Genomic DNA, 134,115 nt, shown 5'->3' with positions numbered 1-134,115 from the left:
GTCACAGCACACAGGTGTATCAACAAGCTGCACCATGGCATCTCCTCCACTGCCCCCACCCCCCACTGAAAATGTGCCACTTCAGCCAATTATTTAAATGAGGTCACTTTTTGTCTAACTGAAAGCAACTTCAAAAGGAAAGAAATATATCTCCTCATAAACTTTGCTGTAATACAGACGAAGATCATTTTCCCCCCTTTATGAGCCTTTCTTTGTTTTTCCTATCAACAATTCTGGCTGCCAATGAAGCATCCTCTTCCTGCAAAGAGGGTAATGTGGTCTGAACCATGACCTTCACAACTTCGATCAATGCTGTTCCATGCTGTGCCACAGCAAGCAGTGAAGCTCTCGCTCTCCCCCTTTCCTTGCATGGCATAGAGTAAAGGTTCTATAGGAAGTTATATTACCACATTACTTTTTAAAAATCCCCTTAGTCTCGGGAAAAAAAAAGTTGTAATTCATTTCTGAAAAGTGTCATTTTGTTTGTGATAACCTTTTGTTAAAGGGTTGAAGAGCCAAACTTAATTTCTTGTATGATCTTGTTAAGTGACTGCCAAAATTTTATTCCTTACAATTAAAATACAGAAGAATACTTTATTTAGAACTCTTGAATTTCAGAGTAGCTTTTATTTTACCAAAGACTTGGTGCTATAACAAAATTGTACCATATAATTGCAATAGAGCTTAAAACAGCAAACAAAAATTGCAACTTATAGCACATATACTGACCAACATTAGAATTTAAAAAGATTATTAACTGCAATAGGGCAATTAAATTACCACAGTATTAGTTTGTGACAGAATGGAATTTGTGGTGGGAACCAAATACAATGGCCGAAATTTTCCAGGGGTCAGTGGGCATGATCGGTGGTGGGTCAGGTGAGAAAGTGTTTTTTTTCACCCAGCGGATCGGCATGTGCCTTTCCCCGATGTCGGGTCTGTCAACGCTGAGCAGTCCCGACACGCAGCGGCGGGGAACCAATTCAGATAAATATGACCTTGTTTAGAGATTATTAAGAATGCATTTGAGCTCACCTTTTGATTTTATATGCTCACCCATGGGGTCCTCGCTGCTCGGGGATCACGTCTGTTAAGCTGAGGCGGAAGTTCAGTGGCTATTGAATCAGTTGTTGAGTTGACAACTTCAAATGTAAAGTAAAATTTCATTGGGAAATGTGTCATTGGGAAAATACTGGAGTCCATTATTAATGAAGTAATAGCAGGACATTTAGAAAATCATAATACAGTCAAGCAGAGTCAGCATGGATTTATGAAAGGGAAATCATATTTGACAACTTTGCTGGAGTTCTTTGAGGATGTAATGAGCAGGATGGATAAAGGGGAACCAGTAGATGTCATGTATTTGGATTTCCAGAAGGCACTCGATATGGTGCCGCATAAAAGGTTACTGCACAAGATAAGAGCTCACAGGGTTTGGGGGTAATATGTCAGCATGGATAGAGGATTGGCTAACTAAAAGAAAACAGTCAGGACAAATGGGTCATTTTCAGGTTGATAAACTATAACTAGTGGGGTGCCACAGGGGTCAGTGCTGGGGCCTCAACTATTTACAATCTATATTAATGACTTGGATGAAGGGAGCGAGTGTAATGTAGCTAACGCTGATGATACAAAGATAGGTGGAAAAGCACGTTGTGAGAAGGATGCAAAGAATCTGCAAAGGGATATAGATAGGCTAGTGAGTGGGCAAAAATTTGGCGAAACTGTGAGGTTATCCACTTTGACAGGAAAAATAAAAAAGCGAATGGGGAGAGATTGCAAAATGCTGCAGTAGAGAGGGTCTGGGGGACCTTGTACATGAAACACAAAAAGTTAGCATGCGGGAACAACAAGTAATTAGGAAGGCAAATGGAATGATGGCCTTTATTGCAAGGGGGATGGAGTATGAAAATAGGGAAATCCTGCTACAATTGTACAGGACATTAGTGAGACCACATCTGGAGTACTGCGTACAGTTTTGGTCTCCTTATTTGAGGAGGCCTATAAAAGGCACAGCAGGGAGTCCGGGGAGCAGCGTCGAGGAGGTGCGTGGAGAGGCAGTCGGAACTTCGGCGAGAGGCCTATAAAAGGCACAGCAGGGAGTCCGGGGAGCAGCGTCGAGGAGGTGCGTGGAGAGGCGTGCTTGTGCAGCTACAGGGAGAAGGCAAAAAAGTAGAAAGAAAATGAAAGGTGACGTCACAGCCAAGGGGGTAAGTGACTTTCTTTTTCTTTTCTATATCAGTAAGTAAACTTTTAACATTGTTGTTACCAATTTAAGTGTATCTAAGGGTTAAATCATGGCAGGAGAGCTCGGACACGTGTTATGCTCCTCATGTACTATGTGGGAACTCAGGGACATTGACAACTACATGTGCAGGAAGTGTATCCGCCTGCAGATCCTGACGGACCGCATTGTGGCACTGGAGCTGCGGGTGGATTCACTCTGGAGCGTCCACGATGCTGAAAATGACGTGAATAGCATGTTGAGGGGAGAGAGGGAAGGCTTCTTTTCCCACGAGCGGGCCCACTGATATAGAGGGTCGACGCTCGCCCCAGCCCACGTAGCAATTCTCGAAGTTAGTTGACAGAGACGGATGGCAAAGTATAACGATCTTTATTACGAACGTCCGGGAACATCCCTCATCACAGCCACCTGTGAGTGGAGATGCTCTCCGAACAGCACAATCATACAACTTTTATACATTTCAAACCCCTCTGTTCCTGGACAAGACCTCCCTAGATTTCTAATTGGACTACCTTATCAGTGCTACTTCTCTAATTGGACTACCTTATCAGTGCTACTCCGGATTGACAGGTCAGCTCTGACTGACAGGCCATGATCTCGTGACAATCTTAGACCGTTCCCAGAATGGTATCTCTAGGGTGGAATTTGTTATACATTTCCTTTGGTGCCATGAAGTCTATCTCAGGTCTCTTCTCACGTCCTTATCAGCGGTCTGTTTAGGTTCTCTCCTATTGACATTCCATGTTAGAATACTATCTGGTATCCCAACCCATAACAGTACCTTCTGGAGCCTTGGTGCTGGAATGTACAAGGCGTGATAAGAAAGGTCTTTACCTCCTTATGGGTCAGTGCAGGAACCAGCACTTTAACCCTTGTCCCGCTGGTACCCCTAATGCCAAATTTTCCTCTTACATATCCCCCCTTTTGGCCCTTGGCTATATGCCAAGCTGGCCATATTTCCCGATAACTATCTCCCTGTAGGTGAGTTCCAGGTGGGTTCGTTCACCTGGGTGGCCATCTCCCAAGCTTCGAGACCTCCTGAAATCTTCCCACAGAGTTATGTAAGGTAAGTTCTTCTTGTAGGACTGCTGAAATTTTCATCCCTTTTCGCCTTAATCATAGCGCGTGCTCTACCGTGTCGTTTGGCCTGGTTAATTCGTGCACATGTTAATCCAATCATGACCATCAGAACCAGGCCCTCTATTACTACGAGCACATGTGATATTATTCTTATCCATGGGTGAATTTGAATATTAAGTCCAATGTCCCACAGCTTTGAGTACCAGGGCTGATCAGCCAGCATTGCGTTAGTGTCTCTCTGTAAGTTGTCTATTTCTTCCATCAGCCGGACATACTGTCGTCTTTGATTCTGGATTCCTTGCACCAAACGTAATTGTTCCTCATTTAGTTACGATATCTGTTTGCCTTGCGGTTCCCATACTGCCTCTTCGTACCCTTCTCGGAGGGTATCCGTGATTGTTCCATGGAGATTTCCGTTGTATCGAGATGTATGTGATATCTGTCTATGTCTATTTCTCCCTTGGGTCTGAAACAGAAGTTAGGACTAATGAGGACACAGGGGGAGACTCCTCCCCTGGTCTTAATGGTTAAGTTGGCTGCCTCCGTGCTCACGCACCACTCTCCATTCCCTTGCGGATCGTGTTCAAGAGGAGTAATACTCAGCATACATCCGTTTATCTGGTGGAATCCACAATCATCATTCGTCATTCATGGCGTACCTCGACATAAAACCACTTGGTTATTTTTATAGCAGTCGGTTATGGCAATGCCTTTGGTACTATTGTTAACTTTAATCGCCCATCTGGCAGGCTGATGGTAACGTAACCGAGTTTGGTTTCTCACTTCACCAATATTATCGATCTGGTATAAGGGGTCTCCCTTTGTTACATCATACTGTGGTATGGACAACACAAATCCGATCATATTCACCCGTCCAGTAATACATCTGAATTTTGGCACCCATGCATGACTATTCCTTCGTACCTCGCGTGTGTTATTCATTTTTTTAATCTAGAGTCCAATTGTTAAGTATGCTGTTCGGGATCCAATCTGGTATGTCTCCATTCTGGAGTTGCTCCAAATTATGTTGTACCTCACTTAATATCCAGGCCCCATACCCGGAGCAAACTATCTCAGCCTGTAATCATTTACTTATATCGTTCCCCATTGCGTGGATCAAATTTATTGTCTTGGCATGTTTCTGCAATGTATGGGCCACCTGTAACAGTTCCCCTTCCGCGCTATCGCCCAACCGCGCTTGTAGGGCTTGGTTATCCATGTCCCGTCCCAGCACACCCCTTAAGACTTGCGTCAAGGTATTGACCCTATCGTCTATCGCATACAGGTATATGGTATTCACTGTTGCAAGGTCCGCAGCTTAACCCGTGCCCAGCATTTCCAGTATATCCCTTTTTGTTTGACCTCGTTCTATCCCCTTTCTGATATTGAATCTCATGGTTGTGGATTCCGGGCCTTCAAGGATTCTCTGAGTCAGATTCTGGTACAGACTTATAGTTTCATTCCCACAGAAGCTAGGAAGGATGATATCCGTGAGGTTTAGGACCACCGTAAGTAGCCGTTGCCGCACTCCAAAATGTATCCTCCTCTTAGATTCCTTTATTACTAGTCCCCCTGTGACTCCCGTCTTTATGGACAGGCATGTGGGAGGGGATGTGTGGTGGTACTATAAAGAGTTGTTGTTCCCAGAGTGGTTGTTGGAGCAATGGTGGTGGATCTATTCTGGACCCGGATGTCCCAACACCACTGATCTGTACCCACACACGGGGAGGCCGGACATATTCTCCACCTGGTATCCCCTGGTTGAGGTCTCCCTGAGAATTGGGCAAAGACAGGCGTGCACCTTATTTGTGCCCCCTCCCTATAAGTACAACTTCCCCGTTTCTTCTCTAGCACGAAGCACACTGCGGTCTCGTTTACTACTACTGTTATGCCCTGGTTATTGGTCCACCCCCAATGTCGATTGACAGCCGTGTTGAGTTGAGTTATGCCCGTTAGTCTGATGCTATAATTTAAATCTACTGTTGTACTGGCTACCACCACTAAGGCTCTCGAATCACAGTTAATGGTTTCAGATGTTCTATAGTATAGGCCTTGGGGTCTGTAGCTTCCTTCGTCGGAGGACGTCCCAGCTCCAAGGAGGAATAGGATCCTGTAAAACACAACGTTTCCGGTGATCACCGGTCAGTTAAGATCCAAATCATTTCAACTGAGTCCAGTGCTTCCATCTACCAATATCTCCATATCTATACAAGCGCATGTATCGCTGATCATGATCACTTGGTGGGGTCCGGTCCATTTTGGTGAGAATCCGGGTCTTTCGGGATTCACCCTCACCATGACCTGGCTCCCTATGGGGGGTACCTGAACCCTTTGTTCCTTCGTATCCCTTTCTAAATCTTTAATGGTTTGTTGGTCCCTAGCTTGCGCTTGTAATCCATGTAGCTCTTTACATAGCTCCATGACGAACCTCCGTATCTTGTCCTTGTAAGGTCCTACGTCCTCACTCCCAGATACTAATACTTCTGGCAATCTCATGGCTCTTCCTGTCATTAGCTCAAAGGGGGTCAGTCCAGTAGTTCGGCTCAGGGTAGCTCTTAATTTCATTAGGATTCGTGGAAGTAACTCCACCCACCCCTTCCCGGTCTCCTCAATTGCCTTTGCTACTGCAGTTTTTAGGGTCCTATTCATCCGCTCTACTAATCCGGATGGTACGGTATGTGGAATTTTTGTTTAATCCCTAGCAGGGCACAGGCTTGTTTCATGACTTTCTTCGTAAAATGTGTACCTTGATTGAGTCCAACTGCAGTGGCATCCACCACCTGGGTATTATTTCCCCAGCCAGGATTTTAGCCACTGTATCGACGGTGCAATTCCCGGTAGCAAAGGCTTCTACCCACTTTGTAAATTGATCTATTATTACCAGGCAGTACATTTTTCCTCTCTGGCTGGGCAGTGGCCCGGTAAAATCTATTTGTAGGGCTTCCCAGGGTCCCTTTGGGCGGGGTTGGTGTCCCAGCCGGACCTTTATCTTGTTTCCCGGGTTGTATTTTGCGCATGTTATACACCTCCTACAATAGTTTTCTACGTCTCTCCCCATTCCTTCCCACCACCAACATCGTGACATGGAGTTTATCATACCGGTCCTACCGGTGTACCCATGGTAGAGACCCAATAGATTCTGTCAGAGACATTCCGGGGCCACCACGTTGTCATCTCTCCTCCACACTCCATCCGCTCCCTTTCTTGCTCCGTTCTCTTCCCATCCTTTTATGTACCTTGAGTATGTTTATTTCTTCTGTTTGGGTGACACATGAGCCAATTGGGGTCCTGTCTGCTTCAGCTGCCTCTCTGGCAGCTTCGTCTGCCCAGGCATTTCCCTGCTGGTGCCTGTCTGTGATTTTTGAGTGCGCTTTAATTTTTATTACTGCACATTCCTGAGGGAGGAGAGAAGCTTCTACCAATCCCTTGACTATCTCTTCATGCCTAATGGGTCCCCACCCCGAAGTCACGTATCCCCGCCTCTTCCAAGCCGTCATGTAATCGTGCACCACTCCGAAGGCGTACCAGCTATCAGTGTCTATGTTGACCCTTCTTCCTGCTGCTAGTTTCAATGCCTTGGTAAGGGCTACCAATTTCCCTACCTGAGCCGATAGATTTCCCCTGTCTTGCCCATTGCTGTCCATGACTGCCCACCCTGTCCGGGGGGTTCCGTTTACATATCGACGGGATCCATCCACATAAAAATCCATATCTGCCCTTTCGAGTGGGGTTTCCCTAATCTGGCTCTCTTCTTCCTCGCCTCCCGTGGGGTCACACTGGTGCCCTTTGCCTTCGGTGACTATCCAGCCTGCGGGATTATTCCCGCTATCCTTTATTATAGTCAAGGCGCCATTTGGGGGCAAAAGCATTGCTTCCCAATTGGTGCATCGTGCGTCGGATATCGTCCATAGCCTCCCGGTGTTGAGCAACTCCACAAGGGTTTGCGGTGTATGCAGGATAATTTGCCCGGTAATTATGATAGGCTCGCTCGCCCTCACGGCCCATGCCGCACAATCAAGGGCTGCGACACATCGAGATAGCCCTGCGGCTACCGCTCCTTGTTTCGTGGAGTAGTATGCGACGGGTCTTTGTCTATCCCCGTGTTCCTGGGTTACCACTGCATTGTAGTGGGTCTCACGATTGTACATATACAGGTGGAAGGGCCTATTCTGATCCGGCAACCCCAAGGCGGGTGCGCTCATAAGGGCGTGTTTAAGCTGTTTGAATGCCGCCTCCTGGGGGCGGCCCCAGTCTACAGGCTCTTGGGAGGTTTACCTCCTTTCGCTAGATCCTGTATCGGCTGGGCCATTTCTGCATATTCTGGGATAACGTTCCGGCAATAATTAAATAGCCCCAATATCTGTCGGACCCCTCTCACTGTCCCTGGTTTAGGCATAGTTCTAATAGCCTCCTTCCTATCGGCGGGCATCTGTCTGTTCTCTTGGGATACTATGTATCCCAAATATGTAACCTCCCTTCTTCCGACCTGGGTTTTCTTAGGGTTAGCCTTCAACCCTGAGCGCTGTAAGGCCCCTAATACTGTAGTTAGGGCCACCAGGTGTTGTGCCTCAGTACCTGAGGCAATAAGAATATCATCCACGTACTGTAGTACAGTGCTTCCTCCCCCTACATCCAGAGGTTCCAAGATCCCTGACAATGCCCAGTGAAATATTCCCAGGCTATTGTGAAACCCCTGGGACACCCTGGTCCACGTATATTGTCTCCCCTTTATAGTGAAGGCAAACTTCTTCTGTGACTCCTCCTCTAAAGGTATGGCCCAGAACCTGTTTGCTATGTCAAGTACCGTAAAGATTTTATGTTCTGGGTCCAGGCCGTTGAACACAGTAGAAAGGCTCGCCACAATCGGGTATTCCCTTGACGTGACTTTGTTCAGGGCGGTATAATCAACGGTGAACCTATAAGTCCCGTCGGGTTTCTTCACAGGCCACACCGGTGAATTAGTGGTGGCTGTTACTGGCTTCACCACCCCTTGTGCTTCTAACTCTTGGACTATTTGGTGGACTGCTGCATCGGCCTCGGGTTTTAAGCGGTATTGTTTATGGGCCTTATGCTCCGGCCCGGGAATATTGACCAGGTTCATCCGGGCCAGCCCGCAATCTTGTTTGTGCCGTGCCCACAGTGTCGGGTATAGTCGGCAGACACTGCCCCACACGCCCTTCGTTTCCCATTCGGGCTGTATTGAGACTATCCTTGCCACTCGCTGCTGCGGATGTCCCGGGCAATCGAACTTCTGTTCGGTCTGATGTTTTCCTCCCCATATAATTCGATTATGCTGGGGGTCTATAAGTGCCCCTACTTCCCTCAAAGTGTCTATCCCTAGTATGGTGCCTTCTGAGTTAGGGCAGCACCAGAATTGGGTGGGTATCATTATGCCCTGTATCTCTAGAGGTACTACTTCACTCAATGTTGCTTTTTTAAATCCACCCCCTATTCCCTGAATATTGACCGTGGTCTGGGTAAGGGGGAGGTCTAGGTTGGTTATGGATACCGACGCTCCCGTGTCTACTAGCATGTTGCACTGCCAGCCCCCTAACACTGCATTAATAAACATACGGGAATCTAGCGTTGGCCGTTCCAACCTTCCTTCGGGGGCCGGTAACCCCTCGTGGCCACCACTAGCCAGTTTGAGCAGGTTGAGGAGCTCTTCATTAGAGGGTGGCTCCGGCGGGGGCAATGTTTTTTGCTGGAGGATCTCCACCAGTTCCTCATGGGTAATGGGTATCCCAGTTTGTTTCCCGGTTTGGTGGGTTTGTTTCCCAGGTTGCTGGGGACCCTTTCCTGCCTCCCCCCCTCCCGATGCTCAGCATCTTCTTGCTATGTGTTCCAGTTTATTGCAATTATGGCACCTGGGTCTATACGTCCCCTTTCCGGCCTCCTTTCTTGGGCGTTCTCTGCTAATATGTCCGTCCTAATGACATGTGTAACACGTCAAGGGGGCGGCGCGGAGGTCCCCATCCCCTTCCTTTCCTTCTGTTGCTAGTGCTGCTGCCATCATCTTTGACACTTTCTCCTTCTGCTCAGCCTTTAGCTCCTCTACATTCTGTGCCCACTCTAAGATCTCATCGTAGTCATCCCCTATCTTGAATCCCAGCCCATCCTTAAACATTTCTAGGAATGCCTCATCATCTTTCTCGGGGTCATTAGCACCGGAGTGGTCCTTATACTCGAGCCATTTCCATTCCCCATACTCTCCTGCAGTTTCGTTTGGCTTCTGGGTTATCTTTAATATTCTGCTCCAGTTAGTTCTTATAGGTCCCCAACATCCATCCATCCCGTGTTTTAGGTCTAATAACCGCTGTGGCTTGGTCCGGTTCCCTATCGTCATCCAGCCACCATCTTGCACGCCTAGGGTAGCCCTCTGCCAATTTACACTACCTGTTTTGGCCTTTACCAAACTGTGTATGTCACCTAAGGTTAATTTATGTGCATCGAACATTTCCTCAACCTTTTGCCAGAACTCTGTATTTCTGCTATTGGGTTTGGGTGTGGGTAGATCCTTTAATAGTGTCTGTCTCTCATGCAGGGTGAGGGGAACTTCTTGTATAGTGACGGGAGCGGGTTGCTGTCTGTGTGCAGGGGTGGTAGTCGTACGTACGGGAGCTGCCTGTATGTATTCATTATATGCCGGGGGCTCTCTCTGCATTCCATCATCTGGAGGCTCTCCTACTGGTATTTCCTCCAGTGAGGGATACAGTGGAGTGGTTATCGGGGCTACCTTTGGTTTGGGTATTGCTGATGCACACTGTAGGGGCTTACCGTTCTCCTTTACGACCCTTTCTAAGGTTGCGATTTTCGTGTTTAGTCTCTGAATCAGCTCAACACGAGTATCTATTTCCATTACTAGTTCCCGGTAGCAGGTGAGGATAATTGCCTCGGCCATTCTAACCTTGTTTTTGGTTTGACTATCCCACCATTTTTTCTGCCTATCAGGGGCATCCGTGGGCTGCCAGCCTCTCCGTTTCATTCCTTCCATTAAGGTTGCATATTTGTCACTTAGTAATTCTAATAGAGACCCATCGGGTCCCTGGTTACACTCTCCCTTCTTTCCTTTTTTAATGGCCTGGGTCCCCGTCCCTTCACCAGCTCCATTTGTCCTTTTACTTGCCGAGTTACCCATCTTCTTCGGGCTATGAGGGTCTTGGGTACTCCCTTAAATTTGTGTTAGGTATGCAGGACGTTATTTATATCTATAAGTCTTCCTTTGGCGCCTTACACTCATACTGCCACGCTTTGGGTCAATATATCCCATCACTGCGGGGACATCGTCTCTATGTCCTCACTCTCTCGTCCCTGCACAGTGCGCTCATACCGCTTTGGGTCAATAGACCTTCCCCGATATCTTCCCTTGCGTCGTACCCTGATCGCACTGCCGTGCTACCTCCACGCGCGCATTTTAGGATGCACCTTTTGACCCCCTTCCACCCCTAGATCGTCCTTGTCCTCCGTCTCCGTCCCTCCGGGACTCACTACAGCTGGTTCTTTTGTACGAATATCCTTCCCTTGTGGTTTACAATGCCACAGCTCTAACTTGAAGGTGGTAAATTAAAACATACTCACCCCAACAGCTGGGTCATTGTTCCGTTCGGGAAGTCCGCACCCTGCTCGCAGCGCCAAATGTTGAGGGGAGAGAGGGAAGGCTTCTTTTCCCACGAGCGGACCCACTGATATAGAGGGTTGACGCTCGCCCCAGCCCACATAGCAATTCTCAAAGTTAGCAGACAGAGACAGATGGCAAAGTATAACGATTTTTATTACGAACGTCCGGGAACACCCCTCATCACAGCCGCCTGTGAGTGGAGATGCTCTCCGAACAGCACAATCATACGACTTTTATACATTTCAAACCCCTCTGTTCCCGGACAAGACCTCCCTAGATTTCTAATTGGACTACCTTATCAGTGCTACTTCTCTAATTGGACTACCTTATCAGTACTACTCCGGATTGACCGGTCATGAGCTCTGACTGACAGGCCATGATCTCGTGACCATCTTAGACCGTTCCCAGAATGGTATCTCTAGGGTGGAATTTGTTATACATTTCCTTTTGTGCCATGAAGTCTATCTCGGGTCTCTTCTCACGTCCTTATCAGCGGTCTGTTTAGGTTCTCTCCTATTGACATTCCATGTTGGAATACTATCTGGTATCCCAACCCACAACAGTACCTTCTGGAGCCTTGGTGCTGGAATGTACAAGGCGTGATAAGAAAGGTCTTTACCTCCTTATGGGCCAGTGCAGGAACCAGCACTTTAACCCTTGTCCCGCTGGTACCCCTAATGCCAAATTTTCCTCTTGCATAGCACGTTTAGCGAGTTGGTCACACCGCAGGTGAAAGGTACACAGCCAGATAGGGAATGGGTGACCAACATGAAGGATAGAGCAAGGAAGGTCGTGCAGGAGTTCCCTGCGGTCATCCCCCTGCAAAACAGATACACCGCTTTGAGTACTGTTGAGGGGGATGACTCATCAGGGGAGGGCAGCAGCAGCCAAGTTCATGGCACCGTGGCTGGCTCTGCTGCACAGGAGGGCAGGAAAAAGAGTGGGAGAGCGATATTGATAGGGGATTCAATTTTAAGGGGAATCGATAGGCGTTCCTGCGGCCGCAACCGAGACTCCAGGATGGTATGTTGCCTCCCTGGTGCAAGTGTCAAGGATGTCTCGGAGTGGGTGCAGGACATTCTGAAAAGGGAGGGTGAACAACCAGTTGTCGTGGTGCATATAGGTACCAATGACATAGGTAAAAAACGGGATGAGGTCCTACGAGACGAATTTAGGGAGCCAGGAGTTAAATTAAAAAGTAGGACCTCAAAAGTAGTAATCTCAGGATCGCTACCAGTGCCACGTGCTAGTCAGAGTAGGAATTGCAGGATAGCTCAGATGCTTGAGGAGTGGTGCAGAAGGGAGGGATTCAAATTCCTGGGACATTGGAACCAGTTCTGGGGGAGGTGGGACCAGTACAAACCGGACGGTCTGCAACTGGGCAGGACTGGAACCAATGTCCTAGGGGGAGTGTTTGCTCGTGCTGTTGGGGAGGAGTTCAACTAATATGGCAGGGGGATGGGAACCTATGCAGGGAGACAGAGGGAAATAAAATGGAGTCCAAAGCAAAATATACAAAGGAGAAAAGTAAAACTGGAGAGTAGAGAAACCCAAGGCAAAAAACAAAAAGGGCCACATTACAGCAAAATTCTAAAGGGGCAAAGTGTGTTGAAAAAACAAGCCTGAAGGTTCTGTGCCTCAATGCGAGGAGTATTCGGAATAAGGTGGATGAATTAACTGCGCAGACAGCAGTTAACAGATATGATGTGATTGGCATCACGGAGACATGGCTCCAGGGTGACCAAGGCTGGGAACTCAACATCCAAGGATATTCAGCATTTAGGAAGGATAGACAGAAAGGAAAAGGAGGCGGGGTGGCGTTGCTGGTTAAAGATGAAATCAATGCAATTGCAAGGAAGGACATTAACCTGGATGATGTGGAATCTGTATGGGTGGAGCTGCGGAATTCCAAAAAGGGCAGAAAACGCTAGTGGGTGTTGTGTATAGACCACCAAACAGTAGTAGTGAGGTTGGGGACAGCATCAAACATGAAATAAGGGATGTGTGCAATAAAGGTACAGCAGTAATCATGGGCGACTTTAATCTACACATTGATTGGGCTAACCTTACTGGTAGCAATGCGGTGGAGGAGGATTTCCTGGAGTGTATTAGGGATGCTTTTCTCGACCAATATGTCGAGGAACCACCAGGGAGCTGGCCATCCTTGACTAGGTGATGTGTAATGAGAAGGGACTAATTAGCAATCTTGTTGTGCGAGGCCCCTTGGGGAAAAGTAACCATAATATGGTAGAATTCCTTATTAAGATGGAGAGTGACAGTTAATTCAGAAATTTGGGTCCTGAACTTAAGGAAAGGTAACTTTGATGGTATGAGGCGTCGATTGGCTTGAATAGACTGGCAAACGATTCTCAAAGGGTTGACGGTGGATAAGCAATGGCAAACATTTAAAGATCACATGGATAAACTTCAGCAATTGTACATCCCTGTCTGGAGTAAAAATGAAATGGGGAAGGTGGCTCAACCAAGGCTAACAAAGGAAATTAAGAATAGTGTTAAAGCCAAGGAAGAGGCATATAAATTGGCTAGAAAAAGCAACAAACCTGAGGACTGGGAGAAATTTAGAATTCAACATAGGAGGACTATGGGTTTAATTAAGAGGGGGAAAATAGAGTACGAGAGGAAGCTTGCAGGGAATATAAAAACTGACTGCAAAAGCTTCTATAAATATCTGAAGAGAAAAAGATTAGTAAAGACAAACATCGGTCCCTTGCAGTCGGATTCAGGTGAATTTATCATGGGGAACAAAGAAATGGCAGACCAATTGAACCAATACTTCGGTTCTGTCTTCATGAAGGAAGATACAAATAACCTTCTGAAGGTACTAGGGGACAGTGGGTCTAGTGAGAAGAAGGAACTGAAGGATATCCTTATTAGGCGGGAAATTGTGTTCGGGAAATTGATGGGATTGAAGGCCGATAAATCCCCGAGTCCTGATAGTCTGCATCCCAGAGTGCTCAAGGAAGTGGCCCTAGAAATAGTGGATACATTGGTGATCATTTTCCAACAGTCTTTCAACTCTGGATCAGTTCCTATGGACTGGAGGGTAGCTAATGTAACACCATTTTGTAAAAAAGGAGGGAGAGAGAAAACGGATAATTTTCGATCGGTTAGCTTGACATCAGTAGTGGGGAAAATGTTGGAATCAATCATGAAGGATGAAATAGCAGCGCATTTGGAAAGCAGTGACAGGATCGGACCAAGTCAGCATGGATTTATGAAGCGGAAATCATGCTTGACGAATCTTATGGAAATTTTTGAGGATGCAACGAGCAGAGTAGACAAGGGAGAACCAGTGGATGTGGTGTATTTGGACTTTCAAAAAGCTTTTGACAAGGTCCCACACAAGAGATTGTTGTGCAAAATCAAAGCACATGGTCTTGGGGGTAATATACTGACGTGGATAGGGAACTGGTTGGCAGACAGGAAGCAGAGTGTCGGGATAAACGGGTCCTTTTCAGAATGGCAGGCAATGACTAGTGGAGTGCCGCAGGGCTCAGTGCTGGGACCCCAGCTCTTTACAATATACTTTAACGATTTGGATGAAGGAATAGAGTGTAATATCTCCAAGTTTGCAGATGTCACTAAACTGGGTGGCGGTGTGAGCTGTGAGGAGGACACTAAGAGGCTGCAGGGTGACTTGGACAGGTTAGGTGAGTGGGCAAACGAGTGGCGCTTGCAGTATAATGTGGATAAATGTGAGGTTATCCATTTTGGGGGCAGAAGTACGAAGGCAGAATATTATCTGAATGGCGGCAGACTAGGAAAAGGGGAAGTGCAACGAGACCTGGGTGTCATGGTTCATTAGTCACTGAAAGTGAGCATGCAAGTACAGCAGGCGGTGGTACTATGTTTCAATGTTTCAAATGGTATGTTGGCCTTCATAGCTAGGGGATTTGAATATAGAAGCAGGGAGGTCTTAATGCAGTTGTACAGGGCCTTAGTGAGGCCTCACCTGGAATATTGTGTTCGGTTTTGGTCTCCTAGACTGAGGAAGGACGTTCTTGCTATTGAGGGAGTGCAGCAAAGATTCACCAGACTGATTCCAGGGATGGCTGGGCTGTCATATGAGGAGAGACTGGATCAATTGGGCCTTTATTCACTGGAGTTTAGAAGGATGAGAGGGGATCTCATAGAAACGTATAAGATTCTGACAGAACTGGACAGGTTAGATGCGGGAAGAATGTTCCCGATGTTGGGGAAGTCCAGAACCAGGGGACATAGTCTTAGGATAAGGGGTTAGGCCATTTAGGACTGAGATGAAGTGAAACTTCTTCACTCAAAGAGCTGTTAACCTGTGGAATTCCCTGCCGCAGAGAGTTGTTGATGCCAGTTCACTGGATATATTCAAGAGGGAGTTAGATATGGCCATTACGGTTAAGGGGATCAAGGGGTATGGAGAGAAAGCAGGAAAGGGGTACTGAAGGAATGATCAGCCATGATCTTATTTAATACGTCCTTACTATACAGTATAAATGCACACGAGGCCCATGCTTGAGAGAAGGTCAGTCTGTGACCTTTCCTTTATTTCATAGCACTCAAGTGCAGGAAGTGGGTGGAGCTTCCCCTTTTATATCTGAAGGTCTAGGTTTGGAGTGTCTCCCAGAAGTTCACCATCTAATGGTCATTGTTCTCAGTGTACAACTTAGGTCGGATTATACATGGGTTACAATGCTGGTTGAATACATGACATCACCTCCCCCCCCAAAGCCTTATTGGGATCACAGGTTGAGTCTCTCTGGTGGTTTACGCTCCCTTGTAGAGCGCCTGAGTTGGGGCTCCGGTTGTTGGGCGCTGGCCTGAGTGTCTGCTGTTTGCGGTGCCTCGGGCCTGTCTGGACTGCCCACAGTGACTGGGCTCTCCTCCCTTTGGTTCCTGTGTTCAGTCACCTGTGGTGGAGTGAACTCTACATTGTGTTCTTCCTCTGCTTCTTCTATGGGGTTGCTGAACCTCCTTTTTGTTTGATCCACATGTTTGCAGCAGATTTGTCCATTGGTAAGTTTAACTGCCAGAATCCTATTTCCCTATTTGGCAACCACAGTGCCTGCGAGCCATTTGGGCCCTGCAGCGTAGTTGAGGACAAAAACAGGGTCATTTACATCAATACGTCGCGCCCTCGCATTCCTGTCATGGTAGTCATATTGTGACTGGCGCCTGCTCTCGACAATTTCTTTCATGGTGGGGTGTATAAGGGATAACCGGGTTTTGAGCGTCCTTTTCATTAGCAGCTCTGCGGGTGGAACCCCTGTGAGTGAGTGTGGTCGGGATCTGTAGGCCAACAGGAGGCGTGATAAGTGGCATTGTAGGGAACCCCCTTGGATTTTGAGCATCCCCTGTTTGATTATCTGCACTGCTCGTTCTGCCTGGCCGTTTGAGGCCGGCTTGAACGATGCCGTTCTAACATGATTAATTCCATTGCCTGCCATGAAGTCCTGGAATTCAGTGCTTGTGAAGCATGGGCCATTGTCGCTGACCAAGATTTCCGGTAGACCGTGGGCGGCGAACATTGCCCATAGGCTTTCTACCGTGGCAGAGGATGTGCTTGAATTTAAAATGTCACACTCGATCCATTTGTAGTAGGCATCTACTACAACCAAAAACATTTTCCCCATGAAAGGACCTACGTCGTCCACATGGATGCGTGACCAAGGCTTGGCGGGCCATGGCCAGGGACTAAGGGGGGGCTTCCCTGGGCGCATTGCCCAGCTGGGCACACGTGTTGCACCTGCGAACACAAAGTTCCAGATCTGCGTCTACTCCTGGCCACCAAACGTGTGACCTGGCAATTGCCTTCATTGTGACAATGCCCGGGTGCCCATTGTGGAGTTCTCTGATGAACACCTCTCTGCCCATCTGGGGCATGACTACGCGGTTTCCCCACAGTAGACAATCAGCCTGAATCGAGAGTTCATCCTTGCGCCTGTGAAATGGTTTAAATTTCTCAGGGCATGTCCTGCACGTGGCTGCCCAGTCTCCATTCAGGACACATTTCTTGACTAGAGACAATAGCGGGTCTCTATTTGTCCAGACTTTAATCTGAAAGGCTGTCACGGGTGAGCCTTCGCTTCCGAAAGCTTCAACAGCCATGACCATCTCAGCAGCATGCTTGGTAGCCCCCTCAGTGGTGGCTAGTGGGAGCCTGCTGAGTGCATCGGCGCAGTTTTCGGTGCCCAGTCTGTTCCGAATTGTGTAGTCATAGGCGGCTAATGTGAGTGCCCACCTCTGTATGCGGGCCGATGCGTTTGCATTTATGGCCTTGTTGTCGGCCAAAAGGGACGTTAGGGGTTTGTGATCTGTCTCCAGCTCAAATTTCCTGCCAAACAGGTACTGGTGCATTTTCTTTATCGCATATACACATGCGAGTGCCTCCTTTTCTACCATCCCGTAGCCCCTTTCTGCCTGGGACAAACTTCTGGAGGCATAAGCTACCAGCTGTAACTGACCCTTGGCATTGACATGCTGCAACACACACCCAACACCATAGGACGATGCATCGCACGTTAACACAAGTTTCTTACATGGGTCATATAGCGTTAACAGATTGTTGGAACATAACAATTTGCATGCTCTATTAAAAGCCCTTTCCTGGCTGTCCCCCCAGACCCATTCATGACCTTTGCGTAGGAGCACGTGTAGCGGCTCTAGCAGCGTGCTCAATTTGGGAAGAAAGTTTCCAAAATAGTTCAGGAGCCCCAGGAATGAACGCAGCTCCGTCGTGTTACGGGTTCTGGGTGCTCTCTGGATCGCTTCCGTCTTGGATGCAGTAGGGCTGATCCCGTCTGCTGCTACCCTCATCCCCTCCTCCCCAGTAGTGCGGGACCGTCCCCTGGGACAATCCAGAGTGGCAGTCTGTTCTCCGAATCTTTGTGGGTCACGACTACCGTGGTGCTGCCTAGCACCGGAATGATCTGCTTTGTGTAAGTCCGTAGCTGTGCGTCAATCGGTGATAATTTTGGCCTCCTGGCCTTGGACGCCCACAACTTTTCGAACTGTTTGATACCCATCAGGGACTGGCTGGCCCCTGTGTCCAGCTCCATTGATACTGGGATGCCACTGAGAAGCACTTTCATCATTATCGGTGGCGTCCTGGTGTATGAACTGTATATGTGCTCCACATGAACTCGCTGAACTTCAGCTTCCAGCGATTTTCCCCAGTGTTCATTTCTGCAATTTCTGCAGGTATTTTGCTCACCTCTGCAAACTCCGGCTGAGTGTGTACCTCCATGCCTCCAGCATGAACTGCGGTTTGAAACAAAAGGTCCTTTGCCAGTTGATCGTCCCTGACTGCCCCTGTTATTGCTAGTGGCCATGCTCACGTGGTTTAAATCCCAGTTTCTTGTCACCATTAATACGTCCTTACTATACAGTATAAATGCACACGAGGCCCATGCTTGAGAGAAGGTCAGTCTGTGACCTGTCCTTTATTTCATAGCACTCGAGTGCAGGAAGTGGGTGGAGCTTCCCCTTTTATATCTGAAGGTCTAGGTTAGGAGTGTCTCTCACAAGTTCACCATCTAGTGGTCATTGTTCTCAGTGTACAACTTAGGTCGGATTATACATGGGTTACAATGCTGATTGAATACATGACATTATTGAATGGCGATGCAGGCTCGAAGGACTGAATGACCTACTCCTGCACCTATTTTCTATGTTTCTATATACTTGCATTGGAGGCAGTTCAGAGAAGATTCACTAAGTTGATTCCTGAGATGAAGGGGTCATCTTATGAAGGAAGGTTGAGCAGATTTGGCCTATACTCATTGGAGTTTAGAAGAATGAGAGGTGATCTTATTGAAACCGATAAGATTCTGAGGAGGCTTGACAGGGTAGATTCAGAGAGGATATTTCCCCTCGAGGGGGAATCTAGAACTAGGGAGCATAGTTTCAGAATAAGGTGTCACCCATTTAAAACGGAGATGATGAGGTATTTCTTCTCTCAGAGTTGTGAATCTGGAATTCTCTACCCCAGAGAGCTGTGGAGGCTGGGTCATTGAATATATTTACGGTGGAGATAGACAGATTTTTGAATGATAAGGGAGTCAAGGGTTATGGGGAGCAGGCAGGAAACTGGAGTTAAGGCCAGGATCAGATCAGCCATGATCTTATTGAATGACAGAGCAGGCTCGAGGGTCCAAATGGCCTACTCCAGCTTCTATTTCTTATTTTCTTATATATTTATGTAAAAGCTCCCACCTTATAGAGATCTCTTCCCTCAGCCACAAGCTCTTGCTCACTACATTTCCACAACAGATTCAGCATGCAGCTTCACATAAGTCTCCATCCAGTCTGACCTCATTACCTCTCTCACCATTGACAGATTGCTTCTGTCATCTCTACTTCACCTGGCATCTATTCCATCAGCATGGGTGCCCTTTATACTCCCTCACCTTGGTCCTCAGAATCCCACCATGATCAGCTCCAACAAAACAGCACCAATAACAACACCAACCTTCTCTGCAATCAACTGATGCTACACAGGATACAGGGTATCAGCACCCGAGCACATTGCTGCCTGGGAGGCCAGGGATAGCCTCACCATGGCCAGATATACTTCACTTGATGCTGTGCACCCTGGCTGCTACATGATACCAACACCATAAAGCACTCTACAATACCCAAGCCATTCTTTTCACACTCATCAGCATTGCGGGGGGTACCGTTATATCTCACCATTCACTGTAACTCGCTAACCACTTCCAAAGGTGCACACAAATCTGCCCAAGAACACAAAGTGTTGAAAATAAAGGTTTCAATGTTTGACACCACATTAACAGAAATTTTACATGAACATTGGCGAAAACACCTAAGTGCCTACCCTTGTGTGTTGCTAATTGGTATGATTCGACTAGGATGAGGGTGAGTATGAGGGCTGGCTAGTGAGATGGGGATGTGATAATATAGATAGAGATGGATGGGTGGAAGTTGGTGTGAGTAAGGATGTGCAGGAGTAGCGTAGGGAAGGCAGAGTGATGGGAATGTGTTGCGAGGCACAGCAGGAAGTGGTTGAGTGTAGCTTTGTACTAACATTTTGTGATCGACTGAGATCATTGAAATGTTTGCAGCACTGCACTCAGGTCCTCCTGATGACATCCTTGCTTGTGCCCTCCTCTGCAATGTGCAACCAGGCTGTGTTGATCTCCTAGGGACGTCTCTTCTGCCCATGTGAAGGGAAGAGGATCTTCCTGTATGCTGTGACTCCGTCCGTAAACATATGGAGGGATTCATGGACGAGCCTGGGTGCAGCCATGCACCTCTGTGCAATCATTGTCACTGTTTGCAGCAATGCTGTAGAATACTGACAGCACAAATGTCAAAATAAATTTGGACATGGTCCATTTAAGGAAACCGGCTGATGAGGCGTCATCAAATGACATCACCAGATCCACTTCCTCTAATTGGCTGGGAAAAGTGCTGGGTGCGCTTAATAAGCCCAATCAAGGTAAAATCATTTCAGATAGCGGGATGGAGCCAGCAGTGGTGTTGGGACTCGCCACCGACATCACCTGCCATGGACCCACCAAGGTGAGCAAAATCGCGGCCAATGGCTTCAGTCTTACCAATGTTTAATTGGAGGAAATGTTAGCTCATCTTGGACTGAGTGTCGGATAAACAGATTGCCAAAACAGGGACAGTGGAGGTGGTGGTGAGGGAGAGCTGGGTGTCGCTAGTGTACATGTGGATGCTGACATTATGTTTTTGGATGCGCCGCACAAATCACTGCTGAGCTTTCTGCTATTTGTCCAGCTCGGTCCATCCTACCTATTAGGGGTTTGGCTATATGGAGTCAGGTGGGAAAAATTCCAGCTCCCATTGTCAGATTAATTATCATATTCCGTTAGTAAGCTAGACTTGCTGGTCGACCATCAATAGTATCCTGAAGTACTGGAGGCTTGCCTGGCTCATGTATCGGATTACCAATTTATGACTTACCATTTTAAAGCACGTCAACCCAAAGGAGACATTGGCTACCTCCCCTTCTCAGTGGAGAAGTCATTAGAAAACAGACAAACCTGGGTTTAAACTTTTTAGGTGGACAGCAGGTAATAGAAGCCCCTCACAAATGATGTAGTGAGCAGCACAATTCTCCATAAAATGTGTGAGTGCATTCACTAAATATATTCAAAAAGGAGTTAGATGAGGTCCTTACTACTGGGGGGATCAAGGGGTATGGCGAGAAAGCAGGAATGGGGTACTGAAGTTGAATGTTCAGCCATGAACTCATTGAATGGCGGTGCAGGCTAGAAGGGCCGAATGGCCTACTCCTGCACCAATTTTCTATGTTTCTATGTTTCTAGGTCACTGTTCTCTCAATCACAATGAGAGGCGGGAGTCGAGAGAGGCAGCGGCCTATAAAAGGCTCAGCAGTCCGGGGAGCGTCGAGAGAGGCGGGAGTCGAGAGAGGCAGCGGCCTATAAAAGGCTCAGCAGTCCGGGGAGCGTCGAGAGACGCGGGAGTCGAGAGAGGCAGCGGCCTATAAAAGGCTCAGCAGTCCGGGGAGTGTCGAGAGAGGCGGGACTCGAGAGAGGCAGCGGCCTATAAAAGGCTCAGCAGTCCGGGGAGCGTCGAGAGAGGCGGGAGTCGAGAGAGGCAGCGGCCTATAAAAGGCTCAGCAGTCCGGGGAGCGTCGAGAGACGCGGGAGTCGAGAGAGGCAGCGGCCTATAAAAGGCTCAGCAGTCCGGGGAGTGTCGAGAGAGGCGGGAGTCGAGAGAGGCAGCGGCCTATAAAAGGCTCAGCAGTCCGGGGAGCGTCGAGAGAGGCAGCGGCCTATAAAAGGCTCAGCAGTCCGGGGAGCGTCAAGAGACGCGGGAGTCGAGAGAGGCAGCGGCCTATAAAAGGCTCAGCAGTCCGGGGAGTGTCGAGAGAGGCGGGAGTCGAGAGAGGCAGCGGCCTATAAAAGGCTCAGCAGTCCGGGGAGCGTCGAGAGAGGCGGGAGTCGAGAGAGGCAGCGGCCTATAAAAGGCTCAGCAGTCCGGGGAGCATCGAGAGAGGCGTACCGGTGCAGCTCCAGCTGGGAGAGAAGGCAAAAAAGAAGTAGAAAGAAATCAAAAGGTGACGTCACAGCCAACGTGGTAAGTGATTGGCTGCTGATTGGTGAGTAGTTTTTCTTTTTCTTTATTAGTCAGTAACTTTTAACATTGTTGTCGGCAATTTAAGTGTATCTAAGGGTTAAGTCATGGCAGGACAGCTCGGTCACGTGATATGCTCCTCCTGTACCATGTGGGAACACAGGGACAACACCAGTGTCCCTGACGACTACATGTGCGGGAAGTGTGTCCACCTCCGGCTACTGACGGTCCGCGTTGCGGAGTTGGAGCTGAAGGTGGATTCACTCTGGAGCATCCACGATGCTGAGAATGACGTGAGTATCACGTGTAGCGAGTTGGTCTTACTGCAGGAGAAGGGTCCACAGCCAGCGAGGGAATGGAAGACCAGCAGGAAGAGTAGTGCAAGGAAGGTAGTGCAGGGGTCCCCTGTGGTCATCCCCCTGCAAAACAGATACACCGCTTTGAGTACTGTTGAGGGGGATGACTCATCAGGGGAGGGCAGCAGCAGCCAAGTTCATGGCACCGTGGCTGGCTCTGTTGCACAGGAGGGCAGGAAAAAGAGTGGAAGAGCGATAGTGATAGGGGATTCAATTGTAAGGGGAATAGATAGGCGTTTCTGCGGCCGCAACCGAGACTCCAGGATGGTATGTTGCCTCCCTGGTGCAAGGGTCAAGGATGTCTCGGAGCGGGTGGAGGACATTCTGAAAAGGGAGGGAGAACAGCCAGTTGTCGTGGTGCACGTTGGTACCAATGACATAGGTAAAAAAAGGGATGAGTTCCTACGAAATGAATTTAAGGAGCTAGGAGCTAAATTAAAAAGTAGGACCTCAAAAGTAGTAATCTCGGGATTGCTACCAGTGCCACGTGCTAGTCAGAGTAGGAATCGCAGGATAGCTCAGATGAATACGTGGCTTGAGCAATGGTGCAGCAGGGAGGGATTCAAATTCCTGGGGCATTGGAACCGGTTCTGGGGGAGGTGGGACCAGTACAATCCGGACGGTCTGCACCTGGGCAGAATCGGAACCAATGTCCTCGGGGGAGTGTTTGCTAGTGCTGTTGGGGAGGAGTTAAACTAATATGGCAGGGGGATGGGAACCAATGCAGGGAGATAGAGGGAAACAAAAAGGAGGCAAAAACAAAAGACAGAAAGGAGATGAGGAAAAGTGGAGGGCAGAGAAACCCAAGGCAAAGAACAAAAAGGGCCATTGTACAGCAAAATTCTAAAAGGACAGAGGGTGTTAAAAAAACAAGCCTAAAGGCTTTGTGTCTTAATGCAAGGAGTATCCGCAATAAGGTGGATGAATTAACTGTGCAAATAGATGTTAACAAATATGATGTGATTGGGATTACAGAGACGTGGCTCCAGGATGAGCAGGGCTGGGAACTCAACATCCAGGGGTATTCAACATTCAGGAAGGATAGAATAAAAGGAAAAGGAGGTGGGGTAGCATTGCTGGTTAAGGAGGAGATTAAGGCAATAGTTAGGAAGGACATTAGCTTGGATGATGTGGAATCTATATGGGTAGAGCTGCAGAACACCAAAGGGCAAAAAACGTTAGTGGGAGTTGTGTACAGACCTCCAAACAGTAGTAGTGATGTTGGGGAGGGCATCAAACAGGAAATTAGGGGTGCGTGCAATAAAGGTGCAGCAGTTATAATGGGTGACTTTAATATGCACATAGATTGGGCTAACCAAACTGGAAGCAATACGGTGGAGGAGGATTTTCTGGAGTGCATAAGGGATGGTTTTTTAGACCAATATGTCGAGGAACCAACTAGGGGGGAGGCCATCTTAGACTGGGTGTTATGTAATGAGAGAGGATTAATTAGCAATCTCGTTGTGCGAGGCCCCTTGGGGAAGAGTGACCATAATATGGTGGAATTCTGCATTGGGATGGAGAATGAAACAGTTAATTCAGAGACCATGGTCCAGAACTTAAAGAAGGCTAACTTTGAAGGTATGAGGCGTGAATTGGCTGGGATGGATTGGCGAATGATACTTAAGGGGTTGACTGTGGATGGGCAATGGCAGACATTTAGAGACCGCATGGATGAACTACAACAATTGTACATTCCTGTCTGGCATAGAAATAAAAAAGGGAAGGTGGCTCAACCGTGGCTATCAAGGGAAATCAGGGATAGTATTAAAGCCAAGGAAGTGGCATACAAATTGGCCAGAAATAGCAGCGAACCTGGGGACTGGGAGAAATTTAGAACTCAGCAGAGGAGGACAAAGGGTTTGATTAGGGCAGGGAAAATGGAGTATGATAAGAAGCTTGCAGGGAACATTAAGACGGATTGCAAAAGTTTCTATAGATATGTAAAGAGAAAAAGGTTAGTAAAGACAAACGTAGGTCCCCTGCAGTTCGAATCAGGGGAAGTCATAACGGGGAACAAAGAAATGGCGGACCAATTGAACAAGTACTTTGGTTCGGTATTCACGAAGGAGGACACGAACAACCTTCCGGTTATAAAAGGGGTCGGGGGGTCTAGTAAGGAGGAGGAACTGAGGGAAATCCTTATTAGCCGGGAAATTGTGTTGGAGAAATTGATGGGATTGAAGGCCGATAAATCCCCAGGGCCTGATGGACTGCATCCCAGAGTACTTAAGGAGGTGGCCTTGGAAATAGTGGATGCGTTGACAGTCATTTTCCAACATTCCATTGACTCTGGATCAGTTCCTATGGAGTGGAGGGTAGCCAATGTAACCCCACTTTTTAAAAAAGGAGGGAGAGAGAAAACAGGGAATTATAGACCGGTCAGCCTGACATCGGTAGTGGGTAAAATGATGGAATCAATTATTAAGGATGTCATAGCAGTGCATTTGGAAAGAGGTGACATGATAGGTCCAAGTCAGCATGGATTTGTGAAAGGGAAATCATGCTTGACAAATCTTCTGGAATTTTTTGAGGATGTTTCCAGTAGAGTGGATAAGGGAGAACCAGTTGATGTGGTATATTTGGACTTTCAGAAGGCGTTCGACAAGGTCCCACACAAGAGATTGATGTGCAAAGTTAGAGCACATGGGATTGGGGGTAGTGTACTGACATGGATTGAGAACTGGTTGTCAGACAGGAAGCAAAGAGTAGAAGTAAATGGGTACTTTTCAGAATGGCAGGCAGTGACTAGTGAGGTACCGCAAGGTTCTGTGCTGGGGCCCCAGCTGTTTACACTGTACATTAATGATTTAGATGAGGGGATTAAATGTAGTATCTCCAAATTTGCGGATGACACTAAGTTGGGTGGCAGTGTGAGCTGCGAGGAGGATGCTGTGAGGCTGCAGAGCGACTTGGATAGGTTAGGTGAGTGGGCAAATGCATGGCAGATGAAGTATAATGTGGATAAATGTGAGGTTATCCACTTTGGTGGTAAAAACAGAGAGACAGACTATTATCTGAATGGTGACAGATTAGGAAAAGGGGAGGTGCAAAGAGACCTGGGTGTCATGGTACATCAGTCATTGAAGGTTGGCATGCAGGTGCAGCAGGCGGTTAAGAAAGCAAATGGCATGTTGGCCTTCATAGCAAGGGGATTTGAGTACAGGGGCAGGGAGGTGTTGCTACAGTTGTACAGGGCATTGGTGAGGCCACACCTGGAGTATTGTGTACAGTTTTGGTCTCCTAACCTGAGGAAGGACATTCTTGCTATTGAGGGAGTGCAGCGAAGGTTCACCAGACTGATTCCCGGGATGGCGGGACTGACCTATCAAGAAAGACTGGATCAACTGGGCTTGTATTCACTGGAGTTCAGAAGAATGAGAGGGGACCTCATAGAAACATATAAAATTCTGACGGGGTTAGACAGGTTAGATGCAGGAAGAATGTTCCCAATGTTGGGGAAGTCCAGAACCAGGGGTCACAGTCTAAGGATAAGGGGTAAGCCATTTAGGACCGAGATGCGGAGGAACTTCTTCACCCAGAGAGTGGTGAACCTGTGGAATTCTCTACCACAGAAAGTTGTTGAGGCCAATTCACTAAATATATTCAAAAAGGAGTTAGATGAGGTCCTTACTGCTAGGGGGATCAAGGGGTATGGCGAGAAAGCAGGAATGGGGTACTGAAGTTGAATGTTCAGCCATGAACTCATTGAATGGCGGTGCAGGCTAGAAGGGCCGAATGGCCTACTCCACCTATTTTCTATGTTTCTATGCTTATTGTTACAGGTCATATCCAGTTACAGTCATGTATAGCATGGTAAGATACAGTTATATACAGTAATGTGAGATACACGACATCACCCTCCCCCAAGGTCTTATTGCCTTTATAGATTCAGTCTCTCAGGTGGTCTGCGCTCTCGCATGGAGCGTCTTAGTTGTGGTTCAGTTGTTTGCCTTGGTGCCTGTTTTTCATTCGGTGTGATTGCTGGTATCTTACCTGGGCTGTCTGTTGAGACTGCCCTTTCCTCAGGTTGTTCCACCTGTCTGTCCACCAGGTGTGGTGGGAGTTCCACATTGTAGTCTGCCTCTGGTTCTTCAGTGTAATCAGTGAATCTACTTTTTACTTGGTCTACATGCCTCTGGCAGGTTTGGCCATTGTCCATCTGTACAACCAGTAGCCTGTTTCCCTCTTTGTCGGTTACTGTCCCTGTAAGCCACTTGGGACCCCGGCCATAGTTTAGCACAAACACTTTGTCCCTTATCTCATTCCATCTCCCCCTCGAATTTCGGTCATGTTACTCAGTTAGCTTTTGATGCTTAGCCTCAACAATTTCATGCATGTCTGGGAGGATTAACGAGAGCCTGGTCTTTAAGGTTCGTTTCATCAATAGTTGCGCGGGGGGAACCCCAGTCAACGAATGCGGATGAGATCTGTATGCCAGCAGCAGTCGCGACAGGCGGCTCTGCAGCGTGGGACCTTGGATTCTGAGCATGTCTTGTTTAATGATCTGCACTGCTCGCTCCGCCTGGCCATTGGAGGCCAGCTTGAAAGGTGCCGTCTTAACGTGATTTATACCGTGGTCAACTATAAAATCGTGAAATTCTGCACTGGTGAAGCACGGACCATTATCACTGACCGTTATGTCAGGAATGCCGTGCGTTGCAAACATGGTTCTAAGGCTCTCCACAGTGGTGGAGGTGGTGCTCGAGTTTAAATTGGTGCACTCGATCCATTTTGAAAATGCATCAACGACTACGAGGAACATTTTGCCCATGAATGGGCCCGCATAGTCTGCATGCACCCGCGACCACGGTTTGGTGGGCCAGGGGCTTAGGGGGGCATCCCTGGGGACATTACTAAGTTGGGCACAAATGGTGCACCGACGGACGCAGAGCTCCAAGTCCGCGTCAATGCCAGGCCACCAAACATGAGATCTGGCTATGGCCTTCATAAGGACGATCCCCGGGTGCTCGCGATGGAGCTCCCAGAGAAACGCCTCCCTGCCGCGTAAGGGCATAACTGCCCCACATCAGGCAGTCTGCTTGTAGTGAGAGTTCATGCATGCACCTATGGAAGGGTTTGACCTCTTCGGAGAAGGCATCGCGAGCCTCTGCCCAGTCACCGGTTAAAACTCATCTTTTAACTAGAGATAACGTGGGATCGCTGGTCGTCCAGGCTCTGATTTGGCGAGCTGTCATGGGCGAACCTGTGGATTCAAAGGCATTGATTGCCATGACCATCTCACAGTCCTGTTCGTCGGACCCTTCTGTGGTCGCCAGGGGTAGCCTGCTAAGTGCGTCGGCACAGTTGTCTGTGCCTGGTCTGTGCCTTATCGTGTAGTCGTAAGCCGCCAGCATGAGTGCCCACTGCTGAATATGCGCCGAGGCGTTGCCGTTGATTGCCTTGCATTCGGATAGTAGGGACGTGAGAGGTTTGTGGTCGGTTTCTAACGCAAACTTGGCCCCGAAAAGGTATTGATGCATCTTTTTGACACCGTACACGCACGCGAGCGCCTCCTTCTCAACCATACCGTACCCGCGCTCCGCCCGCGAAAGTGACCTGGAGGCAAAAGCAACGGGCTGCAATTTACCTGCATCATTGATGTGCTGTAAAACGCACCCGACCCCTTACGCTGACGCATCACACATAAGGACTAACTTTTTACCTGGGTCAAAAAAGGCTAAAACACTCTTGGAACATAGAAGGTTGCATGCCTTATTGAAGGCGCGTTCTTGGGCGTCCCCCCAAAACCAATCGCACCCCTTTCTGAGTAGCACGTGGAGAGGCTCCAGCAGCATGCTCAAGTTCTGCATAAAGTTCCCAAAGTAATTGAGTAGCCCGAGAAAGGCACGCAGTTCCGAGACATTCCGGGGCCTGGGTGTCAGGCGAATCGCTTCGGTTTTGGATTCGGTTGGGTGGATTCCATCAGCGGCAATCCTTCTGCCCAAAAATTCAACCTCAGGCGCGAGAAACAGACACTGGATTTCTTAACTCTTAGGCCTACCCGATCCAATCGACTTAGTACTTCCTCAAGATTGCGGAGATGAGAGTCGGTATTCCTGCCCGTGATGAGTATGTCATCTTGAAACACAACCGTCCCCAGGATGGACTTGAGCAGACTTTCCATGTTGCGCTGGAATATAGCAGCTGCCGACCTGATGCCGAATGGGCATCGATTGTACACAAAAAGGCCTCGATGTGTGTTGATGGTGGTGAGTAGCTTCGACTCTTCGGTCAGTTCTTGCGTCATATACGCAGATGTGAGGTCAAGTTTCGAGAAAAGTTTTCCTCCAGCCAACATGGCAAATAGGTCCTCCGCTCTGGGCAGCGGGTATTGGTCCTGTAGGGAGACTCTGTTTATGCTAGACTTGTAATCCCTACAGATTCGCACGGATCCATCAGGCCTCATGACGGGGACGATGGGGCTTGCCCAGTCGCTGAATTCCACGGGAGAAATTATGCCTTCCCGCAGAAGCCGGTCCAGTTCGTTTTCAATCTTTTCCCTCATCATATAAGGCACAGCTCTAGCCTTGTGATGGGCCGGTCTGGCATTCTGTGTGATGTAGATTCTAACTTTACCCACACCTGGCTGAAAGAGATGTTCAAAACGGCTTAGAACTGTTGAGCAGGAGGGTCCGTTCCTTTGACGACATGGCGTGAACATCATCCCATTTCCAATTAAGTTCTGCTAGCCAGCTTCTCCCCAACAGGGCTGGGAGATCCCCGGGGACAATCCACAGGGAAAGTCGGTGCACCATTCCTTTGTGTGTGACTGAGAGCATGGCGCTGCCAAGGACTGGGACGATTTCTTTAGTATAGGTCCTTAGTTTGGTGTCGATCTTTGTGAGTTTTGGCCTGTTGCTTTTGTGCGGCCACAGCTGTTCAAATTGTTGAACGCTCATGAGGGATTGACTGGCCCCCGTGTCCAGTTCCATGATGACGGGTATCCCGTTGAGTAGAACCCTCATCATAATTGGAGGCGTCTTGGTGTAAGAACAGTGGACATTGATCGTGTTAACCCGCTGTACCTTGGCGTCCCGTGCACTGTTCCAACCGTCTTCTGGTCCGCTTTCCAACCCTTCCGAATCGTATACCAGCCGAGCTGCTGTTTTTCTGCACATGCGAGCCAGATGCCCTGTGTAGTTGCAGTTTCTGTAAACGGCATGCTGAAATCGACACACCCTGGTTGAGTGCCTTCCCCCACATCTCCAACACAGACCATTTCCATTGTTTCCGAAGGATGATCTGCATCTGGCTGATCTCCCTTGAGCTTCTCTCAATCTGTTGTTGATTGCTCACATTGTGGGTTGATGAGGTGTGATTGGCCGTTCATGTGGCCCTTGATTTTGATGGCTTCTGGCGCCACTGTCTGCTGTTGAAGGCCTGCTCTCCTGCCTTTGTCTGTGTGTGGGGGTAGCGGTTTGTTTCACAATGTGAACCCCTTGTTCCGATGCCTCATTGGTTGTTGTACCCGAAGTATAGATCAGCCTCGTTTCTTCTTCGCTTGCCAAGAACGTCTGTGCGACCAGTGCTGCTGCCTCTAGAGTCAAGTTCTTAGTCTCTATAAGCTTTCGGAATATGTCTGCATGGCCTATTCCTTCAATAAAAAAGTCTCTCAGTACTTCTCTCATTAGTTCATCGGGGAACTCACATGAACTAGCCAGCTTCCGAAGTTCCGCCACGAAGTCGGGTATGCTTTGGCCCACACAGCGTCTGTAGTTATAGAACCTGTGTCTGGCCATGTGTAGGCTGCTCGCTGGCTTCAGGTGGTCTCTCACTAGTGTGCTCAACTCCTCAAATGACTTGCTTGCTGGTTTCTCGGGTGCCAGCAGGTCTTTCATTAAAGCGTATGTTTTCGAGCCACAGCTGGTCAAGAGATGGGCTCTTCTCTTGTCTGCCTTATCGTCACCCAGCCAGTCTTTGGTCACAAAGCTTTGCTGGAGCCTTTCTATAAAGTCATCCCAATTGTCTCCAGCATTGTATTTCTCATCTGAGCTGTTGGTAGCCATTCTGTGGATTCTGTGATCCCGTAACTCATCGCCACTGTTAAGTCCTGACTCTAATGTACTGACTTACACGAGACACATGCTGAAGTCAAGGTCATTCAGGACCTGCACCTTTAATTCCAGCTCTCCAGTGCTGCACTTGCCTGAGACCTCCCTTTATATACCTCAGTGGGACAGGTATGGAGTGTCTCCTGCAAGTGCACCTCTGGTGGTAAGGTATGCTTATTGTTACAGGTCATATCCAGTTACAGTCACGTATAGCATGGTAAGATACAGTTATATACAGTAATGTGAGATACATGACAGAAACATCCTCTCTGCATCCACCTTGTCAAGCCCCCTCATAATTTTATATGTTTCGATAAGATCACCTCTCATTCTTCTGAATTCCAGTGAGCAGAGGCCAAACCTACTCAACCTTTCCTCATAAGTCAATGCCCTCATCCCCGGAATCAACCTTGTGAACCTTCTCTGGACTGCCTCCAAAGCAAGTATATCCTTTCGTAAATATGAAAACCAAAACTGCACGCAATATTCCAGATGTGGCCTGTTCTTATATTCCATCTCCTTTGCAATAAAGACCAAGATAGCATTGGCCTTCCTGATCACTTGCTGTACCTGCATAATATCCTTTTGCGTTTCAAGCACAAGCACCCCCAGATCCCGTTATACTGCGGCACTTTGCAATCTTTCTCCATTTAAATAATAACTTGCTCTTTGATTTTTTTCTGCCAAACTGCATGACCTCACACTTTACAACATTATACTCCATCTGCCAAATTTTTGCCCACTCACTTAGCCTGTCTATGTCCTTTTGCAGATTTTTTGTGTCTTCCTCACACATTGTTTTTCCTCCCATCTTTGTATCATCAGCAAACTTGGCTATGTTACACTCAGTCCCTTCTTCCAAGTCGTAAATATAGATTGTAAATAGTTGGGGTCCCAGCACTGATCCCTGCGGCATCCCACTAGTTACTGGTTGCCAACCAGAGAATGAACCATTTATCCCGACTCTCTGCCATCATGTATCAACACACAGTATCCTTGTGGAACAGTGGAGATGTGTAGTTTCAGTAACAACTGTGACCCAGTTTTTGTCGGCACCAAGTCCTACTTGTGAGTGCTTGTTCTTATACCCAACTTGTAGTTAACAAGTTACAGCAGCTGTTGTCCCAAGTCTCAGAATCTCCTCGTCAGCTAATGATGGACATCTGTTTTCAGTTTGGAGAAAGGACCTGCACAAAGCAGTTTATATCATGCCAACTGCCTTAATGGTTTAGATGTCCAAGTCTAGTGTTACATACAAGACTTACTCATCACCAACTGCTTAATCCAGGTCTCTACATGAGGATCTTTGTCAATAGGCATGCCTACAGTGAAGCTGAGGCATTCTCCAGGGTGCTCAGTGATGGGTTGGTAAAGGCTAGACTCAACCCTCCCAGCATTCACGACCCTTTTTGCCACAAATCCATCTCATAGCTTGGTCCTGAAATGCGCACATGGCTGGAGAAAGCCCTTCCATTTCATATCTAGCAGTTCTGAAGGAGAAATGTTTGGGCAGATGGCTTGTATACTAAAAGCTTAATTTGCGTTGGATTTTTCTGTCGTCGAATAAAGATGAGAAAAAGCTTCTTTCTCGTTTTGTTCTTTCTCGTTTCAGTACAGGAGGACTGTGTCCAGGCTGAAGTTCCCACCCAGGTACCAATATGAATCAACATTCAGTTCAGATATTTCTTGCATCTTCTAATCAATACCTCCAAGATCCTTTCTTGAGCTATGCAAGGCTAAATTACCAAACTTAGTGGCATCCATCACTACATCCCACCTGTTAGCTAATTGTTCAAGATTCTGAGTAGAGAACATAAGATCCGCAGTTTGTGAACAGAATCATATAATTTGCAAGAAAGGGACATTGCAATGTTTTCAGAAACATCTGCCACTTGTAGTGAATCATAAACAAAAGTATAAAGAGCACATTTACAATTTCAATACAAATAGTGAGCAGTGGAAATCTTCTGCCTAAAATCTACTAGAGGAAATAAAATATTGAACATAACAGAAACTTGCTATTGTTTATTTAATATTTCCTAATCTCAGGGTATTATATTGAGTCATATCATCAGCGAACAGCCCCACTTCGAACCTTATGATGGAGGGACTGTCATTGATGAAGCAGCTGAAAATAGTTGGACCCAAGACACTGTCCTGAGGAACTCCTGCAGTGATGTCCTGGGGCTGAGATGATTGGTTTCCAACAACCACCAACTACCGTCCTTTGTGCCAGGTATGATTTTAGCCACTGCAGAGATTCCCTCCTGATCACCATTGACTTCAGTTTTATTGAGGGTCCTTGGTGTCACACTTGGTCGAATGCTGTTTTGATGTCAAGGCATTCACTCTCCCCTCACTCTGAAATTCAGCTCGTGTGTCTATAGGAATACAGAAACAAGAGTAAGCCATTTAAGCCGCTCAAATCTGTTCTGCTATTCAATGAGATCATGGCTGATCTGAACTATGTTGGGATCAAAGCTTTAATGAGGACTGGTGCCAAGTGGTCGTAGCAGAACACAAATTGAGCATCAGGTTTTTGTTGAGTAAGTGTCACGATAACACTTTTGATAACTCCTACCCCCACTTTGCTGATGATCAAGAGTAGGCTGGTAGGGCAGAAATTGTCTGGGTTCGATTTGTCCTGCTTTTTGTGGCTAGGACATACAAGTGCAATTTTCCACATTGCCAGTTAGATTAAAGTTTTATAGCTGTGCTGGAACAACTTGGTTACTGGCTCAAGAACAAAGGGCTGACTTCAGTCCTCCACTCCCTACTATCAATCCCACTTTAACCTCCGAATCCTCTGGCACAGTGACAGGTAATGAAGGAAGGAAGGAGTGCCACACATATAAAGAGACTGCAAGAAAAGGGTCAGGGGGTGCAAAAATCTTTCCTTCACTGCTCTGGTGAGGTGTCCAGCAGATGTTCAGCCCACAACTCCAAACAAACCATTCTCTCCTGATCTGTATTTCCATTAGGAAGCTATGCAGATCTGGCTGCATGAACTTTGCTGCTCATTTCTTTGATCTGGCTGCTATCCTAGTCATCCAGATTGCCTGATTTCTCTAGTACTGCCTTTACCTCTTTAAGCAGCTGGAAGTTTTCTATGTTGCTGTTGCCCTAGATCTCTGCCTCCCCTCCAGGTACTTTTGGCCCCTTCTTCCTCAGCCCCCCTCCTCACTGCTGTGACCCCAAACCTTCCCCTTGCCCCCAACCCCCACTCACGCTGCTCCCCACCCCAAAGCAGTGTGCGCCAAATCTGAGAGATGATCTCACGATGTTAAGCTCATGCTGTTTCAGCTAAAGTATTGCATTATTATCAGTGGAAACAATGCATTAAGTATGTGGTGAGTTTACTGCAGGAAAGACAAATCCAGCTCATGTTTTTATATTTTAAATTTTTTTGTTATTATTCTCAATGTTTTTGTTTGTACCAGAAATAAGTTGTAAATAAATGTAACACCCACACCCCTTCCCCACCGTGCCTATCAAGAGAATAGCATTGGTATACTTATATTATTAGATTTCATGTTTATCGACTGCCAGTCACTGATAAGAGGCCAGAAAGAGGGATTTAGCATTCTGTTCCCTAGTTTTGTAAATATTCCTTGAGATCCTTGTAGAACATTTATTAAATCTATTGATTTTCTTTTTGAAAGCACAAATTATTTTGTTTTTGACAAACTAGTTAAGGCAACCCAGTTTTATCAAAGTTAAAAATATTTCAAAACCTGCACAGTTTGGACAGTGTAAATGCAGTTCTTTGTATTTTAGTTTCTTTTGTAGCAAATCCATCAGCTTGTTTTTTAATAGCCTTTTGTTATATACTAGAACCTGGATCATACACTGTTAGTGATTTCCAAACAAAGATTGAAATATGTAACTGGTTCTTCATAAAAATACACTTCATATATGAATTCCAAAAAGTACCATATAGAGAGAGCTAGCTGTGTTATTTGTTTGATTATTGTATCTGATTCCCACCTTTATTGACCTGTTACAATGCACTGTCTCTTCCTCATCTACTTGCTCCTTGGCAACACCGTCCATAGACATGGGGTTAGCTTCCACAGGTATGCTGATGACACCTAACTCTCCATCACCTCTCTTGACTCCTCCACTGCCTGAGTTGTCAGACTGTTTGTCCAACATCAAATCTTTGCTCAACCACAATTTCTTTCCAATTGGGATGAGTGAAGCCATTATCTTCAGGCCCCACCACAAACTCTGTTCCCTTCTCACCTGGCTGAACCAGACTGTTCATATCCTCGGTGTCCAATTTGACCCTTAGCTGAGCCCCTGATCTCATAATCTTTCCATCACAGACAGCCTTTTTCTATTGGCAACCCTGACTTCAGCTATCTAGGCCCTAAGCTGTGGAATTCCCTCTCTAAATCTCTCCCTCTCTCCTCCTTTGAGACTCTCCTTAAAACCTATCTCTTTGACCAACCTTTTGGTCACCTATCCTAATATCTCCATTTATGACTCGGTGTCAAATTTTGTCTGATAATGCTCCTGTGAAGCGCTTTAGGATGTTTTACTACCTTAAAGGCGCTACCTAAATGCAAGTTGTTGTTATTCCACATCTGTAACCACGCCCGCATCCATCCCTACTTCAGCCCATCTGCCGCTGAAACCTTCATCCACGCGTGTGTCAGTTTTAGACCCGACTATTCCAATGCTCTCCTGGCTGGCCTCCTTTCTCCACTTTCCATAAACTTCAGCTCATCCAAAATTCTGCTGCATGCGTCCTATCCCGCAACAGGTTTTGGTCACCCATCATCATTGTCCTCGCTGACCTCCTCTATTCATTAGTGCATCACAATGGGCGAGATCCTGCTACTAAATCAACTTAATTCGAGTTATCTCATAAGCTATTATGTTTCAGGAGTTGTGTTTTTATGACAGATGCTAGTGCTACATCAGCCCATTGAGTTTGTACATTATTTGTAAGTGAGGTATGTTTTGCTATATTGATTTATTTTTACAAAATGTAACACCTTTTTTTGTTCTATATAAATCACAGGGAGATATATCATCATTGACTAGAAACTTAACTGGACCAGCCACACAAATACTGTGGCAAAAAGATCAGGTCAGAAGCTGGGTATTCTGCGGCGAGTGTCTCACCTCCTGACTCACCAAAGCCTTTCCACCATCTCTAAGGCACAAGTCAAGAGTGTGATGGAATACTCTCCACTTGCCTAGATGAGAGCTCCAACAACACCCAAGAAGCTCGACACCATCCAGGATAAAGCAGCCCGCTTAATTGGCACCCCATCCACCAACTTCAACATACATTCCCACCACCACTGTGGTTGCAGTGTGTACTATCTATAAGATGCACTGCAGCAACTTACCAAGGCTTCTTCGGCAGCACCTCCCAAACCCGCGACCTCTACGGCCTAGAAGGACAAGGGCAGCAGGCACATGGGAGCTCCATCACCTGCAAGTTCCCCTCTAAGTTATACATCATCCAGACTTGGAAATATATCGCCGTTTCTTTCATCATCGCTGGGTCAAAATCCTGGAATTCCCTCCCTAACAGCACTATGGGAGTACCTTCACCACAAGGACTGCAGTGTTTCAAGAAGGCAGCTCACTACCACCCTCTTCAAGGGCAATTAAGGATGGACAATAAATGCTGACCTTGCTAATGACGACCACATACCGGAACGAATAAAAAATATATATTTCTGAAGCTGGTAGAGCTTTTGGTGCACAGTAATGTGTTCTTTAGAATGGAATCTTAAGGGCAGAGTTGTGAAGCAGAGTCTTCATGGTTGTTCCAGGGAGTGAATCCTCAAAAGGATATCACAATCCCTTTAAAGTCCTTTCATGAGTACTAATGTGAACATACACCAATATGACCATTATAGAATATAATAATTAGAGAATATTGTAAGTAAAATATCAGCAACAATACACCTGGAAACCATGGCGGCATTATTGCCTTCAATGGCTCCTTTTTATAAATCTATGCCAACTGCTTTTTTATTTTAATAGCTTAATTCTGTATTTGATAATTAATATTACAATGTCAGACAGATACATTTTTGTAAATCAAATACTTATATAATTAATGCAAAAATACTGTAAATACTACTGCCACATAGATGATGAATATTATACTTGAGATTTAAAAAAATATTCAAACATACACATGTATTATGACAATAGATTCTGTGATATTTGCTTTGAAATGTGTAACTCCAAAGACCTGGTTGTTGATTTTTCTTCAATTGACACAAGGGGGCAGTCGTAGGCTGAAAAACAGTTTCTGGTTGAATCATAGAAATGTACAGCACAGGAGGCCATTTTGCCCATCGTGAAATCCCTGTGATTGAGTTACTACACACTCACAAACTGGGTGCTAATGCTGAGTAGCTTTTGATGTTTGACTTAATGCTACGGTTAAGCTGCTCCTTACAAAAAATGACTCCCTCTTTTACTACACAAATTACAGTAGTTTCTATGTGCAAGTCTAGTTTAGCTTGTCTAAATTCTAGTTAAAAGTATATGAAGATTTTCTCATGAAAGCTTGTGCACTCTTTCACTTCCCGCAAACTATGGTGAAGTGATGCCTGAAAAAAGATGAAGAATAATAAGAACAATATTGCAGCCAAGGAAGAGAGCGGACATTGGAGGAGCACCCGCAGGACCCACTTGATCCCAGACCTCAGGTGTCGCACGAGAGATTGTGCTGCCTGGACCCACTGCATAGTGTACATAAATCTCTGAAAGTGCCAGTGTAGATAGACAAAGTTATTTTTAAAAAAGCAGCATTTTGGATTTTAGAAATAGGGGCATGTAATACAAGAGTAAAGAAGTAATGAAACATTGGTGAGAATATAATTAGCCTGTGTGCAGTTTTTGGGCACCCAGGGGAGCATCTCCAGGGCCTACATAAATAATCTGGGCCGTTGCCACCCCAAGAACCACCCCCTTCTGCAAGTACACCCCACACCCTCTTCTCCCACCCCAGCCCTGTAACTTACCTTGCTGGCAGCGGCTCCAGATGGATCTAGAGGCCTTAATCTGGCGAGCTGCACCATAAAGCCTGTTTGGTGCCTTGCACTGGGTCCTCAAAATCACGGGGGCCTCTTCACCGCTGGAACGGGCAGTAGGCCAAAATTCAGCCGAGTATGTTACAGCTGGATAATACCAGGGATTGTAAACTATCATTCTAAGTTACTTGTAGTACTAGGTCTATTTCCATTGAAGCAGAGAAGGCCATAAGGAAATCAAATAGAGGTTTTTGGACTGAACTGAGTTCAATTGGTGATAAATTGAATAAAAGCTACTTGTTGTCTGCTCTTTGTGCTGTAGTTGCAGAGACGTTAACAATGGAACTAGATGGTGTTTACTGATGATTGCTAACATGAGCAATTTGCAATGATGATGTAAAATTTGGCACCATGTAGAAGTAAAGCTACAAGGAAGTAATTCTATCATAGAATTTAGATGACAAAAAATTTAAGAGTGAAGTTCAAGCAGTTAATAAAACCCTCTAGTTTGAATTATTACCTTTCAACTCCCTCCCCTGCAGTTTTTATCTTAAAAAGCAGTTTCATTTAATGGAGATCAGTTGTTACCAGGGAGAAAGAATCTGTAACTGCCATGTGGGTGTGTGTATTTAGCAGTTAGAAATGGAGAAAGGTTTTGCAAGAAAAGCATTTATTAGAATTATTGACTTGAAGAAATGTCAAATGATCTGATAATTTGAATAACATTTGTTGGAGTTCATGATCAGCTCCTTTTTAAGGGGTAACTTTGGCAGTGTTGGGCAGATGGGTATTGGGTAGAAATGATAGAGAAGACTGTTGATGGTATTTGACCTGCAGAATAACAGCATCAGTGAGAGGTACGATAGTTTATTTAACTTGTTTTTTTGGACAAGACTTCCGAATATATGGTTATCCAATACTCTCATTTTCAACAAAAAGAAATGGCAAATGGTGGAAATATATAGAAGGCCAGTCAGAATCTGTAAAGATATGTTTCAGGTGTAAACCTTCAGCAGAACGAAAAACTAAAAGACTCCCTTGCTTGCATAATTTATTTAGTTGAGAATTGACAATATAATATTTTCTTATCCTTGAGTCCCCAGAACACTCCAAAGTCAGTAGTAACAATTTGTCACATGGCTAGACTTAGTTTCCATTTATGAGTCAGTAGCATTGCAAATATAAACAAACTTTAAGGGCAACACGTTGGAAATAAAGCAGAGAGCAGAGGATACTTACCAACATTTAGTGTTATATCTATACTAGTATTAACATGCTCGGTGATAGAAGAATCAAGTAAATCTTCCATAGAAAACTTGGTAATCTGAAAGCTGAGGCACTTTGTTCCAGACCACCATGCAAGTCAATGCTAGAATGGGTAGGGTAGTTAGACAAGAAGTTGGAAAATCAACCGTGCTCTGTGCTGATAAGCTACACACTTTTAGTTACTTTAGCTCCAGTAGTACTGCTATGCATACTTGGGGCAGGGTCTCTACCACCCTGAGGTCTTTGAACTTGAAGAAAGTCATGTCTCTTTGGGGAGAAAGTGTACACTTCAAATTAGGCAAATAAAAAGGCTTAATTTGTGGATTTTTTTCATGGCTTGGTTTCGAAACTCTTGAGCAGAGATATGTTTACATGGATGTTAGACACCTGGATGATCCCAAAAAGAGTTCATGTACAAATAGTCAAGAATGCTAATGTCTTGGAGTTACAATTTGAACCTCTGATTTTGTCCTCTTCCTTCTCTCCCAAAAATAGTGGGGTACCATTGCATAGCACATGGTTTGAATAAGCTATCACGGTGACTTCATGGGGGCCGAAATTGGTCGACATAAGAACATAAGAAATAGGAGCAGGATTAGGCTATTTGGCCCATCGAGTCTGCTTCGCCATTCAATAATATCATGGCTGATCTGATCATTGACTCAGTTCCACTTCCCTGCCCGCTCCCCATAAACCTTTGCTCCCTTATCGCTTAAAAATCTGTCTATCTCCGCCTTAAATATATTCAATGACCCAGCCTCCACAGCTCTCTAGGGCAGAGAATTCCATAGATTTACAACCCTCTGACAGAAGAAATTTCTCCTCATCTCAGTTTTAAATGGGCGGCACCTTATTCTAAGATTATGTCCCCTAGTTTTAGTTTCCCCTGAGTGGAAATATCCTTTCTGCATCCACCTTGTCGATTCCCCTCATTATCTTATATATTTTGATAAGATCACCTCTCATTCTTCTGAACTCCAATGAGTAGAGGCCCAACGTACTCAGCCTTTCCTTATAAGTTAACCCTCTCATTTTCGGAATCAACCTAGTGAACCTTCTCTGAATAGCCTCCAATGCAAGTATATCCTTCCTTAAATATGGAGACCAAAACTGTACATAGTACTCAAGGTGTGGCCTTACCAATACCCTGTACAGTTGTAGCAGGACTTCTCTGCTTTAATACTCCATCCCCCTTGCAATAAAGGCCAACATTCCATTTGCCTTCCAGATTACTTGCTGTACCTGCATACTAACTATTATGCTCATAATAAAGGATGAAACTGAGTACTGTAAGCAAAGAGTAAGTGTGACCTTAGCTCCTTTAATAAGACTCCAGAGTGCAAGTGCCGCGTGGGTGGCCTGCCGATATACAGTGCTTCTAAGGGATGCTGGGATCCCTTGGGACTCCAACAGGTGGGCCCTCTGGTGGTGGTATGATACAGGTTGCCTAGGACTAAATACATAACATCACTCCCTCATAAAGTCAATAGTACACTTATTTACAGGGTGAGACGATATGGGACTTTTCGCTTCCTTGTCGATCGTCTTGGTACAAATGCAGATCTGGGTGAGTTGGTTGGTTCTTCACTGGGCTGCTGGGCAACTGACCTTGCCGGGCTGCTGGGGATGGTGAGTTCAGTTTCGTGCTCAACCGTGATGTCGGTTGCCACTTGGGTGTGTGTTGGAGGGTCAAAGTTGGTGGTGTCCTCTTCGGATTGCTTGTAGCTGTTAGTGAACCGCAATTTGGTTTGGTCCAAATGCTTGCTGCATGTTAGTCCATTGGCCAATTTGACCTGAAACACCCTATTCCCTTCTTTGGCTATGACCGTGCCAGCGAGCCATTTGGGACCATGTCCATAATTGAGTACAAACACAGGGTCATTGACCTGAATCTTGTTCTGCAATGCCCCTTGGGGAAGAGTGACCATAACATGGTAGAATTCTTTATTAGGATGGAGAGTGACACAGTTAATTCAGAAACTAGGGTCCTGAAATTAAGGAAAGGTAACTTTGATGGTTTGAGGCATGAATTGGCTAGAATAGACTGGCAAATGATTCTTAAAGGATTGACGGTAGATAGGCAAAGGCAAACATTTAAAGATCACATGGATGAACTTCAGCAATTGTACATCGCTGTCTGGAGTGAAAATAAAACGGGGAAGGTGGCTCAACCGTGGCTAACAAGGGAAATTAAGGATAGTGTTAAATCCTAGGAAGAGGCACACAAATTGGCCAGAAAAAGCAACAAACCCAAGGACTGGGAGTAATTTAGAATTCAGCAGAGCAAGATAAAGGGTTTAATTAAGAGGGGGAAAATAGGGTACAAGAAGAAGCTTGCCGGGAACATAAAAACTGACTGCAAAAGCTTCAATAGATATGTGAAGGAAAAAAGATTAGTGAAGACAAATGTAGGTCCCTTGCAGTTGGATTCAGGTGAATTTATAATGGGGAACAAAGAAATGGCAGACCAATTGAACAAATACTTTGGTTCTGTCTTCATGAAGGAAGACAAAAATAACTTTCCGGAAATACTAGGGGACCGAGTGTCTAATGAGAAGGAGGAACTGAAGGATATCCTTATCAGGCGGGAAATTGTGTTTGGGAAATTGATGGGATTGAAGGCCGATAAATTCCCGGGGCCTGATAGTCTGCATCCCAAAATACTTAAGGAAGTGGCCCTAGAAATAGTGGATGCATTGGTGATCATTTTCCAACAGTCTATCGACTCGGGATTAGTTCCTATGGACTGGAGGGTAGCTAATGTAACACCACTTTTTAAAAAGGGAGGGAGAGAGAATGCAGGTAATTATAGACCGTTTAGTCTGATATCATCGTGGAGAAAATGTTGGAATCAATTATTAAGGATGAATACGTGGCTTGAGCAGTGGTGCAGCAGGGAGGGATTCAAATTCCTGGGGCATTGGAACCGGTTCTGGGGGAGGTGGGACCAGTACAAACCGGACGGTCTGCACCTGGGCAGGACCGGAACCAATGTCCTAGGGGGAGTGTTTGCTAGTGCTGTTGGGGAGGATTTAAACTAATATGGCAGGGGGATGGGAACCAATGCAGGGAGACAGAGGGAAACAAAAAGGAGGCAAAAGCAAAAGACAGAAAGGAGATGAGGAAAAGTGGAGGGCAGAGAAACCCAAGGCAAAGAACAAAAAGGGCCACTGTACAGCAAAATTCTAAAAGGACAAAGGGTGTTAAAAAAACAAGCCTGAAGGCTTTGTGTCTTAATGCAAGGAGTATCTGCAATAAGGTGGATGAATTAACTGTGCAAATAGATGTTAACAAATATGATATGATTGGGATTACGGAGACGTGGCTCCAGGATGATCAGGGCTGGGAACTCAACATCCAGGGGTATTCAACATTCAGGAAAGATAGAATAAAAGGAAAAGGAGGTGGGGTAGAATTGCTGGTTAAGGAGGAAATTAAGGCAATAGTTCGGAAGGACATTAGCTTGGATGATGTGGAATCTATATGGGTAGAACTGCAGAATACCAAAGGGCAAAAAACGTTAGTGGGAGTTGTGTACAGACCTCCAAACAGTAGTAGTGATGTTGGGGAGGGCATCAAACAGGAAATTAGGCAAGCATGCAATAAAGGTGCAGCAGTTATAATGGGTGACTTTAATATGCACATAGATTGGGTTAACCAAACTGGAAACAATACGGTGGGGGAGGATTTCCTGGAGTGCATAAGGGATGGTTTTTTAGACCAATATGTCGAGGAACCAACTAGTGGGGAGGCCATCTTCGACTGGGTGTTGTGTAATGAGAGAGGATTAATTAGCAATCTCGTTGTGCGAGACCCCTTGGGGAAGAGTGACCATAATATGGTGGAATTCTGCATTAGGATGGAGAATGAAACAGTTAATTCAGAGACCATGGTCCAGAACTTAAAGAAGGGTAACTTTGAAGGTATGAGACGTGAATTGGCTAGGATAGATTGGCGAATGATACTGAAGGGGTTGACTGTGGATGGGCAATGGCAGACATTTAGAGACCGCATGAATGAACTACAACAATTGTACATTCCTGTCTGGCGTAAAAATAAAAAAGGGAAGGTGGCTCAACCGTGGCTATCAAGGGAAATCAGGGATAGTATTAAAGCCAAGGAAGTGGCATACAAATTGGCCAGAAATAGCAGCGAACCCGGGGACTGGGAGAAATTTAGAACTCAGCAGAGGAGGACAAAGGGTTTGATTAGGGCAGGGAAAATGGAGTACGAGAAGAAGCTTGCAGGGAACATTAAGACGGATTGCAAAAGTTTCTATACATATGTAAAGAGAAAAAGGTTAGTAAAGACAAACGTAGGTCCCCTGCAGTCAGATTCAGGGGAAGTCATAACGGGGAACAAAGAAATGGCGGACCAATTGAACAAGTACTTTGGTTCGGTATTCACTGAGGAGGACACAAACAACCTTCCGGATATAAAAGGGGTCGGAGGGTCTAGTAAGGAGGAGGAACTGAGGGAAATCCTTATTAGTCGGGAAATTGTGTTGGGGAAAGTGATGGGATTGAAGGCCGATAAATCCCCAGGGCCTGATGGACTGCATCCCAGAGTACTTAAGAAGGTGGCCTTGGAAATAGTGGATGTATTGACAGTCATTTACAACATTCCATTGACTCTGGATCAGTTCCTATGGAGTGGAGGGTAGCCAATGTAACCCCACTTTTTAAAAAAGGAGGGAGAGAGAGATAACAGGGAATTATAGACCGGTCAGCCTGACATCGGTAGTGGGTAAAATGATGGAATCAATTATTAAGGATGTCATAGCAGTGCATTTGGAAAGAGGTGACATGATAGGTCCAAGTCAGCATGGATTTGTGAAAGGGAAATCATGCTTGACAAACCTTCTGGAATATTTTGAGGATGTTTCCAGTAGAGTGGACAAGGGAGAACCAGTTGATGTGGTATATTTGGACTTTCAGAAGGCTTTCGACAAGGTCCCACACAAGAGATTAATGTGCAAAGTTAAAGCACATGGGATTGGGGGTAGTGTGCTGACATGGATTGAGAACTGGTTGTCAGACAGGAAGCAAAGAGTAGGAGTAAATGGGGACTTTTCAGAATGGCAGGCAGTGACTAGTGGGGTACCGCAAGGTTCTGTGCTGGGGCCCCAGCTGTTTACACTGTATATTAATGATTTAGACGAGGGGATTAAATGTAGTATCTCCAAATTTGCAGATGACACGAAGTTGGGTGACAGTGTGAGCTGCGAGGAGGATGCTATGAGGCTGCAGAGCGACTTGGATAGGTTAGGTGAGTGGGCAAATGCATGGCAGATGAAGTATAATGTGGATAAATGTGAGGTTATCCACTTTGGTGGTAAAAACAGAGAGACAGACTATTATCTGAATGGTGACAGATTAGGAAAAGGGGAGGTGCAACGAGACCTGGGTGTCATGGTACATCAGTCATTGAAGGTTGGCATGCAGGTACAGCAGGCGGTTAAGAAAGCAAATGGCATGTTGGCCTTCATAGCGAGGGGATTTGAGTACAGGGGCAGGGAGGTGTTGCTACAGTTGTACCTTGGTGAGGCCACACCTGGAGTATTGTGTACAGTTTTGGTCTCCTAACCTGAGGAAGGACATTCTTGCTATTGAGGGAGTGCAGCGAAGATTCACCAGACTGATTCCCGGGATGGCGGGACTGACCTATCAAGAAAGACTGGATCAACTGGGCTTGTATTCACTGGAGTTCAGAAGAATGAGAGGGGACCTCATAGAAACATTTAAAATTCTGACGGGGTTAGACAGGTTAGATGCAGGAAGAATGTTCCCAATGTTGGGGAAGTCCAGAACCAGGGGACACAGTCTAAGGATAAGGGGTAAGCCATTTAGGACCGAGATGAGGCGGAATTTCTTCACCCAGAGAGTGGTGAACCTGTGGAATTCTCTACCACAGAAAGTTGTTGAGGCCAATTCACTAAATATATTCAAAAAGGAGTTAGATGGAGTCCTTACTACTAGGGGAATCAAGGGGTATGGTGAGAAAGCAGGAATGGGGTACTGAAGTTGCATGTTCAGCCATGAACTCATTGAATGGCGGTGCAGGCTAGAAGGGCCGAATGGCCTACTCCTGCACCTATTTTCTATGTTTCTATGTTTCTATAAATAGCTGCGCATTTGAAAAGCAGTGACAGGATCGGTCCAAGTCAGCATGGATTTATGAAAGGGAAATCATGCTTGACAAATCTTCTGGAATTTATTGAGGATGTAACTAGTAGAGTGAACAAGGGAGAACCAGTGAATGTGGTGTATTTGGATTTTCAAAAGGCTTTTGACAATGTCCCACACAAGAGATTGGTGTGCAAAATTAAAGTACATGGTATTGGGAGTAATATACTGACGTGGATAGAGAATTGGTTGGCAGACAGGAAGCAAATAGTAGGGATAAATGGGTCCTTCTGAGAATGGCAGGCAGTGACTAGTGGGGTGCCGCAGGGCTCAGTGCTGGGACCCCAGCTATTTACAATATACATCAATGATTTAGATTAAGAAATTGAGTGTAATATCTCCAAGTTTGCAGACAACACTAAACTGGGCGGCGGTGTGAGCTGTGAGGAGGATGCTAAGCGGCTGCAGGGTGACTTGGACAGGTTAGGTGAGTGGGCAAATGCATGGCAGATGCAGTATATGTGGATAAATGTGAGGTTATCCACTTTGGTGGCAAAAACATGAAGGCAGAATATTATCTGAATGGCAGCAGATTAGGAAAAGGGGAGGTGCAATGAGACCTGGGTGTTATGGTACATCAGTCATTGAAAGTTGGCATGCATGTACAGCAGGTGGTGAGGAAGGCAAATGGCATGTTGGCCTTCATAGCTAGGGGATTTGAGTATAGGAGCAGGGAGGTCTTAATGCAGTTGTACAGGGCCTTGTTGAGGCCTCACCTGGAATATTGTGTTCAGTTTTTGTCTCTTAATCTGAGGAAGGATGTTCTTGCTATTGAGGGAGTGCAGCAAAGCTTTAGCAGACTGATTCCTGGGACTAATATATGAGGAAAGACTGGATCAACTGGGCCTGATTTCACTGGAGTTTAGAAGAATGAGAGGGGCTCTCATAGAAACATATAAAATTCTGACGGGACTGGACAGGTTAGATGCAGGAAGAATGTTCGCGATGTTGGGGAAGTCCAGAACCAAGGGTCACTGTCTAAAGATAAGTGGTTAGCCATTTAGGACCGAGATGAGGAGAAACTTCTTCACTCAGAGAGTTGTTAACCTGTGGAATTCTCTACCGCAGAGAGTTGTTGATGCCAGTTCATTAGATATATTCAAAAGGGAGTTAGATATGGCCCTGATGGCTAAAGGGATCAAGGAGTATGGAGAGAAAGTAGGAAAGGGATACTGAGGTGAATGATCAGCCATGATCTTATTGAATGGTGGTGCAGGCTCGAAGGGCTGAATGGCCTACTCCTACACCTATTTTCTGTGTTTCTATGTCCCCTACTGAGAACTTCTCCAGGATACCAACTGTTCTTTGAATTTTCGCGCGGTTGTTCGTTAACTTGTCGCCAAATATTACGCTCATAATAAAGGATAAAACTGAGTACTGTAAGCAATGAGTAATTGTGATCTTAGCTCCTTTAATTAGACTCCAGAGTGCAGGTACCGCATGGGAGGCCTGCTTATATACAGTGCTCCCAAAGGATGCTAGGATCCTTTGGGACTCCAACAGGTAGACCCTTTGGTGGTGGTGTGATGCAAGTTGCCAAGGGTTAAATACATAACACCAACTTTTTGTGTTTCATGCACAAGGACCTCCAGGTCCCTCTGTACTGCAATACTTTGAAATTTTTCTCCATTTAAATTGTAATTTGCTTTTCTATTTTTTTCTGCCAAAGTGGATAATCTCACATTTTCACACATTATACTCCATCTGCCAGATTTTTGCCAACTCACTTAGCCTGTCTATATCCCTTCGGCCACCTCAGGAAGAGAGTGTTCGAAGATCAGGCCCTCAAATCTGGCATCAAGCTTATGGTTTACAGGGCTGTAGTGATATCCATCCTCCTGTATGGTTCAGAGACGTAGACGATATCCAAGTAAACACCTCAAATCGCTGGGGAAATACCACCAACTATACCTCCGCAAGATCCTGCAAATCCCTTGGGAGGACAGACGCACCAATGTCAGTGTTCTCGATCAGGCCAACATCTCCAGCATCGAAGCACTGACCACACTTGACCAGCTCTGTTTAGCAGGCCACATTGTTTGCATGCCCGACACAAGATTCCCAAAGCGAGCGCTCTACTCAGAACTCCTACACGGCAAGCGAGCCCCAGGTGGGCAGAGGAAATGTTTCAAGGACACCCTCAAAGCCTCCTTGATAAAGTGCAACATCCTCACCGACACCTGGGAGTCCCTGGCCAAAGATCATCCTAAGTGGAGGAAGAGCGTCCGGGAGGGTACTGAACATCTTTAGTCTCATCACCGAGAGCATGCAGAAAGCAAGCGCAGGCAGTGGAAGGAGCGTTCGGCAAACCAGACTCCCCACCCACCCTTTCCTCCAACGACTGTCTGTCCCACCTGCGACAGAGACTGTAATTCCCGTATTGGACTGTTCAGTCACCTTAGAACTCACTTTTGGAATGGAAGCAAGTCTTCCTCGATTTCGAGACCTGCCCATGATGATGATGATGATGATGATGATGATGATGCATACCACCCAAAATTACAAAATCCATCAAAAAACACCTACATACCGCCCACCGGAAAATTCATCAGTGACATACCGCTGGCCGATATTTATACTGCCCACCCATGCAGACCCCCGACATACCACCCAAAATGACAAAATTTGTGACTTGCCACCGACATACCACTGGAGCTGCAGACCATCCTGGCAAAAGTGGTTTTAAGTCGATCTTCAGTGGGCGGTATGTAGACAGAGCTGACAGATCATCTTTAACTTTAATAAAAATTTTGTCTCTCATCCCCCCTCCCAGTAACAATTTCTCTCCCCTTCCGCACACCACCCCCTGCTCCCCCCACCCCCCACCCCCGCCGTGATCACAGGTCGCTCCACAATGTCATGAGTAGGGGAGAGATTAGAGAAACATTGATGCACTGTACCTCTGACCTTTGAGAGGATTGTCTGGCGAATGAGAGAAATACAAACAATTAAAAGTACCAACTATAGACGTTACGTTATACAGTGTGGGATCAGACACCAACATGCTGTCCTCCACGCATTGAAAGCACATTCACTATTAAAATAAATAATAATTTGGAGAACTACATTAAGAAAGAGCAATGCATTTAAGGTTAAACTCATACCAGTGTATCAGGAACTCCAAACAGTCTCTGGCCTCTTGTTGGTACCTCTCGGGTGATGGAGCTTCACAGCAGCATGCACATGTGCACAACTCGGGAGCCGAAGGTTCCTGAGTGAAAAGGCCTCTCCGCTGCACCCCGCTGGCTGCACTTCGCTCGGCATACTGCCGAGAAAAAATGATGAAAATCCCGCACACACCGCCCCAGCGTTACCGGGCGGTTAAAAATGACGCACCGCCCGCGGACCGCTGAAAAATGGGCAGACCATCTGTTCGACCAATTTCTACATTGCAACAACAACTATACTTCTAAAAGTACTTAATTGGCTCTAAAGTGCTTTGGAACATCGAGGTCTTGAAAGGAGTTATAACAGGTGGTGGATGGAGAAAGCACAGGAGATACAGCAGCTGGCCGACAGCCATGATGTGCGAGGATTCTTCACCGCAGTCAAGGCCACATATGGACCAAACTCCCAAGGCCCCACCCCACTGCTGGCCAAGAACGAGGAAACACTCATCAAGGACACCGAGGCAGTCAGGGCCCGCTGGAAGGAGCACTTCGAAGATCTCCTCAATCGAGACTCTGTCTTTGACTCGAGCGTTCTCGGCTCCATTCCGCTGCATGCTACCCGCCACCACCTCAGTGAGATCCCAACACTGCATGAGATAGAAAAGGCCATAAGACAGCTAAAAAACAACACGGCTACGGGAGCAGATAGAATCCCTGCTGAGGCACTGAAGTATGGCAGAGAGGCACTGCTGGCGCGAATACACGACCTCATCTCTCTCATCTGGAGGGAGGAGAGCATGCCGGGAGATCTTAGAGATGCAATGATCGTGACCATCTTTAAAAAAGAGGACAAGTCCGACTGCGGCAACTACAGAGGAATCTCCCTGCTATCAGCCACTGGGAAAGTAATCGCTAGAGTCCTCCTCAACCGTCTTCTCCCCATGGCCGAGGAGCTCCTCCCGGAGTCGCAGTGCAGATTTCGTCCCCTCCGGGACACAATAGACATGATTTTTGCAGCACGACAGCTGCAGGAAAAATGCAGGGAACAGCGGCAGCCCTTATACATGGTCTTCTTCGACCTTACAAAGGTCTTTGACACTGTTAACTGCGAGTGTCTATGGAGCGTTCTCCTCCGTTTCAGATGCCCCCAAAAGTACGTCACCATCCTCCGCCAGCTCCACGACGACATGCAGGCCGTGATCCTTATCAATGGATCCATCACAGACCCAATCCACGTCCGGACCGGGGTCAAGCAGAGCTGCGTCATCGCCCCAATCCTCTTTTCAATCATCCTCGCTGCCATGCTCCACCTCACAGTTGACAAGCTCCCCGCTGGAGTGGAACTAAACTACAGAATCAATGGGAAGCTGTTCAACCATCGGCGTCTCCAGGCCAGGTCCAAGACCACCCCAATCTCTGTCGTCGAGCTACAGTACGCGGACGCAGAGGCTGAACTCCAGGACATAGTCGATGTATTTATTGAGGCGTATGAAAGCATGGGCCTTACGCTAAACATTAGTAAGACAAAGGTCCTCCACCAGTCTATCCTCGCCGCAGAGCACTGTCCCCCGCAGACATCAAGATCCATGGCGCGGCCCTGGACAATGTGGACCACTTCCCTTATCTCGGGAACCTCCTATCAACAAGAGCAGGCATGGACGAAGAGATCCTATACCGGCTCCAGTGCGCCAGTGCAGCCTTCGTCCGCCTGAGGAATAGGATGTTTGAAGACCAGGCCCTTAAAACTGTCACTAAGGTCATGGTCTACAGGGCTGTAGTAATACCTGCCCTCTTGTATGGCTCAGAGACATGGACCATGTACAGTAGACACCTCAAGTCGCTGGAGAAATACCACCAAAGATATCCCCACAAGATCCTACAAATCCCCTGGGAGGACAGACGCACCAACATTAGCGTCCTCATCCAGGCCAACATCCCCAGCATTGAAGCACTGACCACACTTGATCAGCTCCGCTGGGCAGGCCACAGAGTTCCCATGCCAGACACGAGACTCCCAAAGCAAGCGCTCTACTTGGAACTCGTCCACGACAACCGAGCCAAAGGTGGGCAGCGGAAACGTTACAAGGACACCCTCAAAGCCTCCCTGATAAAGTGCGACATCCCCACTGACACCTGGGAGTCCCTGGCCAAAGACCGCCCTAAGTGGAGGAAGTGCACCTGGGAGGGCGCTGAACTCCTTGAATCTCGTCGCCAAGAGCATGCAGAAATCAAGCGCAGGCAGCGGAAGGAGCGTGCAGCAAAGCAGACTCCCTGCCCACCCTTTTCGTCAACCACTGTCTATCCCATCTGTGACAGAGACTGTGGTTCTCATATTGGACTGTACAGCCACCTAAGAACTCATGCTAAGAGTGGAAGCAAGTCTTCCTCGATCCCGAGGAACTGCCTATGATGATGATGAATGTCAGTCCTTTCTTTCTTGTCCCAGCTCTTATTTAAGACCATCTCAGCCATCAGGTGATCCACAATCATGGTTCTTCAAGCACTCTGCCAGATAACAATTCCAATATCAATCTATTAATATATTAAAATCTTCTGTCAACTTTTCCCTTTAAAAATTCTTAGTGTAAACTTGTATGCTGTAATGATACTTCCTGCCAGTGGAGGTACTGCTGCACTACTGCTGGCAGGAGATGCAATTACAGTGACAAGTTTACACAGACAATTGTGGGTATAGGAATTTATAAAGGAAATAAAAATAAGGACAGAATGCATGACTTTAAAATTGGGTCTAAATTACATCTGTGCACCCTGGCTTAATTATCACCCCGGCCTCTAGCTCCAACATCATCTGAAAACAACACCTTAACTTGACTCCCCATGTGCAACACCACAGGTGATCAATTCATAATATTAAAAATCTTATGTCTATATGTACTTCCAATCTGCAAAACCTTATTTCCAGTTGTCAGTTTTGTGTCTTTTTTTCCCATTATAAACTCCTATGTCCACATGTATAATGAATTCTTCCTATGCAAATTAAATGTGCTGTAATTACTCCCTTCTACCAATGGTGGCACTAACACCTGTTTGCTTCTCTCAGCTCCTTCGGCTGTACTGCAGAGAATAACCTAGACCGAATCTTGCTTGAAAAACAATGGTGTGTTAACGATGTACGCTGTTATTAATATGCAAATTGGCCTGCATGTTCAAGGGATTAAGAGATTCACCATGAGTTGCTTCACACAAACTGCATCTTCTCTTAACCTCCAAGTTATTTTTAAGAATGTACCCTAATATACGGTATGTTTGATGAAGTACCAGACATTGGGCTGGTTAGCAAAATTTAAGCCCATAGGATAATGGGGCAGTAGCAACATGGATACAAAATTGACTAAGGGATAGAAAAGAGTGTTGTGGTGAATGGCTGTTTTTCAGACTGGGGGGAGGTATACAAGGATCAGTTCGAGGACCCCAAGGGTCAGTACTAGGACCATTGCTGTTTTTGATATACATTAATGGTTGTGGGGGGGGGGGGGGGAGGTATAGGGCACAATTTCAACATTTGCAGATGATACAGAACTTGGAAGTAGAGTAAACAGTAAGGACGATAGTAATAGACTTTAAGTGGAATGAGCAGAAACATGGTGGATGAAATTCAACGCAACAAAGGTGATAAATTTTGGAAGAATGAGGAGAGACAATACATGCTAAATAGTACAATTTTAAAGGGGGTGCTAGAAAAGAGACCTGGGGTGTTTGTGCACAACTCTTGGTGGCAGGACAGTTTAACAAACATATGGGATCCTGGGCTTTACAACTAGAGGCAGAGTGTAAAAGCCAGGAAGTTATGCTCAATCCATATAAAACACTAGTTCATCCCCAGCTGGATTATTATGTCCAATTCTGGGCATCACACTTTAGGGAGGACATGTAGGCTTGAGAGGGTATGTTGGACATTGTGGAGAGTTAAAAGTTTAACAGTCGAACTTTGTATCTTGGAGCAACAAGCTTTCCAATATAAACAGGATGACTTTGAAGTATAGGTATTGGGAGAGGAAGACATAGTTGGTCTTCTGATGCAAAAAGTGCTTGTGCCAGAAAATGTGTTTGTGATGACATCAGCCACGAGTGATTAAATGGTAACTCGAGTAATAATACAAAAGTATTTATTAGCTATAGTATGGAAAGTTGATGAAGCCCATTCTTTAACAGAGTGACTGCTGCCAATGAACCAAAATCTGCACATAAATGTCGGGTCCCAAATTTGAAAAGGTAATGTTCGCTACAACAGAAGGAAGAGCGGATAGCAATAACACACTCACCAAGAGTACAGTAAAACTCTCAATCTCTGACAACTTCCTAATATCACCTTTGAGTCACATTTTCTCGTTAAATTGTCCTGGAAGTTTCAGCAGTTCATTCTGATGAATTAATTACACCGCTGCCCTGCTCTCTCCTCTTGCGTTCCTTCTCTGCCCTCCCTCTCGTTTTGTTCACCAGTCTCTTTCTCTAATGTTGCTCCCTATCTTTCCACACTGTCTCCACTCTCAAAAGATTCTTTTCCCAGACAATTCAATCCCAACATCCTGCAGCTGCATTCTATTCACCAGCCACGTGTTCAAACCACAACAAAGGATCAGATAACGATATACACACTCCATGACTACAATAAAACTCTCGTAAGCTGACAACGTCCTAATCACCACCTTCAAGTCATACTACAGACCTCAACACCTGAAATTTCTGCCTTGAGAAGTCTGGCGAGAACACACAAACCATTAGAACTGCACATGCGTAACTGCCTCCGGTTCGTTGGCAGCAATCGTGTCCATTTTTTAAGGACAGTTACATCAGGAAGCATTGTTTAAGGGAAGTATCTTTGAAGTAAACAACCAAAAATGTTTACATATCTAGCCCAAATCTTTTGAAGATAGACTAAGTCATGAAGTCTTGTGTAACACATTCCTTTGAAATAGACAAAATATTTAAATGGTGATTGTAGTGTCTCTGCACCTTGTTACAAACTCACACGAGGCATGGATATATCAGACACAGTCACTCTGTGACCTTCACTTTATTCCCAGGACTAAAGAGTGTTGATCCTGGGTGGAACCTCCCCTTTTATACCTGGAAGCCCAGGTGAGGAGCTCACTCCCTGTGGTCAGGGTGTGCATTACAGGGGTACAGGTACAGTCTGCATGAGTTACAGTTACATACTTATAGTCATTGCAAGATGGTGAAATACATGACATCACCTCCCCCCTTAGGTCTTTTAGTTTCAGAGGTTAAGTCTATCGGGTGGTCGGCGCTCTCTCGTGGAGCGCCGCAGTTGTGACTCTGGTGGCTGAGCCTCAGCACACGTCTCTGTCACTTGAGGTGATTCCGGCCTGTCCGGGCTGGCCACAGGGACTGTGCATGCTGAGGGCTGTCTTTATTGCTCATGCGCTGGCAGTGGTGTGGGTGCTATCTCATCATGCTCTTCTTCCGGTTCCTCCGTGTCTGCACTGAACCTTGTCTTTACTTGGTCCAAGTGTTTGCGACATATCTGCCCATTGTTTAGTCTGACCACCATGATCCTGTTTCCTTCTTTGCCAATTACGGTGCCCTCAAGCCATTTGGGTCCCAAAGCATGGTTAAGAACAAATACCGGGTCATCTATTTCTATACCCCTCCCCCTTGATCATGGAGCTCGGTTTGGGACTGGCGCTTGCCCTCAACAACGTCTGCCAGGGCTGGGTGAATGAGGGACAGCCGCGTCTTGAGCGTGCATTTCATGAGGAGTTCCGCTGGCAGGACTCCCGTGAGTGAGTGCGGCCGGGACCTGTAGGCCAGCAGGAGGCGCGATAGGCGGTACTGAAGATGGAGCTGTGATGGGGGTGCCCGCAGTGTCAAAAGCCTCAGCGGCCATGACCATCTCGGCGCTTGAATGGCGCTGTCCGGACATGCTTGATCCCATTACCCGACATAAACTCCTGGAATTCATGGCTGGTAAAACACGGGCCATTATCGCTGACCAGGATGTCCGGCAAGCCGTGGGTCGCGAAAACCGTACGCAGACTCTCCACACTGATGGATGTCGTGCATGAGTTCAATATGATGCACTCGATCCACTTCGAGTATACATCGACAACGATCAGGAACGTTTTACTCATGAACGGGCCCGCATAGTCCACGTGAATACGTGACCATGGCCTGGTGGGCCAGGCCATGGGCTGAGTGGGGCCTCCCCTGGGGCATTGCCCAGCTGGGCACACGTCGTGCACCTGCGAACCCAGTGTTCCAGGTCTGAGTCAATCCCCGGCCACCACTCGTGTAATCGGGCAATGGCCTTCATTAACACGATGCCAGGGTGCTCGCTGTGGAATTCCCTGATGAACGCTTTCCTTCCTTTCTGGGGCATGACTACCCGGCTGCCCCACAACAGGCAGTCGGCTTCGACGGAGAGTTCATCCATCTGTCTCTGAAACGGCCTGACTTCCTCGGGGCACGCCCTGTGTGCGGGCGCCCAGTCCTCAGTCAGGACACATTTCTTTATCATGGATAGCAGGGGGTCCCTGTTGGTCCAGAGTTTGATCTGGCAGGCTGTGATGGGGGTGCCCGCAGTGTCAAAAGCCTCAGCGGCCATGACCATCTCGGCGCTCTGCTCCGACGCCCCCTCGGTGGTGGCCAGTGGGAGCCTGCTGAGTGCGTCAGCACAATCTTTGGTGCCTGGCCGGTGCCGTATGTGTAGTCATACGCAGCCAGCATGAGCGCCCATTGCTGTATGTGAGCTGACGCATTAGTGTTGACAGCCTTGCTGTCGGACAACAGGGATGTTAACGGCTTGTGGTCCGTCTCTAGCTCGAACCATCTACTGAAACACTACTGGTGCATCTTTTTCACACCGTACACACACGCGAGTGCCTCCTTCTCGACCATGCCGTATCCACGCTCTGCCTGGGAGAGCGACCTGGAGGCGTAAGCCACCAGTTGGAGTCGGCTGTCATCGTTAACCTGCTGCAAAACACACCCAACCCCGTAGGATGACGGATCGCATGTTAAAACCAGTTTTTTACAGGGGTCATACAAAGTCAAGTTTGTTGGAACACAGCAGGTTCCTCACCTTATTGAAAGCCCGTTCTTGACAATCCCCCCAAGACCATTCACAACCTTTACGGAGGAGCATGTGTAACGGCTCCAACAATGTGCTTAAGTTCGGCAGGAAGTTCCCAAAATAGTTCAAGAGTCCCAGGAATGATCGCAACTCTGACGTGTTGCCGGTCCTGGGCACCCGGCGAATTGCCTCAGTTTTTGATTCAGTGGGCCGGATCCCGTCTGCGGCAACCCTCCTGCCCAGGCCTCTGGGGCCAAAAACACGCACTTAGCCTTTTTCAGCCGCAGGCCTACCCGTTCCAATCAACCTCCTCCAGGTTGCGGAGGTGTTTCTCAGTGTCTCGACCCATTATAAGGATGTCGTCTTGGAACACGATCGTTCCAGGGATGGACTTGAGCAAGCTTTCCATGTTTCGCTGAAAGATAGCCGCTGCCGAACGAATGCCAAACGGGCACCTATTGTAAACAAATAATCCTTTGTGTGTCGTGATGGTGGTCAGAAACTTGGATTCTTCAGCCGGTTCCTGAGTCATGTAGGCCAAAGTGAGGTCCAACTTCGTGAACAGCTTACCAGCTACCAGCGTGGCAAAAAGGTCCTCCGCTCTCGGGAGTGGGTATTGGTCTTGCAGCGATACTCGGTTGATGGTGGCTTTGTAGTTACCACAAATCCTAACCGAGCCATCTGCTTTGAGGACAGGAACAATGGGACTTGCCCAGTCACTGAATTCAACAGGCGAAATTATGCCCTCTCTGAGCAGCCTGTCCAGTTCACTTTCAATTTTCTCACGCATCACGTACGGCACCGCTCTGGCTTTGTGGTGCACTGTTCTGCCATCCGGAGTGATGTGTATCACTACTTTGGTGCCCTTGAACGTTCCAACACCGGGTTGAAAGAGTGACTCAAATTTTTGCAATACCTGCAAGCATGAACTTCGCTCCACGGATGAAATGGCATGCACATCCCCCCATTTCCAATTCATCTCAGCTAGCCAACTCCTCCCCAAGAGCGCGGGGCCATTTCCCGGAACAATCCAGAGTGGCAGCCGGTTCTGTGATCCATTATGCGTTACCACCAAGTTTGCACTGCCCAGCACTGGGATGATCTCTTTGGTGTACATACGTAGCTGCATCTCAATGCATTCCAATTTGGGCCTGCTAGTGCCGTGTGGCTATAGTCTCTCAAATTGTTGGGCGCTCATAAGGGACTGGCTAGCTCTGGTATCCAGCTCCATGTGCACCGGAATGCCATTCAGTAAGACTTTCATCATCATGGATGGCGTTTTGGTGTATGAGCTGTGGACGTCGGCCACATGAACTCTCTGAACTTCAGCATCCATGGTACTTCCCCAGGCCTTATCCTGCATTTCAGACCCCTGTCTCACAGACTAGCCTCGCTACTGCCTTTTTGCACATCCTGGCCAGGTATCCCTTGACATTACGAATACTACAGGTATAAAGTTGGAACCTGCAAATTTTTGCAGTGTCTCTGCTCCCACATCTCCAACATGAGGTGAGATTGCTGTTAACAAAATGACTATTTCCAGGCATTCATCTCTGATTGCCCTTTTGGCTGTTTTGGCTGTTTCTAAGCACTCTGATGGGGGGTGTTAATTGTCCCATCACAGGATGTATTGTTCTTCGTGATGGCGTGAATTGCCGATCCCCTTTCCATTGTCCCTGTTGCAGGCCCACCCTGGAGCTACTGGAACTAGTTGCTGCCTGGACAGTGTCGAATTGCCCTTGCCTGCCTGGATGGTGTCAAATTGCCCTTGCCTGCGCGGTTCTGTCTCATTTTTATAACATTGATTCCCTGGTTCAACGCAACTTTAAAACCAGGGCTGTGCGCGTAGATTAGCTTGGTCTCTTCTTCCCCTGCCATAAAGGTCTGAGCGAGCTATCAACACTGCCCCTTCAAACATCAAATCCTTAGTCTTTATGAGTTTCCTGAAAATGCCAGCATAATTAATGCCCTCAATGAAAAAGTCCCGATTCTCATTGCCAGATGTAGTTTCTCTGCACCGTGTTACAAACTCTCATGAGACATGGATATATCAGACACGGTCACTCTGTGACCTTCACTTTATTCCCAGGACTAAAGAGTGTTGATCCTGGGTGGCACATCCCCTTTTATACCTGGAAGCCCAGGTGAGGAGCTCACTCCCTGTGAGCATTACAAGGGTACAGGTACAGCCTGCATGAGTTAGTTACATACTTAGTCATTGCAAGATGGTGAAATACATGACAGTAATAACTTGGGAAGTGTCGATATACAGAGGGACCTGGGTGTCCTTGTACACCAGTCATTAAAAATAACGTGCAGTTGCAGCAAGCAGTTAGGAAGACACATGGTATGTTGGCCTTCATTGCAAGAGGATTTGAGTACAAGAGCAAGGATGTCTTACTAGTTATACAGGGCCTTGGGAAGACCGCACCTGGAGCATTCTCTGCAGTTTTAGTCTCCTTACCTAAGAAAGGATATACTTGCCATAGATGAAGTGCAGCAACTGATTCCAGGGATGGCAGGACTGTCATATGAGAGATTGGGTCAACTAGGTCTGTATTCACTAGAGTTTAGAAGAATGTGAGGGGTTCTCATTGAAACGTATAAAATTCTGACTGGATACGGAGAGGATGTTTCCCCTGGCTGGGAAGTCTAGAACAAGGGGTCAGTCTCAGGATACGGGATAGGAAATTTAGGACCGAGATTAGGAGAAATTGTTTTCACTCAGAGGGTGGTGAAGCTGTGGAATTCTCTGCCACAGAAGACTGTGGAGGCCACGTCACTGAATATATTTAAAAGGGAGATAGATTTCTAGAAACAAAAGACATTAAGGGGTATGGGGAAAAAGCAGGAATATGGTGTTGAGATAGAGGATCAGCCATGATCGTACTGAATGGCGGTGCAGACTTGAAGGGCCGAATGGCCAACTACTGCTCCTATTTTTTGTGTTTCTAAAATATGGTGTATAAAGGAGCATTTCTTTGGGAGGGCTCAAAAGATAGAGAAACCGCAAAGCTACTCTCTATACAGTTACTGATCACCTGTACTGTATCAATAAAGTCTGTTCCATATACTACACTTTACAGTGTAGTATGTGCTTGCTCGAAATGTGTTATGAACCAGAGGAGGCTGACTGCTAACATGGTACAGAAGAGATTTACTAGAATGATTTCAGGGATGAGGGATTAGTCACGTGGATAAACTGGAGAAGCTGCGGTTGTTCTCCGTGGAGCAGAGCAGGCCAAGAGGAGATTTGATAGTAGTTTAACATCGGTTTCCAATGGCTGGAGAATCAATAACTCGAGTGCACAGATTTAAGGTGATTAACAAAAGAATCAGAGGCAAGACATAGAAATATGTTTTTTTTCTACACAATGAGTGGTTAGGAGTTGGAATGCACTGCTGGTTTGGGTGGTAGATACAGATTCAATAGTAGCTTTCAAAAAGGGGAATTGGATACGAGGAGTAAAAATTGCAGGGATATGGGGAGAGTGGGACTAACTGGATTGCTCTTCGAAAGAGCCGCTGCAGACTCGATGGGCGGAATGGTCTTCTTCTGTGCTGTCCTATTCTATGATTTGCACATTGCCAATTAAACTCACCACAAAGTTAAGTCTGGTAATTTACAGCACAAGTACTTTTAAAACAAGACATGATCATGGTTAGTGCTGTGCCAATTAACCAGCCTGGCCCAAATATTGAACAATTTAAAGTGACATTTCATTCCTTTTGGTGGTACTTTAGATTTTTAAAGTCAAACTTTTCCATTGTCTTTTTTCTCTCAATCCAAACTTTCTTTCCCTCTGTACCAGAGTTGACATTGAATTTATCCACTCCAATTCACCCACCTTCTCAGTCATTCCGGTTTCTTTCTCAATCCTTAAACTCATGGTTAAGTGTATATAGTGTTGCTCCTGCCATGTACCGAGGTCCCAGATGCTCTGTTCCACTCGTCACACTTATCAGCTCACAGTTCCAGCAAGTTACAGTGCAGAAAGAATGAGCTGTGCCATGTTAGACCTGGCAGCATTCCCCAATCACCAGGAACTTGCATTTATATAGCACCTTATGTTCTGAAGGTATCCCAGTGCAAAAATTACTTTTAAAATGAGTAGTCATTATATAGGTAAATCTGCACACAGCAAGGTCCCACATTCAGCAAATAAATAAACAGGCAATCATTTTTGGTGTTGGCTGGCAGAAATGTTTACGATAGATAAGAGGACTGAATCATGCAAATGGATCCTGTGCATTCACCCGAGCAAAAAGACTGGACTTCAGTTTGGCGTCTCATCTGAAATATGACTTCTATAAAAATGGAGCACTCCCTCAGTTGTGCATGAAAATGTAAAGCTAAATCATATGCTCAAATCCAGTGATGCTCAAACCTACAACCCGACAGCTAAGATCACCATACACCCACACTGCATATATGCGCACAGTTGGTCCATGCAGCACAGCAGGTCTCCAGTCGTCCTGGTTAACCCTCGCCACTGGATAAAGGCCTAGCTCGGTCAAACCCATGTAATGGGTGTTGTGCAATGGTCACCACACGTCAACAAAATCCACATACAGGCATCTTCCACCTCTTCAATTGGAAATCTGTGGAACTCGTGGAAGTCATCCTTGTTCGAGGGACCGCCTATGATGAAGATATCCCAGGATTAGAGCTCTCACCATCTGGACTAGGCTTTCTAATTTGTTACTCCTACAAGATTACTTTTAGATTTTAAGTTTATTGTTCTAATTAATACACTACACAAAAAGCTCAACATGGATCAGGCAGGCCATTTATCGATATCAACTTGCTTGCTCAGGATTGCTATCCATAGCTTATCCCTCTCCACTAGGATCCACATCCACGGTTCTGGGCAAGATCACTTCAGGCAGCCCGCCTTCCTCGCATCTTTCCCTTTGAGCCGTCAATTACTTGGAGGGAAAATAAATAAAAAAGGGAGGGGGATAAATTATAAGTTATTAAGGTTGATTTATTCTTCCAGTAATTAGTCCAATGCAAATCTCTATCAGCAAGATGAGCAACATGGTACTTTGTTCAAATTTCCAAATAGAAAAGCAAAATCAAATAAAAATACAATGTGTGCATTTTAAAAGCAATTTTATTCAGCATTTTTGACACATCTACAGTTGGGGGGGGGGGGGGGAAAGGAGGGGGCAGCAGAAGAGGAGAATTCCTTTTATTCAAGGTATTTTCTGGACTTGTCTACATGTGAATTCTGAACAATTTTCAGGCACCTTTTTTTAAGCAAACCATGATGGAAACAAAGCAAATGAACACACAGTAATTGTTTTACAAATACAAACAAGTACAAGATTGGCAGAAAATTTAAGGCACCTTCATTTAGTGTTTCCTATTCGGTTATGGCATTTAAAGGCAAAATTTAGAAACTGCAATGGCAACAAAAAGTATTAATGGCATCACTTAAGTCACTATTCAACAGGAAATAATTTTAAAACGGCAATATCCTTTTTTTGGTCATCAAACAGGTAGTGTTTATAAATGTTCAAATTATCCCTTTTGCCATCCACTCAAGTGTTAGTTAACAGATATTTTTAAATCACCTCAATGTTAAGCTGTGTTAGAACACTTTTGTAATCCATGCAAATTTAAAAAAATTGAGGGTAATTCATTGCTTTGCATACCATACATAAAGCATGCTTATAATGGGAGTGAACTTTCCCCCACTGGCAATTTTAGTATAGAAAAATCACCACAAGTAGAAAAGGCAATTTTCCCTTGACATTTTTGCTGAAATTAGAAGAATTTCACTGCCATTAGTCCTTAAAGAATGACAAAATGGCTTCAATACAGATACAATTGTTAGTGTCATTAACTAAATTTAAATATTTTCAAATCACATTTATTCAAACACCCACAGTACTCAGAGGGAGGGGGAGGGGTGGGGTGTAGGGAAAGAAGGCCATCTGTCAAAATGGACATTTGACATTTACAAGTTTTGGATAACTAGAATTTTAAAAAAACTGAAATAAATTGGAAACTAGTTAACTTAATTCCACAAACTCGTAAGTTAAGAAAAAAAATTACAAGACCTTCATAGTCACTTGCAGACCATGATTGCCAACTGTACAAATGACATTCCCCAGATGACAATTACATTTAAACAGTTTGACATAAATAGGAGTAACTGAATTAATCATTTTACTGAAATTAATGAGCTACATTGGTCACACCAAGTTAACAGCCTTTTGCACCATTAATTAGGTCTAGCTGGCTGCAAGGCATTTCTTCTATATTCCAGCCAAATACTGAACATGAATGCTTATCTACTCATTTGCTTAATGCCAGGAAGTTCAGCTAGAAGAAATCAAACAAAACTGGGACGTTTTCTGTATTAAGACAAATCAAATAATTTAATCTGCCTCTTCAAAATAAGCTTAAGACTGGATTGTGTATATCTAGGCATTCTGCAGCATATGAGCAGTCATCCATTTTATTAAGATTTATGAAAACTAGCCTTGTTGAAAACCTATGCAAAATTTCACAAAAAAACAATTGGCACAATGCAACTACATCTGGAAATGATCTGAAGGCCTCCAAATCTACAGGAAGAAACCAGCATAGCATTTGGATTAGTTTCTGTAACAGAATGCAATTCTCTGCCTGCTTTCCCCTTAACCCCACATCCCTGGAAACATGATTTTAAAACTTTATTAGCAAGACATTTTCTCACAAAAGTTTCTTTGTGCCCAGTTCACCAGCAAGTGGATTGAAAGACAGATATACAATTGATGTAAAAAGGATTCCACATGGTCAAACTTCATTTCTGAATTCTAGCTTTTCTTGTGCTTCTATTATGTAAGGTTTGAGTTTATTGAATGTAAACTTTTACATCTTGCTAAAGCATTCCTTAGCATTGGTCCAAACTTGAATTCCCTAAAAAAGAAAAAATGCATTTTACAATTACTTTAGCAGATACATAAATTTCAAGTGTATTAAATGATTTGCTTAGGTGTACATTTTCAAAAAGTAAACAATGATAACTACAAACAGGGTTATAGTTCAAGCAACAAGAAAAAAAATGTTTGACTTCCAAGACAGGATCTTAAACATATACTGCAGCCTCCATGAGGATTTGACATGCCATTTTTATATACTACAAGCTACATTTAAATAGTCAACAGTTCTGAATTTCTGAATGGACTAAGTACAGCTATTTTCTGTCGCTCACCCCAGTGATGGCCTGTCTGCCATTACAGTTACATGGTTTGTTTTCATTCCTTCCTTCCTGCCACTAAGCAGTGAACCTCTATAGTTACTAAATCCACAGCAACTTTAGTTCTAGTTAAAACAATTCTAAGCTCTGATGGTTTACAGTTCAAAAAGTAAAATTTTTTCCAGAAATGTCATTTGTTGTTGATAGTTTTATTGGGTATTAGCACCAATCAACTTTGTGCCAATTCTGTGCATTACTTTCATCTAAAAAGGTAATTGATTTAAACTTGTTTGCTACCATCCAATGGTACTAAAATACAAGTTACTTAATATCCTCTATTACATACCCCAATTATGCAACTATTAGCATTTATGCTCAGCTTCAGATAATTGTAAATTTGCAATTTATGCTCTACAAAATTGTAATATTTATTTAATTAATAACTGCCAATCATTTTAAATCAAGAAGGGCAACATTATTTTATATACATATTGAAAAAACTAGCTAGGCTGAAGATTGGTTCGGAATTAATGAATTGTAGCCAATCAAAAATGAATAACCGACAAAATAAACAGTCAATAGTGTGTCCCCAATTCTTACGCTCAATCATTTTCTTCCTATGCAGAAATTACAGGACATGGATTTGGAATAGTCCAAGTCTCAGACCTCTCCACAACTATCAATGTTGCTCAGGCCACTTACACACTACTGCTGTAACTTCGGCAGAATTCCTATTTACACACATAAGTGGAGCAGGAGGCATAAGAAACTCCTGTCTATATCGCGCACTCTACACAAATTTTATTTCCAAGGGAATAAGAAATATATAAAATTTCTGCCAAGCTCAAAACTTCAGGATATATTTGATCATTTCCACCTATACTTAGGCTTTCTAACCTTCAATCCCATTCATAGAGATATTTAACTCAACACTGATCAATATTGCCACAAATTACTTTATATTGGAACACATTTCATAAAATTCCTTTTGTAAAGAGGCAGATTTCCAAAAATGGTACTTATACTCTAGCCGTGCAAATCAGTTGAAGTAGATAACCTGCTCCCATCTATACCACTCACCAAAATACCAGAATTCAGTCCCTTTTCAATCTTTTGCTGCTGTGAAAATTCAAACCGCTCCTCAAAGCACTAGAATAATCCTCATTGCTCGTGAGCCAATACATTTATGTCCTTTTAGAAAAGGTAGGGAGCCCATAATAGCACACAGTATTTGAAATACATCTTTCTAATGAATTAGATTAAAACAATTTTTGACTCCATTGAGACACACACTGCTGCAAGTTAACTTCCACAAAGTAAATCTTTTTAAAAAAAATCACATTTTATTCAATGCATTCTGAAAAATTATGCAAAGGATACACAAGCTACAACTTCAACACCGACTGCTCGTCTCTACAATCTTTAAACACCCAGGGTCCAATAAAATCTTGAACATTTTCCCACTATTAGACTACAAGCCACTTAATTCCCCCAATAATGAAACTGCAGGAATATTAGAACAAACTTTTTATACAAAAGAGACAAGTTAACAATTTGTATGTATTAATAAGAGTTCAGTTCAATCAATAAACTAACTACTGCAGCCTTATAAATGTGCATTAACTCTTAGTCATCAGGTTTTATAAATTTCTCTCCAGGTAGTCAAAACATGAATCGAGAGCTCTCAAATCATGGGATCTGTAGCTAGGATTCTTTGGAGGCAAGAATTTTAACTGAACCACACCATAAGGAAAGGCAAATAATAGCTATTCAGTTCTGGTACACAGAATGCCAAAAGGATACAAGATGCAGCTAAACAATAGATCAAAATAAGATCAAACTAATGGAGAAAATTCATTAAAGCAAATTCAGAGCCAAGTTGTGGTAGCTGTAAATGAACAAAGAGTGATCATGCATGGCAAGCAAATTTAAAGTATACCAAATTAAGAATGTTGCACTCGAGAGTCAATTATAAAGTACTTCAATATTTTACAATTATTTAGTCACTATTAATGTGACCAACTTCTAAATAAGTCAAATCAAAGTTTAAATGTGGTGCAATAAATCTGACAATTTGTTGAAAGGGTTTAGTCACAATCCAAATAAAACTAAACATAGCTTTCAAGAACAGCAGTAATAACGTCTTTTTTTATTGAAGTACGGAGCGGGTGCAGGACATTCTGAAAAAGGAGTGTGAACAGCCAGTTGTCGTGGTGCATTTAGGTACCAACGACAGGACCTCATCCCATTTTTTACCCGAGACACAAATTTAGGGAGCTAGGAGTTAAATTAAAAAGTAGGACCTCAAAAGTAGTAATCTCAGGATCGCTACCAGTGCCATGTGCTAGTCAGAGTAGGAATCGCAGAATAGCTCAGATGAATACGTGACTTGGAGTGGTGCAGAAGGGAGGGATTCAAATTCCTGGGACATTGGAACCGGTTCTGGGGGAGCTGGGACCAGTACAAACCGAACAGTCTGCACCTGGGCAGGACCGGAGCCAATGTACTAGGGGGGAGTGTTTGCTAGTGCTGTTGGGGAGGAATTAAACTAATATGGCAGAGGAGACAGAGGGAAATAAAATGGAGGCAGAAGCAAAATATAGAAAGGAGAATAGTAAAAGTAGTGGAGGGCAGAGAAACCCAAGGCAAAAAACAAAAAGGGCCACATTACAGCAAAATTCTAAAAGGGCAAAGTGTGCTAAAAAAAAAACATGCCTGAAGGCTCTGTGCCTCAATGAGAGGAGTATTCGGAAAAAGGTGGATGAATTAACTGCGCAGATAGCAGTTAATGGATATGATGTGATTGGCATCATGGAGACATGGCTCCAGGGTGACCAAGGCTGGGAACTCAACATCCAAGGGTATTCAGCATTTAGGAAGGACAAACAGAAAGGAAAAGGAGGCAGGGTGGCGTTGCTGGTTAAAGAAGAAATCAATGCAATTGTAAGGAAGGACATCAGCCTGGATGATGTGGAATTGATATGGGTGGAGCTGCGGAATTCCAAAGGGCAGAAAACGCTAGTGGGAGTTGTGTATAGACCACCAAATAATAGCAGAGGGGTTGGGGACAGCAAGAAACAAGAAATAAGGGATGTGTGCAATAAAGGTACAGCAGTAATCATGGGCAACTTTAATCTACATACTGATTGGGCTAACCTAACTGGTAGCAATGCGGTAGAGGAGGATTTCTTGGAGTGTATTAGGGATGGTTTTCTAGATCAATATGTCGAGGAACCAACCAGGGAGCTGGCCATCCTAGACTGGGTGATGTGTAATGAAAAGGGACTAATTAGCAATCTTGTTGTGCGAGGACCTTGGGGAAAAGTGACCATAATATGGCAGAATTCCTTATTAAGATGGTGTGACAAAGTTAATTCGGAAACTAGGGTCCTGAACTTAAGGAAAGGTAACTGATGGTATGAGGCACGAATTAGATAGAATAGACTGGCAAAGGCTACTCAAAGGGTTGACGGTGGATAAGCAGTGGCAAACATTTAAAGATCACATGGATGAACTTCAGCAATTGTTCATCCCTGTCTGAAATAAAAATAAAACTGTGAAGGTGGCTTAACCATGGCTAACAAAGGAAATTAAGGATCGTGTTAAAGCCAAGGAAGAGGCATATAAATTGGTTAGAAAAAGCAACAAACCTGAGGACTGGGAGAAATTTAGAATTCAACAGAGGAGGACTAAAGGTTTAATTAAGAGGGGGAAAAGAGAGTACGAGAGAAAGCTTGCAGGGAATATAAAAACTGACTGCAAAAGCTTCCATAAATGTGGAGAAAAAAAGATTAGTAAAGACAAACATAGGTCCCTTGCAGTCGGATTCAGGTGAATTTATCATGGGGAACAAAGAAATGGCAGACCAATTGAACCAATACTTCGGTTCTGTCTTCACAAAGGAAGACACAAATAACCTTCTGAATGCACTAGGGGACAGTGGGTCCAGTGAGAAGGAGGAACTGAAGGATATCCTTATTAGGTGGGAAATTGTGTTAGGGAAATTGATGGGATTGAAGGCCGATAAATCCCCGGGGCCTGATAGTCTGTATCCCAGAGTGCTCAAGGAAGTGGCCCAAGAAATAGTGGATACATTGGTGATCATTTTCCAACAGTCTATCGACTCGATCAGTTCCTATGGACTAGAGGGTAGCTAATGTAACACCACTTTAAAAAAAAAATGAGAGAGAGAAAATGGGTAAATATAGACCAGTCAGACAGACATCAGTAGTGGGGAAAATGTTGGAATCAATCATTAAGGATGAAATAGCAGCACATTTGGAAAGCAGCAACAGGATCAGACCAAGTCAGCATGGATTTATGAAAGAAAAATCATGCTTGACGAATCTTCTGGAATTTTGTGAGGATGTAATTAGCAGAGTGGACAAGGGAGAACCAGTGGATGTGGTGTATTTGGACTTTCAAAAGGCTTTTGACAAGGTCCCGCACAAGAGATTGGTGTGCAAAATCAAAGCACATGATATTGGGGGTAATGTACTGACGTGGATAGGGAACTGGTTGGCAGACAGGAAGCAGAGTCAGGATAAACGGGTCCTTTTCAGAATGGCAGGCAGTGGCTAGGAGTGCCACAGGGCTCAGTGTTGGGACACCAGCTCTTTGCAATGTACATTAACAATTTAGATGAAGGAAGAGAGTGTAATATCTCCAAGTTTGCAGATGACACTAAACTGGGTGGTGGTGTGAGCTGTGAGGAAGACGCTAAGAGGCTGCAGGGTGACTTGGACAGGTTAGGTGAGTGGGCAAATACATGGCAGATGCAGTATAATGTGGATAAATGTGAGGTTATCCATTTTGGGTGCAAAAACACAAAGGCAGAATATTATCTGAATGGCAGCAGACTAGGAAAAGGGGAAGTGCAATGAGACCTGAGTGTCATGGTTCATCAGTCACTGAAAGTGGGCATGCAGGTACAGCAGGCAGTAAAGGTGGCAAATGGTACGTTGGCCTTCATAGCTAGGGGATTTGAATATAGAAGCAGGGAGGTCTTAATGCAGCTGTACAGGGCCTTAGTGAGGCCTCACCTGGAATATTGTGTTCAGTTTTGGTCTCCTCGTCTGACGTTCTTGCTATTTTGAGGGAGTGCAGCGAAGGTTCACCCGACTGATTCCAGGGATGGCTGGGCTGTCATATGAGACGACTGGATCAACTGTGCCTTTATTCATTGGAGTTTAGAAGGATGAGAGGGGATCTCATAGAAACATAAGATTCTGACGGGACTGGACAGGAGAGATGCGGGAAGAATGTTCCCGATGTTGGGGAAGTCCAGAACCTGGGGACAGTCTTAGGATAAGGGGTAGGCCATTTAGGACTGAGATGAGGAGAAACTTCTTCACTCAGAGTTGTTAACCCTGTGGAATTCCCTGCCGCAGAGAGTTGTTGATGCCAGTTCACTGGATATATTGAAGAGGGAATTAGATATGGCCCTTACGGTTAAGGGGATCAAGGGGTATGGGGAGAAAGCAGGAAAGGGGTACTGAAGAAATGATCAGCCATGATCTTATTGAATGGCGGTGCAGGCTCGAAGGGCCGAATGGCTTACTCCTGCACCTATTTTCTACGTACCATTTCAAGCTCCTGCATTTTAGCAAGCACTAGAAAAAATGCATTAACCTTTATTAAAACTGTTTACTTCTCAAAATATCAAATCAGCATTTTCCTACAAGCATTCGTGACTTTGTGGTGTTTATTTGATTTCAGCAATCTGATAAGCTTGAACAAATGCAATCCTTCACCATCAGGTCATTTAAACCAATTTGGAAGTTTTTCAATGCAAACACTAAATCGGAATAGAACAAACACTGCTCTTAATAATTATGGATTGATGCCAAAATAAATCATAGCCTCCAGCTTCCTGGTGTGCTTTCATAGGCAGTAAAACTCAATAGCTGGTTTCAAGCTTACCCAAGAATTAATCAAACATTTGCCAAAAAGGCGTACAAGCAAATATCTACAGACTGAACACACAGAAGTAACGTAAAGTGTAAAAGTTATTCTGCATCATGGAACAATGGAATGCGTTTGCTTCTAAGGTGTCAACTGCTGACTTATACAATACAGTCAAGAGGAAGCAGAGTTTTGGGGGGTGGGTGGTGGAGGGAGACACACGGAGGGGGTGGGGGGAGAAATTCAAAGAAAGTCAGATCATTTATGCGTCGAAATGGTGAACTTGCAAAGCAGGACTTGGTGACCAGGGAAGAGAACACCTGCCAGTACCCTTTTTAAAGTTTTCAGATGAGCTGCCATTACAATGTTAATTCTAGATCATATGTTAAGGGGCTCAGTGGTTATTTTTCTTGTCCATCTTTTCCCTTATACATCACAATCATTCTATCCATGGTAGTTTAAAAAAAAAAATAGGTGACTGCATTGATAACCAACCCACCTTTTTGCACATGCTTATCTGCATCACTGCATAGCTGATGAGGGCCTCTTTCAGGTCATTATTCTTCTGTTCCTTAAAACGCTCAATGTCTGCCCAAGCAACCTTCACAAAATCTCTAAAAAAGTGAAGTAGATATCATAGAACTTTAATTTACTGGGAAATGTAGATTCAAGAAGTTCCTGTTTTATTCGTGTTGAACAGGAAAGCCACACAAGACAGTATCAAAATAATCTGATATTTGATGCAGCTGTAAAGCTCAAATATTGCAACAGTATAAAAAAGTTTCCATACTCATCTGCAACAGAATGTTAATAGAAATATACATACAAACCCAACTCAAAGAACCCAGAACAGGGACCCAACTTAAAATTTCCAAAGTTAACTGAAAATAACTCATGAAAAAAGTACAACAATTTGATGCAGACACACAGACCTTCCCCCTCCCCACCAGAGGAAAGCAAGGCTCAGGAAATGCCATGTACACCTTGTAAATTCATACAAGAGTGTAAAGGGAAAAAGCAATTTGGGGGAATACCAAAAACAAAACTTTAATGAAAGATGCTGAATGGCAATAAAAGTATTTAAAGAAGTCTTCATGGACCATCTAGATCAGAGTATAGAAACATAGAAAATAGGTGCAGGAGTAGGCCATTCAAGCCTGCACCACCATTCAACAAGATCATGGCTGATCATTCACCTCAGTACCCCTTTCCTGCTTTCTCTCCATACCCCTTGATCCCTTTAGCCGTCAGGGCCATATCTAACTCCCTCGGATTCTTTTGTTAATCACCTTAAATCTGTGCACTCGAGTTATTGATTCTCCAGCCATTGGAAACCGATGTTAAACTACTATCAAATCTCCTCTTGGCCTGCTCTGCTCCACGGAGAACAACCGCAGCTTCTCCAGTTTATCCACGTGACTATTCCCTCATCCCTGAAATCATTCTAGTAAATCTCTTCTGTACCATGTTATCAGTCAGCCTCCTCTGGTTCACAACACATTTCGAGCAAGCACATACTACACTGTAAAGTGTAGTATATGGAACAGACTTTATTGATACAGTACAGGTGATCAGTCTAACTGTATAGAGAGTAGCTTTACGGTTTCTCTATCTTTTGAGCCCTCCCAAAGAAATGCTCCTTTATACACCATATTTTAGAAACATAAAAAAAACAGGCGGCCATTCAGCCCTTCAAGTCTGCACCGCCATTCAGTATCATGGCTGATCCTCTATCTCAACACCATATTCCTGCTTTTTCCCCATAACCCTTAATGTCTTTTGTTTCTAGAAATCTATCTCCATTTTAAATATATTCAGTGACTTGGCCTCCACAGCCTTCTGTGGCAGAGAATTCCACAGGTTCACCACCCTCAGTGAAAACAATTTCTCCTAATCTCGGTCCTAAATTTCCTATCCCGTATCCTGAGACTGTGACACCTTGTTCTAGACTTCCCAGCCAGGGGAAACATCCTCTCCGCATCCAGTCTATCCAGTCAGAATTTTATACGTTTCAATGAGAACCCCTCACATTCTTCTAAACTCTCGTGAATACAGACCTAGTCGACCCAATCTCTCATATGACAGTCCTGCCATCCCTGGAATCAGTTGCTGCACTTCATCTATGGCAAGTATATCCTTTCTTAGGTAAGGAGACTAAAACTGCAGAGAATACTCCAGGTGCAGTCTTCCCAAGGCCCTGTATAACTCTAGTAAGCCATCCCGGGAATCAGTCTGGTGAACCTTCGCTGCACTCCCTCAATAGCAAGAACGTTCTTTCTCAGATTAGGAGACCAAAACTGAACACAATATTCCAGGTGAGGCCTCACCAAGGCCCTGTACAACTGGAGTAAGACCTCCCTACTCGTATACTCAAATCCCCTAGCTATGAAGGTCAACATACCATTTGCCTTCACCACCTGCTGTACCTGCATGCCAATTTTCAATGACTGATGTACCATGACATCCAGGTCTCGTTGCACTTCCCCTTTTCCTAATCTACCATTCAGATAATACTCTGCCTGTGTGTTTTTGCTCCCAAAGTGGATAACCTCACATTTATCCACATTATACTGCATCTGCTATGCAATTGCCCACTCACCTAACCTGTCGAAGTCACCCTGCAGCCTCTTAGCATCCTCCTCACAGCTCACACCACCTAGCTTAGTGTCATCTGCAAACTTGGATATATTACTCAATTCCTTCATCCAAAATTATTAATGTATATTGTAAATAGCTGTGGTCCCAGCACTGAGCCCTGCGGCACCCCACTAGTCACTGCCTGCCATTCTGAAAAGGATCCGTTTATCCCAACTCTCTGCTTCCTGTCTGCCAACCAGTTCTCTATCCACATCAGTACATTACCCCCAATACCACGTGCTTTAATTTTGCACACCAATCTCTTGCGTGGGACCTTGTCAAAAGCCTTTTGAAAGTCCAAATACACCACATCCACTGGTTCTCCCTTGTCCATTCTACTAGTTACATCCTCAAAAAATTCCAGAAGATTTGTCAAGGACGATTTCCCTTTCATAAATCCATCTTGACTTGGACCAATCCTGTCACTGCTTTCCAAATGCACTGTTATTTTATCTTTAATAATTGATTCCAACATTTTCCCCACTACTGATATCAGGCTAACTAATATAATTACCCATTTTCTCTCCCTCCTTTAAAAAAGTGATGTTACATTAGCTACCCTCCCAGTCCATAGGAACTGATCTAGAGTCAATAGACTGTTGGAAAATGATCACCAATGCATCCACTATTTCTAGGGCTACTTCCTTAAGTACTCTGGGATGCAGACTATCAGGCCCCGGGGATTTATCGGCCTTCAATCCCATCAATTTTCCGCCCAATAAGGATATCCTTCAGTTCCTACTTCTCACTAGACCCTCAGTCCCCCAGTACTTCCAGAAGGATATTTGTCTTTCTTCGTGAAGACAGAACCAAAGTATTTGTTCAACTGGTCTGCCATTTTTGTTCCCCATTTATAAATTCACCTGAATCTGACTGCAAGGGTCCTACGTTTGTCTTCATTAATCATTTTCTCTTCACACATCTATAGAAGCTTTTGCAGTCAGTTTTTATGTTCCGGCAAGCTTCCTCTCATACTTATTTTCCCCCTCCTAATTAAACCCTTTGTCGTCCTCTGCTGAATTCTAAATTTCTCCCAGTCCTCAGGTTTGCTTCTTTTTCTGGACCATTTATATGCCTCTTCCTTGGATTTAACACGATCCTTAATTTCCCTTGTTAGCCACGGTTGAGCCACCTTCCCAGTTTTATTTTTACTCCAGACAGGGATGTACAATTGAAGTTCATTCATGTGATCTTTAAATGTTTGCCATTGCCTATCCACCATCAACCCTTTAAGTATCATTTGCCAGTCTATTCTAGCCAATTCACGTCTCATACCATCGAAGTTACCTTTCCTTAAGTTCAGGACCCTCGTCTCTGAATTAACTGTCACTCTCCATCTTAATAAAGAATTCTACCATATTATGGTCACTCTTCCCCAAGGGGCCTCGCACAACAAGATTGCCAATTAGTCCTTTCTCATTACACATCATCCAGTCCTCTAGTTGGTTCCTCGACATATTGGTCCAGAAAACCATCCCTAATACACTCCAGGAAATCCTCCATCGGATTGCTACCAGTTTGGTTAGCCCAATCTATGTAGATTAAAGTCGCCCATGATAACTGCTGTACCTTTATTGCACGCATCCCTAATTTCTTGTTTGATGCTGTCCCCAATCTCACCACTACTGTTTGGTGGTCTGTACACAACTCCCACTAGCGTTTTCTGCCCTTTGGTATTCCGCAGCTCCACCCATAGATTCCACATCATCCAAGCGAATGTCCTTCCTTACTATTGCATTAATTCCCTCTTTAACCAGCAACGCTACCCCACCTCCTTTTCCTTTGTCCATCCTTCATGAATGTTGAATACCCCTGGATGTTGAGTAGAAAAAATGATTAGCTTTGAACACTCTGGATTTGGGTGATGAATCTGTACCTACACACAAAGTTGGATGTGCCAAAAGATTGCATCAAAAAATACTCCATAAATTAATTTTATTGCAGCACAACTTAACAAATAAAGCCTCGAGAATTCCACTCCTTAGTATCCACAGGCAAGAGAGTTAGGTTGGGACTGAGAGATTATATCTTTTCACAAGAACAGTTGCCGTAACAAAGGCATTCCTCTACAAAAAGCTATTCTCTTTAGAAGAAAACCAAGTCTGGTGTCTACGGGGCTTGAATGGACAAAGGTCAATTTAAGTGAACCTCAAGTGATGGCATCTTGAGGAATAGCAGTCCTGTGAACTAGCTACTGCCACATCCATAAACCCCACGGTGGTTTAATTGTGGAAATGCAGACATTCAACGCTGCAAGGTCAAGATTCTGGCTTTACACAAATTTGAGGAAGGAAGGCTTGCATTTATTTATGGCATTACTGTATTCCTCAAATCACTTCATACATAGGAGTAACATTAGTTTTATATGCAAACATGGCAACCATTTTGCACACAAAATGCCATAATGCACAGTGAATGCCCTACTCTTTTTTTAATGGTATTAGTTATGGTAGGGATGTTATCCAGTGTACAGAGAACTTCCTGCTTTTCTGCAAATACCACTGGATCTTTATTGCCAATGTCACAAGATGGGCCTCAATTTAGCCTCTCGAGTAGGAAAGCAAATCCAACACTACATCCTATCTATTACAACAGTTTAGTTCCACCTTTGTAACACTGCCTATCTCAGTCCAGCCGCTGCCAAAACTCTTGCTCATTGGTGGGTGTTAATAAACTGAATTTAACCTATTGACATATATAAAATGGCCCATTCCCCAAAAACTCGAGTAAAATTAGACCATCATGACTAAACTAACAGCTTTTGTGCAAATTAACTCCAAATCCAAATATATTTGTAAGTTCACTTCAAAATACAAGTGCCAGAACTCCAGATTTTCACTGTCATATTGTCTACTGAATATTTAAGTCGACTGACATCCAAAGGACTTCTAGTCCTAACATTCTCAATGCAAGGAAAGGAATCTAGGAGGGGAAAACACTTCCAACAGAAATAACTCTCCCATTCAACCCCTTTAAGAACTCCTGGTTGGTAATGGTTTGACCTTCCATGCAGTGATCTGAAAAGGGAAATACTGTGAATTCAAATACTCCTCCAAAAACAAATCAATTGAATCTGGTGGCAATTCTAGACACGTGAATATTCAAAGTAGATCAGGATTAAATATATATTCTACACAAGTTAATGCTACAATACTGTGCATCAACTTAAGGTTTGTTTAGTAGTAGGATATACAAGTATGCTGATGGCCTTACTCGCACTCAAGATTTTTGGCCTTCAAAAGCTCCTCTCCATCAGTAATTTGCTCCTCCAACATTTTTAGCTTGGCTTCTCTTTGTTCTGGTGTCTCCTGCCCAAAAAGTTTGCTGGTCATACCTTTTAGAGAGAATGTTCGCACGGTCTACACAACAGATTAGAAAATAAAAATAGATTTGATCATTCAGAAGTTGCAAATTAACATTTTCCATAAAGATATAGACCAATTGTCACTGCAGGAAGCATTTAAGAATTACTGCTCAAAAATAGAATTGTGCAAATGTGAAATGTTTAAAACTATCTATTCAGGCAGCAGAAAGGATAATGAAGAACTCCTGTGCCAACTGAATCCAGATGTTATGGTTAGTTAACACTGGTTAGTGAAAACAAATAATTTGTTCCAGAAACTACAAGCATTTCACCCTAGTGTTCCAGTTTCAAAAGATAAAATAGCATTACTGCTGAATGTATTCTGCTTTCAGAAGTAACACTAAAGTTTCATGTACCATTACACTTCAACAGATTTTAGCAAGAAGTCGTCAAAAATTGAGACAAGATCTTAGGTAATATTATCTATTCCAAGTATTGTGCCTCATTATTTGAATGTAATGTTTCATCGTCCACATGGAAGTGAACAGGGCATCAAGTAACAGGACAAGTCATGTAGCACTGTCTCCTTAAGACTTCATCCTCGCCACAAGTATGCAATTTCCCTGCCTGAAGCTCCATATAAATTCTCATTGTGGATTCTTTCCCCAGTCGTTTAATGGAAGCAGCAGACCCTGACTCAAGCTGTATAAAAATTCTAATTATGGATTCTTTCCCCAGGCTTTTGATGGAAGCAGCAGACGACCAAGCCGATTCAATAAGAGCAATTACACAAAAAATACTCTGCCAGAATCTGACAACAGTGATAAAAAAAAGTGCAACTCCCAAGAGTGCAAGTGGGGATTTCTTTGTCTGACCGCCTCCTGAACCAAGTTGCACAAGTCCTGTTGCATTGTAAAGGAGCCCTGGATTACTCAAGACATTCTAGATTGCTCCAGAGGTTGGGTACTGGTTCATCCTAACAATCAAGAATGACTCGTGTTTGGTCAGTTATTTTTCTTTTTAAAAAAAAGTTTTGCCAGCAGCTCAACAAAGAGCTGACATTAGGCAGCAGTCTCCACATAAAAAGATACCCAAGCTGTAAACTATTTCAATGGCTAACTGCACAATGCAAATGACATATGGAAGTCAATTATTCCTTGGCGAGAAGTGCACCTGACTACAAATTTAATCTGCGCCACTTGGTAGCAAACATACTTGCTCCAAAGAAAGTTGGGAATTGATCATCCTGATTTGTACAGATGCAACAGAGGCCCCTCCTCTCTCAAATTAAAAAAAAAGAGTGGATGAAGTGAGTGATAGAGGAAAATAGTATGCAAGGTACTGAAGTACTGAGCCATTAACTTAAAATTTTCCTTCAGGAAAGAAAATTACTTGACTAAAAGAGTTTCTCTTGGCCGAGTGCCAGTTAAAACAAAAACACTTTTTCCCCCACCCACCAAAATAGGTGAAGGTCTTCAGGATATACTCAACATGGAATTGAGGTTTCAATTGTTGCTTTGTAGATAGTCACAGAACTGATAATTGTGCATCAGGTGACACTTGTGTAACATTCCTTAATGAGACTGATCTGATAACTAAAATCCATCTGATGAATCTAAATAATCTTTGTTCCATAATGAATGCAGAGGATGACTTAGCAGTTTTTAAATAGTCAACCACTGTACAATAAGTTCTTCTCTATTCCCTGACTGATTTGCGAATCTACTATTTTAATGCAGATTTAACTTGAAGTCTCAGCTGCAGAGCACAAAAGGTCAAGCAAGTCTTTCTTTCAAGAGCTTAAAAAGCTGTGTACCACAAGTAGTAATGACAGACTTGAAGTCAAGATCAACAACTAGGTCTAGATTATAATACTTCAAATCATGCTATCAACTGATGTATCCAAAGTGCTAGAGCAAAAACCTGAGTTATAGCAAGACAAACATCTGAATTAACATAAAATGTGTTCGTGATCAAGACTATAATTAAACAGTTTAGTAGCTTAGCCAAAAGAAACACCAAATAAATTGAAATTGAAAATCTTTTTCCTAGTGCAGTGCACTAGTACAATACCACTACTCTTTCAAAACCAACTTAAAACCATGAGGCATTTTATACATGGACCAAGATCACTGGTTGCAAGGCTAATACAAGAAAAGCATTAAAAGTCTGATTCCCCAATTGATTGATGGCCAAATCATTAAAATGGCAGAGTTACCCAATTTGCCTTTCTAATTTATTTGCATATAATGGCTTGTTTGCTTTGCATAGAGTAAAATGTACTTGCAGTTTCTGTATATACTTTAAATAATGCAAATTCAAATTAAATCCAATTCAGAGAAATTCTGCATGTCTGGCAACTCAAATTTTAGTTACATAGCAAAATTTGTTCTCAGTCAGTTAATTAATGGCCCCCAAAAATTCATTAACTTTTGGCTTACACAAAATCAGGTCTTGAATTTGGGGAAGAAAAAAAAAATCATGATCATGTCAGAGTATTATTAGTGATTTACATTTCAGCAACCACATCTGTTATATTGCTTTTTATACAATTGAAGATCTTTGATCATGGCCATGCAAACCCAGAACACCCAATTCAAGCAGGAGTAGATTCACATGCCAAATTCAAAATTCACGATTGTTTTTTGTGGAAACAGTAAGCTAGAGGTTTTGCTTATTACAGAAGAACAGTACCAACTAAATAAATCCTCCTGGAAATGCAGAATGGTTCTCACAGCCCTTGGCCCATCACCCACACAAGCCAGTAGTGTAGCACACTGGCACCACCTCACCTCTTAGGAACCTACCACTGCAAGTTGCCTGCTTATATCTGCAGTTGCCTACAGTGCTTGAGATTTGCACTCCGTGCTCTTCCATGCAAGTTGAACTCTACACATGTACTTAATAGCACTAAAAGTTCAAAGCATTAAAATAAATGCAGCAGAGATAGTATCGAATCTTCATTTGGTTGAAATCAAGAAACTGAATCGGCTGGGGGACATACAACCATCGTGCTTTCTAAGAGATAGAAATGTAGACTAGTAATGGGGACAGTGGTGAAAACAGTCGCACCCCAGTAGCTAGCTCCTCCCTTTGTTGTTTCTTTGATGTTAGATCCAAAGCAGCCATCTCCAAATCATACTGTTGTAGTTCATGCTTTCTGCATACAGACCTAGAATTTAAAAAAAAAGATTCAAGTTAAAATACCAATAGTGTAACACTTAGTTCTCATCCTAATTTGATTTAAACTGTTTCTGCAATTCAATGATTCTGTAAAAAGCTCCTTAGATTTGCATTGTGATAATACCCATTTTTATATTATTTAAATTCAAGGAGTTTAATAATGGAAACATTTGAACTTGCAAATGTGAGATTAATATGTGCCAAATATTAGTCAGGATAATGCCATAGGACTGGAGAATTTGAGATGAAGTCAGACTTTCCAACTGTTAACTTGATTTTTAATTTAGGAAAAAATGTTTGTACAACTGCTAATCTGGCTTCTTACCAGATTTCCAACTATTTAGTTTGTTTCTATTTTTAAATTTTCCTATCCTCGTGCAAGAATCGTCTTCCCAGTTACACCTTTTCTTTCCCAAGGTAGAAAGCATGCACTACAATTCCAGGGCACAATAGTATTTTGGTAGATGTAGGCCAGACAGTGCTGTAACAGCAGTTTTTAGCCATAATTTATACATTGCAGTTTCACCATGTTTGTTACTGTACATCAGGATTCATCCCTGGAGTCTGGAGGATTTATAGGAATGCTAGGAGCTATTTGTTTGAAAACTGACTTAATCCGTTACAAAAAGAAACATTAGCTATGCATTAATGGAAATATGAAGGTATGCAAATCAGGCATGAAATTTAGTCAAATAATTCATCTCATACACTGGTCTAAAGTAAACATAGAACTTAATAAAACAGTCCCTACTCATTTTAAAATGCATCCTTATTTTGTATTTTGATGAAGCTGATTTCTTGCCATTTGCTTTTCTCAGGCAGCCAGAAGTAATTTGGATTTTGCTTACAAACCAAGCTAAACTTCTTTGCATTTAGCTAAAATATCAATGTCAGTTCCACAAACTAGCGATGCACCGATTGAAGTCAATTTACGATTCATTAAAAAAAACCACTGGCCTAGAAATGTGATGAGGCTGCGCTTGTTTTACAGGTGAAAAACAGATGCCAAAATGTCCAAACTGGCTATCGCCACGTGCATATTCCATGCTGCACGCCATATTGGTATAGGCATCAAAAGGAGTCCAGGGACTACACCTGAAACAGGCATCAAGTCCTTTATTTGTGTATACATTTGAATTGAACAGAGGTAACCATCCTTCAAAGGACGACCACCAAAAAGCTAAACTAAACAAATATTTACCCAAATGTGGAGTCAGGAGGTGCAGAATTGCTGCTCTCTGCTCCACATTAAAATATGGGCCATTAACACCCCACCCTTCAATCATAAATTTTCAAGGGACATGACTTGATAAATTGAGCATTATTGCTTTTGATGCAGAAATCTGAAGGAAAAGATCTCTTCCAAAGAATTTTTGAATCATCTGCCTATGTATCGAGGTTCATTTTTTTTTTTGGGTCAGGATGTGGGCAATACTGGCAAGGCTGCATTTATTACCCATCCCTAGTTGCCTCAAGGTAGCGGTGGCTCTTCTTGAACTGCTGCAATGGAGGTGTAGGATTTCCAGAATTTTGATCCAGCAATAATGAAGGTCTATAGCATGCAACATTTAATGATGTCGGAGAATTGATCTGGATTAGTATTGGATCAAGCATTAAAAATTGGTCTTAAAACCAATTTTCCCCAGTATTTCATTGCAACAACTTCAGTTAGCCACTAAAGTAACCTAAGCATTTTCAGATAGCTGCTTCATACATGGTCAATAGTCGCACATAACATGGTGTGCGACATCAAATGCTGAAAAATTGTATGGATAACATGGAAACCTCAGGTCCTAGCAAGCCAACAGTGTGCATCAAAGCAAATTAGATTGGAGCAACATATCGAGTTATGCATCTCAAGAATGATATTACTCAATGTTCTGTGCATGCAGGAGAAAGCTTCAACTTGATTATCCTATTTCCTCATATTGCTTTGGATTTAAACAAGTACATAATACACACCGAAGAGCTTCTGCAAAGAAGAGATATTCCTTTAACTGATCGGCATAGTGCTCCTCCTCTTCTAGAATGTCATCAATAGATGCTGCATATCTAAAAAAGGCAAAAGTTTCAGAACTTGAAATACAGCAATAAGACAACTAATGGTTTTGCTAGATTATTTTTAAACAGGTCTTTGCTTTGCCACAGAAGATATTACAATGTAGCCCACTTTAATGATGTGACTAACCAGTTTTTCAAATCTTGAACAGTTATCATATATGTTTACTCCACAGAAAGCCCAACTATTGCTACAGGAGACTTGTATTTTACTGGAAACGATTTCTAAAATGTTTACAACCACAGCTCCTCAGATCAAACCAATATGTGCAACTCTACAATTGCTTCAGTCTGATGATGGTTAGCAGGGCATCACATAATCCTGCGTGACCAATTTTTCCAGTCACATACAATCTAAAGCTCTTGATAGTGTAGTTTTGTGAAGCAAATGGAAATCAAGTGTGCAGTACAGCAGCCTTTTTGTTATTTCATGAGTTTTGGCATAGGTTTCAAAAAGGAATATGGGAACAATGCCAAAATGTTCCTGCAATTATAAAACTGGAAACTCCATTGAGGTTTTTTTTTATATTTAGCTACTTTAATTCTTGGTATTTCTTTGTCTTTTAAACACATCAAAATTATGTCAGTAATATTTTGTTTCCTAACTGCCCCAAAAAGGTTTTAAACTCAACAGGCTGCTTAAATCTTGTTGAGACATTGGGCCCAGATATACCCAGGAGTTGCTCCTTTTTTTTGGGAGCAACTTTATTTTTCTGGAGTATCTTAAAAATCCCCATTCTACACATTTAATTTGCGCCAGTGTGAGTTAGTTAGGATTTTTTTTTAAAGTTGATTTTTTTTTTCTCCAAAAGGGGGCGTTACCAGCCACCTACACCCATTTTGGCCATTTAAGCCAGTGTGGACAGCTAATAGTTGCTCCAAACTAAATGACTTGACTAAATAATGTTAATAGGATCAAACAGCTATACAAGACTGACAAACTTCACAAAGTTAATTTACTATACAAATGAAGCATTCATGGAAGCTTAAACTACAAAAATAGTAAAGAGACAAAACATATTTACTTAATTTTTTCAAAATATCCAAATAAAAAATAGAAGTACCTCCTGCTTGTAAGAAAGTGTTTATCAACAGGGTTAAGGAAAGTCTTGAGTAAGCTCATTAAAATTACTGGCTAGTTATCCCCCCCCCCCCCCACCCGGATCAAAAGTCTCCCCGCACCAACCTATTTCTTGTAGCCCTCAGCGCGGGAAGGCAGCGGCCGGCCTGTGTGGCAGGCCACTCAGCCTGGGACACGTGGACACGTTGGGTCACACACTGCAGGCACGCATCATCACAATCATGGGAGGAGCTACTGCGTATGCGCGAACGCTAACTGCGCAGGCGGACAGCTGCCGACACGCTTGGGCATAGGGCCCTGGCTCTGTCCCCCAATGGAATCGCCAGGCCACACCAAGTCCCGGGTGAGTTGGCAGAGGGGCCAGAATCCAAGGACATCTTTTTGGCATCGTTTGGATCGTAGGAAGTCGGCACATCTCATGAGTGCGCCGAAAAAAATGTTATACATCAAGAAAAAAATTATATTAATTAGGACTGTTTATAAGATACGTACACATCCATGTGGTGACCAGCACTCTGCAGTCCATCGCCCATTTCCTTCTCTATTGCACTCCATTCACTAAAAAAAAGTTACATTTCATTTTTGTTTTGCAGTCCATATGAGATAGCTCTAATCTCAGAAAAGGTCAATGCCAAACCCTGAAATGCTCCCCAAAAAATATATAAAAGAATTCACAACTAAGGTGTTAAAAGCAGCAAGATGCTTTACTAAAACTGTGTGTAGGATCTTTGATGAATTGATTAAGAAAATCATCATGCACAATTTATTTACACATCTGGTCAGCAGTGAATTATGGGAAGCAAGGAATTGCATATTCCACAAAAGCATATCACTTACCTTAATTTCAGAATTTCTCAACGTACATGCTTTATATGTACCAAGTGATTTTTAAAAAATCATTTGAAAATTAATGCAAAATTCCACAACTTACCTGAAAACCCTTCCATAATTTCCATGCACTTTGTATACACCATACAGACGATCTGCCACTCTCTGCAATTACAACAAACAGGTTTTTGGAAATTAAAAAAATATGAACTGCTACTTAAGTGAATCATTGTACACATGTGGATAACAACTTAATACTAGCAAGATTAGAGAAAAACCTAGATATAATTTCACAATTTAAAAACAAGCTCTAAAAATAAAAGGCTGGTTTAAATTCAGTTAATGCCCTAGCCTCCTGCCTGCTATAGGTACTAGAAGGTTTCTCTAATTCTGAATTATGCTGGGCTATGACTAAAAAATTGCCAACAAGCTTGGAATTACATACCGCTCTGACCCGCAGGAGGTGTGATATGACAGATTGCAGTTCATCTCCATAATGTTTCAGCTCCATAAATCTCCTGTGAATAAATGAACAGTTCATTAATTTAGATCAAGATTAAAAGTATGAAATGCAAATCAATTGAACAGCAATAAGCTGTTCCACAAAAGTATTACACATTTTTCAACATTGAGGTCACTGCAGATCATTATGACATGATGGAAAACAAGCACCTCTTGAAACTTGCTGGGCTTTCTCAGAACCTACAGTATAATGTGTGCACAACTAAACAAATAGATCAAGCAACTGCTTTAGTTCTTTTAAAAGCTCATTTACAGGCTAATCACCACAAGGATATATGATTTCAATTGTGCTTTCAACTCATCTTTTTACAGTTTTTTCTTAAATGCTACTATCAGCAATAATGATAGCTTGTATTGGATAATCAGAGAAATGGCATATTCCACACAACCATACCACTTTAAGCAGATTAGTCATCTCTGGCTTGCCAGAAAAAACTTAAATGCAATGAGTGGTTAGGGTTTAGAATGCAAAGCCAGATAGTGTAGTGAATACAGATTCAATAGTAGCCTTCAAAAGGGAATTGGATAAATATCTGAAAGAAAAAAATCGTAAGGATATGGAGAAAGAGCAGGGCAGTGGGACTAACTGGATTGCTCTTCAAACGAGCCTGCACAGACTGGATGGGCTGAATGATATCCCTCTGTGCTGTACTATTCTATGATTCTATAAACAGTTGAGACCTCAGCAAATCATGTGATCAGCACAAAAACTTGACACCTTCACAACTGCATCATAATGGAGTTTCTTTAGAGGTTGTCACCAAATGTTATCCATACATATTTAAATTGACATTTGTTGTTTGCATTATTCCATCTTGCACACATTGGCCCCAAGTTTCCACATGATTTGCTCCTGATTTTTAGGAGCAACTGGTGGAGAACGGAGTATCTTAGAAATCGGAATTCTCCACATTTAAGTTTTCTGCAGTTCTAGTCAGGTAGAACAGTTTCACTTTTGAACAGAATTTTTTTCTCAAAAGGGGGCGTGTCCGGCCACTGACGCCTGATTTGAAAGTTTCCACAGTGAAAACGTACTCCAAACTAACTTAGAATGGAGCAAGTGAAGATTTTTGTACGCTTGAAAAAACCTTGTCTACACATTAAAAAATCAGGTGCAGGTTACAAATTAGGCATCGGGAACAAGGTGGTGGGGGGGGGCCGGAGGGAAGTCATTAAATTCTACAATCAATCTTTAGTTATACTTATACAAATAAATCCAACCTGAATAAAAATTTATAAGCAAGTCATAAGAAAAAAAAAGTAAAACTAAGTTATCACAAAAAATAACCATTCGATATAAATTGCGAGGTGGTTATTTGGCATCTACAATGGCACGGAATTTGCGATCAGCAACAAAGTGACGCGCTCGCTGCTCACCTCGAAGAAAGCTGCCCAAAAAGATCTAGCGATCTCTGGGGGCACAAATTTCAGCTCTCCTAACCTTAAATCAAGCAAATCTCCAGCGCCCAGCAAGCAGGCTAAGCAGCCAATCACATTGAAGAATTCTCAAAACTGCTTAGATTCCAATTTACTTTATAAATTGAGAGTGAAATAAAGATCTGAACATACACATGATTTAGAAATTGAAATATCAAACTTTAAACATTTTTAAAAAGTGGAAAAAAAGTGGCATTTAAAATTAGTAAGTCAGGGCCAAAATGATTGCTCAGCAGTCAATGAGTTATTAAAAACCCAGATACCTCTCAAGGCTGAAACTTTTTTTTGGGGGGGCGCAAGATATTCCAGCATGATAGGTGAAGTTTGTCAAGCACTACATTTCCGTGTGATGTAAATTGATTGCCGGCTCCAGAGAGTTCCACAGCGCAACCTGTAGAAAAGCATAGAATCACCGACAGCAACTTCTGGATTTCCGCATTTATCTGCACATGCGTTGATTCCAAAAGTTGCCGTCTGAGTAATGATGGCAAACGCTGACAGTTTCACCGTCATTACCATCACAAAGTCCGGGCCATTAACTATACCTGCAGTGGGCGTTTCCATTTTGTCACGAGTACAAAAAAAACACTCAATTTGGAAACCTTGGTGTTCAAGGACAAACTGCTATAAAACAGACAAAAAGGTGCCTTCAACTTAGGAGGGAAAAAAAATACAAATCTGCTAAAAAAAACTTCAAACCAAAGTGACAATGTAAAGGAAAACTTACTTGTCTGGGTTCTTGACTCTGAATGTTGCATTGAGAGCTTTCAACCTGGAATCTGCCTGTTTAAAAATAAATAGTTAAATGCAAGTTTGAAAACATTTCTTCTCTGGTGATTTGCAAGAAAGAAATTTGCTCCCAATCAAACTCAATTTAACTTCAAAACTGGATGTTAAAGCTACACAAGGACAGCCCAGAATGCTGAGCTTCCGCCTCCCCCTTTAAAGAAGAGGTTTTTAAGCTCACTTCAGCACAGGTTCATCAAGGTTACAAGACTATGGGCTCAATTTTCCCCCAATGCCATTTTTTGGTGTTTTGCCAGAGTTACAACCATTTTTCTTGGCCACAACTATTCAAAAAAAGTAGCAAGTTTCCCTGTTCAATTTTTTGAAATTCACACCATGCAGCCTGTCCTGTAACCTTGGAGGGTGGAGCCTAATGTCTGCCGAAAAAATGCCCGCCCCCTTCTGCGCATGCACAGAAAAAAAAACACATTTTTGACATGATTCCTATGGGCGTGCATGCCCAGTACAGCTCCCAGTCTGCATTCAGCTATTTTTAAAGAGCCAGTTGAGAGAGAACTTTAATTCTCATTGGAAAAAATCAGAGCTGCAATACAAGATGGAACACTGCACAAGGACCAAGAATTTCTTACAGGATGAAGTGGAGGCACTAGTTACTGTGATTGAGGGCAGATGGCACAAGCTAGACACCAGCAGAGGTCACATAAAAGTTCCACCAACAGAAAAGAAATGCTGGAACCAATTTGCAGATTCCTGTGCAATGGTGACCACCCAGAGGTCTGGAGGCAAGTGCAAAAAGTGGCAGGACCTTGGTCAAGTAATATTTTTTTATTCAATGGAATTGCAATTGTTAATGTGACTAGCTGTATATGTCCCACCAAACAGAAAGATACCCTCTAAAAAGTTATATTTTCATCTTTGCAGAGGAAGGTGGCACACAACAAACGGGAAAACAGGAGGCTTGGCAAATCTGCACCCAACACCCTTGGAAGACAGGGTCGCTGTTTTGATGGGTCCGGTCTGGAGAAAAGCAACTACCACTGCACAAGCTGAGCCCACACTCGAGAGAGGGCAAGTTCTGCAAATTCCAGTCTGGCTTTGCTAAATGTTAAGTACTGCACGGGCTAGCTATGGTTCGATTCATGGGGATGTCTCCGTCAGCTACGCTTCGGTTGATGCAATGTGGTATCATTCAGCATGGTCCTTTAAATGAGCCTGCTGCCTGTGCGGTGTGCCTATTCATGCTATCCTGCCCCCTCTTTTGCTGCTAACCATTTGTCTTATCAGTTGCATTTTGTAGAACTTGAGGCCAAACCCGATGAGGCAGAAGATTCAGACGTGGACGAGCCTGAAGAGAACATCTTCCAATCCCACCTTCCAGACAGAGCATGGGGATGAGGGGGAGGTGATGGATGAAGTCCACACTGTTGGACTCACTCTGGAGGAGGTGCGGGTGCCACCCATTGAGGTGCCAGCAACCCCCCACCCCAGTGCTGGTGGGATATTCCATGGTTTTCCACCGTCAAGAGTCTGGAGATTCCAGTGGAGTGCAGCGAGGCAGAGTCAGGGCCCCACCATCCGAGGCTGCGGGTCCCAGTGGGATGCAGCGAGCCACACCCAGGGCGAGGGGAAGGAGAGCTCGACAGCACTCTCCTGAGGTGCAGAATCCAACAGATGTGGTTCAGATGATGACAATGACTGCAGAGAGCATTGACCTTACCCGATCACTCCTGGACACCATCAGTGGGGTGGGTGATGAGGTATCAGGACTGTCGGGAGAAATAACAACTCTCGAGAAATGGGAACACTGTTCGGAACATGAGGGAGGGAATATTGCAAGTAGTTGAGACACTATCAGGGCACGAGGGAGGGAATGTCAGTTAGTTGCTGAAATAAGGGAACACGCCCAGACCCCGCAGCCATTGACGGAATCAACTGACACTCCCACTCCAATCCCCAGACTAGCCTCTGAAGACGCCCAAGCCAGGCCTTCCACATTACTGCCTGCCTATCAAGAATTACCCAAGATGTTCGAAAGAATAAGTTTGGTACCAACCAGAGAAATGCTGCGCCACTGCCTGTGGGCAGGGCTGGAGTCACCAAGACCAAGTGAAGTGGGCGGTCTTAGAATAAGGTGGAGGAGAGATGGTGCAGTCTTTCATTGCTGCTGTTATTCTTGTTACTGTTGTAACTGTGCTCAAATTTAAAATGTCATTTTAAATAAGTTACACAAATTTACAAGTTTAAAAGTTTGTAAATGATCATGAAAACTTTAAAGTTTGATAGAAATATTCTTGTATTAACATTAACTTAAGTACAAACAAATGTTTGTTAAACTTTTGAATAAAATATATTTTAAATTATAATTGAATCATTTCCATTATTAACATTTTGAAGCAAGCAAGAATAATTTCCATCATTTGTTGCATTAACACAACATTACAGAACAGGTCCAAACAGTAAACATGGTCCATGTGGAATAGTTGTCGCTGAGCCTTCAGGCAGCAAAGTGTTCACAGTTGAGCTGCTGGAGAAAGGCTTGAGCATTGGGTAAAGGGGTGAGTGCCCGCCCTCCTCCGCCGTTGTCGTGCTCCAGGTAGTTGCATGGCTTCCACGTCATCTACATCTTCCTCATCAGCCACTCTCACTTCATAAGAACACAAGAAATAGGAGCAGGAGTAGGCCATATGGCCCCTCGAGCCTGCTCCGCCATTTAATACGATCAAGGCCAATCCGATCATGGTCTCAGGTCCACTTCCCTGCCCGCTCCCCATAACCCCTTATCAGTTAAGAAACTGTCTATTTCTGTCTTAAATTTATTCAATGACCCAGCTTCCACAGCTCAGGCAGCAAATTCCAGATTTACAACCCTCAAAGAAATTTCTCATCTGTTTTAAATGGGCGGCCCCTTATTCTAAGATTATGCCCCCTAGTTTTAGTCTCCCTCATCAGTGGAAACATCATCTCTGTATCCACCTTGTCAAGCCCCCTCATAATCTTATACGTTTCAACAAGATCACCTCTCATTCTTCTGAATTCCAATGAGTAGAGGCCCAACCTCAACCTTTCCTCATAAGTCTACCCCCTCATCTCTGGAATCAACCGAGTGAACCTTTTCTGAACTGTCTGCAAAGCAAGTATATCCTCTCAAATATGGAAACCAAAACTGTCAGCAGTATTCCAGGCGTGGCCTCACCAATACTCTAACTGTAGCAAGACTTCCCTGCTTTTATACTTCATCCCCTTTGCAATAAAGACCAAGATTCCATTGGCCTTCCCGATCACTTGTCCCTGCATGCTAACCTTTTGTGTTACATGCACAAGTACCCCCAAGTTCTGTTGTACTGCAGCATTTTGCAATTTTTCTCCATTTAAATAACTCGCTGATTTTTTTTTGCCAAAGTGCATGACCTCACACTTTCCAACATTATACTCCATGTCAAATGTTTGCCCACTCACTTAGCCTGTCTGTCCTTTTGCAGATTGTGTGTATCCTCCTCACACACTGCTTTTCCTCCCATCTTTGTATAGTCAGCAAACTTGTCTACGTTACACTCGGTCCCTTCTTCCAAGTCATTAATATAGATTGTAAATAGTTGAGGTCCCAGCACTGATCCCTGTGGCATCCCACTAGTCACTGATTGCCAACCAGAGAATGAACCATTTATCCCAACTCGGTTTTGTGTTAGTGAGCCAATCCTCTATCCATGCTAATAGATTACCCCCAACCCCGTGAACTTTTATCTTGTGCAGTAACCTTTTATGTGGCACCTTGTCAAATGCCTTCTGGGATAAGACACCACACATCCACTGGTTCCCCTTTATTCACCCTGTTCATTGCATCCTCAAAGAATTCCAGCAAATTTGTCAAACATGACTTCCCTTTCATAAATCCATGTCAACTCCACCTGATTGAATTATGTTTTTCCAAATGTCCTGCTGCTGCTTTAATAATGGACCAACATTTTCAAACCATAGATGTTAGGCTAACTGAACTATAGTTTCCTGCTTTTTGTCTGCCTTTTTTTTTAAATAAGTGCATTACATTTGCAGTTTTCCAATCTGTTGGGACCTCCCCAGAATCCAGGGAATTTTGGTAAATTACAACCAATGCATCCACTATCCCTGCTGCTACTTCTCTTAAGACCCTAGGATGCAAGCCATCAGGTCCAGGGGATTTAACCACCTTTAGTCCCCAGAATCCAGGGAATTTTGGTAAATTACAACCAATGCATCCACTATCCCTGCTGCTACTTCTCTTAAGACCCTAGGATGCAAGCCATCAGGTCCAGGGGATTTAACCACCTTTAGTCCCATTATCTTACTGAGTACCACCTCCTTAGTGATTGTGATTGCGTTAAGTTCCTTGTCCTCCTCCTCCTTTCCCCCCCCACCAACCACCATAGCCCCTTGACTATCCACTGTTTGGATATTGTTAGTGTCCTCTACTGTAAAGATTGATACAAAATATGTTGAGTTTTTGCCATCTCCATGTTCCCCTTTACTAATTCCTTGGTCTCATCCTCTAAGGGATCAACATTTACTTTCGCCACTCTTTTCCTTTTTACATAACCTATAGAAACTCTTGCTATCCGTCTTTATATTTTGCGCTAGTTTACTTTCATAGTCTATCTTCCCTGAATCATTTTTTGTGTCATTCTTTACTGGCTTTTAAAAGCCTCCCAATCTTCTGTCCTCCCACTAGTTTTGGTCAGTTTGTATGCCTTTTTTTTTAAAAACTGGATACAGTCCTTTATTTCTTTAGCCACGGATGGCTAGTTTTCTTCGTCACTGGAATATATTTTTCTTAAGAGTTGTGAAATATCTCCGTAAGTGTACACCACTGTTCATCAACCGTCCTACACTTTATAATCTATTTTCCCAGTCCACTTTAGCCAACTCTGCCCTCATACCTTTGTAGTCTCCTTTATTCAAGCTTAGTACGCTGGTTAGAGATCCAACTTTCTCACCCTCCATCTGAATTTGAAATTCAACCATGCTATGATCACTCATTCCAAGGGGATCCTTTACTAGGAGATTGTTTATTAATCCTGTCTCATTACACAGGACCAGATCAAAGATAGTCTGCCCCTGGTTGGTTCCAATACATACTGCTCAACGAACCCGTCCCTTATGCACTCTATGAACTCCTCCTCAAGGCTACCTTGACCAATTTGATTTGTCCAATCAATGTGGAGGTTAAAATCACCCATTGCTATTCCTTTTTACAAGCCACCACTATTTCTTGGTTTATACTCTGACCAACAGAGTTGCTACTGTTAGGGGGCCTATAGACTATGCCAACCAGTGACCTTTTTCCCTTTATTATTCCTTATCTCCACCCAAACTGTTTCAACATCCTGATCATTTGAGCCAATATAGTTTCTCACGATTGCAGTGATTTTATCCTTTATCGACACTCTAGAGCTACCCACCTCCTTTTCCAGTCTGTACTTCCAGATTGTCAAGTGCCCCTGAATATTTAGTTCCCAGTCCTGGTCACCTTGCAACCACGTCTCTAATGGCTATTAGATCATACTGATTTGTATCTATTTGTGCCATCAACTCACCTATTTTGTTATGAATGGTACATGTTTTTAGACAAAGCCTTTAATTTTTTTTTTTAAACTCTTTTCCTGCTTGTTTCTCCTCCTTCAAAGTCACGATTTTTGTTTTCTAATTTCAGCTTTACTTCCTTTCCCTACTGAATCTATTTTCAGGTTCCCCTCCCCAACAGCAAACCCCCGAAGTGCAACCCATCTGGCTTGTACAGGTCCCACCTCCCCCCAGAAGTGGTCCCAATGCCTCATGATAGCCAAGTTATGCAGCACACCAGAGTGAACTGACTGACAATCTCAGGGGACTATAGCAAGTAGCCTCCGGAATGGTCCAGGCATCGGAAATGCTGTTTCAAGATGCCAATAGTCCTCTCTATTATGCTACGTGTCACAATGTACGACATGTTGTATTCCCAGTCAGCTTCCGTCCGGTTACGCATAGGGGAGTCATGAAGCAGGTAGAGAGGCCGTACTGTCTCCCAGTAGCCAGCTCTGCTCTTCTGGCTGCAGCTGAAACATGGCAAATATATCACGCTCGCGCAGGATGAACGCATCATGGGTGCTCCCAGGGTATCTTGCTGGGTATCTTGCTTCAACTGACATGATGCGATGCATGTAGTCATACACAAGCTGCACATTAACAGTGAAAGCCTTTTCTGTTCCTGTACATCTCAGAATCCTCCAAAAAGGTGCTTGCAAAGCAATGTGGGTACAATCAATGCAGCCCTGTACCTTTGGGAAGCCAGCAATCTTGGAGAAGCCCACAGCACTTTCACGCATTGCCTGGGCGGTCACGGGGAACTTTACGTAGTCATTCCTCTGGGCATATAGTACAGCAGTCACCTGCCGAATGCAGATGTGTTGCATGTTGAGAAATGGAGCACACATCCCCAGTTGTGGCCTGGAACAATCCAGATGCATAGAATGAAAGTGCAGCTGTAACCTTCACTTCAACTGAAAGCAGTCCTCCTGATGCTTCTAGGTTGCAGGTCTACTTTTACTAACTCAGATCTCAGTTACAACAACTTTAAGGAAAAGCAGCCTTCTGACAGTCTGCATCTCTCTGGTGCAGGTACAAACGTGTGTCTCGCTATACCCATCATGGATAAGGCCCCCTGCCCATCACCTTACGTGCTCCAATGTTCCTCATACAATGACCTCAAATCAATTGTTTCCTCTGCAGCACTCTCATGCAGAAGGCTTGCACAAGGTATGGCAGTCAGTATTACCCCCCATGATTAAATTGTACCTTTGCAAGAAGCTCAAAACAGCAGGTAGGACAAGGTTCTCTCCCAAAAATCGACACCCTAGCATGGACCACACCCAGGTCTGAGCAGGCACAATGATCGGGAACCCCCATCCCGGGCTTCATTTGATGCATAGTGTAAGGCTTCTCATGCCTTCCACAGCACCCCATCCCGCCCAGGCTTCTTTTCAAACCAAGCCCCGAGCCAGTGTCCAGGCAAGGGACCGATTCTGCCGGCCAACACTCCAACCCTCGAGCCCAGTTTGGAGACGTCCGGTGGTGGTGTGACAGTTCTTAAAAAAAAAAACCAAGAAGTCCATTAAAATGCCATTTCCTGCGTTTTAAGTTTTAAAAATTTAAGCTTGATTATGCACTTGTGTTCTTGACTCCCTCAAACTTCGCCTAAAAACAATGGCGTCATTCTGCACTGATTTTTTAATGTGCACAGGTTTCCCTCAAGTGCACAGAAGACTTTTCAGGAGTGGTCACATATGCCATCCTAGGAGAAATTTAAATTGGCCAAACTTACATAATTGTAAAAAAACTGGCACAGACATCAGGTTACGCCCCCCATGACGCAAAAAAACCCTAAAATAATCGTAACAGTTACATTGGCACACAGATTGGTGGGGGGGGGGGGGGGGGGGGGGAGGAACTGTTTTTTAAAAAAATTTAGGCCAGAAAACAGTGCAAATCACTGGGGAAAATTGAGCCTCGTTAGTGCTGTGGCCGCAGAGGCTACATCCTCCAAACAATGGAGTTATTCGACAAACAGGGAAGTGCAAGCAATGGGAATAGAATGTCTTCATTAAAATTCATTGGTTATTCTATACAAGAGTTCAATTTTTTTTTTTAAAAACACCACATTGAGTGCATCTGTGGGCACTGCCAGGAATGGGAATTTGCCAAATTTCCAGCTAAATTGACCCTTATTACAGTGCACATTTTTGATGAACTTGTTTGAGAGTTCAGGAAATAACAAACTGCAAAAGCTAGTGTAGTTTTAAAAAGGAAAATTGTAGGTTTTCATGGATTGATATAAAATATAAAGACAAAGGCAAATAGTGGAGAGCTTTTTTTTTTAAAATCACCACTATTGTAAATATCAAAAGATTGCCATTGCTCAAACATGTAATTAATTATATTGAGACCTTTCAAAGCTTAATACAACTCAGATCATACCGTATGAATGTCATAAGATGGTCATGATCAATGGCTCAGCTTTACATCATGGAACCGATTGGCAGACGACCACCAATGGGAACCTGCTCAAGATAGGCCAGAGTTCTATCCTTTCCACATCCTCCTGATGTTATGGCATTCCTGCACTTCCCTCAATACCACTCAGGTCTTTGCCCTCAGCACCAGTTCCTACCCTCTAATACTGTTCCAAGCCATTGGAAGCAGGCGAATAGTATGCAGCACCTTCAATCACAAAGCAAAAGCAGATGGCAGCAACTAGAAGCATCGAGGGAAGGGAGGGAAGAAAGTGGAGACACCGAGCCTGGAGCCATGCTGAGTGGGGGGAAAGGTACAGTAATGTTTGTATTTGCAGGCTGGTGCAATAGTTGGGATGCCCGCAATATAGTAATCATTTTTTGACAACTATAATCAGTTTAATAAAATTATCTTTAATCATTCAAGATCTACAAAAACAATATTTTAAATTTCCCCTCATTCCCATGAAAAAAGTCTGAACGTTATGACAATAGAAAATAATTATATTGCAAATTTAAAATTATACTGGTAAAGTATAAGGTTGGGGGGTGGGGGGGGGGGGGTGGAAGGAGGAAGGGGGAGTTAGGGATGTTGCTCCTGATCGCTATCTGGTAACACATTGTTGGAAAGTGTGTATGACACATGGCGACAGCATCAGGTTTGGCTATAAAGCCCCAGTCAAATAGCCAGCATACATTTAACTTGCCAAGCTCAAGCATAAAGAATGACCACTCTGGCAAGGTACTGGGGAGCTGTCAACATAAATGCAACACCAGATATATGCAAATTACAGCAATCCAAGTGCTCTGCTTCATGGACCTAATTAGCTGCTCAAGGACCACACCATTTGAGTAAATCAGGATTTTTTTTTTTTTGCACATTGCTCCACATCAGTGTTGACAGTACATTACCAATTTGATTTTCCACTTGTGAAAATTAGTTGCTATGCATATTAAACCCTTCACTAGGCCCATTAAGCTATTTGATATACTGAGCAATACAGTATACCCCTCTATGTACTGAGCAACCAAGATAAAGCACCAAGGCCCAATGGTCAGGACAATACCAAGGTGTACAAAGTACAAGGATAAATTTAAGAGTCAGGAAATAGTAAGTAGGTGTGCCAAGCTTGGGAAATGAAAAGTTCGAAGATTATTTGAAGATTGTTTCCCACATTACATCAGTGACTGCACTCCATCGGCTGTAAAGCACTTTGAGATGTCCAGTGGTTGTGAAAGGCACTATATAAATGCAAGTTTTTCTTTTTAAAACAGATGGTTTAAAATAATGTGGGGGATGGGGAGGGGGTCAAAGAGCTGCAGTTTTCAGATTCAGTTGGAGTAGGAGACTGTGCAGCAAGTTTTGAACAGAGGATAGTGGGTATCTAGGAAGGAAGAAAGAAAGAAAGAAAGGGTAAGCCAGCATAATTATAGGTTGAGAACAAGAAAGTTCAGAGGAGCATGGCCATAGTTACATCATTGACTGTTGGTGATTCTTCAGGTTGTTACAGCACATGTATCAGGTGCTTTGGAGACCAACATTTCAAAGAGAATAGACTTAATTTTATTCTTGAACATTTAGTTATTGGAATGGAATATCAAAACACTCAGGAAAATCCACTAACATTTGCTTTAAATTTAAGGGTTTCAACATTATGAAGCCGGAAGCTATAGGAGTAATTGGCCAAATCTTGGAATTTTAGCAGAAATGCTTAATCCATCTACAGGATCAGTGAAAGGGTAGAAGAGTATTTTATTAAACTCCTTTCAAAAAAAGGGAAAGTCAGTCAATTTCAGATCTTCAACATGCTGAATGGCATCATAAGGAACTGTCTTCGGTGTCACCCAGTTCTGAAAGAATTATGGAGTTTCTTTCTCCAGATTTTGCCAGACGATCCAGTGTATGTCCTCTCTCCGTTTCAAAAAAAATGGCCTAACTAATAGAATATAAATATGGGTGCCCCAAAATCTGGCATTACATGTCTACACCACTCTGCAGGGAGAGAGGGAAGTAAAATGGGGGCAGAAGCAAAAAGGTAGAAAGGAGATAAGGAAAAGTGGAGGGCAGAGAAATCAAAGGCAAAAATCAAAAAGGGCCACATTACAACATAATTCTAAAAGGGCAAAGTGTTAAAAAAACACAAGCCTCAAGGCTGTGTCTCCATGCAAGGAGCATTCGTAAGAAGGTGGATGAATTGACTGCGCAGATAGCGGTCAACGGATATGATGCAATTGGGATTACGGTGACATGGCTCCAGGGTGGCTAAGGCTGGGAACTCAACATCCAGGGGTATTCAATATTCAGGAAGGATAGACAGAAAGGAAAAGGAGGTGGGGTAGTATTGCTGGTTAAAGGAGAGAACAACAACAGTAAGGAAGGACATTAGCTTGGATGATGTGGAATTTGTATGGGTAGAGCTGCGGAACACCAAAGAGCAGAAAACACTAATGGAAGTTGTGTATAGACCACCAAACAGTAATAGTAAGGTTGGGGATGGCATCAAACAGGAAGTAGGGATGCATGCAATAAAAGGTACAGCAGTTATCATGGGTGACTTTAATATAGATTGGGCTAACCAAACTGGTAGCAATGCGGTGAAGGAGGATCTCCTGAGAGTGTATAAGGAATGGTTTGAGGAACCAACTAGAGAGCTGGCCATCCTAGACTGGGTGTTGTGTAATGAGAGGGGATTAATTAGCAATCTTGTTATGCGAGGCCCCTTGGGGAAGAGTGACCATAATATGGTAGAATTCTTTATTAAGATGGAGTGTGACAGTTAATTCAGAGACTAGGGTCCTGAACTTAAAGAAAAGTAACTTTGATGGTATGGGATGTGAATTGGCTAGGATAGACTGGCAAATGATACCTAAAAGGGTTGACGGTGGATAGGTACTGGCAGACATTTAAAGATCACATAGATGAACTTCAACAACGCTACATCTGTGTCTGGCATAAAAATAAAACAGGGAAGGTGGCTCAACCGTGGCTAACAAGGGAAATTAGGGATAGTGTTAAATCCAAGGAAGAGGCATATAAATTGGTCAGAAAAGGCAGCAAATCTGAGCACAGAGAAATTTAGAATTCAGCACAGGACAAAGGGTATAATTTAGGAGGGGGAAAAGAGTGAGAGAGGAAGTTTGCAGGGAACATAAAAACTGACTGCAAAAACTTCTACAGATGTGAAGAGAAAAAGATTAGTGAAGACAAATGTAGGTCCCTTGTAGTCAGAATCAGGTGAATTTATAAATGGGGAACAAAGAAATGGCAGACCAATTGAAATACTTTGGTTCTGTCTTCACTAAGGAAGACAAATTGTTATGCATGCAACCCTATGTAACCAGTATTATACTGCCAGCAGAGGACATTTCTGTTGGAGTCCCAAGGGATCCCAGCATCCCTTGGGAGCACTGTATATAAGCAGGCCTCCCATGCTGCACTGGCACTTGAGTTAAAATAAAAAGGAACTAAGGTCACACTTACGTCTACAGTACTCAGTTTATTATGAACACAAATAACCTTCCGGAAATACTAGGGGACCGAGGGTCTAGTGAGAAGGAGGAACTGAAGGAAATCCTTAGTCAGGAAATTGTGTTAGGGAAATTGATGGGACTGAAGGCTGATAAATCCCCAGGGCTTGATAAGTACTCTAGGATGCAGATTAAGGAAGTGGCCTGAGAAATAGTGGATGCATTGGTGGTCATTTTCCAACATTCTATAGACTCTGGATCAGTTCCTCTGGATTGGAGGGTAGCTAAGTAACCCCACTTTAAAAAAAAAAGGGGGGGGGGGAAAAAGGAAGAAAGAAAATTGAATTATAGACCGGTTAGTCTGACATCAGTGGTGGGGAAAATGTTGGAATCAATTATTAAAGATGTAATAGCAGCGCATTTGGAAAGCAGTGACAGGATCGGTCCAAGTCAGCATGGATTTATGAAAGGGGTATCATGCTTGACAAATCTAGAATTTTTTCAGGATGTAACTAGTAGCGTGGACAAGGGAGAACCAGTGGATGTGGTGTATTTGGACTTTCAAAAGGCTTTTGACAAGGTCCCACACAAGAGATTGGTGTGTAAAATTAAAGCACATGGTACTGGGGGTAATGTATTGACATGGATAGAGAACTGGTTGGCAGACAGGAAGCAGAGTCAGGATAAACAGGTCCTTTTCAGAATGGCAGGCAGTGACTAGTGGGATACCACAAGGTTCAGTGCTGGGACCCCAGTTATTTACAATATGCATTAATGATTTAGACGAAGGAATTGAATGTAATATCTCCAAGTTTGCAGATGACACTAAGCTGGGTGGAAGTGTGAGCTGTGAGGAGGATGCTAAGAGGCTGCAGGGTGACTTGGACAGGTTAGGTGAGTGGGCAAATGCAGTATAATGTAGATAAATGTGAGGTTATCCACTTGGGTGTCAAAAACAGGAAGGCAGATTATCTGAATGGTGACATATTAGGAAAAGGGGAGGTGCAACGAGACTTGGGTGTCATGGTACATGAGTCATTGAAAGCTGGCATGCAGGTACAGCAGGCGCTGAAGGCAGCAAATGGCATGTTGGCCTTCATAGCGAGAGGATTTGCATATAGGAGCAGGGAGGTCTTGCTGTTGTACAGTGCTTTGCTGAGGCCACACCTTGAATATTGTGTACAGTTTTGGTCTCCTAATCAGAGGAAGAACATTCTTGCTATTGAGAGAGTGTGTAGCGAAGGTTCACCAGACTGATTCCTGGGATGGCAGGACTGACATATGAAGACAGACTGGATCAACTAGGCTTATATTCACTGGAATTTAGAAGAATGAGGGGGGAATCTCAAACAAAATTCTGACAGGATTGGACAAGTTAGATGCAGGAAGAATGTTCCCGATGTTGGGGAAGTCCAGAACCAGGGGTCACAGTCTAAGGATAAGGGGTAAGCCATTTAGGAACGAGATGAGGAGAAACTTCAGAGAATTGTGAACCTGTGGAATTCTCTACCACAGAAAGTTGAGGCCAGTTCGTTAGATATATTCATAAGGGAGTTAAGTGTGGCCCTCATGGCTAAAGGGATCAAGGGGTATGGAGAGAACGTAGGAATGGGGTACTGAAGTTGCATGATCAGCCATCATATTGAATGGTGGTGCAGGCTCAAAGGGCCAAATGGTCTACTCCTGCACCTATTTTCTATGTTTCTATGTTTCAAGAAGGGATCTTAAAAAAGGTATGGACTGAAAGATTTAAAATGACCCCTTTTAATTCTTGGGGTTCTGGTGGATGCCAAGCTTGACTGATGTTGTGCTTTGAAACTATGGCAAAGGGCACTCTTGTTCTTGAAGACAAATGACAAAGACCAGAGCCCCAATACAAGTTAAGCAAACACATGATTTGGAGCTCCCAAGCATATAGACTGCAAATGTGAGTTTGAGAACTAAGCTGCAAGAGGCACTTATGGCAGCCAATAAGTTAGCGGTGCTCTCAGCATCCCTAGAACCATGAAGGTGGACAACACATTGCTCTTCACAGATTTTTAAACGCCTGAAACTTGAAATGACAGCTGCTCGAAGTAATTACCTAGGCTTGAGAATACATACATGTGCCTCTCTTGGCAGAGCTGCAGAGGCAAGCAACTGTAGTTGAAGGTCTGCACTAATGGGTGTGTGGTGTGTGCCTGTACTTTGATCAATAGGATAGTAGCACAACTTCAGTTTATGGATTGTGCTGCACAGTGCTCTGAGAGGTATGTTATAATGAGGGCTCAAACCTGCACTTAATCATTTGTCTATGATGATCAACTTGTGACTATTCTTTTTGGAGCAGGGAGGAGCTGGGTAAGTAAATAGGGCCTTTTGTAGCCAAGTTGTCGCAATACAACCCTCAAAACAATTTTGAATAAAAGTATTTTTGGACAGAAAATTGTGTTGATTAACAGAATTTGTGGTGATGCACAATTTCCTGTTAATCAGTGCATCACCTTCACAGGACTATAGTCAATGCTGTGATCCAAATATTTAAAATACATACAGACTGGCTTGAATTAAACAAAGGGAGGATATTTTTCATTAGTTCCTTACTACCTCATGGGGAAGAAATCAGTGGATTTCTGCAGTGCAATTCCCCAGTTAGTGTGTGGCCAAATGTGTGAGTATGAGACAGATAATAAACTAAGGTTCATGTATTAAGATGGTATCTTTAAGCACTTTACACCTACACCTAAAACAGATAGTAGCTCCATTCAACACATATGCAGATTTGAGTCAACCACCTTCCAAGCTTAAAAAACACTGCAATGCATTAACTGGTCAGTAATTTTCAGAAATCAGGAGAGTTGAGTTGATACCAAGCATCAAGTGTAAAATACTTTTAAAAACATGTCAACAAAGGATAAATCACCGGGATTCTCTTGCACAAGAATAAGCTCTAAAGTTACCAACAGCCATTAAGGTGCTTTCAATTTGTAAAGGAGAATTTTCAGAATCAAATGCTCCTTGCTTTGCCATTAGCTATCTTCTGCCGGCCTTCTGTGATTGAAGTATTCATGAAAAATAAAATTGTTTAAGCAACCAGAGACGATGGCAGAGAGGAACAACAACAATCAGGAAAGTAATTTTGAACTAAGTCTCCAGTGGAAATTCCAGTTTTGGTGAGAAATCCATCATCAGATTTAGTCACAAATGATAGAGGACTTGCCCACTTTTCCACACGAGTACAAACTACCAGTAGCATTTTGTTTGAACAGCTGATAGCACCTAATGCCATCATGTTCTAGTGTATGGTTCATTGCATCCTGGCCTTTTGTCAAAGTTGAAAGCTGCAGACATAATTATAGTACATAACAATTAATGGACATCCATTTAGCAAGAGTATTTTACTTAATGGGGCCGTTGTCCAGAAATGAGTTCTTTAAAGAGAAAGCCTATTAGAAAGATTTGCTGTTCAAGTCCAAGAATTAATAACTACAGCAAGCAATTTGTTGCAGCTGAACATCCGGCAATGCAAGATTATTGCCCTAAGTGCCAATGAGAACATATTACAGCTGATGAGCAGTCAGCTCTATCCGAATCAGCATTTTCAATTTTAAAACTATGCTCATGAATGGAGTTGAATACTTCCCACAGGATCAAAATAAGAACTTGCATTGGTATTCAGCCTTTCAGAAGCTCAGGATGTTCCAAAGCACATTGCAGCCAAAGAATTACTTTGAGGTCGCTTGTAATGTAGAGAAATACAGCAGCACAAAAATGTCTCACAAACAGCAATGAGACAAATGACCAGATAATATGCTTTAGGTGGTCAGTCAGGGCATTGGGAAACTTAGTTCCTCTTTGACTCATGCCATAGCATCATTTATGTCCTCCCGAGAAGTCAGGCAGGGCCTCGGTTTAATGTCACGTCTGTATAAAAGGCACCTCCAAAAATGCAGGTCTCTTTCAATACTGTAGAGAAGTATCAGCCTAGATTATATGTTCATATATCTTGGAATTGGTTTTAAACTCTCAATTTGTGGACTCAGGCGAAAGTGCTACCACAGAGTCACAGCTGACAAAGTAAAAAGGAGAAAAATCTCAACACAAAAACAAATGCTATGCTAAAAAGGTAGTCCACAATTAACTGAGAAATCAATTAGGGGAAAATATCAAACACACTGAACAGAACATGGTTACTTGACAGAATAACTCACTGGAAGTTATTTGACTGAATTAATAGTAAGCCCAATGCAAAAAAACAATCCTTACAACCGCATGGTTCAGAAACAACATCTGTGGCAAGTCACATAACAAAAAAAAAGTGTAGAGGCCTGTAAAGCATAACTCTTATGATTTGGCTCAGTCAATTGGTTGATTAGAAATTATGCATTTTTCTCTCTCTTTTGGCCAAAAATAGTGCTTCCTTCAAAGTGTGCTCAAGACCAATGGACAACTGGACTCCTTCCAGGAAAGAATGATGGCAATTGCTTCTCGAACAAGCACTAAAGTGTCCATCCTAATTAATTCAAAAAACTAATTTCTTCAAGAAGCCATACTAGAACAGTTTTCATAAATTCTAACCTACAGCCCGAAAAACTCAAACGCATCACTCAAATGAGCTTAAAGCAATTTCCTCACTACTTAAAAATGTGGATGATTTTTTAAAAATTTCTATACACAATTAAATTTGTTAGTTACCTTTGCACAGCTTAAAGTGATGCAAAATCATGCACTACCTTTTTTTTTAAAAAAAAAGCAAACTAGGGAGCATTTTTTTAAAAAATTGTATAGCTCACATTTTCCCATTTACCTTGTCAAACAGATTAAAAAGTGCATTTTACCTTAGCTTGGAATCCCGACTCATTTGCTGCTTCTTTCCAGCCATTTTCCTAAGAAAATTAACAGTATAAGTAAATAACCAGCTTCCAATATACCAGTGTATGATTTTTAAGTTATTTTCACATACCAGCACCGACTAGCTCAAATACTAATCTGGAGACATTTGACTTGCGGAATAATTTTGAAAACTTATGGGCACTGAAAACAATGTTGCAGCAATTTGCTCTTATCCAATTATTTTCTGAACAGTGTCATTTGCAATTTGCTGGATATTTCAATGGAATGATTTTCCATTTTACTTCGAAAAATACCCAGTAATTTTAATCTTACAAGCTTAATAAAAAATATTCAAATTCTGAATGGGAGAAAACTGAAGTGAAGGGCAAATAATTTGAAAGTGAGGGTGTTTTGGTGACACAGTACTTTGTAATACACCTTGGAGTGGCAGTAAAATGATGAAGAACAGATAGGAAAATGAAACCTTCAACCAATTTTATACCAGTACAGCGTAACTTGGGATTCTGCAAGACACTGCTAAACCTGGCTTCTTTATCCGGGGCACAGTCTGACAAAACTTCATCAACACACCAGTCATTCTCTCAGAATCCGAACTAAACAGCAATAATAGAAGTGGCTTTGAACAGGTACACAAAAGGAAGGGTACTCATTAGCAAAAATTTCAAGTCCAGGGATCGGAGTATTTCCAGAGCTTTCCAACAGGAAATAAGAGTACAGTAGAATCCATAATAGAAGTAGATAATAGATGGTCTGTGGAAACAAGCTTATTGAGACGACAAATGGGCATTTCCTGTTCAAGCCTTGTATCCTTTGATTCTTGATGGGGAAAATTCTGAATCTCGAGCCAATGCTGTGGAGATATTTCTATTTTCTTCCCCCCCCCCCCAAAAAAAAGGAAAGGAAATTAACCATAGCAGCACTTAGTACTACACTGGAGTGCCAACTGAGGTTATGTGCTCAAGCTGTTTTAAGCTAGTCAATTAAAAAAAAAGTTTTCTATTCTCATTTTCTCTCCCCTCCTCACCTCCAATAGTGTCACAGTTAAACCAATTGCATTTCACAACGAAAGGTACTCAAAATGCAAGAACAGGGTTCAAAAATGAGGCAAGCTTCCAATACCTGTGTTAAAAATAAATAGATGATTGGGTCTCGAGAGAGGGCAGAATGAGAAGCAACACGCAGCAGAAAGTTTTCAAGACCAATCCTTCGTCGTTCAACAAAATCAGGATCCATGTTATCAGCGGATAGTTTATGCCAAACAAATTCTGCCTGCAGGAATCAGTTTAAGACAGGTTAGTCAACTTGTGCTTTATTATCTGTAAAATAAATGAGAAAATGCATTAACTCTTGAAAAATCCTGCAGGTTTACATAAATTCTCCAAAGCATTGTACTGGAGTACTCTTTGGGTCACAAGATAAATGTGGATGAGGAAGTCAATACCACCCACCTTTCTAGAAAAATGGTGCAGTCCCCCAGCACATTACCCCAATTATCTCAAAAGATTGCACGTTATTTTGCCTCTACTATCTCATCCAGAAGTCAATTTAAAGTATGGATTACTCTTCACAAGAACTTCCCAACCAGAATCCTAAATTTTCACTTCAATGTGAACACACCAGATAGATGTCCATGGTGTTGTTCAGCACAAGTCATAAGATAAAGGGTTTAGGATGTTTTACTGTGTAATGCGCAATTTATCTGATCACTCCCCTGGCTTTCCATTTGTAGGTCAATAAAGGTATCTCAAGAGGATAGTTAGAAAAATACAGGTGTATTGTAGAAGAGGAAATGTAGTGATATGGATAGAGTTGCTTAATGGAGAAAACAAAAGTTAGGGTCAGTGAGTTTTGCTCAGACTGCAGAAGGTTTGGAAGTGGTGCCCCCAAGGGTCAATGCTGGGTCTACTTTTGTTCTCTTGTATATAAAAGGCAATTTGGACTTGGGTCATCTTGAAACCAAGGGGTTTGAGCAACAATTAATACAGTAAAAGACTTCAGGAAGACATATTGGTTAGTAGAATGGGCAGTTGGCATTTGCAATTTCCATGAATCATAGAATGATACAGCAAATGAGGCTGCCATTCAGCCCATTATACATGCATCAGCTCTTTGGTAGAGCTATTCAATTAATCCCACTCCCCTACTCTTTCCCCATAGCCCTGTTTTTTTTTCTCCAAGTATTTATCCAATTCTCATCTGAATGTTACTATTGAATCTGTTTCCACTGCCCTTTCAAGCAATACGTTCCAGATCACAACTTGCTGTGTAAAAAAAAGTTTCCTCATATCACCTCTAGTCACCTTAAATTGGTGTCCACTGGTTACCAACCCAGCCACCACTGGAAACAGTTTTCCTTATTTACTTTAAGAAAAGCATTCATCATTTTGAACACCTCTATCAAATCTTCTCTTAACCTTTTGTTCCTGGAGAATCACCCCAGCTTCTCCACACAACTAAAGTCCCTCATCCCAGTACCATTCTTGTAAATCTCTTCTGCACCCTCTCCAAGGCCTCGACATCCTTCCTAAAATGTGCCCAGAACCAAATACTCCAGTGGAGGCTAACCATTTTTTTTTTTAAACCTAAAAAAAAAGAATCAATGTCCTTTTATACTTAGCTTTTATAAAAGGCTTTAAAAACAGCTCTTTCAACTTGTCCTGCCACCTTCAAATGTGTACAAATACACCCAGGTGTCTGTTCCTGCACTCCCTTTAAAATTGTCCCATTTAGTTCATATTGCCTCCCCTCATTCTTCCTGCCAAAATTTATCACTTCACATTTCTCTGCATTAAAATTCATCTGCCAAGTGTCTGCCCATTTTACCAGTCTGTCTAGATCTTCCTAAAGTCTACTATTCTCATTACTACATTTGAGTTTTGCATCATCTGAAAATTTGGAACTTATGCCTTGTATGCCCAAGTCCAGGTCATTAATATACATCAAAAAGAGCAATGGTCCAAATAGTGTGAGAAGGAACATACTACTTCCCTCCAGTCTGACAGTTCACCGCTACTCTCTGCTTTCTGTCCCTCAGCCAATTTTATATCCATAATCGCATGGGCTTTAATTTTGAGAACAAATTGATTAAGTGGTACTTGGTCAAATGCCTTTTGAAAGTCCATATACACATCAACCCTCTCCATTACTTCAAAGAAGTCGATCAAGTTAGTCAAACACGATTTGCTTTTAACCAGTGCTGACTTCATTTATTATCCCATACTTTTTCCAAATGACTTAATTTTGTCCTAGATGGTAAAGATTCTCCACCACTGACTGGTCTGTGGCTGCTGGATTTATCCCTCTTTTTTTATATAAAGAGGGGTGCAACATTTGCAATCCTCTAGTCCTCTGGCACCCACCCCCATATCAAAGGAGGATTGGAAGATTTGTGGCCAAAGCCTCCACAATTTCCACCCTTAGTTTCCTCAGTAACCTTGGATGCATCCCAGTTAGACCGGGTGACTTTTTTTAAACTTTGAGGACCTCCAGCCTTTTACATACATTCTCTTGATCCATTTTTATTCTATCCAATATCACAACTCCCTCCTTGTTTACTGCTACATTAGCATCATCTTCTCTAGTGAAGACAGATGCAAAGTACTCATTTAGGGCCCAAATTTGGCCCACCCATTTTCTCAGCACTCACGTGAGATGCTCAGACTTCCTAGGATCAAAACGGTGCCAAAGAGATGTCTCCAGATTCTGGCCCCTCTGTCGACTCTCCCGGGGCTTGGCACAGCATGGAGAGTCCATGGGCGGGGGGGGGGGGGGGGGGGGGGGGGGCAGAGCCAGGGCCCTGCGCCTAAAAGAGTGCCGGCAGCTGTCCGCATGTGCAGTAGAGCGTTCGCGCATGCGCAGTAGCTCCTCCTATGATGATGATGGCTGCAGCGTGGGACCCGATGCATCCCGCCCCTATCCCGGGCCATGTGGCCTGCCGCAACAGGCCGGCCCGCTGCCTTCCCGCGCTGAGGCTACAAGAAACAGGTTGGTGCAGGGAGACTTTTGACTCCGGGGGGGTGGGGGCGGAGGGAGGGGAAAAGAGTTTTGATTGTGGTTTTGGGGGGGGGGGGGGGGGGATGATAACAGTGTAGCAAGTAATTTTAATGAGCTTACTCAAGACTTTCCTTAACCCTGTTGATGAAAATACTTTCCTACGAGCAGGAGGTACTTCTATTTTTTATTTTTATTTAAATTTTTTGAAAAAATTTAAATATGTTGCGTTTCTCTACTACTTTTATTTTTGTAGTTTAAGCTTCCATGAGTAGAAACATAGAAGATAGGAGTAGGCCCTTCGAGCCTGCACCGCCATTCAATGAGTTCATGGCTGAACATGCAACTTCAGTACCCCATTCCTGCTTTCTCACCATACCACCCCTTGATTCCCCCCTAGTAGTAAGGACTACATCTAACTCCTTTTTGAATATATTTAGTGAATTGGCCTCAACAACTTCCTGTGGTAGAGAATTCCACAGGTTCACCACTCTGGGTGGAAAAGTTTCTCTTCATCTCGGTCCTAAATGGCTTACCCCTTATCTTTAGACTGTGACCCCTGGTTCTGGACTTCCCCAACATTGTCTAAACCCGTCAGAATTTTAAACGTTTCTATGAGGTCCCCTCTCATTCTTCTGAACTCCAGTGAATACAAGCCCAGTTGATCCAGTCTTTGATAGGTCAGTCCCACCATCCCGGGAATCAGTCTGGTGAATCTTCGCTGCACTCCCTCAATAGCAAGAATGTCCTTCAAGTTAGGAGACCAAAACTGTACACAATACTCCAGGTGTGGCCTCACCAAGGCCCTGTACAACTGTAGCAACACCTCCCTGCCCCTGTACTCAAATCCCCTCGCCATGAAGGCTAACATGCCATTTGCTTTCTTAACCGCCTGCTGTACCTGCATGCCAACCTTCAATGACTGATGTACCATGACACCCAGGTCTCATTGCACCTTCCCTTTTCCTAATCTGTCACCATTCAGATAATAGTCTGTCTCTCTGTTTTTACCACCAAAGTGTCTGTTTCCTACAGGACAGCAGCCCTCACCTAAGTTTGAGGAACTCAAATCCTCACCAAGGCAGGGTTCTCATGAGATTACAGGAAATTGAGTGTCCAAACATGACCCAGTGGGTTGGATACAAAACAATCTAAAAATTGGGGCATTCCTTGTGCATACAACTTTCTATGCACTCTTAAATTTGCTATAGTTTTGCCCTTTAGACTCATGGCAGAATCCAAAGAATGGATATCCAGTGCTTGGAAGTACAACTTATCTCTAGTAGTGTAACCAGGCTGAAAGAAATTCTCAGGTAATAATTGCCGCAAGGATGACTCCATTACACTGGATTTGAACCTGGTTCATACCAACATCAAAGTTAATAAAATGGAGGCCTGAATTGGCTAGAGAAGCCTAGCAACTACAATTTAAAAAAAATTCCTGACTCAATTTAGATTTCTTGAGGAATGGAAGGTAGAGTTCAGTAAACGTCTCTTCCTCAGCAGAAGCCTTGAATATCCTTCATTTACAGTACATGTATAGGATACCAATTGGTTATAGGGTAATCCTCCATTCAAAACAATGGCCTACCCATTTGCCCATTGCAATTGATTGGTCTCCAAATTGGTGGGGGTGGGAAAGTAGGGTTAGGAGAAGAGAAGCAACACAGCATTTACTTTAATTCAACTTCCAGCATTAAAATTACTCACTCTTTTTTCAGGCAGTGGCGGTACAACTATAAAGGGATATGTAACAACTAAATAGCTCCTCAGCAATTCAAATTCACTGTATCTCCTCCAGAGTGTGTCTGGCACAGAATTCTCATCTTCATTTGGGGAATCAACTTGCCTATGAGAAAGAAAAAAAATTAAGCACCAATCTCTGGGGCAGACCAATAAGTTTCATTTTCTTCCTGTAACATAAAAGCATAACTTAGAAGATAAACTTTAACTGCTGTCAGTAACAAAGCCACATTTCTAGCACCCAATACATCTATTGTTTGACACTAAACTCAGTGGACAGTATCCAATGTTTTCCCAGTTATCTAGGAGGGAAATCTTCACTTCTACAGAAGTAGAAAAGTTTACTAAATAGAAAAAGTGGTTCTACATCAATATTAATGGTGAATTTACATGAAGTACTCACATACCTGTGGTATGAGCGGCAAAAAAACCATTTGAAAATCATCTTTTAGTGCTTTCTAGACTAATTTAGATTGGAACAAAACAACTGATCTACTAGATCTGGTATATACATATATGCCAGTGGTGAATCACAAAGCTGAATTTTTAAAATCAAATATTCAGTCGTAATGAGGGAAATCAAAGCCATGATGCACGAAAAAAGCCACTAGATGAAACTTGCTTTTTCTTGAATCTTGTAGTTAATGTTAAAAATATGACCTTCCACACTTGGTGTATGAAAATAAACTATGGTGGACTTATAACTCACATCTTTGATGCTGATTATGTATCAATATATACTTTATCCCCAGGCCAGTACTGTGCAGAAGATCAACCAAATAAATTCTTAGAGTAGGAATACAAAAACAGTTAGCCAAAATGTAATGGGCTTTAGTTTCACAGATCATAGTACAAAACAGCTGCCATTCTCGCTTGCTTTTTCCAGTTTCTTTTTGAAATGCTTGAGGGCTATTTAGTAATCAAATGCAGAAAACAAATACAAAAACCCCACAGTAAAAGAGTTATAGTGCTGCCAGTGAGAGTGAGGCTATAAACAAATAAACACATACTGGAGAGGCTAGAAGTGCTTTCAGGCACTCAAGGTTTGAAATCGTATCCACATGCACATTACCCCTCCATTTAATGCTGTAAAATAGATGGTGGGCCATAAACGGCGGCCTCTCCGGGGGGTGTACGATGTGCACACGCGCCTGAAGAGGTCCTGCAAGTTTCACGTTTAGGCGTGCACTGCGCATGCGTCTAAACACGGCACTTGCGATCTGGCACTGGATAAGGTCTGCTTTTTTTTTTTTTAAAACCAGCCTAAGAGTTTTTAAAAAATATAGAAAAAATAAATTGTGACTAATTTTTATTAAAAACCCTGTCCATTAAAGTAAGTTTAGCATTTACAAAATTTTAACAAATTCTAAAACATTTAATTCAATTTTATTCATTTTAAATAAGTGCTTTTAATAATTTATCTATTGCGTTTTGTTTTTGGTGGTATTCTCATTGATAGTAATGGGAGCTCCATACAAGCGGAACTCACCATTACTATCAATGGGAATACTGCATTTTCATTGGTGGTCCAGGCCCACATGATCCCAGGATGCGCGGGCGTCTGCGCATCTAGGCCTCGGAGCGGAAATGTTCGGCCTTCTGGGACCATCGGGTATTTTCATAAATGTTATTGTGGTCGGAGGCCTCCGCCTGCGGGAAGTCTCGGACAGCAATTTCTGGCCCATTGACTTCATTCAACAAACACATCACATGGGCAGACCAATGGTTATTAAATTGGTTATTTAATAAGTCACCTGGTTTTGGCAACCCTTCTACTGACCTAAAAATAGAACTTTTTACATGCTCTGTACAGAAATAAAAATGAATCTTTGCCTACTTAAACTTATTTCTCAAATCTTAGTAAAGACAAGCAAATTGTGAACCCTCGCTAAATAATGCACACAATTCTCAAAAAGCTGTAGCAGTATCAGTGGAAAAATCAGAACATTGATGCAAACATTATTAAATTATTTGACAAGGATGCCACAAGGCAGGGGGGGGGGGGGGGGAAATCAGAAAATTCAAATTGCATAGAATATGAAAGGAAATATTGGCACATACATCTCTGTATATATTGCTACCGTACCCATAGGTGATGCCAGAAAAAAAGTGATGTTGAACTCAGTTAATTTAACAGCTGGGCACTGTTAAGTTTCAAGTAACTGCAACAGGAAATGAATCCGACAAGTTATTCTTAGAGCTGGTTAGTTTCATTTTGAAATTAAATTAATGGAGTGGGGCGGGAAGAAAAAAAAACAAAAGCACATACAAGCTCAAGCATACATGCATGCAAGGGAGAAAGGGCGAAGAAATAGCCAGACAAAAGCATGCACAAGCATACACGCCTGCTACATTACATTTTTAAACTTAACTCACTCCAAACTAAACCTTGCTCCTTGCAGAGCAAGATTATGCTGTGCTCCAGAAGGTTTACTTTCTAATCTAACTGCCAGTTACATCACAACTAATACCTCAAAAGCATTTACAGTATTCTATTAATAGTCAGGCATCTTTGTATTCAGTTCTAGAAGCCAATCGGCATCAAAATGCAATTTAAAAAGTGTGAACACAGTTACAAATATGCCATCAAGAGACATAAATGGGATTCTGAGAAATGAGGCACTGATTATGAAAAGAAAGGCAGGCCTGTGGAGTTTATGCAACACATTGGATTATTCCAGTTTGTCCAATGCATGCAATTCTGGGGACACCGTGATAGGAAGGATATTCGAGCCATGGAAAGGGTACAGCAGAGATACATTAAAATGCTAGCAAAAATAAGGGGCTGTGAAGAAGGCCGGAACAAACTAATTTAACCCCCTTTCTTAACTCCTTCCTCTTGGATCCACTCCTCCAAAGTGGAGGAGATGCGGTTAATGGAACACCCAATTAAAAGCTTTCAGGGGTCAACAATAAGATTTTGCCCACTCGTGGAATGATCAGCAACAAAGAAAAACAGAGATTCAGGACTCAGTAGAAGACTGAAGGGGGAAGTTAGGAGTTTTTTTTTCCCCTTACAAAAGCATCATTAGAACAGTACTGCTTTACCACAAGTAGCTATTAAGATATAGAATCAGAAATATTTGAAAATACAAAGGGTATGGTGAAAGAGCAGCAAAATGCAATCAGTAGATAGATCCAATTAGAGCTGAACGGCCTCATGTGCTGCAATTTTTTAAGAATCTTAACTTAAATTTTTAAACTTTCACCCCATGACTTCAACATACTCATTTGCCTGCATCATAATCTTGATTATCAAAAACTTTTAACCACGTCACAGAAGTTAGCCATAAAAACTTCAAAAAGGCACCTTCACCTTTCCAAAGTGCTTCTTGTATTTTCAACACGAGACCAACCAAGTTCCCTTGTTGAAAAACAAAGTGCAATTCTAAATACATATTACTCTACTCTAGAAGCTAGTTTACCTTTTTTGTTTAAAAAAAAAGAGTAACCCAATCACTTGGAATGCAATATACATTGAAATCCAGGAATCAGAAGGTTTGCAGCTTAGGACTTCAAAAAAAACAGCTGGGTAATTAAAAAACAAGTCAGACATTTCATCCTGGCTTGCAGCCTGAAGAGCAAATAAACTCCAAGTGACACAACCTTGCCTTTAACTCAATTGTTAAGCAAACAATGTAGAGTCAATAGGAATTTAAGACTTTTGTGCATTATATGGTACAGCATTTATATCCTTAACATTATTCAATTTACTGCGAACAATGGCAAGAGAATATATCAAAATTCCAAGACCTGTATAGATACCAAAGTCTGAGTATTCCTTTTCCAATTTCTTCTCCCCACAACCACAAAATCAAGGCCAGTTTTAATACAAAGGCTTTCCGAGCAGTCAAGTTCAGGATCATGCAATTTGTATACCCAATATTTATTCTGCTCTTTGCCCAAAATAATCCCCAAAGTAAATAAGTGACAATTATAAATAATGTCTTTCTAAAATTGGCTTCTGCTGCAAGAGTACTATATTAAAAATAATGATTTAAGCTCCTTCACCACAAAATTACATTTGAGGGTAGCCATTATATTACACAAAGACATTCTTTAAACTTTAGTACACTCTCTTCTTGGGGCTGTCTTTACTCATCCATTGCCAGCCCATTTCAATTTCACTGGAAATAACACTAAGGATGGACATGGTCATTTGTGACAACTGTCAAACTTCAGGTTGACTGAGTTCAGGAAAAACTGTTGGAACCAAAGTTTTCACCGCCATCCACCCACCCCCAGCAGCCAACTTCAAAATTGATGAACTGCAGTGAGACGATTTTTTTTTAAGTAAATGTTTTTTTCAAAAACTCTAAAGTTAAAATAAATTCCCTCCTCCCCCCCCAAAAAAACTTCTGCAACTTCTGAGAATTAATTGCGTCTAATCTTTGGTTTGTGAGCAGAGGAGGTGAAGGCACAATCTCACCATTTTATCCATTTGAGCTAGCCCACGTGCTTCAGCAACCAAACAATGGTTGTAATTTAGCTTTAAAAGGCATTTTTTTTTAAAAAGGGGTTGTAACTGACAGTTAAGGCAATTTAAAATGTATGCAACAGCAGTACCCGTGCACAATATTGTAATGCTGGCTGAACATAGGAGTGAAAAAAATGTTTTAATAAATGGCCAGGCTCGGGGGAGACAGGGGGCCCAGTGATGGAAATTATAACATGGACAGCCATCCCCCAAAAAGCACCAAATTTACCACATCTGGCAAGAAATAGCTGATGAATTCAGTGTCCAAAAACCCCAGGGCCTTGAAGGATGCAGGGAAGATAACAAGCTTGCAGAAATAAACAAGGTTACTGCCAAAGATTATTAGCTATGCCCTCCAATTGTGATACCACTATGCCTTCCAAGTCAGGCCTGAACAACCCTTTAGAGCTTGCTGCTACTTCATGTTGGCAAAAGCACAGCAAGCTACTGAAAGAATTTCTTAAATGGCAAGAATTAATTTGGTAAAGGAATTCACTCAATATCTGTAGGGCTAGAGTTTCCTCTCAAAATCACCCATTTAACACCCAGCAGTAAATTCCAGTCATTACAGCCAGGCAGTATTCGATACTGTCCACCCAAAATGTAAGTTTCATCATTAAGATCCGTTTACCACCAGACCTTAACACCTTCCTGAAAAAGCAGATCTTACTGGATTTTAAGTGGGCGGTATGGGCACCGATCTGGCAGGTTTGTTTGATATTACACAGATCTTTATAGTTCTCCACAGTTTGATGTAATTTTTTTTTTTTTAAATGGATTGAAGTATTTTCTAGTGTTAGGCAATAATCCTCCTCCTCCTCGTCAGCAATCTCAGGCCAGCAGTCTCTAGCCTCTCATCGGTGCCTCTCCCGGGGGGGGTCGGTCGGAGCTGGAGAGCCCCACACGTATGCACATAACTTGGGAGCCGAAGATTCCAGAGTCGATAGGCTCCCTCTGCTGCACACCGCCCGCTGTACTTCGCTCCCGCACCGCCATGGAGCAGCAGAAAACCACGGGAGCGCGCACCAGCGGTTGAAAAAGACGCAACTGCTGGAACACCGCTAAGGATTGGGCGGGGGAGATTTAAAAAGGAAAATCCAGCCCGTAATGTTAAATGCAAGACAACTTCCAAGTTATTCATCATAATCTTTGTGATGCATACAAGACATTGGTTGTGTTAAATTTGTAAAATGGCAATGGTTAGGCCACAGTTCAAAGCAGTGTGCAGTTTTGGGTGCCCGTTATAGAAAGGGCATTAAAGTCTAAAGAATGTACAGCATAGATTCACCAGGAATGAGAAACTATAATTATGAAAAGATTTCATCTGCAGGGACTGCAGCAGGAGAAGGCCAAGAGAGAGAGAAATGTATTAGAGGGTTTTAATTTTTAAAAAAACATGAATAAAGGGTTTTGAGAACCATAAGAGGAAGACTATTTCCTGTGGTTTGGGAGTCAGGAAGAACACACAAGATGATAAAAGGCTATGGAGAGAGCATGGATTATTTTTGCATTGTTCTGACAAAGAGCTGGTATAGATGTAGAAAGCCCTGCCCTTGCTTCATCGCACATTTCTGATATCCATACTTCATAGCACATTGCAGAACAAGCATCATCTCAGCACAATAACATCCTCTGAACAAGGGAATTACTGAGCAGCAGATACATCACAATCCATGGGCAGACAAGTGGTGTGGATTACCCAAGGTTTGGCACCTGTTAACCAGAGGTCCAGCATGTTGCAACAGGTGGGGGTTCAGACTTGAGCCTGCTTATACAAAGAATGCTATTTGAGCAGTATGATCCCTTCTCAACGAGAAACACACTGCAAGGTCTTAGCAGTGTGAAGGATTCCATTACCCTGATCTATAAACATAGAAACATAGAAAATAGGTGCAGGAGTAGGCCATTTGGCCCTTCGAGCCTGCACCACCATTCAATAAGATCATGGCTGATCATTCCCTCAGTACCCCTTTCCTGCTTTCTCTCCATACCCCTTTAGCCATAAAGGGCCATATCTAACTGCCTCTTGAATATATCCAATGAACTGGCATCAACACCACTCTGCGGCAGGGAATTCCATAGGTTAACTCCTCACCTCAGTCCTAAATGGCCTACCCCTTATCCTATTGATGGACAACTGCGGCCCGAGCTTCCTTCGACGGAACAAATATTAAGATGCTCGCGAAACCACCTTGCTATTGTCCACCGAGAGAAGCTCCGTTTCCGGAGCAGCCCTGTACAATCAAGAACTGCACTTGTGTCATGGAGCTCAAATTGATGCTACCCTCCCAGGTAAAGTAGTACTGTGCCCACAGACCATGGAAGGGACCGGACATCAAATTTCGAGCAGGTTTGCAGTTACATCTTGCAGCCTGACAGCATACCTGCTCCTCCATTAAAGGAATAATAAAAGGTGGTTTTGTTTTTTTTGGGGGGTGGGGGGGGGGGGTCACATGACATGCAAACAGGAATCAAGGGGAAAGCTCGGCTTAAAATAAAGAGTAATTTAAAAAAAAATGTATATTGTGCAGCCACAGGCAAACCAGACCAAGATGCCAAAGAAGTGAAATTGTGAGGAACAGAGGAGCGAGTGCATTATTGCCAAAACCAGGAGTTCCATTTCGGGCTTTACCCACTGTACAAGCAGGTAAATGCCATTCCTCAAAAAGCATTTTTCACTGCCTTACAGATAACTAATGTACTTTTATTTTTTGAATCTTAAAATCCTAATAAATGGAGAGCATTGAAACATAGGGCTCAATTTTCCCCCAATGCTGCTTTTTGGCATATTGCAAGAGTTACACCCATTTTCTTTGGCCCCAGCTACTCCAAAAACAACAGGCTTCCCAGTTCTATTTTTTGAAATTGGCACCACACAGCCGGTCTTAGCTTTTTTTGGGGGGGGGGGGGGGGGGGGCATGGAGCCTAATATCCGTGCTGAAAAAATGCCCCCTTCTGCACATGCACAAAAATAAGAGATGTTTTTGATATGACTGCTATGGACGCATATACCCACTACAGCTCCCAGTCTGCATTCGGCCATTTTTAAAGAGCTAGTTGTGTATAACTAATTCTCAGTGAAAAAATAGGAGCTGCAATACAATATGCAACACGGCTCAAGGACCAAGAATTTCTCTCAGGATGAAGTGGAGGCACTGGTTACTGTAATTGAAGCCAGATGGCATGAGCTGGACAGCAGCAGAGGTCACATAGGTGGTGAGCCACCTCCTTGAACTGCTGCAGTCCTTGAAGGAACTCCCATAGTGCTGTTGCGGATAGAGTTCCAGGATTTTGACCCAGCGACGATGAAAGAACAGCGATATATTTCCAAGTTATGGAGTGTGTGACTTGGAGGGGAACTTGCAGGTGATTGTGTTCCCATGCATCTGCTGCGCTTGTCCTTCTAGGTGGTAGAGGTTGCGGGTTTGGGAGGTGCTGTCGAAGAAGCCTTGTTGAGTTGCTGCAGTGCATCTTGTAGATGGTACACTCTGCAGCCACAGCCTGCCAGTGGGAGGGAGTGAATGTTTAAGGTGGTGGATGGGGTACCAATCAAGCAGGCTGCTTTGTCCTGGATGGTGTCGAGCATTGTGGAGCTGCACTCATCCAAGCAAGTGGAGAGTATTCCATCACACTCTTGACTTGTCGATGGTGGAAAGGCTTTGGGGAGTCAGGTGGTGAGACACTCCAGTTAAGTTTCTGGTCAATGGTGACCACCAGGATGTTGATGGTTGGGGATTCAGTGATGGTTATGCCTTTGAATGTCATGGGGCGGTGGCTAGATTCTTGCTTGTTGATCGTTATCGCCTGGCACTTAAGTGGTAAGTAACATTTGTGCCACACATCAGCCCAAGCCTGAATGTCGTCCAGGTCTTGCTACCTGCAGGCACGGACTGCTTCATTGCCCGAGGAGTTGCAAATGGAACTAAACACTGCAGTCATCAGCAAATATCCCCATTTCTCGACCCTATGATGGAGGGAAGGTCATTGATAAAGCTGAAGAAAGTTGGACCTAGGACATGGTCCTGAGGAACTCTCGCAGCAATGCCCTGGGGCTGATATGATTGACAAAGAACCACAATGATCTTCCTCAGTGCTAGGTATGACTACAGCTAGCCAGTAGATGGAGTTTCCTCCACCCCACACCAATTCCCATTGACTCCAATTTACTGAGGCTCCTTGATGTCTGACTGTCAGATGCTGCCTTGATGTCAAGGGACAGTCACTCTCACCTCACTTGTCCATGTTTAGACCAAGGCTGTCATGAGGTCCGGAGCAGAGTGGTCCAGGCGGAATGCAAATGAAGCGTCAGTGAGCAGGTTATTGGTGAATGAGTGCCACTTGATAGCACTGATGATGATACCTTCCATCACTTTGCTGATGATCAGGAGTAGACTAATGAGGCAGTAACTGGACTTGTCCTGTCCCCACACCCACAACCAGGACATACCAGGGTAGTGTTCCACATTATCGGGTAGATATCAGTGTTGTAGCTTTACGGCAACAACTTGGCTGGAGGTGCGGCTAGTTCTGGAGCATCTCTTCAGCACGACAGCCGAGATGCTGTAAGGGCCCATAGCCTTTGCTGTAACCAGTGCACTCAACTGTTTTGTGATATCACATGGCATGAATTGAACTGGCTGAAGACTGGCTTTTGTGATGGTGGGGACCTCAGGAGGAGGCCAAGATGGATCATGCACTCAGCTGAAGATGGTTGCAAATGCTTCAGCCTGGTCTTTTGCACTCCCTTATGGCAAGAATGAGACATACTTTAGGACAATTTAACTTTTGAGCAGGATATGCATTTCAATAATAAATCCCCTCATTTCAATTTCAGTAACATTATTAGTACAATTCTTTGTGGCTTAGTGCATACAGCCAGCCCCAGGGGCACAAAACAAAATCAAGGGCAGAACGTGAACAGTTAAAAAAAATATTCCAAAGTAAATTGATACATGTAAATTGGGCTGGTCTTCTGTAGCAAACAGCACGATGCTGAAGCCATTTCAGCTCCTACAAAAACCATATGGATTCAATTAAATTTCAATGACCAGCAGCAAGGATTCCACCAGTCAAAAGCCATATCTACTAATTTCAGAGCAGACTTAGTACTAGATTGTCTTTACATTTTGCAGAGAATTTCCCTTAGATTACAAGAAGCACGATCCAATGAAAGAACTTGTGAGTCTGACACAGCAAACATGACAACCCAGCAATGGCCTCACTGTCGTAACAAAAATCAATAATTAAATATGCATTTAATAGGAAGTGAGGTACTTTCTAAATGACACACCCCACTTATGAAAAATTCAATGCTTTATGCAGCTTTCGGAAAGTGCCCTATTAATTACCAAAACCTAAATTTTCATTTGGTTTTGCATAACTCAAGTTATGAACTTAGATGCATATTGTGGGAGCTTCAAACAAAATATAGCTTCAGTACAAGTATCCTGCTAGGAAAATACAAGGGATACTGATCACTGGCTCATACTCTCCCAGTTATGGTTGAAAATTCAAAATGTTATTGTACTATTTCATTTCACTAATGTGTCCAACATTTCTAAAACTTCCAGACAAATAGTTTTAGAAACATAGAAAACATAGAAAATAGGTGCAGGAGTAGGCCATTCGGCCCTTCTAGCCTGCACCGCCATTCAATGAGTTCATGGCTGAACATTCAACTTCAGTACCCCATTCCTGCTTTCTCGCCATACCCCTTGATCCCCCTAGTGGTAAGGACCTCATCTAACTCCTTTTTGAATATATTTAGTGAATTGGCCTCAACAACTTTCTGTGGTAGAGAATTCCACAGGTTCACCACTCTCTGGGTGAAGAAGTTCCTCCGCATCTCGGTTCTAAATGGCTTACTCCTTATCCTTAGACTGTGACCTCTGGTTCTGGACTTCCCCAACATTAGGAACATTCTTCCTGCATCTAACCTGTCTAACCCCGTCAGAATTTTAAATGTTTCTATGAGGTCCCCTCTCATTCTTCTGAACTCCAGTGAATACAAGCCCAGTTGATCCAGTCTTTCTTGATAGGTCAGTCCCGCCATCCCGGGAATCAGTCTGGTGAACCTTCGCTGCACTCCCTCAATAGCAAGAATGTCCTTCCTCAGGTTAGGAGACCAAAACTGTACACAACACTCCAGGTGTGGCCTCACCAATGCCCTGTACAACTGTAGCAACACCTCCCTGCCCCTGTACTCAAATCCCCTTGCTATGAAGGCCAACATGCCATTTGCTTTCTTAACCGCCTGCTGCACCTGCATGCCAACCTTCAATGACTGATGTACCATGACACCCAGGTCTCTTTGCACCTCCCCTTTTCCTAATCTGTCACCATTCAGATAATAGTCTGTCTCTCTGTTTTTACCACCAAAGTGGATAACCTCACATTTATCCACATTATACTTCATCTGCCATACATTTGCCCACTCACCTAACCTATCCAAGTCGCTCTGCAGCCTCACAGCATCCTCCTCGCAGCTCACACTGCCACCCAACTTATAGTGTCATCCGCAAATTTGGAGATACTACATTTAATCCCCTCGTCTAAATCATTAATGTACAGTGTAAACAGCTGGGGCCCCAGCACAGAACCTTGCGGTACCCCACTAGTCACTGCCTGCCATTCTGAAAAGTACCCATTTACTCCTACTCTTTGCTTCCTGTCTGACAACCAGTTCTCAATCCATGTCAGCACACTACCCCCAATCCCATGTGCTCTAACTTTGCACATTAATCTCTTGTGTGGGACCTTGTCGAACGCCTTCTGAAAGTCCAAATATACCACATCAACTGGTTCTCCCTTGTCCACTCTACTGGAAACATCCTCAAAAAATTCCAGAAGATTTGTCAAGCATGATTTCCCTTTCACAAATCCATGCTGACTTGGACCTATCATGTCACCTCTTTCCAAATGCACTATGACATCCTTAATAATTGATTCCATGTTGGGCCATTTTGGTCAAGGTACACATGCTCCCTGAACCACCCACTACTTAAAAAAAAAAAAGGGGGTAAATTTCACCTCCCAATTCATGGCAGCAGATTTCAGTCATCCTCGCCTCGCTCCTTCACCATTTTGCTTCCAAAAGAAAATATGCAACCAAACATTCAAAGTTCTGCTACAAATCATCCATGGTCATGTAATCTCTCAAGAGCACTCAGCTGGAAGCAAGATAGATCCCAACACATGGAATAGGTAGATTTTTGAAAGCTATAGAATCAATCCCTCACTCTCTCAATGTCCTGAGGATGCGAGAAGATATTATATAAATGCAAGATTTTTGTTCTTTCTATAAATGCAGTTTAAAGTTTGATCACCACCAATGTATCAGACACACAAAGTACAATGTCAGATGAGTTCATACAACCATCAACTTGAAATTAATATTTAAAACACCTTTTGGAGGATGTTTATCAGACAGGTTGGCAAATGGACTTTTCACCCGAGACCAGGGTTAAAATCCAGCCCAGACTAAAGTCTTTTCTCCCTGTTGGTTTGAAAGGATCAGACGCAAAATAAATAATCAACCTTGTTCCTCGTGGCAATTAACTGGGCCAATCTCACTCAAAGACCACAAGCATGCAACACACAACAGCACTTTGCACAAGTTATACACTCCAAAAAGTAATTCTACAAGAAAATGTCCGATGGTGAAATGGAATAGGTCACTGGTGCAATAAGAGTGCAGGTTTGGCAAAACATTGAGGCAGAGCAGAGGAAGCTTTACAATGCACCTACCTATGCCCAACTGCAGTCCTTTATGTTGATGCTGAGTGCCTGAAACAGGACATCCTTCCAATTCCCACCATTAATATTCCTCATCTTGGTTAGCTCAAAATTTTACATTTTTCAACACTCAAATTAGAAGTTTGTCAAAATGAAAGCATGAAAACAAAACAAACCTCCAGCTAGGTTGCAACTCACTTAAAACATTCAAATAATGATTACACGGTGTGACTGGATGGCTGAAGAAATGAAAGACAATTTCCTGTTTGCAAGTTTAAATATTAAATATTAGCTCAACTTGTTAAATACCAGAAGTATCAGGAAATAGTAGACACTCATTCTGGCTATTCTTAGATTATAACTGCCTCCACATTAAAACAATTAAGACATTTCCTTGAACAAATCTACAAGATGCACGGCAGCAACTTGCCAAGGCTTCTGCGGAAGCACCTCCCAAATCCACGACCTCTACCATCGAGAAGGACAAGGGCAGCAAGCGCATGGGAACACAATCACCTGCAAGTTCCCCTCCAAGTCACACACCCTGACTTGGAAATATATCACCATTCCTTCATCATTGCTGGGTCAAATTCCTGGAATTCCCTCTAACACAATGGGAGTACCTTCACCTTACTGACTGCAATGGTTCAAGAAGGTGGCTGAATTTGGGGTGGCAATAAATGCAGGACTTGCCAGTAAGACCCATGAATGAAAAAAATATACTGTATCATAAAATCAAAGCATGGAAGGGGGCCATTCAGCTCATAGTGCCAACTCTTTGAAGAGCTATCCAATTAGTTCCACTCTACTTCCCCCAGTTGTGTAATCTTCTTTCCTTCAAGTATTTAGCCAATTCCCTTTTGAAAGTTACTACTGAATCTGTTTCCACCACAGTCAGGCAGTGCATTCCAGATCACCAACTCTTGCGTAATTTGTTTTCCCCTTCATGTCACCATTTGCTAATCACCTTAACTCTGTGTCCTCTGGTTACTGACCCTTCTGCCATTGGAAACAGTTTCTCCTTATTTACTCTTTCAAAACAGTTCTTGATTTTGAACACCTATAAAATCTCCTCTTGACCTTATCTCTAGTCTTTCCACATAACTCGAGTCCCTGATCCCAGATTCTAGTAAATCTCTTCTGCATCCTCCCAAAGGCCTTAATGTCCTTCCTAAATGGCAGTGGCCAGAATATAACAATACTCCAGTTGAGGCCTAAGCAGTTTATCATAACTTCCTTGCTTTTGTACTCATGAATAAAGCGAAGGATCCGGAATGCTTTTATATACAGGCAACTCATTTATCCACACGGATGCAATGGAATTTAAAATTCCGTGTGCGACGTCACTTTGAAACTCTGATGTTCCTTTCGAATGTTGCCTGTTGAGCCTTGCTTTTAAGCGCTCTGCCTTGCCTCAGCTCCCACTGTTGCTCGCACACAGGTCCACTGCCTCTCATAATTCATTAAAATGCCATGAACAGTTACAGGAAGTAATCAACAAGCCTAATGGTCTTTAGATCTAGAGGACTAGAATTCAAGGATTAGAAGATACTCTACAGCTATTGGTTAGAACACACCTGCAGTAGTGTAAGCATTAACTAATGTCAACTCACTAACGGAGAAATCGTTTACCCGGCATAGCCCAATCCCCGAGGGACCCGGATAATCGAGAGTTGTACATAAATGTAATGTACATAAATTTGAAGGCAGGACTGATATTCAATTTGTGTACATACACCTCATGTGTCTGTTCCTGCACCCCTTAAAAATTGTACAATTTAATTTATATTGCCTCTCATTCTTCCTACTAAAATGCATCACTTCACACTTCTCTGCGTTAAATTCCATCAGTCATGCGTCCAGCCATTTCAACAGTCTGATGCCCTTGTCCTCCTGAAGTCTGTTACTGTCCTCCCGAAGTCTGTTACTGTCCTCCCCATTGTTTACTTTGAGTTCCAGGTCATCTGCAAACTTTGAAATTATACCCTGTACACCCAAGTACAGGTCATTACTATATCAAAAAGAGCAGTGAGCCCAATACCAACCCCTGGGGAACACCACTGTATATTTCTGTCCAGTCTGCAAAACAACCAGTCACGACTCTCTGCTTTGTCCTTTAGCCAATTCCGTATTCACGCCATCACTGTCCCTTTAAACCCACAGGCTACAATTTAGCTCATCATAGGCAGTCCTTCGGAATCGAGGAAGACTTGCTTCCACTCAAAATATATGAGTCCTAAGGTGGCTGAACAGTCCAATACAAGAGCCACAGTCCCGGTCACAGATGCTACAGGTACTATTATATGGTACTTTTGTCAAATGCCTTTTGAAAATCCATATACACAGCATCAACCACACTACCCTCATCAACCCTCTCCATTACTTCAAAGAACTTGATGTAATTTGTCTCAATATTTGCCTTTAACAAATGCATGCTGTCATTTATTAGCCCATGATTCTGCAAGTGCCAATTAATTGTGACCCAATTAATATCTGCTGACTGGCTTGCAATTACCAGGTTTTATCTGTCTACTTTTTTGAACAGGGGTGTAACATTTGCAATCCTTCGACACATACCCAAGGAGGACTGGATGGTCATCCTCGTCTTTTCCCCTTCCCTGAATACCTTGTAGTCAGGAATAGCAACTTCCAAATCCTCCACTTCTTTAAGCCAGGTCTATTAATACACACATGCACTCCAAACCCACCTCAGACTCTTGTATTTTCCCCATCTGGTCTGTCCCATTTCTGAACTATCCTTTACTCTAGTGCTATTCATCTCTCCCAGTCCTCTGTGCACCTCATTTCTCCTCTTTCATCCAGGTACCCACCCCCTACCAAATTAGTTTAAAATCTCCCCACGAGGATATTGGTCTCGGCTCTTTTGAAGTGCAACCCATCCTTCTTGAATAGGTCCCTCCTGCCCCAGAACTGTACTGAACAAGCTTTGCATGTGAAGTACAAACTATGTATTGATAAGTATAAGTGCCAAAACAGATCTACAAATAAGCATAATACTTTTCTGCAAATGTCATATTGCACTGATTTTAACTTTTTAATGAACCCAATTTGTTTGGCAGACCCCTTCAATCAAGATCAAAGATTATGCACATAAATACATTTATAGTATGTCCAGTATACCTCCTCCTCCTCCTCCTCCTAAGATACCTGGGTTGCAAGCAGAACACTAACCTTGTAGACATTGTTGCATGTACCTGTTCTCTGTAAAAGGCAAGTAAAATAATACCAGGAGAACAAGTAACTTTCCAAATGTTTCAGATTCATTTTCCCTGCCCCCTGCAATATAAATCTGCGCACAACTGCCAATGCCTCCCTACTCCCATGGATCTATCCTCCCGGGGATTTGCAGGATCTTGCAGAAGACATCATTGGTGGCATTTCTCCAGTGAAATGAGATGTCTACTGTATATGCTCCATGTCTCAGCTATACAGGATGGCGGGTATCACTACACCCCTGTAGACCATAAGCTTAGTGCCAGATTTGAGGGCCTGATCTTCAAACACTTTTCCTCAGGCAACCAAAGGCTGCGCTGGCGGCAGTGTTGGACGGTGAGTATTCGCAATCAGGCCAACATCACCAGCATCAAAGCACTGACCACACTTGACCAGCTCCATTGGGCGCGCCACATTGTCTGCATGCCCGACACAAGACTCCCAAAGCAAACACTCTACTCGGAACTCCTATACGGCAAACGATCCCCAGGTGAGCAGAGGAAACATTTCAAGGTCACCCTCAAAGCCTCCTTGATAAAGTGCAACATCCCCACCAACACCTGAGAATCCCTGGCCAAAGACCGCCCTAAGTGGAGGAAGAGAATCCAGGAGGGGGCTGAGCACCTCGAGTCTCATCGCCGAGAGCATGCAGAAAGCAAGCGCAGGCAGAAGGAGCGTGCAGCAAACCAGACTCCCCACCCGCCTTTTCCTTCAACGACTGTCTGTCCCACCTGCGACAGAGACTGTAATTCCCATATTGGACTGTTCAGTCACCTGAGAACTCAGAGTGGAAGCAAGTCCTCCTCGATTGAGGGACTGCCTGTGATGACTCCCATGAAGTAAAAAAACCTTTTTTTTGCTAAATGTTGACCAGGATCTGTAAGGCAATGAGCCCAATGCCTACAGACTACATAAATGATTCTAGAAATGTATGGCAACATAATGAAACCTTCTTGCACATACTTAACAGTACATTCTGTAGGGAGATTTCAAAAAAATAAATCATGATTGCTTTCTGTGCATCTCCTAAAGCTGTGCCAACACTGTTTTTAAGTACTGTCTTAAATGAACACAACCAAGATTCCAACTTACATTCACTTCGCCCCCAGCATCCAGCCAAAATTGAAAGCTCATTTTTTAATATATACATGTTGCACAGTAAACTATTCACAATGTAGGCACAGAAAATGTAACATCCTTTTTAGCTTGCCTGGCACCAAAACAAATGAAGACTCCTGGGGAGAAAGTGCTTTATTCATTTTGGCAAAAATCCATTGAACATTTAACTCACGAGTTGTCCAATACTTTAGGCACTACTCATGTGTGGCTAATTGTGAATCCAGATGTGGCTAATTGCATTTATTGATTAGAATTTTTTTGAGTCATTAAGCATGTGATCCCAATACTTGTACTCCTTTCAGTACGTTTAACATAACATAAGAAATAGGAGGAGTAGGCCATTTGACACCATGGACTCAGCTCCACTTCCCTGCCCGCTCCCCATAACTATTCCCTTATCGCTCAAAAATGTGTCTATCTCCACCTTAAATATATTCAGTGATCCAGCCTCCACAGCTCTCGGGCAGAGAATTCCACATAACTGCAGTGTGGGTATTTTGACAACCAGCAATACAATCCAATTGAATCACATTATGGTCCAGAAAAATTTCTACGAATCTACCTGGTGGTCTGGGAGGCTTGTGGTCCTCATAGAAACAGAAATTTACAGTACGGAAGGGAGCCATTTCGGCCCATCGTATCTGTGCCGGCCAACAAAGAGCTAATCAGCCTAATCCCATTTTCCAGCTCTTGGTTGGTAACTCTGTAGGTTGCGAAACTTCAAGGGCACATCCAAGTACTTTTTAAAATGTGAGGGTTTCTGCCTCTACCACCCTTTCAGGCAGCGAGTTCCAGACCCCATCCACTACCACCCTTTGGATGAAAAAACATCCTCAAATTCCCTCTAAAGCTCCTACCAATTACTTTAAATCTATGGCCCTGGTTGTTGACCCCTTTTGTCAAGGGAAAATAGGTCCTTCCAATCCACTATATCCAGGCCTCAATTTTATACACCTCAATGAAGTCTCCCCAAAGCCGCCTCTGTTCCAAAGAAAACAAACCCAGCCTATCCAATCTTTCCTCATAGCTAAAATTCTTCAGTCCAGGCAACATCCACATAAATTTCCTCTGTACCCTCTCTTGTGCAATCACATCTTTCCTGTCATGTGATGACCAGAACTGCAAGCAGTACTCTAGCTGTGGCTTAACTAATGTTTTATACAGTTCAAGCATAACCTCCCCGCTCTTGTATTCTATGCCTCAGCTAATAAAGGCAAGTATTTCATATGCCTTCTTAACCACCTTATCTCCCTGGCCTGCTACCTTCAGGGATATGTGATATTGCATTCCAAGGTCCTTTTGTTCCTCTACCCATCTCAATGTCCTACCATTTATTGTTGCCTTGTTAGCCCTCCCCAAATGCATTATCTCACACTTCTCCGGATTGAATTTCATTCGCCACTGTTCTGCCCACCTGACCAGTTCATTGATATCTTCCTGCAGTCTGCAGCTTTCTTCTTCATCAACCACACAGCCGATTTTAAGTTATCATCTACATTCAAGTAAATCAGATAAATACACCACAAAAAATCAAGGGACCTAGTACTGTGGAACCCCACTGGAAACAGCCTTCCAATCACAAACACCCATTACCCAGGGCCTCTACGCGAAGGTCATCATAGACGCACACATATCCCAGGAGCGCAAGAGTTTCGTACGCATCACTGGGATCACGTGGGCCAGCCCAACCTATCAGTAGGGGATTCCCCCATTCATACTGGAGTGTTCCGATTCATACTCGAGTTCCGTATATCTGGAATACCCCCAAAAATACACAATTAAAAAAAAAAAATCACATTTCAAATGAATAAAAGGGGAATTTAATCATTTAAAAACAAAAATTTAATTTTTTTTTAAATAGTCTAAAAATAAATTTTACTTTTTTTAAAAAAAAACAGGATTTAAAATGTTATATATTTTTAATGTATTTTTCTTTAAAGTCTTGCATTGATAAAAAGCAAGCATTATGCCTGCTTTTGTCAGTCAAAAGAATTTGAAGGACATTACTGGATAGGAGTTGGGCAAATAGCTCAACTTTTTGCCTGTGGAGGCCCTTTAGTTTCGGATGCAATTCTTGACAGATCGCAAGTTCTGGGTTCAGGCACATGTGCTTCACATACCTAAACCTGGAGCTTGCAGGGACCCCATGGGCGCATGCAAACCTCGTATGCGCCAGTGGGGAGCGCAATTTCAGGCCCAATACTTAGTAGCAGCGAGGGCAGTTTGAAAATATTTAAGCACGTAATAAAGCACATTGCCCAGTATTAAACTGTACTGGGGTGTTCAATTTTTCCTAGAACATACCAACACTAATTACACTAAATAAGCCTTGTTGAATTGTACCATAAAAGCAGCAACATTTAAGGAACATATTAATACTGGAATAAAATGCACATTGGAATGTTCAGTGCATTAGGAAAACACAAACAGCTCACAAAGAGGCTCAGGACCAGCTAGAAAGTAGAGTGAAGAGTGAAAGATCGAAAATGATATAACGAACATAGAAGTTACTTAGAATGCTCCATTTTATCAATTCCAAATTTAGGCAAAAGCTCGGAAAGTCTCCATTTAGTCACTGGACCTTAGACACCAGTAATTTTCTACCCAAAAAGCATGAAGATTCTGCTACAGCACTGCCAACAAATTTACTTAGGATGAATTTTCTGTTTCAGCTGCTTTTTCTTGGTAGATGCTGATGTCAATTGTGATTGACCTTCCATTAAATTCAGTTAACATAACAACACTGGCCTGGCACAAGTGATCCGTTCCCTGGTCAGTTTAAAGGAAAAATGTTATATTCCCATATAGTATAATATAAAGGAATAGTAACATGTTGTAAATAATGAATCTGAAACTCTATAAAAAGTGATAACTTGAACATGTTAAAATGGAAGCTTGACTAAAATCCAATGACATCAAAACTCAAAAAGTAGCTTTTGTGTTTCCACCTAAAAATATAAATTACAGACCACTAAATTACTGCAAACCAGAGCTAAACATAATTTTTTATAATGCAGTTGCACATACCTGGTTTCAATGAGGTACACTGTATAGATCTCCTGCATGTTCACTGCATTTTTTCCAGTTCGTTTTTCGGCTTCAGACACATTGATCTCCATTTTCTTCAATAAGCAGCTTTCGCCTTCCATTATCTTTGCATTTATAAGAGAAGTTAATTGCAAACTAGAAAATTACCATTTACCCATGCATTTCATCCCATGCAGTAGCAATTCTCTATACAAATATTCCTAAATAAACTTTAGGAACCTCCAGTGCCATTGCATATTAGGTGTCAAGACCAAGCATAGTCTTCAGGTAAGGGGAGGGCTAAAGGACAGTATAATTGGACCAGGATGTGCAAGCATAATTCAGATAGAGATAGTTTTTTTTTAAATAGTAAAAGATACAGTAATTTGGGAAGCAGAGATGGCTGGAGCAGTGGACTTTCTCTGCAGTGCGCGGGTTGAGAAGTTCGAAAACAAATTACACCACCAGCAGTGTAATAATTGTGAAACGTTTATATGGGCAGTTTTCCATTATAAATGTTGACATAGAAAATACATACATGCAGATGCAAAATTTTAATATACTATAGATTGCCAAGAGATGAACTTCAGGGGTTTGTGGGTACCCAAGTTTTGGGTTAGAATAAACTTGCGGACTACTCCCAAAATGAATTCCCGATAAGCCATTTTAAGCATTACAAGTTGAATATTTTCTCCAATATGCTCCCCCTTCCCTCCTGCAAAGAGGGGAAAAAAGAACAAATCTTACATTATTATAGGGCACACTTGTTGAAAACTGCTTTTTAAAACACTTCCAATGGGAATTCAGTTTCTTAACCGATAAGGGAATAAGGGGTTATGGGGAACGGGCAGGGAAGTGGACCAGAGTCCATGATCAGATCAGCCAAGATCGTATTAAATGGTGGAGCAGGCTCAAGAGGCCATATGGCCTACTTCTGCTCCTATTTCTTGTGCTCTTATGTATGAATTGCTATGTTAAAATGTTACATATTGCCACTAGGTGGCTCTAATGGGAACTTCGATGCTTATGTCTTCATTAAGCTGCCCAACCACCAGGTTGTCACTATAGAGCCTTCCCATGCACTCCCATGGCAAGAGGTCCTACTGCCTGCACCAAAGATCTCGTTCCACAGCTCCACAAAAATCAACTGTTGGTAAAGATTTGTCTCATGGCCCTCATTCAAATGCCTTCCATTCAAGTGTCAGCTGCAGCTCAGTGAGTAGCACTCTCGCCTCAAGAGTCAGAAACATAGAAACATAGAAAATAGGTGCAGGAGTAGGCCATTCAGCCCTTCTAGTTGTGGGTTCAAGTCCCACTCCAGAGGCCTGAACACAAAGATCTAGGCTGACACTCCAGTGCAGTGCTGAACTGTTGAAAGTGCTGAGTTTCGTTAAACAGAGGCCCCCTTCCACTCTCAGGTTGACGTAAAAGATTTAATGGCACTATTTCAAAGAGCAGGGGAGTTATCCAGGCGTCCTGGCTTGCCGAGCGCAAATTGGCTGCGTGTTTCCTACATTTCAACAGTGACTACACTGCAAACCTTATTCTTCCTAAATCTCTCCTTTTGCCTTCAATCCCAGGCCAGCTCCCAACTCTTTCTGCACTTTTCTCTCCAATCCCAGGCTCCCTCTTGCCTCCATATTTTCTTGAATTTACAATAGTTTGGTAATCTTTGGTCTTCAGTTTAGGACCTTTATAGTAATTCAAGAAGTTTGGGGGAAATGTGGTGGCTGTGGAGGAAGAAGGGATAAATCCATTAAATGTTTGGTCAATTTTTGAGGCATTACACTGTCATGATGCAGATACCAAATGAGGCATCTTTTGCTTCAATTGACAACCCTCACCCACAACTCCAAGTGCTCAACAGCCTTCAACCCACAACAGCTCCCTCCCCCATGCAAATTGCATCACGAATCCACCACCATAAAATGCAGCTTCTGTCACTCAGGACTTCCATTTGCCACCATCTTCCAACCAAAATGGCAAGAAAACCAGAAACAAGCAAAAGGAAAAAAGTTGAGAAATTGAAGAGGAAAAAAAAAAGAGCACACAGACCTTTTCAAAAACAAACAGGCATAAAGATTGTGTTAAATGTGTAACAGTTATGTCTCAGTTGATTTTTGATAATTAATTCCACTATAGTCAAAATTTATTGAGACTTAATCAACTATAATGTTTTGAGACAAAAAGGAAGTATGTTTGTCCATTTAGAAGTCACTGGATTATTTCACAGTACAAACCAGGTTAAAGTTGGTTACTGCAAAATATACATCCTCGTCCCATATACAGTAATTAATATGCATCTGAAGATTGTTCCTATGGAACAAAAAAAAGACGGTTTAATGCACTGTCTACCCAGTGAAGAGGAATTAGTTCAGCCACAAAGTGGCAATGTATGAAAATCTGCTGTCATGTTGCTCAAGACAGTATACACCACCAAGAGATGTGGTTATAGTCTGCACCTCTGACAGCAGCAAAAACAGCAAGGGCTTCCAAGGCACTGTCCTATTCTTTTGATCACTTGCAAAGAGGCTGAGTTGCTGATTAGATGCAGGTCTACAAATCAGTTTTTCTCCTGCTGGATTGCACAGATCTTCCTCAGTCATTTGGACACAAGCTCACAGATGCAGAGCTGTTTTAATATGGATTCTGTCACAATAGAAGACACTTGGCAACAAAGACTCATTTATTTTCCAGCAGTGCTAGCAAAGCCAGCCTCAATCTATGCAACAGCATCGTACAGGATTGCTACCTTCAGAAGTGCCAAGGCACAACTTTTTTGCCAGCACCTACGGTTGCAGCAGCATCTCAGTGATAAACATAACCCGTGCCTCTAAATGCAAAAGCCATCTTATCCAATCCTAGCAGACACAGCCTATCAGAGCGCATTAGCAAAGTCCCATCCATGGCTTGTTCCTACCTTCAGGAAAGGCCCAGCAGCCACACGTGAACTCAAATGCAGACTTGCAAATAAACATGCAGTTACTTGTTTATTGTTCCAATACTGTTCAGTCCATTTCACAATGTGAATGCAACTTTAGTAATACAAAGCAGGTTCCACTTCACAACACAAGTTGTAATAAAAATCCAAAGTTAGTATCCAAACTGACTCCTGGACATTTTGTAAACCTATCAATTTAAGTTGTTCAGACAAGGCACAAGCTGTCACCCACAACAAACATTTAAAACTGAACTTAAACTGTTGGAAGATTTATGCACATGCATGTAAACACAGGTGCACAGAGCACTCTCCTGGGACGCAGGTTTGAAGAATCAGCCAGGGGCAATGTAAAACAGTCCATACCTGAAACATGAACAATTCGGTTCTCGCCACAGTTGCTGACTGGCGTACTGAGTGTTACCAGTGTGTTTTTGCTTGTGTAAAAACACCTCCCTGCCTAAAACACCCTTAAAAGTGGGATATTTTAGGACCAGGTTCCGAGGACAAGGGCCCGGCAGAGGGTGGGTGCAGAATTACTGCAAGCAGTCGGGCAACACAAATAAAAGACCACTCCGTGTCAATTATTGCTTACTCGGATCACACGATTAAACGCACTGTTTCCTGCAAGATGGATATAAACGGCAACACACAAAAAAACTTTTTGTAGAGGGGCAGAGGAGTTTGACGACAGGTTGTTGCACTTTGAGACTTGTCCCGAGCGGGAATGGAGAGCCAGTGATGAGCTGGGCTCGGTATGAACTGAAGCCGCAATGGGCTGCAATGGCCCGGCCTCCTGCGCTGGGCCCCGACACACAGCTGGCGGGCCCGCTCTGCGGGAAGTGCTCGCTCCTGAGGGCCAGGTTGCAGCCCAGTGGACAGCGGGGCGTCGTTCACCAAACCGAGGGCCCGAGGCCGGGTTATTCCCCGAGCTCCGCCCGCCCGGCCCGCTCACCCACCGCCCCGCTCATTACCGTGCTTTTGTTGCCGGAGATGTTGTGTCCGGACTCGGACTTCGGCTCCGTTTCGAGCCCCGGCTGACTCGCTACCTCGTCTTCACCCACCTCGACCCGACCGGCCATCGTCCGCCGACCTACACTGCGCAGCCGCGCGCTGCTTCAGCCCGGCTCGCTTTTAAAGGCGCAGCGCGCCCTCCGTCACTTAAAGGCATAGTCCACCCTCCGCCACCGTTCCACGCTTCATACAATCATTCAGCGTGTCTCTGCTGGCTCTTTGAAAGAGCTACTCAATTAGCCCCACTCCCATGCTCTTTCCTCATAGCCTTGCAAATTTTCTGGAGGTATGTCTGACTTACAGGAGAATTTCGTTTCTTCGAGACTAGTTGCAGCCACTTTTTTGAGGTAGAGTCCGTTCTCTGCTGTGAATGCAATCACTTACCTTATTAAGCTTTGCACGTGGAATTTCCAGGGATTGGAAATAAAGAGGGGATTAGAAGTGGTGGGTGTTACTTAATTTAACAAATTATGCTGAGATTCCCATATTTAGAGTTTTACTCCAATCTACTACTGTGACGTGTGATGCCGATTCTTTGGCACCTGTGTTCTGTTCTGTTTTCAGTTTCTTTACACAAATGGTTACGGTGCCTTTATTATCTTGTAGTAACCAGGGAGAAAGCGCCTGCTATATTAGAGCAGTCAATACCCAGAGGAATATATGAGGAGTAACATTAATAATCAAAGTATAAAGATTGCAAACCTCAGACTGGAAGCAGTCAGGTCCACCTGAGAGCAATTCCCTGTCCTCGTTCCTAGAAACCACATTTTGTGCATTTTACTTTTTTTAAATGATTGCAATGTAGAATAATTTTTATTTTGAGTAAAAGAAAGTAGACATTTTTGACAGGGTCTAAAGAATAATATAGACTAGCAATTGCAGCTGGTGGTAATTGCAGACAAACGTTTAACATGATCATTCAATATCCTCTATCCAATATTTTAACAGGGAGTGTTAAACTATTTATTTCGATTGAAGCTACTTTTACATTTATTTAAAAAAATATCTATAACACAGGAGATGCAAGGCAGAATTATGGTAGCCTTCAAAGTGCCAGAGAATGCACTAAATAAAGTGTCAAAGGTCCTTCTAGTAGGCATACCCTCAAATCTTGCTAGAAAATAATTCTCACACCTTTGATAGTCACATTTCCCTTCAGTAATTTCTAAATTCACCAATTCTTCAAAATGCACTTTGTGTATATTAGGATTTATTGGCTACAATGAAAGTGAACAAATGTTTTGTATCTCTGCAAGTTAAATACTGATCTATCACAGATTTGTTAAGGGAAGATCGTGTTTGACTAACCTGGTTGAATTTTTTGAGGAGGTAACAAAGAAGGTTGATGAGGGTAGTGTATATGATGTAGTGTATATGGACTTTAGCAAAGCTTTTGATAAGGTCCCATATGGGGTACTGAAGTTGCATGTTCAGCCATGAACTCATTGAATGGCGGTGCAGGCTCGAAGGGCCGAATGGCCTACTCCTGCACCTATTTTCTATGTCTATGTCTATATGGTAGACTGGTCATGAAGGTTAAAGCCCATGGGATCCAGGGCAAAGTGGCAAGTTGGATACAAAATTGGTTTAGAGGTAGGAAGCAAAGAGTAATGGTTGATGGAAGTTTTTGTGACTGGAAAGATATTTCCAGTGGGATTCCGCAGGATTCAGTACTGGGTCCCTTGCTTTTTGGAGTATATATCAATGATTTAGATTTGAATATAGGGAGTATGATTAAGAAGTTTGCAGATGACACTAAAATTGGCTGTGTGGTTGATAATGAAGAGGAACGTCATGGACTACAGGAGGATATCAATCTACTGGTCAGGTGGGCAGAGCAGTGGCAAATGGAATTTAATTCAGAGAAGTCTAAGGGTAATGCACTTTGGGAGGGCTAATAAGGAAAGGGTATACACATTAAGTGGTCGGCAACTTAATAGTGTAGATGAACAAAGGGACCTTTGAGTGCTTGTCCACAGATCCCTGAAAGTTAGCAGGCCAGGTGATTAAGAAGGCATATGGAATGCTTGCCTTTATTGGCCGAGGCATAGAATATAAGAACAGGGAGGTTATGCTTAAATTGTATAATACTTTGGTTAAGCCACAGCTGGAGTACTGCATGCAGTTCTAGTCACCGTATTAAAGGAAGACGTGATTGCACTAGAGAGGGTGCAGAGGAAATTTACGAGGATGCTGCCTGGATGGAGAATCTTAGTTATGAGGACAGATTGGATAGGCTGGGTTTGTTCTCATTGGAACAGAGGAGGTTTGGAGGAGACCTCATTGAGATGTACAAAATATTGAGGGGCCTGGGCATAGAGGATAGTAAGGGCTTATTTCCATTGGTGGAGGGGTCTATTATGAGGGGGCATAGTGGTTGGTGAAAGGTTTAGAGGGGATTTGAGGGGGGGGGTGCTTCTTTACACAGAGGGTTGTGAGGATCTAGAACTCACTGCCTGGAAGAGTGGTGGATGCAGAAACCCTTACCACTTTGAAGAGATTGTTGGATGGGCATTTACAGTGCCATAACCTGCAGGGTTATGGACCTAGAGCTGGTAATTGGGATTAGACTGGATAACCTATTGTTGGCTGGCACAGATATGATGGTAAGTACTGCAGGGAATTGAATATGGCCAGGGTGATCTCCTGGACTAGTTTTGATCACCCGGATGGGTTGGGGAGGAATTTTCCCAGATTTCATTCCCTAAATTGGCCTGTGTTTTTATCTGGTTTTTGCCTCTCCCAGGAGATCAGATGGCTCCGGTTAGGGTGGAGTGTAGAATGTTTCAATGTAAGGGGTGTCCCAGTTGTGTGGGGTGGACTGGTTGCACCGGATGCTCTTTACCTTTCCGCCATTGTTCATTGTTCATAGGTTTATATGTAATCTTCAGGGCTGCTGACCAAGGGCTCTTTGTCGGCATTCTGCGTTGTGAATTTTTATGTTTCTATCCAGGTCCTGCCTGGCCTGCTGCCTGATCTGCTGAGATTTCCAGCATTTTCCATTTTTAACCTATCCAGGTCCCGTTGTTCAGTCCAGTCCCTCATCTTCATATTTGTACAGCATATATTCAGGCAGTTGTTTTCGGGCGCAATGTCAGCTTTTATAAAGCTATTGGTCAGCACTTACTGTTTTCTAAAAGGAAAAGAAAGATTGCATTTATATAGCACCTTTCACAACCATCATACGTCTCAAAGTGCTTTACAGCCACTGAAGTACTTTTGGAGTGCAGTCACTGTTATAATGTGGGAAACGCGGCAGCCAATTTGAGCACAGCAAGCTCCCACAAACAGCAATGTGATAATGACCAGATAATCTTTTTTTATGTTGATTGAGGGATAAATATTGGGACTGACTATTTGTACTGCCCTTTTTTTGACCTTCTGTACCTGCGTGCTCTCGAGACTCCGCCCACGATGCCTCTCACCCGGCTAAACCAGAACCGGAAGTGCGGGCCCGCCGGAACCAGAACCGGACGTGGGGGCCCTGAACAAGTACATTCTGAAGCCTCCTGCCAAGCCGCAAGCCGCTGAGCCACCGAGACCCGAGCCTCTGACTGGGCCCCGAGCCTCCCGCTGAGCCACCGAGACCTGAGCCTCCGACCGGGTCCAGAGCCTCCCGCTGAGCCGCGGTGGTGGCGGGGGGAGAGCGGTGGTGTTGGGGGGAGAGCAGCAATGATGGAGGGAGAGCGACAGCACCAATGGCGGGAGAGTGGCAGCGGTGGGAGCAGAGAGAGCCTGGGCAGGAGAGTGAGAGCTTGGGGGTGGGGCAGAAAGGAGAGCTTGGGGGTCGGGGGCAGAGAGAGCGTGAGGGGGAGGGTGGTGGGGGAGAGAAAGAGAGTTTGGTGGGGGGAGCGAGAGAGAGCTTGTGGGAGGTGGTAAGCCTGGGAGGGGGGGTGGGTGGGGGGAAGAGAGATGGGGTGGCATGAAGAGAGAGACACGTGCGGGGAAGATCGAAGGGGAGAGAGGGAACTCAGGGTAGACGGATCATGTTCTTCCAACCCCCTTTACACCCACACCCGATTTCTCGGAAAGCTCAGTGCAAGTGTTACAAGGGACATCATTAGAGTGGATGAAATCCAGAAGTCACGACCCTGTCACTATTCACTTCATACCCAATAAACCGGTTAACAATCTGCACACAATGCCCCATCTATGGCGGAAGGGGGGGGCGCGGTAAGGTCATGCACTTGCGCTGGTGTAAGGGACTTCAACTGGTGGAGGTAGCACTGCACTGCTATGACATCCTTAATAATTGATTCTATCATTTTACCCACGACTGAGGTCAGGCTGACCGGTCTATAATTCCCTGTTTTCTCTCTCCCTCCTTTTTTAAAAAGTGGGGTTACATTGGCTACCCTCCACTCCATAGGAACTGATCCAGAGTCAATGGAATGTTGGAAAATGACTGTCAATGCATCCGCTATTTCCAAGGCCACCTCCTTAAGTACTCTAGGATGCAGTCCATCAGGCCCTGGGGATTTATCGGCCTTCAATCCCATCAATTTCCCCAACACAATTTCCCGACTAATAAAGATTTCCCTCAGTTCCCCCTCCTTACTAGAC

General features: G+C 43.6%; 1 protein-coding gene across 3 annotated transcripts; it reads right to left on the bottom strand.

Annotated features, from left to right (window-relative positions):
* Nucleotides 1-60,162: 60,162 nt before the first annotated feature.
* snx4 (sorting nexin 4) lies at nt 60,163-129,631 on the bottom strand. 3 transcript variants are annotated; one of them, XM_070875485.1, is made up of 14 exons: nt 129,513-129,631; nt 125,601-125,725; nt 105,977-106,115; nt 101,396-101,545; nt 100,261-100,308; nt 83,938-83,993; nt 81,697-81,769; nt 81,355-81,416; nt 80,916-80,981; nt 79,247-79,336; nt 77,174-77,273; nt 74,011-74,156; nt 68,660-68,774; nt 60,163-61,976 (listed from the first exon to the last, which is right to left on the bottom strand). In XM_070875485.1, exons 1-14 carry the CDS (start codon nt 129,618-129,620, stop codon nt 61,929-61,931), a joined length of 1,326 nt encoding a protein of 441 aa, XP_070731586.1. In that variant the 5' UTR covers nt 129,621-129,631; the 3' UTR covers nt 60,163-61,928. The 3 variants fall into 3 exon arrangements, with proteins under 3 accessions (XP_070731586.1, XP_070731589.1, XP_070731587.1); XM_070875488.1 differs by having other exon boundaries at nt 129,603-129,631; XM_070875486.1 differs by lacking the exon at nt 80,916-80,981.
* Between the last annotated feature and the right edge of the window lie 4,484 nt (nt 129,632-134,115).

The sequence above is a fragment of the Pristiophorus japonicus genome, chromosome 3 (assembly GCF_044704955.1).
Source record: "Pristiophorus japonicus isolate sPriJap1 chromosome 3, sPriJap1.hap1, whole genome shotgun sequence".
Lineage (NCBI taxonomy): Eukaryota > Metazoa > Chordata > Chondrichthyes > Pristiophoridae > Pristiophorus > Pristiophorus japonicus.
The sequence above is the reverse complement of the archived record's forward strand: the minus strand, read 5'-3'. Positions and strand labels throughout refer to the sequence as shown.

Bases quoted from the DNA above. Each gene is read 5' to 3' on its own strand.
- snx4 (XM_070875485.1), bottom strand. From the start codon at position 129,620: ATGGCCGGTCGGGTCGAGGTGGGTGAAGACGAGGTAGCGAGTCAGCCG. The intron at 101,546-105,976 runs GTGAGTAATTTT...TGATTCCTGCAG, and splicing joins CGCCACTGCCTGAAAAAAGA to GCAGAATTTGTTTGGCATAA. The intron at 83,994-100,260 runs GTAAAATGCACT...ATTTTTAAACAG, and splicing joins AGTCGGGATTCCAAGCTAAG to GCAGATTCCAGGTTGAAAGC.